This window comes from Canis lupus, chromosome 5 (genome assembly GCF_011100685.1).
Source record: "Canis lupus familiaris isolate Mischka breed German Shepherd chromosome 5, alternate assembly UU_Cfam_GSD_1.0, whole genome shotgun sequence".
NCBI lineage: Eukaryota > Metazoa > Chordata > Mammalia > Carnivora > Canidae > Canis > Canis lupus.
Genome location: NC_049226.1, coordinates 74,191,110 through 74,330,222, shown reverse-complemented (window position 1 = coordinate 74,330,222; position 139,113 = coordinate 74,191,110). Strand labels below are relative to the sequence as shown.

At 43.6% G+C, this 139,113-nt stretch overlaps 2 long non-coding RNA genes across 3 annotated transcripts; both read right to left on the bottom strand.

Annotated features, from left to right (window-relative positions):
- Positions 1 to 4,081: 4,081 nt before the first annotated feature.
- On the bottom strand, positions 4,082 to 6,281 carry LOC111096126. 2 transcript variants are annotated; one of them, XR_005358937.1, is made up of 3 exons: positions 6,002 to 6,281; positions 5,402 to 5,576; positions 4,082 to 5,005 (listed from the first exon to the last, which is right to left on the bottom strand). It is a non-coding gene; the product is annotated as an uncharacterized LOC111096126 (long non-coding RNA). The 2 variants fall into 2 exon arrangements; XR_005358938.1 differs by having other exon boundaries at positions 5,402 to 5,531.
- Positions 6,282 to 30,878: 24,597 nt separating this feature from the next.
- On the bottom strand, positions 30,879 to 77,820 carry LOC111096125. Its single transcript, XR_005358936.1, has 3 exons — positions 77,714 to 77,820; positions 76,672 to 76,785; positions 30,879 to 31,106 (listed from the first exon to the last, which is right to left on the bottom strand). It is a non-coding gene; the product is annotated as an uncharacterized LOC111096125 (long non-coding RNA).
- Positions 77,821 to 139,113: the final 61,293 nt, after the last annotated feature.

Below are 139,113 nucleotides of genomic sequence, written 5' to 3'. Positions count from 1 at the left end.
CAGAGTACGGCCTGGCCATCTCTGCCTTTTCTGTTTCTAGTACCAAGGGCAGGACTGAGATGTACACATTTGGAAAGACATTGAATGGAGCCTTCATTGCCCAGAAGGAAACTGGTCCAGACCACGGAGACAGGCACTTTCTTTCACCTTGGCAGCCAGCAACACCTGGGGAACCTCACTCCTATGGCCTCCTGCGAAGAACAGGTCCCACACCTGCCTGGGAACTAGTTCCAGCTGTGTTCCCTCCTCCCACATCACCTCCTCCCACCAGCATGGTCCATTTTTATTCCCTCCTTCACTAGTAACACACTGTGGTCTTTTCCTCCTTCCCTTCCTGTGTGTGTTGCTCTAATAAGTCTAAGTGCCTTGATGCTCGCCCTGGTGGTTGAAGCCATACAAGTCCCCACTTTGGCTGATGCTCTCAGCCTGGCTGCCCAGTGGTCAGGTCCCTCCAATGCCGAGATTCTGAGTCAATGGGTCTTGAGGAGTATCAGGACTATTGTCGGTGCTTCCGGCTCCAGGTGAGTGGGATGTGCGGCCAGTTGAGGCCCAACCATTGTCTTTAGCCTGCACACACAGAGGGCGATCCCCAGACCAGCAGCATCCACATCACTGGGGAGCTCATTAGATATGCAAAGTCTCAGGCCCCCCCAGCCCTGAATCAAAACCTGCATTAGATAGAGATCCCCAAGTGACTGGATGCTCATTAAGCTTCAGAAGGGCTGCAGTAGTGTCAAACAGGCAGGACGGAGACACTAACTGGATGAACTTGGTCTCCTCCCTACTAAAAGCCTCAGTTTACCATCTCCAAGATGGTAGTAGTAACAGTGCCTTCTCATAGGGATGGGGGGAAAGGGGAGATGGATCATCCTAAACATCAGGTTAAGTGCCAGATTAAACACTTGATAAGTAGTCACCTTGTTACAAACACACACACACACACACACACACACACTCTCTCTCTCTCCCTCTCTCTCTCTCTCTTTTCCTTCATCCCTCTACCCTCTGCAGTAGGGGCAGGCAGAGCAAGAATAATCTTTATTCCCAGGACACTGACTGTGTTAATCTGGGAAGCACAGCCAGTAAGAAGCCTGCAGATGCCACAGTCACATCCAAATTAAACATTTCCAATTTTAAGCATGCAAAGAGGTCACAGCTCCCTTGACTTATCTGCATCATCCAAAACACCACCATGATCTGGCCTTGTAGACACCCTGCCTTCCCTAGTTACACAATCACCATCCTGCTGGGAGTGCTGTATGGAGCCTGCACCCCATTACACAGGCAATTTGTTTCCAGAAGCTGCATAGTGACTTGGCCCCACCGCGCTTGAGGCTGGTGTTTCCACTAGACTGCAAGGCACAATTTCAAGAGGCAGATCATTTAAAACCAATTATTGGAACTCAACCGGCTTTTGCAACGAATTAATTTAAGGAATCCAAGGTGCCAGAGGGATTATAGGAGAAGGGATGAGAGGGGGTATTTCTTATTTTTAAAGCAGTCTGGGATCTATTTAGAGAGGTTCCAAACATCAGGGGTTGTGTTCAGACTGCAACCTAATACTTTATATTGCTCTCTTTCTGTAGAGTTCTCGCATCCCCCGTGATTGGATGGAGCCTCCTTGAAAACCTAACATTAAACTGGGACATAATAACAGCCTCGGGACATCAGAGCCCGCTTGCTCCTGCCCTGCAATACTGGACGTTTTTATGTGCATTACGTTAAGAGCTTCCATCTCTCCGGACAAAGGGGGGAAGCGCTTCCATGGTGGGTGGCCCCAATTAAACCCTGTGCCCGGTGAATTTCCGCCCAGGCTCACTGGAAGGCATCCAGGGCTGATTAGAAAGCAAGTACCTCAAATGGCCCAGCGCTGCCATAATGAAAAGCCCTGGAAAACTGCTAAATGACACGGAGGAAAATCATTACAATTGAAACTCCCCCCACCCCATGCTCCCTCATGCCTAAAAAAAAAAAAAAAAAAAAAAATCTTTTCAGAATTGCCTAAATATTGCTTTGTTCAATGAGTTCACTGTACAGTAAATGAAAGATCTCTCACACACACACAGCTTTGAACACACTGCTTTAATTATAAAACACTTCTTTAGTTTCAAAGCACATAAAGAGAATACAGACAAAAACAAAACAAAAACAGCCCCCCCCTCAACAAAGAAAGCAGATAAATTGCCACATTACATTTTGGAAATGGCAAAGTAGGCCTTCTGCAGAGGGACTGAAGAAATTACTTAATTAAAAAATAGTAATAAGTGCCAGTACAAGCTCTCTTTTGAAAGTCTTGAAAAATACAGAAAAATGAAATGAAAGAATCCGAATAATTCATTATCCGCCCCTCAAAGATGACCACAGATTACAGAGTATCTTCCGGCTATAAGTGCCATTTTATATAGTTGAGATTGTGTTGGATACACTTGTGCACGGCTTTGTTTGACTAGTAGTACATATATCGAATATGTTGCAGGTATTAAGATTCCCTGCACCACCAGTGTGAATGGTTGGGACATAATCCATCCAAGGAATATAACATAACACACTTAGTAAAAATTTAGAATCCCCTTTGTTATGAGAGAGCTGAGGTATAACAAATCATGGCATGAGGCACCTGGGTAGCTCAGTGGGTTAAGCTTCCAACTCTTGATTTCCTCTCAGGTCATGATATCAGGGTTGTGAAATCGAGCAATGGGTTGGGCTCCACGCTCAAAGCAAAGTCTGTTTGCGATTCTCTCTGCCCCTCTCTCCACTGCACATACTCATTCTCTCTCAAGTAAATAAATGAAATCTTAAAAACAGACAAACAAAAAATCCAAATCATGGCAGCAACGGGGACACTTGTATCATTGCCCCTATAATGGGGAAGGGAGGTGGGGAGCCCAGGTGTTGTCTCAGACCACGCAAAAGGTAAGTGCCCAATGAACACAGGTTGCATAAATACATTTATGGATACCATCACTCTCACACCCAGGGAATGCACCCACAAACATTAGATTCACAAGGTTCCATCTTTTCCTAAGAGCCACAATTTAGAGTTCAATCTTGCATATGAAGGATACTATGCTTAATTAATGATGTAGAAACTAGGAAAATAGAAGCACAAGGCATACATATATCTCAGAAAGTCCCACTGTAGCAGAGAGAGACTCCAGTTTGGTTAAGAAATGAATAATCATGACAACAGCGACGGTGAAAGGTACTCCCACTAATTGATTGCTTACTTGGTAGTGAGCCCAGCATCATGAACACTGAAAGAAAATAAGCATCAAAGTACTCTGCAAAATAGTTTCCTAAACTGGAAAATGAAAGTAAGACTATCCAATGAACAAAGAAGTTAGGAAATTACCAGCTGACAAAATTTGAATAAGTGGTGGTGGTGGAAACACAGTCTTTACTGGGGAGCGTAAGGCACTGGTCTCGGGGGTACAACCCAATCCCAATCATGCCAGCAGTAGCTTCAGTTTCAGGGAGTCTTCATGTGGGAAGTGAAAGCCTGGTACTCCTGGAGCCCACCAGATGTCTGGTAGCCAGCCCTGAAGGCTTGACTGGACCACAGCTCAGCTGGGAATGGGCTGCGTTTGGCATTCTTTGCTAACTTTCAGAATTACACCAAAAAGGACCTTCATAATTTACATGGGCTATCCCTGCATGTCAGATTGCTCACCCAGGAAAGTCACAGGTCAGACCCAACATGGCATTTATATACTTAAATGAGAAGGGAAAGGAATTGAGAGAGATAAAAATCAGGCATGTGGGAGGGAGGAGGAAGTTTAGAAGGATAAAAACTAAAAGAACAAAAACCAAAGTCAATAACTATCAAATGGATGTAATATGATGACCAGTAAACAATTAACAGATACAAAGGGAAGGAACAGTATGTGGAAAGGTAGCATCAGACATCAAAAACTGGTATGAATTAGGGGCACCTGGGTGGCTTAGTCAGGTAAGTGTCTGCCTTTGGCTCAGCTCAGGATCCCAGGGTCCTGGGATGGAGTCCCATGTCGGGCTCCTTGCTCTGCAGGGAGTCTGCTTTTCCCTCTCCCTTTGCACCTCCCCCTGCTTGTGCATTCTCTCTCTCTCTCTCAAATAAATAAATAAATAAATAAATAAATAAATAAATAAATAAAATCTTCTAAAAAATTGATATGCATTAAATTTGTAGAGCTATTTAACTCCTTTGACCCTTAAAACAGCACCCATGAGATCAGTACCATAAATAGCAATTGATAAGCTCTAAGCTAGAACATAGATTACAGTCTTTTTGAACCTTTTAAACTCCATCTTTATGGATGCCGGTTGATGACTGAATTCACCCCGTTCCTTAAAATGTGAACATAAAGAGTGGCCCTAGATCCCTTGTACTATTGGACATCTAGCAACCTTGCCAGAACTTGGGAGACTTCCTAGACATGTTCTTTCTCACATGACCCCTGGCTCCTGCCAAACTCTCCATGTCACCAACTCTCACATCTTCCCCTCTCCTCTCTGTCCTGCCTCGACCAGACAAAGAGCACCATGCCTTGTTTGTCCCAAACCACTCAAGACAGGGCATGGCCATTGTTACTAAAGTATGGAGACTCAGATACTCTTTATTTTTTTTGTTCTAGTGAAATACCATCTTAGTCCAGAGAAACAAGGCCAATAGGAACTTTGCATGTATATAGGAGCATAGCTCTGAGCAGGGATTGGTTCACCTGATTATGGAGGCTGAGGAGTCCATGGTGTGCTCTCTGCAAGCTGAAGGCCAGTGCTATGGCTGCAGTCCAAGCCCGAAGAAATGAGAATCAGGGGAGCCCCTTGGTGTAGTTCTGGTCTGAATTCAAAGGCCCGAGAATCCAAGTGCCGGAGAAGGTGGGTGTCGCAGCTCAAGTAGGGAGAATGAATTCGCCCTTCCTCTGATGTTTGGCTCTGGTCAGGCCCTCCAAGGATTGCATGATGCCCACAGGCATTGGTGAGGGTGATCTTTATTCAGACTTCCTATCCAGATGCTAATCTGTTCCTTCACAGACACACCCAGAAATAATATTTTACAAGTCATCTGGGCTTCCCCTCAGCCCGGTCAAGTTGACACATAAAATTAACCATCACCAGGACATACGACATAAAGTTTACCTTTTTAACCATTTGAAAGTGTACAATTCAGTGGCATTAAGTGCATCCCCAATATTGTGCAACCATCACCACCATCAAATGGGTTTACAGCAGAGTTTAAACTGATTTAGGGCAGTATCAGATATCCCTTTCTTACAAGTCATCAGGCCACCCACCATGTTGCTGGAGGTCTCCATAAACCCAGACTTTCCCCTCTTCTCCTTTGCCCTGCTTTTTATGCAAACTATCTAGCCTCCACTCCCTGTCCAGACCCAGGCCTATCTTAGCATATCAAATAACTCACCGATGTGCTCTGGAGAAATAACAGTTGTCCATCCCTCACTTCTCTCATCAGTGGAGCAGGGCACCTACCAGAAGCGCAGCTGTTTCAGACTCCTTTTGCTGACCGAGTCTTTTGACCCAGTCAAAAGACACTGAAAAGAGAGTGATTTCCTCAGGCTTTGGAGAGTGCCATGTCCCTTAGAAAGCAGAAATATTAATCTTCAATTTAGGCATAAGGCAAAAAAAGTGTTACTGTTGTTGCTAAACTTTGAAATAAAACTGCCAGGTGCTTGGTGGCTCAGTTGGTTAAGCGTCTGCCTTTGGCTCAGGTCATGATCTTGGGGTCCTGGGATCCAGCCCCTAGTGGGGCTCCCTGCTCCCTAGGGAGTCTGCTTCCCCTTCTGCCCCTCCCCAACCCCCACTCATGCTTTCTCCCTCAAATAAAATCTTAAGAAAGAAAGAAAGAAAGAAAGAAAGAAAGAAAGAAAGAGAGAGAGAGAGAGAGAGAGAAAGGAAGGAAGGAAGGAAGGAAGGAAGGAAGGAAGGAAGGAAGGAAGGAAGGAAGGAAGGAAGGAAGAAAGAAAGAAAGAAAGAAAAGAAAGAAAACAGCCAGTTATGTTACCTGCAAAAGTGGGTTTATTTGGGACTAGCAGCCAACGGCAATGAGCAAAAGCTAAGCTAGGCAAAACCAGAGGCAAATCCGGAGCACACAGAGGACCACTTTTACAAAGGAAAGGGGATGTTGGGAAGGCTGTTGTAAACAAAAAGGCCATTGGTGTAAACTGGGCCTTGGAAGTATGGTGGCTTTTCATTGCCTGAATTGTAACACGCTCTCATTGGCTGGGCTGTTGCTAGGGGAGAAGGAAAGTCTTTCTTCCTCCCGCTGGGATAGTAGTGAGGGTAAAGCAGTATCCATCCACCTGCAAGGTCTATCTCTTCTTGTTGGGTCTTCAATTGAGTGCTAGGTAGGAGAGCTCCCCCTGCCGGCCTCCCATCCTCATCCCAAATATGGTTTCCTTTTATTATTTTCACATTGTCCGTTTCTAAAATATTAAAGCTGGAATACACACTCTAACCACAGAGCTAGAAACCAAGCCAGATCTCATCATGAGTTCAGATTGACCTAATGAGTCCATATCATCTGTAAAGGTCAATGTAATAGGCCGTAATTGGCATGAGCCTGAGCTTATGGGAAGCAAACTACCCCGGAATCCTCCAAAATGGGCCAATACCTTTCTCTGTGCTCTTCAAACATTCAGTATTTTGTTCTGTCACAGGACATGGAAAATTAAACCTAAATCTGAAATAATCTGGGATAGCTTCCCTACTGGATTTTAAGCTGCTGAGGTTTAGGGGCTATGTTAATTCTACCTTAACTGTTGATTCTCAACTGGGGACATTCCCTATACCCAAGGGACATTGGCAATGTCTGGAGACATTTTGGTTGTCATAACTTGCATAGGGGTTTTTACTGGCATTTAGTGTGTAGAAACCAAGGATGTTACTAAATGTCCTACACTGCACAGAACAGAACCCCCAAAACAAAGAGTTATCCTGTCCAAAATGTCAATGAGGCTGAGGTTGAGAAGCCTTATCGTAAAGGATGTTCATTTAGCAAATATTTATTTATTTTTAAAGACTTTATTTATTTATTCATGAGAGACAGAGAGAGAGAGGCAGAGACACAGGCAGAGGGAGAAGCAGGCTCCATGCAGGGAGCTTGACGTGGGACTCGATCCTGGGTGTCCAGGATCAGGCCCTGGGCTGAAGGCGGCGCTAAACTGCTGAGCCACCCGGGCAGCCCTAGCAAATATTTATTAAGCCCTGTTTATGTATCACACCATGTGCTAAGGATTGGAATCACCATGTGCTATTTCTTTACCATAACTATTTTTGTAATAATAACACTAAGCACCCAATAGGCCATTAAAGGGTATAGGGCCCTATGCAAACTTTTCACATATATAATATTATCTTCTATAATTTTCACAATAGCTCTGTAATGTCATCATCTCAAATGACAGAATGGAAGCCCAGAGACGCTGATTAAGATTCCTAAGGCAACACAGCATCTGACTTACGTTTCTTGATTCATAACAATTGTACACAATTGCCTACCAGATAAAAAAGCAATTGGGAAAAATAGTATATATTCATCATAGGATTCATAGGTTATTTATTTCATTTTTTGTACTTAATGACTCCACAAGTAGAGTAGGCTTTCAGGCTAGAACCTGAAGGATGACCTTTCCTATGGTGGGTGGTTTTGAGAAATGCTAGATTGCCATTTGAGGTGGGAGAGAAGAATAAAAAGGGGTCATGAATGTAGGGGATCTTGAATGCCAAAGTATTCTCCTGGGATGATGACCTTTGTTGAAGACCCTCTAGAGAACAACTGCGTGCATGTGCGTGTGTTGGGAGAGGGGAACTTAACAGATGGTAGAAAGCAGAGAATCCTGGAAGATGATGTGGATAATGAGGCCCTGGACCAAGGGACAGAAGAAACATCTCCATTTTTTTTGAACCTCAATCCACCCCTTTCAGTGAAAGTCCTGTTTCTTCACCAGGGTGAAGAATAAATACCCTGTGCCCTATCGTTTTACTAGGATCCTCTGCAAAGAAGAAACTGTGAAAGAATATTAGGGGTAATGTCAGTGAGAAGAATGGGAGGAGCCAGTAAGTCTGGCAAACCCATCAGTCTGCGATGAGGGCCTGACCCCAAGTGAAGGAGAGAGGGAATGATGGTTGGGTAGAAGCATCTTAGACTTCCATACAATATTAAGGAGGTTCTAGAAGCCCACTGAAATGACCTGAAGCCAGAGGGAGCCAGCAGAGGAGTTGTGTGTTTCCTAGTGGGGGGAGGGAGTGGGGGAGGGAGGTGGAAGGGTATGCCTTAGCATGGCTTCTGCTGTCATACTCCCTGGCTGCTGTGACACAAATGCAGAATTTCCACAGAATTCAGGACAGCAGCTGGGCCCTTGGTCAATTACCTGCCTGAAGCGGAGTGCTTGTGAGGCACTCACATGACCACCACACTAGGTACTTTCAAATGTTTAATAAAACAAGCACAAATCCTCTGCCTCCAATTCAGCTAGACATGCATGTGCTCAAACACATGCCCTTTGGGCAAACAGTGTCCTCCCTCTGAATTGCACTTGATCATCATCCGTGTGTGGTGCCAGTGAGCTCATCTGCTTGCAGGACATGTTATAAATGCCCTTCTCTATGTACAGATGATCTTATGCCACTCCACCCCATCTCCTCCCAGAAAGTCCTATTATTTCGTTTTGTGTCTTATTAAAACCTGTATCTTAGCTTTGATGGTCTGGCCCTCCTGTTTCTTTCTGCAGCCATTAGGCCCAGGATAATAAGCTATAAACACTCTAATCATGTGTAAACAATACCTCTCTGAGGTGAGCTCCAAGCACAGAAGGTGGCCCAATTGTCATTTCTCTCCTGACGGTCCTTCCCATCCTCCCCATGGTGGCACAGATGATGTGATGGGCGAGCCCGAGCCGCTGGACCCCAGCCAGCCAGCTGGGAGTCCTTTGGTGGGACCTGAAACAGTAATCAAGCAGGGCAGATGGAGGTGAGGGGCTTTCAGGATCCTACCTGAGTGCTCCGTAGGTGGCCGCAGGGCACTTGACTCAGATCCAAGAGAGGCACCTGGCTGCAAGCTGGCGTACAGCCAGTTTCAGAGGGTAAGCTTGCTGTGAATGACGGTGTCTGGGCTCAGTTCAGCCTTTATTGTTGTGTGTCTCTTTATAACTAATTCCTCAGTGAAAGATGTTTGAAACCTAAGCCTCCCTGCCCTCCCTCCCCATTTTAGTTTCAGTTGCAGGCACTTGTCCCCATTGAGAATCAGGAGAGCCCTGCTAGTGAGTAAATCCCTGCTGGAAACCGAATCCCTGATGATGCCAGGCATGGCTGTTGCAACATGGGAGACTCTCCGAAGGGCTAGAAATGACAAGGAAGAGCAAACCTGTCCGTTTCCTGTAGCATCCAATAACCATTCCTGTAGGCTGTGCCTAGTGCAATAGATGAAGAAGGGATGTTATGTAAAAAAAAAAAAAAAAAAAAAAAAAAAAAAAAAAAAAGAAGGGATGATCTCCCAAAACTATAAGAAGTATATTCCAAAATTTATATGGGCTAGTACAACGGTTTCTCAAAGTCTGGTCCCCAGAACAGCAGCAACAGTTCTCACCAGGGAACTCATCAGAAATGCAAAGATTTGACACAGCCACACCTACTCAATCAGAAAGCTGGGGGTGGGAGCCAGCAGGTTCAGTAAGGTTTCCAGGTGATTCTGATCATTACTAACATTTGAGAATCCCTACTCTAGAGGCAGAGATGGTTTTTTTCACCAATGACCAGAACACCAGATAGTTTAATCATGTAATTATCCTATTGTACCTCATCACAGTGTATTTATTCAAATATGTATTCAACTATTACTATGCTCCAGGCTCTACGCTAGACATAGGAGGGCGTAATGGTAAATATAGAGACATGGTCTTTGTTCTCACCAGCTTATCTTCTAGTAGAGATAACTGATATTAACTGAATAAATGCACAGATAAGTTTGTAGGCACCAATTACTTAAAGTGTTTTGCCTAAAATGTACTGACCTGATCGGTATGGCAAATTAAGAAAAGCTTCAGTGAGGAAGTGGTATCTGAGCTGAGAAATAAAGGAAACAGAGACATGATGGCCATAAACTTTGGGATGGAGGTGGCTTTTCAGGCCATCGGCAGTTTGGCAAGGCTTTGCACGTGGATGAAGGTGGCTCATTTAAGGACCCGACAGAGAATCAGGGTGGCCCAAGTGCAGACATCAAAGGGCAAAGAATCATGAGACAGGATGCATACAAGAGGCTTGGAACCATGTTAGAATATTGGTCTGTTATCAGATCCATGGCATCCCACTGAAAAATTTGAAGATGGGCAGGACAATACCAGCAGACTGGCATTCGGAGAAATCTCACTCTGCCTGATGTGTGGAGAACGGGTTGGAAAGGGACCAGGCAGGAAGAACAATGAGGAGGGCAGTGCCATTTTCTGGGACAGAGATGAGGTAAAAGGATGGGGGTGGTGGACATGGAGATCTACAGGAATCTATTACAAGTCCCGAGGTGAGGAGGACAAAGGTGTCAAGAGCGAGTGTGGTTTCCAGTTTGCCTGGCCAGAGGGATGGGGATACCATTTAGCGAAGTAGCATCTCTGAAAAGCATCAGGTTTGGGCCAGGGTAGGTGGGGGTGAGACCCAACGAAGTAAGCTTTTAAAGTGTTGAGTCTTAGCTGGCCTTGAGACTTACAGGTGTCAGCCTGGAGCAAGGTCTGAGAGAAAAGACTTGGGCTAGAAATATCAGAATGTGAGGTGATGCCCACATCGGTGTCTCAGAGTTGAAGCACACCAGTGAAAGAGTCTAGAATGAGAAGATAGTAGGTCTCAGGATCCATCCTAGAGGGACTCTGTGTGGGACTCGATAGGTGGGGATCCATAATGGTTTGTATAATAACCTGAAGAAGAAAGAAGGGGAAAGGGAGAAAAAATGAGAATATCATAGATTGTACTAGAATAAAACTATGGTGCTGCCATCCAAATGAGTGAGTTACTCATTTCTTGCAAGCTTGTTTCAGTAGGAAAAGCAGTGTGTTCCTCCATCTGTAAAATGGGGGGTGGGGTGGGGAGTGGTCTGTATCTCACATAGGCATTTCCATTCCATGATGTAACATTGTACACACAGCAAACCTTAGCAATCATTGCCCTGTGCAAGGCACTCAAAAGATTCTTAATGTTATTTGTGGAATTATTACACAATGAATGAATGAATCCTTGACTGAATAATGTTCTCCATCTCCTTTCTCATAGAATTTTTTTTTGAAATCCAATGTGTGGTACTGGAATGGAGGGGGGGAGGCAGGGAATGGAGCGTGTTTGAGTTTTGCGTTCCATCCAGTAAACTTGGGCATCCACTTTGAGCCTCTACCCTTATTAGAGAAACTGGAAAAGACTAGGCATGATTTCATCGTAGCAAAAAAAAAAAAAAAAAAAAAAAAAAAAAAAGACAGATTAAACTATCTTTGTTATGTTGCTTTCCCTAAGGAAGTGTTACCTTGTATTACATATATCAGGATGGATTATGCCAATTGCTTCATCTGACCTTTCTCACTCCAGGTACATACTCACCACTTTTAAAAATGTGTATGTGGAACACCTGGGAGGCTCAGTTGGTTAAGCATCTGACTCTTGGTTTCAGCTCAGGTCATGAACTCAGGGTCATGAGATGGAGCCCAGAATTGGGCTCCACGATCATCGCAGGAGATTATCTCCATCTCTCTTTGCCTCTCCCCTCTGGCCCCCAGCTCCACACTCGCTCACTCTCTCTTTCTCAAAAGAGAGAGAAAAAAAAAAAAGGTATTATTTTTGGAAAATCTCATCTCTTTTAGAACTATCATCTGTAATGCACTTTTATAATAAAATTAAAAGGCAATTATCAAGAGTTATAAGGCTCCAAAGTGGCTGAACAAATGGGTATGTTTCTAGAAGGTGATGTGGGATCTGCTTTTTAAAAACAAAACCAAACAATAAGCCGGGATTGATACAGGAAGGCAAACTTTTAAAATGATTAAAGGCATTATATTATATCTTTGGTTAGAAATAAATATACTCCTAGGATCAACTGAAGGCATTTCACTTTCTCTTTGCTTAGCCCTGAGAACATGGGAACGGGGTGCCATGAGTGCCATGTCCCAACATACGACATGAGGATGATTCCAAAGATGTCCCCAGACAACACCACGATTGGGAGGAAGTCTTGGAAGCAAAGATAGCTCCGGAAATCTCACCAATTACAAGAGGATAATCCTAATGAATGATGCAAATTGGCAAGATATTTATAAGGACTCCAAAAGCTTCACTGGAGCGATTTCACACACCATCCTTCTGAAACACACTTCTCTTCACATTTGAACCATTGTGAAATAAGGTGTTGTGGAATTAGCAGCATCTTAGAAACCTGATAATGATAAGAATAAACAATAACTAGAGCATAGTGGGTACTGCCTGTGTGCTGAGAACCACGCTAAACCGTTGTCTGCGTCGGCCATCGGATCCTCTCAATAATCCTACAAGGAAGGTACAGTTGTTCCCCCTATATTACAGAGAAAGAAACGGAGGCACAGAGAAACCGAATAATTTCCCCAAGACCACTGGATTAGTGAACAATGAAGCTGGGCTTCAGATAAAGGTTTATCTGACTCCAGACTAAGCTCTCTGGACACAAACCAGCAGGCAGCCTTGTAGGTTTCTTTTTCCTTCCCTCCAGCCCATAAAGAATAGCTTCCTCCTTACTCAAAAAAAAAAAAAAAAAAGGACAGATAGCTGTACAGACAGATATAGAAGTCGTATGAATTTGAAGGAAAATAAAGCATTAGGTGTCAATATCACTGTTGTTGTTAAGAAAAATGATATAAACAGAAAAACTAGAAATGATAGAGAATTTGGAAACTGAGTCCAAGGGTTTCTTTGCTACCTTGTATTATTTTTTTCTCCACCTGAACTATTTACTCACATTTATGTAACTTGATTCACTTTACAACTTTTTTATCAAACATGAAAATATTAATTGTTTAAAACATCAAGCTGTAATATTTTTTTAAAGTTCTGTGTGTGCCGCTCCACTGCCCCCCCCCCCCCCCCCACCAAGCTTCTGGAGTGCCAGCAAAGGAATGCATTCCCCATGTAGGAGACTCAGGCTACAATCAAGGGGAAGGCAGGAGAGCAGACAAAAGAAAGCAAAACAATGGCCTGGAGACGTGGTGGCTCCAGACCTCTCATCTCCAACCTCTTTTTTCAACTTCCCGAGGAATCCCCATAGGGCACGACTCAGTTGCCTGGGAAACTCTGGTCTGCAGAACCTGACCACATGTCATCCTGTGACATATGGAAGGGCCCGCTAGCCACACCAAGGACCTGTCATAGACATATTATGCAAAGTCTGAGCATTTCATGTACCGTGAGTTCTGAATTTAAACTTCAAAAAGTTACCCAGCAGGAAGAGAAGGTATTGCAGAATAAAATGTGAAATGTTCTAAATTCAACACTGGATTTAAGAATATATCACTGTGGTCTCATGTATACAGGAAAAAAAAAATGCAGCAAAGTCCAAATATTTAGTTACAAAAAAAGGAAACATCTAGTCAGTTCTGCTCCAGTGTCTTCTCTGTGGTCCAATTAATCAAATCAGAATGGATCCAAAGCTGGTAGCCACTTGCCAAGCCTGCAAAAAAAAATGTCTGATTCTGATTATTAAATAAACAACTCCCAAAAAAGGAAGCGTTATGAAGAAAGACAAACATTTTCTTCCCCCGAATTGCAGCGTTTTGAATTCCTCCCACGAGTTGGTGGTAGGAAAAGACTAAACTAGTTAGAAATTGAGGTTGTATCAAATCATATTTTATTCCAAATAGAAGATATCAAAATGTCTAAATTGCCTCTTAAAAATTTAAGTGTAATGGCTTTGTCTTACACTTTAAAGGAAAGAATTATGACACATTCTTGGATGATACAGGTTTAGTTATATATTTCTTTGCAGAGCCCTATAAATTAGTTTTCTCTTAAATGTGCAAGCTTCAAAGCAAATACTAATGAATTCAATTTTGATTTCATGATCTTTTTCATGACTCTTTGTGCCACAAGCCAGAAGTCTGGTTCAAGCAACCTCAAGGAAGCCTTTGTTGAGATAGGAATCAACAGATGTAGAATACTTCCAACCCTAATGGCTACTTGCTACCTGTAGGAGAATGTTCCACTCTGCCTTTCTGATCTTTACAATCATCATACGTAAAGTGATGATACCTCCCGTGATTGTTGAGGACATAGACGAAATAGTGAAGTGGGAGTTCTTTGTGGTTAGGCAAAAACAGAAATTCTGGGAGTTCTCAACCAAGCTCTCCTTTAGGGAATATGTGTGCGTGCAGGTGTGTGTGTTGGGGCTGGGGGTTAATGCGTGGCGTTAGGGAGGACTCCCATTTTGTATTTTACACACTTCCATGCCATTTGAATGTATTATAGATGAATATGCCTCATATATAAATGTCAATGATTAAAAAGACAGAATTAAAATAGCAAGAAGACAAAAGTACCCATGGAAGGGGTTCTTGGTTCTTGATCTGTATCTTGAGTCAAGTGACACCAAGTATAATTCAATTTCTGAGTCTTTCCCCAGAACTGCTGGCGCTCTGCTGGGTGCTGACTTGATCCCAAAGGGAGTGTGCAGTGGAGTAACAGGAAAGACAGCACCTCAGATATTCTGGTCCATCCAAGCCTCAAGTTGCTACGTTGAGCAGCTTGATATCCTTGCTTGAAGAATTTAAGAATACAAAAGAAAAAAAAAACATGTAAGACACTCTGTTTATCATAACTACCATCCCAGTGCTGTTACTATCAATAATTAACATTTATGAAGATTTTGCTGTGATCTTTTGTTTTTAAGTGAACATCCCATTTCTTGTTTGCACAACCATTTGAAAAAGGCATTATTAGGACCTCCGTTTGCAAGGGGGAGAGATGATAGTGGAAAGGTTAGGTCTATGGTCATAGAGCTACCAAGTTCCAGGGCTGGAAACTAAATCCCAGCCATCTGGAATGCTGCATGGGATTAAAAAACAGGACTTCAGAAGTACTGAAACAGAGAAGTTGGCAAATTGATCCTTTCCGAATATAGTTGAAGTTCATGTGGGCTTGACCTACAGACTCAGAAATTTTAGCGTTGGAAGGGAGGTCTTTGAGCTCAACCACTTTGTGCAGGTCTTTGAGCTCCACCGCTTTCTCAGAAAGAGTTTAAGGAACCTGTTCCATATATCCAGGATGGATGACCTTCTATTCTTTGCTTAAACAGCTCCAGTAAAAGGAAATTCAAGATTCATGTGGGCTAGATGTTTGCACTGTTGGATAATTCTACGCATTAAAACTCCTTCCTTAAAGTAGCAGAGTTGGCTGCTCTAAGAAATTACACCAAATGTGTTTAATTCTTGTATGTGGAAACCCATATGTCTGCTTCCTCTTTTATATGCTAATGCTCGAAATATATGAAGACAATGCTTGTGTTCTCAATAAATTTGGATGGTTTTCCTGGAGGAGAAAGTAGTTTAGGTTTGCGCAACTTATAGTCCCGGACTCAAATTTCAGTTTGGTCCTTTGCTAGTTATTAATCTTTGGACAACTTCCTTAAATTCTGAGCCTTAATCTCATCTATAAATTGATGAACACAGTGTCTATGCCCTAGGGCTTTTGGGGAGTAAAATATAAAGTTCCCAGCATAGCATAGTGCCAGGCACAGAGTAAGAATCTGGTACCTGTCCGCTTTCTTTCCCGTTTCATTGTTCTGTTGACCTTTCTCTTGATTTCTCTAAATTTTTAAGATGACCCTCTTGAAACATGAGGTTCATAATAAAACTTATTAATTTTACTGTCAGTCCAGAAAGTAAGACTTCCTGTTTCTTCCTGTTATATCCCACCAGTGAACACTGTTCCCTCCGGTTGATTTCATTGTGTACTTGGTTCTGTTGTCTACACAATGAGCAATCCCTCCCCACATTGTGGCAGCTGAAGATGTGATAAGCGTACTTTCAACTCAAGTGGCTGATAAAAAATGACAAACAGGACAGACCCGGGGAGTGATCCCCATGTCACTCTGCTGCAGACCTCCCACCAAGTTGACAAGAAGTCATTAATCAACCTCCTCAGTCACGTATGATCATGCTCAGAGCCCTACAACCCGGTCCCCATGTCATAATCCTGCATACACAACTATCAGGGACACTTCATCAAATGCTTCTCAGAAACCAGGGTGCAAGTGTCCTCTGCTTCTCCATCCTCAAGGTACAGTTGTCAACATAGTGTCTGTGGAGTTATTTTGGCACAAAAATACAAACCACGTTAGTGTCAACACGCATTTGTAAATGCTCATCAATTTAACAATCGGCATCAGGCTTTTTGGACAAGATTGCTTCTCTTTAAAAAGATTCAGTCACTTCTTTGGTTTTCCCAAAGGGACTTAAATAATCTCCATTTTAGAATATTTGGGCCTGCCTAATCTAATGGCATCCTTCTTATTCTCTAATAAAATTCAAAATTTATAGAAAATGACGCTAATGAGTCGTCAGACCCTAGAATTGTTTTCACAAGCCCTGAAGGGAGATGTCTGCTTTTATACGCCTGATCACTATCTTCTTTCTCTCTAGGAAAGTTTCCGCTTTTCAAAAATTTATTTGATCTTTTCTTTGTTGTTAGAAGACAGAGTGATGGAGCTCCATTTCAGATCAGTAAGAGAGGAATGGACATAAATATAAAATAAATACCTTATAAAAATAAATACCTTAATTTTTTTATCAAACCAATCTTCCTTATGTCAATTCTAGTTTATTTATCTTTTGAATTCAGAAAATTGGTTTACAAAGCTTTAGAAAAAAAATCTTTACATTTCCACAAGCTTTGTGAATGAGTCAATTCAGCCCCATAACTACCAGAAATCAGCTTTTGTCTGTGTGCATGAATATTTTACCTATTTGTAATCACCGATGTGCTTTTCTATTCCCATTTTATGGTATCAAAACATATCCTAGTTTGTGCTATTACCTATTCCATTAACAACATTTAAGCAAAGTGTGTGATATATCAGCTGCCTAGACTGTAATGTGGATCTTACAACACTGAAAGTCTAACCACCACATAATTTTTAAATTTAATTTTTGGGGAAGTATGAAAAAGATCTTGTCTATACAGATGGTCCCTGACTTCCAATGATTCAGCTTAGGATTTTTTGACTTTACGATGCCATGAATGTGATGTGCATTAAGTAGAAACTGTACTTTGAATTTTGAATTTGGATCTGTTCCTGGGCAGGCGACATGTGGTCTGATGCTGCTTATGATGCTGAGAAGTGGCAGCCACAGCTCCCTGTTAGCCACACAACCAATGAGGGTGAACAATACACCGACAGCCATCTGTACCCAAATAGCCTTTCTGTTTTTCACTTTCACAACAACATTCAATACATTACATGAGTTATTCAACATTTTATTATAAAATAGGCTTTGTGTAAGATTATTTTGCCCAACTATAGGCTAATATAAGTGTCCTGAGCCCATTTAACATCTGCAAAGATGAGCTATGATGGTCAGTGGGTTAGGTGTACTAAATAAATTTTTGATTTATGATATTTTTAACCTACAATGGCTTTATCAGGATGTAACCCTATCATACGTTGAGGGAAGATCTGTACTAGTATAGAATTGCTTTTTGTCTATTGGACTTACTTCCTTAACATCAATTCCCATGAGACAGAGAATGGAGTCAAAGTCAATGAGTATTTTCATTACTCTTTTTTTTTTAAGATTTTATTTATTTGTTCATGAGAGACACACACACAGAGAGAGGCAGAGACACAGGCAGAGGGGGAAGCAGGCTCCACGCAGGGAGCCCGACGTGGGACTCTATCCTGGCGCCCTGGGACCACACTCTGACCTGAAGGCAGACGCCCAACCACTGAGCCACCCAGGCATCCCTGAGTATTCTCATTACTCTTAATGGATATTACTATTTATGCTTAAAATGATTTATAATGCTCCCACTCATGCACAATATATGTTGTTTAAAACTCCAACCACATTATATGTACTGTTAATTTTTCAAGTGTTCTGTTCTATTAGAGAGTATTCTCTTTTATATTGTTCCATCAAGCTTTACATTAGTGGCTGTAAGTACCTGGACAGTCTACAAATTGTAATACTTGTTATATCAACTTCCCCAGCCGTAAATTAAAAAGAGGCTTATTCTGTTTATTATTCCTCTCCCTTTGAAATAATGCAATTAGATTGTGTGATGTGGCAACTTTACATCATTTTTTCTATAATATCCATCTACTGCATTTATCAGAGTTGCCTCTAATGCTACCCTTATTACAGGTATGCATAAGCCAATAATAGCAGCTCCCAACTTTGTAAAAGTACATGCAAAACATAAAGGTTTTCACAAGATAAATTGGTCTTCCCTAAAAAAAAAATTATTGAGAATATATTTATTTCAAGCATCATAGGTGTTGTGGTACTACAGGCAAAGATGAGTAAAACATGATGCTTCTAATTAGAAACATGTAACTGAGGAAAGGTAATAAAAAAATAAAGAAAGCACAGAAGTTGGGGTCAGAATATGGAAAATCAGCGAGTGACAGAGATTGGAGAAATGAATTTGGGATTGAAAATCCCCTGCCTGGGCAGGAGGGGGAGGTGGAGCTCTTATTGATGAAGACTTATCAGAACCCCAAAGAGATGTCTTCTCTGCAGCTCAAATTTTTTTTAAAAAGGTACCAAATAAGACCAATGCCTAGGGAATCAGAAATAAACTCTTCTCCCTAGAGAAGGGTCTTCTCCTATGGTGTGTTTTTTAAAAGCTGAGATTGTGCTGAGCAACGCAACTCTCTGGGAGCTGTGCTGTGGGAGAATGCAGTGTGTTTGGGGCGTGTTTGCTTTTGGGTGGGGCTTTCCCAAGGAGAAGAATTTGGTCTGGGGTCCAGAAGAGCTCTGAGAACTGGGTTGGCTTTTTCACAAGCCTATAAGAGTGGAATGTGACTTGTACACTGAGCCACCACCATGTTTTGTCATCCCTTGTTAGGGACTGTGAAAGACAATTTGTCATTTCGATGTTCATCAGGCAAGTCCAGCAAAAACCAAGCATCTGCAACTTCTTGTTCTCCTTGGCCACCCAGAAATCCCCCTGTGGCCAGCCCTGGATCTGGAGAATGGAATGTCTGCTACCTTACCCAGCAAGAAATGTCGTTTATTGGTCTTACATAATTCTGGGGACCTACATTCCAGGCAGCTTGTCAAAATACTGGTCAAGTTAATATGTCATTTGATTACCCCCTCATGGCTGCCAAAGAATCAATAAATTCGATACATAAGTAAATAAATAATATCTTTTTTTTTCCTTTTCTTTCTTTTTTTTTTTTTTTGCCATTTACCTTTTCTCCCACTACTGACATGATATTGAATCACTCACTTTGGCTGATTCATCTTGAAATGCATAATACAAATTGTTTCAAAGGGAGGTTGACAGACCTGGATGCAAATCTTGGCCCTGCCACTGTAAGCAAGGGCACTGGCTTCAAGTGTGTGGTTTCCTATGTAGTGAGACTGAATTCTCTCCCAGATTTTTAAATACCTGGTCCTTTCTGATTAGTCAGGTGCCAGTGAACTATCAAGCCCTCAGGGAGGATTCCCCTGATCATTGGACTTAAGTACAGTCTCTCTCCCTCATTCACTCTCCATTCCATTCTGGCATTTCATTTTTGGAATTTTATGTTTATTTTTCATTATAGAACTCGTTGCTATCAAGTATTATCTCATTTATTTGGTTTTTTTTCTGTCTCCTTTAACAAGAAAGTAAGCTAATTCAGTACAACTGGTGTCCTTATAAGAAGAGGAAATCTGTGGCGCCTGGGTGGCTCAGTCGGTTGAGCATCTGCCTTCAGCTCAGGTCATGATCTCAGGGTCCTGGGATTGAGGCCCGAGTCAGGCTCCCTGCTTAGCACGGAGTCTGCTTGAGATCCTCCCTCTCCTTTTGCCCCTCTCCCCCACTCATGCTTGCTTGTGCTCGCTCTCTCTCTCTCTCTCAAATAAATAAAATTAAAAAGAAAATAGAAGAGGAAGTTAGGGCACATGAAGAGACACAACGGAGGAGCAAAGATCATGCATAGAGGCAGTAAGATGGAAGTCATCTGCAAGCCAAAGAGAGAGGCCTCAGAGGAAACCACAGGTATTTTTGATATGGTGAAAGAGAAAACCAGAGTGCTTTGTGATGGCAGCCCTCACAAACTAATACTCCAAAAGTACCTACAGGAACCCAACAAATAATCTGGACTTCAGCAAACTTCAAAACTTTCTGCCTCAAAGGACATTATCAACAAAATGAAAGAAAAAACACCAAACCCTACAAAATGGGGAGAAACATTTGCAAATGACACGATAAAGGTTTAATATCCAGAAAATATATTTTTTAAAAAATCCAAAACTCAACACCAAAAAAGACTAACAATCCAATTTAAAAAATGGCCAAAATACTTGGAGAGACATTTCTCTAAAGACAATATACAGATGGCCAAGAAGCACATAGGAAGATGCTCAGTGTAGTCATCAAGAAAACCAGAAGCACAATGAGAGGAGGTAGCTGGGTGGCTCAGTCAGCTGAGCATCTGCCTTTGGCTCAGGTCATGATCCTGGGGTCCTGGGATCCAGTCCTAAATCAGGCTCCCTGCTCAGCAGGGGTCTGCTTCTCCCTCTGCTCCTCCCCATGCTTGCATGTGGTCGCTCGCTCTCTCCCCCTCCCCCAAATAAATAAATAAATAAAATCTTTTTTAAAAGAAAGCACAATGAGATACCACCTCATACCCATTATGATGGCGATAATAAAACACAGAAATGACAAGTGTTGGTGAGGGTGTAAAGAAACCGGAACCTGCATACACTGGGAATAGGAATGGAAAATGATGCAGCTGCTGCAGGAAACAGTGCGGACATTCCTCAAAAAGCTAAATGTAGAATTGACTTCAGGCAACTCCACTACTAGATATATAAAGAATTGAAAATGGACTCAGGTATTCATATGCTAATGTTTACGGCAGCATTATTCACAAGAGCCAAAGGCGAAATCAACCCAAGATCCACAAACAGATTCAGGGGTAATGAAGGCAGTCTATCCACATAAGCAACCATAAAAAGGAATAGAATTCTGACACGTGTTACAATGTGGATAAATCTAGAAACATCATGCCAAGTGAAATAAGGCAGACACAAAAGGACAGTGTGTGATCCACTTATGAAATATCTAGAAGAGGCAAATTCAAAGAGTCAGAATACAAACCTAGAGATCACCAGTGGACAGAGGAAGAAGGGAGATTGGGGAGTTACTGCTTATGGGTTACAGAGTTCCTGCTTGGGGTGATTAAAAAAAACTTCAGAAACAGATCATGGCCATGGTAGCTTGGCACTATGAATGTTAATGTGTACTTAATGTCACTGTACTGTACACTTAAAAACGGTTCAAATGGCAAATGTTACATTTACCACGAAAAGGAAAAAAATGAATAAATGATTTATAACACCACTGTTTTTCTTTGTCCAGATTGGATGTGTCCTATCAATAGTTGGTATAACTGATGCTATATTTAAGTAACTTTTTTTTTTTTATATTTAAGTAACTTTTTGGGGGTAGGGGCACATGACTGGCTCAGCCCGTGGAGTATGTGACTCTTGATTTCAGCCCCATGTTTGGTGTAGGGATTACTTAAAAGAAGCATTTTTTCTCCTCGGATTTTATTTCTAACATGACTTTGGAGGTATGCCATTATGATTTTGTAAGTTGGGGATTTCACATATCCTGTACATATTCTTCCTTGGAAGCAAGCTTCAAAACTGGCTTTGGGAATCTTCTCTAAAGCCACAGACTAGGTTCAGCTCCCTGTGCAAGGCACCATCACAGCTTGCTTTTTCTTCATAATGCCCATTATCACTGGTATCCCTGTCACAGTGTGTGGCATATAGTAGGTGCTTAATAGGAACCTATTAATGGATAGAAGTAATAAATGTAGCCAGAGTATGCTAACTCTTCTAGTAAATGTAGCCAGAGTATCCTAACTCTTGCATGATGACAAATCAAAGCAATTTAACTTCATATAGAACATCAAACTTCCATGTTAATATCGTCGATATTAAGCTTTTCTTTTTTTTTTTCAATCTTCAGTAGGCACTCCATCGAAGATATATTTTAAGCTTGAAATCTCCAAAACAGTATGAATTTCTTTGAGTTACTATGTGTAGGAAAGTGCCCAGTATAATTTATTCAAAATTCCTTTAAGGAACCCTAAGTACACTCTTTCTCTCCAATCATGTCTAGTCTTAGGATTACGTGTGTGTTTAAGGAGGATACAAATGTCTTGGAAACATAACATTTCTGTGTTGAAAATGCTCCAGGGGGAGCTTCCACAGAGCCAAAGCATACGTGGCAGGGATGAAGGGCTTTTGGAGGGATGGGGAAGGCAAACTCATCCTGAGAGCAAATCAGTGAAGATTTCAGGAAACGTGATAGAACAAGCCTGATTTAGAAGATTGAGCTCCCTCCTCATAATTGACTCTACAGCTGTAGACATCTTGACCTCTTTGTGCTTCAGAGTCTTTATTGTAAAGTGTAATCATTAGATCTGTATCATTTGATCGTGGGAGGGGTTAAAGGAGATGATGAGTAAAACAGCTCCTGTTTCAGGTGCTTAATTAAACTATCCTCATCACCACCACCACCATTGTCTCCCTGATAAAGCAAATGTGACACGCAGAGGACTACTGACCCCATAACCAAGACCCTCATGCCTCATCTTGGAACCTAAACTCATCAATCTGTTGGACGGCCCCTGATCTGGGAGCAACCGCAGTCCTAAAGATCCAGGTCCTTGAATCATGGTTTATAAGTTCATTAACTATCAACAGTGTTCCCTGCAATATCAACACAGTGAACAGTGTCACTTTCTCAAGTGTCCACCAACATACTCAGATATTAAAATTTACTGTTTAATTTTAATTTCTTTAGAAAGAGAGAGAGAGAGAGCAGGGGCAGAGAGTGTGGGAGAGAGACAGAATTTTAAGTAGGCTCCACACCTAGTGTGGAGACACATGTAGGGCTCAATCCCATGACCCTGAGACCACGACCTGAACTGAAGTCAAGAGTCAGACACTTAACCAACTGAGCCACCCAGGCACCTCTAAAATTTGCTGTTTAAAGAAAGAAAAAAAAAAAAAAAACAGGGATTTTTCTATCAAACCTCTCCACTTTTACATTTTACTGTGTGCTAGTATTTTGACCCATGTGGACCTGCTTACGGATGTTTTATGTGGATAGGAATAGCCTGACTTCTGTAGCCATGTCTCAAGAGCTTTATCAGTTCTCAAGAAGCTTGAGTTCTCAAAGTGGGTACAGGAGCAGCTGGTACAATGCCCGGCCTAGTTGCTGAGGTTTCTGTTCTATCATTCTCCAGGAGGCACTGGACAGGGCCAGTGTTGTTCGAAAATAGTTTATTTTTATGGAACACCTGTATAAAGCTTGCACCAAAGCCATTGGTGGTAAAGGCACAGGGTCCTGCCCTTTGCAAGAAAATCTCTTTAATGGCCAGGGCCGATTTCAGCCTACCAGGGATTTGACTGTTTAATTGGACTTCTGGTTAGGCATGAGAGAGCCTACATTCCCCATTCCCAACTGCAGAAAATGTGAACCAGGCACCAGTGGTAGTTTTGGAGATGGTTTTCGGAAGCGCATGAACAAAACAACAATGAAATCTCGGGAGCTGAACATTACTGAAAAGGGACTCACTTTCTCACTTGCTGATTACATCAAGAGGAAGTGTTTTGGCTCAGAATGAGTAGGTCTTTAATACTTCTCTATTAAAAAGAGAGATTAGCAAGCATTAAGGAGAAAACAAGCCTGAGGCTAGAACCTTTGGCAGGCAACAGTATCTAATTAGAAGGTAATTGGAAAAAAATACAATGAAAATAATACACTGTTTTAAAATTCTTATTATGGCAAGTGATATAAAGATTCCTTTTTAAGTATTTCTATTGGGAAAAAAATGTGAGTTGGCTTAAAGACAAATATTAAGGAAATATTAGTACACAGGGTCCTCTGAATATGTGCTGAGGGATTCTGATGTTTCTCCTATAATCTCCTTTTTGCTCCTTTACTTGCAACCTGACAGTAGAGAATAAAAATGAGGAATTTTTAATCTCCTGAAAATTCTACATGCAATAGAACAATGGTCTCTTGGCTATTCCCTTCATTTTTAGAGTCAATAGCTTGTTTTAATTAGATAATCTCTAAGGCTTCTTCAGGCTATAACTGCTTACTTTTTAGATGAGACTATTGGGTCGCAGAGAGGTAATGGAATTTGCCCAAAGACACAGGGCTAGTAAGTGGCAGAGCCAATCCAAGGACTCATGGCTCCCTGTTTGCCATCTGCCGGGTAAAGTTGTCCAAGTAGGTTTGAGGCAATATTCCCCCTCTTCGTGGTTCCAAATGTACTTTCTTCCTGCAAACTCTAGCCTGTAGGTATTGGCCAACTGGGACAGGAGGAGCATCAGCTTGCCAACTCCAAGGCACAGACCATCTGGTGTGTGAGAAAGACATGTGTGATGATGACCTCAGGGATGGGATGACACCAGCCCCAAAGCCACTGGAGACTCCGCAGTTCCGTTCTTCCAGAGAGCTTAATGATGGTCTCTTCCTTCCTATGACATGGGAGTCTACCCTGTGTTTATTGTTCCCACAGCCCAGACCCAGGGTGGGCCTTCTGTGATTGCTTCCCAGCCCCACCCTGTCTAAACATGCAGCCCCTACCGAGTTCTCTTCTGACGCCCAGCAGAACTTCCCCAAACCCTACCACTGATAAAAAAAAATCCAAAGCCATCATAGAAAATGCCAGAGGTGCCTGTGTCATTTTGTTTATTAGATTTGGTCCCGCTGATGGTTGAAAACCCATTTACTTTTTAACAAAAAGAATTTCAAAGGGAAAACTGCCATAGGGAAAATCACTTCCTGGCCTCACTTGTCCAAACAGGCACCCATCCACTTAGTGTGACATGCATCCTACTGAATCATTCAGAAACTGAAAAATTGCAAAGTCTGTCCTGTGGCCCCAATTTTTCCCTTTGGGCATCTCTTTTCTCATTCATTTTGTAATTGGGGCAACTGGGAACTCTGTAAAATCAAGTGCTGTGGTGTCGTTGTAGGAAAAGCACACTGATCTACTGGTTTAGCAGGAACCGCATTGGAATTCTGCTAGAGTGACACCTGGGATGCGACAGGGAATCTTTCTGGGAACTTAGGTTACGAAGGTTTGCACCCAGGGTTCACTCTCAGCTATCTTGACCAGCACTTTCTGAACTGTAGCCACCATCAAATGAGGAGTCATTTGGATAATGGGTGAGAAGACAACTTTACAAAAAAAAACTAGAACAGTCTAGTTCCTTTCCTCCTCTGCTCAAAAATGTGGCTGCCATCAGCTCTTTCATCCTTCAGGGAGAAATCTGGATGAAACTGCCTGATACAGAATAAAGGTTCATGCTATGCTGTCAGAGACCAGTCAAAGATCACTTCCTGACGTCACCTGGTGCTCAAGCAGAAGGCCGATAAATGCTCCAGCACAGTGGCAAGACAGCCCAGTGGTCAAGAACATGGTGGGAAAGTCAGGCTGCCTGCATTTGAGAATCTTGCCTCCAACACAAACCAGCTCTGGACTCGAGGCATTTAACTTCTCTGCTCATTTTCCATAGGGAGACTCTAACAAGATCTTCCTCACTGGTTGTGGAAGGATCACCGAAAACCCTGAGAATGTGCCCAGCACTAAGTCTTTATGGCTTCAACATGCATGTGCCAATGACAATAATAATTGGCAGCCTTTGCTCACCCCAAGGTGAAGAAACTAGGGCCCGGAATTCCCTCTCCTGCCCAGTTATATGTGATATATAATGAAGTCTCATCCCTGCCTCCCTACAATTCAGGATCTTGTATTGGGTACGTTGCTTCCTCTCCATATTTACCGGGACTCTTTTAGTTGTAAGTAACAGAAGCTCAATTCAAATCAGTTTAGGCATACGGTAGGATTTACTAGATCATGCAACTGGGAAGTCCAGGCACTGGCTTCTGATCTGGTGAGATCTGCAGATTATGAACGACCAAACTGTGATGACCTCCTTTTTTTCTCTGATGTATCACCCTCCCCCACACTGCCTAGCCCCACTGTACTCCAATTCTTGCCTGTGTCTGCCTTATGTGTCGTCTTGTTCTCTCCTACTGCATACAAGTTCTTTGCATGGTTTGGTAGGTGGCTCCCAGAGAGCTCTGACTCATGCCTTCCTATCCTGTGTCCCAAAAGACAAAACTCCTTTTCTTTTGGCCCCAGATGAACAAAGTCTTGGGGAAGAACCTGGAGTGACCCAGCCTAGGGCCTGGAAGTAAAGGCTGGGCCAGTTGCCATGGCTGGAGTCACATGGCTCCAACGATTGGCTGGGCCTGCGTTAATGCCCAACCAAGTCTCTGCTCAGGAAAGAAACTAAGTATATTAATTTTTAATCTTTATTTTCTCCAATTTGTTGTTGTTAGTAACTCAAGACATTGTATATTTTCCCCAACCAAGAGTTCATTTGTTTGTTTGTTTTCAACGCTGAGACTTGCTGAGCTAGAGTATCGTTCACTATGAGATGGGAGGATGGTGACCGATCCTGGTGAGGTCCCTGTGTCTGCACCCTATGTTTTGACTTAATTCAGACCCTGAAGGAGCAGGAAAGTGGTCTGCAGTGCTCCAATGAGTATTCTGTGCTCCTGTTTTCAAGCCCTCTCCTCCCACCGAGATCCTTTCAAGAGAATGCATAGCACAGGAAAGAATATAAGTAACTATTTTCAAGACACAAACTTGGGATGAGATCTGGGCACTACCACTTAGGAGCTGTGTGAGCTTAGACAAGCTATGATACCTGCCTGCACCTCGCCCTCCTCCCCTGCAAATGAGGGTAGCTTAGTTATTTCAAAGCCTCATTGATAAGGTTAAATAAGATATTGGGAAGCATATCTTCTGCTTCCATGTAAGATAAATTAACAAGATCCACCCTCCCACCTGAAATAAACCAATAAATGAAGAGAGGCAAAATACAGGGAAAAATTATTTTCAAGACACTGTACACCACCAAGCAACAAAAGATTGTGATCCCTGGGAGATGGAGAAAAATGAAGCAAACACTATGATTGCTCCAGCTCACTTCCTTGAAAAGGCTTGCAGTCTGTGGGAGGAACTAGAAGAGACTCTGTGAGTTGAATCACTGAGCTGAGTGTCCAGGGAGACTGGGCAGCTATAATATGTAGACTTCTGTGAACCCGGTACACAGGGCAGAATTTTGGAGACGAGAGAGCTGCATGTGGAGAGAACCCCAAGGATCAGCAAGACGGTCCTCCCTGAATACTCAGCAGAGTAGTGATCAGCACAGGCCTGTGAGGAAACTACTCAAAATAAGGGAAAGATTCATCCAAAAGGACAGAAGAGAACATTGTCTGATACTCTCACAGGACCAGGGATAACGCCGCTCATCCCGGCTAGACCTCTTATTTCATGGGCACTGGGGAGAGTGCGCAGGAAGGCCTTGCTTCGGTAGTAGGGGTTAATTAGCTCTAGACTGAGCATTGCTTCCAACCTGCCCAGCAAATCATACCTAGGAAGATCCAAAATGATGGAGCTGTTGCCAAGAAACGTCACTGCATCTCCAAAAAAATCTCCAAAATGTTTATCAAGGTGAAATTCACGATGGCTAACATCCCAGCGTCAGCACGCATGCAGCGGAACCAGAAAATATGACCCAAATGGTGAATAATGAATAAGCTGAAACTGACCCAGAACTGCCACAGATGTTAAAATTAGCAGGAAAGGACATTAGAACAATTATAACTGTATTCCAGATGGTCAGAAGTTGAGCTTTAATTAAAGATGGCTTTGACTTAAAAAGACATAAAAGAGGTCTTTCTTTCTTTTTTCTTTCTTTCTTTCTTTCTTTCTTTGTCGGGAGGGAGGGCTTCTGGGAGCTAATTGGAGGGGTCGGGGTAGGGCTAGCTGTGAGGGGTCTTTTGATGTGTTTTGTGAGGGCTGGATTTGGTTATGATTCTGTTTTTTTCTTTTGTTTTATTTTTCTTCTTTCGTCTTTTTATGTATCTTTTATTTTTTTTCTCTTTCTTTCTTTCTTTCTTTCTTTCTTTCTTTCTTTCTTTCCTTCTTTCTTTCTTTCTTTCTTTCTTTTCTTTCTTTCGATTCACATTGAGCTTCTAGACCTGAAATGTATGGTGTGTAAAATGAATAATACACTGTATGAAAAGAGAGGATCAGCGAACCAAAGAGCAATTTCAAGTAGCCTAATATACATGTAATTGTGTTCCATGAAGAAGAGAGTACATGTGGGCAAAAAGAGTATTTGCAGAAATAGTCGATAATCCGCCTAAAAATTTAATAAAAGCTATACGCCTATAGGTCCAAGAAACTCAATGTCTTCCTAGCACAAGAGACATGAAGAAGTCTATCACAATCAAAACCTGCTCAAAATCGTCAAAATCATAATTGCAATATGCTTAAAATCAGTAATAAATAGCAAATCTTAAAAGCAGCCAGAGAAAAAGAGCCATGTATAGAAAAGCTCAGATAAAGATGAAAGCAGCTTTCTTAGTGCGAGCGAGGCAAGGAAGGGGGCAGAGGGGTAGTCTAAAGGAATGAGTAGGCCTTGCCTTCTGTCTTCTTCTGTACCATCTGCAAAGAAGGTGATGGTGGCTTCCCAGTCTGTGGGGAGAACAGAAAATAAGAGAGTTTGCTCTAAGGATGGAAGCTACCTGACTGGGAAAATGCACACGTTACCTCTGTTCACACCCCACACCGGTCAAGGACTTACTGCCAGGGCCACACCTGGCTGCGGGGATGCCTGTAAGCATAGGCTCTGACTTCAGACTGGAGGGAGACAGAGGAACACACACACAGAGTTCCAGGTGATCGCCAGCATTGGCCACATCGCGCTATTGCCACTTAGTCTTTATCTGGCGGCCTCTTTATTTGGCCAATTAGCAAATGTGTGGCTACCTCAGAAGACTTCAGGCTCCATGAGGAAAGAAACCAAGTCAGTCTAGTATATTCCTGTCCAAAACCTGGTTTTGTTGTTGCCGTTTTGTTTTCGTTGCTTTTTCTTTTTTATACTGTTTCTCTATGTTTTTTTAAAAGCAGGCTTATTGAGATATAATTCATGTACCACATAATTCACTCAATTAAAATGTACAGGTCAGCGTATTTGAGTATATTTGCAGGTATATATGCAACCATTCCGTGGCCTCATTTTAGAGCTTCGGGCCACCCGAAAGGAACCTCATACCGATTAGTAGTCACTGGCTTTTCTCTTCCGTTTCAATGCTAAGCAACATGTAATCTAGTTTCTATGTTCCAAACGCACGAAATAGCAACAAATCTGCATTCTTAGCACCTGCCATGTGGTGGGCACTCCATAAATATACACTGGACATAATTAAAATGTTTTGTTGTCAGCATACCTTCTCAAGTTAGATTCCCGCCCCCCCCCCTCAAGGATTTTTCAAAATACATATTGCTACTTGGGTGAATTCTATCATTTTCTCTTGGTGTCCAGAAGAAGCAAATAAAATCACACTATCCGGCAGCTGGTAATGATCTCCTTCTGCCTCCACCATGGACACCTATGAAGGGAACAATCGTAGCTCCCATTTTACAGATGAACACACCTGAGTCTGTCTCCTCTTCACCCTCTGGCCGATTCTGAGAATTGTTGACCCATTTACCCAACACACATTGGAGTCCTCTGCTTCAGCCAAGCCAGAAAACAAAACCCCCAAGCCTGAGAAAATGTTGTTTTAGCAGGACTTCTTTTGACCCAGGTGTGCAACCTATTCTATAAACAATATTTGTTTTTTTTTAAGATTTATTTATTTATTTATTCATGAGAGAGAGAAAGAGAGAGAGAGAGAGAGAGGCAGAGACACAGGCAGAGGGAGAAGCAGGCTCCATGCAGGGAGCCTGAAGTGGGACTCGATCCCGGGTCTCCAGGATCACACCCTGGGGTGAAGGCGGCGCTAAACCGCTGAGCCACCTGGGCTGCCCTATAAACAATATTTGTTTTTAAACTGAACCCTTACAACCTGCTGTCTGATGTGCCCGCCAACCACCCTCCTATCAGGCAATCTGCCTGTACCATCACTTTCCCCAGAGTAACATAAATATCCACACCAACACTCAGGAAAACTGGACATCTTCGCAGACAAGAATTTTTTTGTTCCTTAAACTGTTTCCCAGCTTGCTCTCAAGCTGCCAAGGTGCCTCTCTTCAATCACTTGATATTCTGACTTTTCTTACAGTAAACTCCACAAACAACCGGGAGCACAGGCGCCCTCTCTGACTGTGTGGGTTCTGGGTATGTGGAAGCAGGAGGGCTGCCGGGGGCCCTGGTTTTCTTCTAGAAGGTCCTCACAGTTTGGATCTCTTGGCTTTGTTTTAATACAGCCACTTAAGGTACCAAAATGAAAACAAAACTTGTTTGAAGTATCTATTTCAGAGCTCCTGGTCCTCGCCCCCAGCCACGGAGTTGCCAAATGCTGCTGTCTGCACCGTCTCTCCTTTCCAACTGGGCCCTTTTCAAGGAAACAGTGGTCTTTCTTTCCAGACACCTTGTGGAAAGGATGGAGGAAACAAAGCAAGGCTGGTGAGGGCGGGGGCTTGGGCTGAGCGGCAGGCTGGTGCCGGTGTCTGGGAGCAGGCCCCCCCGCCCCCGCCCCAGGCCAGCTCCTGCAGGCTTTGATGTTGTGAAGGCCTGTGGACCGCAGCCGGGGAAACTGAGATACACTGACCTGATAATTGATTATTCAGCTGCACCTTGCGAAGACCCAGCCTGGCAGGGGCTGACAGCTATTGCTTCCTTTTGCTGCCTTGGCGGGTGGGCGCCAAGGAAGTCTGGGGCAAAGCTGCAGCCTTTTGCGGGGATGGAGGTAGGAAGTCATCCCGCCCGTGAAGCCCATTTTCAGGTATTCCCAAGCCTCCTTTTTTTCTGATCCAGGGTGAGATGGGCAGGGGCGTGAGGCAGAACCTGATAAGAAGGGAAAGACAGAGCCATTGATGCTTGGGGGGAGAAGAAGGAAAATGAGTGCAGACACTATGGACACACGGAATTTTTGTGGGCTTAATGATTTTTCAATTCTGTGTGGGGTGGATAATATGAATGTACTGGAGTCCAGTGTGTGCACAAGTTGTTTTTTTTTTTTCCTTAAGATAGTAATACCGATCTACCATGTTTTCGTTTCACTACATGTTGACTTTCACTTATTTTAAAATATATTACTGAAAGAGCTTATGAAATTTTATACCACTGTTCCCCTCAATGCAATTTTCTTGTTACTTTTTGACAGATGAACAAATGTCTATGATAATTTTTGAGTAATAACTTCTAATGGTTGTTTTTCCTGAGCATAATGGGCAAACATTTCTGGGGTGGAAGAGAAAAGTTGGAGGCTGTCTAAGACAGGGATTTGAGCTCGTTGTCTAGGAGTCTTATGGGGAAGGGGAGAAAATGGGAAAGGACACATCAGATTTTCCCAGGAGAAAATTCATGCACACACTTAGAATTATTTTAAAATCATCTCACTGCTTAGATTTACTGTTGTTCAAATAATTTCACCCATTTTGAAATTTCAAGGGATTGAGCTGTTTACGCTTACTATAAAGGGAGAAATGTTGACTTAGTAACAACCTTTCGTTTCTAGACAGATAAACTGATCTTAGGGTGACTTGCCAAATGCAATCCTGCTAGTGCAAGTGGCAGAGCTAAGAATTGGGACCCATCACTGTGATTCCAAACACAACTCCCTTCTTCTGATACTCTTGGATTTTGTGGCTAGAAGTACCTATTTGAGTATCTGTCCCAATTATCTGCTAAAGAGAGGAAAATGAGGATCCTCTGCATGACAGCTGATATGCTACTAGATATAATGAGTGTTCAATAGGTAGCATTAGTCTGAGCTAATTACTGTGCTAAGCATTTTATATGTATCATCTCTTTCAAATCTCATAACAATACTATAAGTTGGGTACTACAATACCCCCATTTGTAGGTGAGAAAACTGAAGGAGAGAGAGAGAGAGATTTTGCACAAAGTCACACCATCAGCATATGGCTGACTCTGTATGAGTATTCATGACAGCTGAATACAGAATCATACTCCTAATTGCTGGAGCATACGGATATCTAAGATTTCAGCTATTTGGGTTCTCAAACAATGTGGCTCCAGCTTGACTAGAGTTTGAGTAGAATTTGACCATTATTCCTTCTCCATGTCTGATAATAGCATGGACTGCCTCATTATGTAGTGAGCTGCATGTCATGGAGGGGTATAAAGTAGGTATAGAATATCCACTGAGAGGGGCACCTGGGAGGTTTAGTTGGTCAGCAGCTGACCCTTGGTTTCAGCTCAGGTGATCTCAGGGTCCTGAGATTGAGCCCTGCATTGGGCTCCATGCTCAGTGGATTCTCTTTCCCTCTGCCCCACCCACACTCTCATTCTCTATCTCCCAAATAAATACATAAATCTTTAATTAAAAAAAAAACACAAAAATGCCCACTGAGAAAAGATATCTCTGATCCAGGATGAAGCCACTATCTTGAGGTCTTTCCCAATATTGGGAGTCTATGATGCTCATGACTTGCCTCTTAGCTTTGGACCCATGAGTCTTGGCTTTCCCACTCATCTTTCAGGTTGTGGTATGTGTCTGGCACCTTTGCCACAAGCTTTTTTGCTCATGTAACTAACTGGCCATAAGGCAATTTTGCCATAAAAGACAAAATCATTAAAGTAGAAGAGGGACATTCATTAAAAAGGAAATGAATGAAACATGAAAAATGAACAAAATTAAAGACTATTGTAAAATGCAAAATATTTAAATACATTCATAATGTATTGTATATATTCATGGCAGCACTGCAAGTAACTGATTTTATTTTGTGTACTGTATGTAAGCATTTGTCTTCAAAGTCTTCAAAGTCTTTCATTCATGGTATACTTTTTTTTTTTTTTGCTTACGGATTCATCTTCTTGTTCAGCATTCCACTTTTTCTTTTTTTGCTAAAATTTCTTTCTTCATTAAGAGAGGTATCAGTTTCCAAATACTACTGCACATTTGTAACTGAGCTTTGTGCTGTGCTGTGGAAGCATCTGTGCTGTTGTCTGTTCTTGGCATACTGTCACGTGTTTGTCAATAGATGTTCCAAAGTTCTATAAGAAATGGTCCACTGTGTGGACCATTACGAGGGCTGAGATTAATAGAATATAAAACTGAAAGTACTCTGTCAATCGAGAAATGAAACCAAACTGTCAACCAGGTTGTTTTTTTTTTAATTTTTATTTATTTATGATAGTCACACACACAGAGAGAGAGAGAGAGAGAGAGAGAGAGAGAGGCAGAGACATAGGCAGAGGGAGAAGCAGGCTCCATGCACTGGGAGCCCGACGTGGGATTCGATCCCGAGTCTCCAGGATCGCGCCCTGGGCCAAAGGCAGGTGCTAAACCGCTGCGCCACCCAGGGATCCCCCAGGTTGGTTTTTAAAAAATATCTTTTATAGCAATATTGCCTTACAGCCAAGTAGTTAAGGGGCAAAAGTTCTGTGTCAAAGATGGTTATGGCAAAACTCTCTAGAACATTCTGCTATCCATTGGTGTCACCAAGGTGTATATGGTCCTGACCATACTGCTAAGTTGCATTCACAGTATATGTGAATTCTGGGGAGAAGGATTTCTGAGAGTGCAGTGATGCCTTTTCTCAGCCCAGTAAATCAGGCAATAAACAACACTGAAAGAGTAAGACTTTTGCCTGAGTCCTAGCTAGCATGGCAACAAGCCCCAGGCTTGCTGTAGAATGCTGAAGCCATACCAACCTAACAAATCTTTGCTTGGAAGCTCCTTGCCACACAGACAGACACCTAGCAGCATGCTGGAAGCACAGATTATGTGAACAGGAAAGGACTCTTTTATTAAATAAAAGTCACTTTCATTTTGACATGAGAAAAAAACAGAGCAAGCAAATTGTTCCATGTCACACAGCAAGTTGGTGGTAAAGTCAGCACTGAAACTTTGACTGCAATACCTCCAAGATCTTCCTGAAGGCTCCTTTCATCCATCTATCCATCCATATAACAAACTTCTATTAAAAGTTTTCTTTCCTGTTGTCTATGTAAGATGATGGAGTTTAAAAGATAAAGGCTCCCCATTTCTTGTTTTGGGAGCTAATCGTGCAGCAGGGAGAGAAACACATATCCAACCCTTACAGTAATTTGGTAAGAACTGTAATCAAGACATATGGATTCTATAGAAAGAGAAGAAGGTGGTTGAATTTCCAGGGAAGGCATCCTAGAAGGAGTTATGTTTGAACTAAACTTTGCAGGATGAGTAAGAATGTGTTAGGTGAGAGAGTGGGTAACCAAAAAAAAAAAAAAAAAAGTACGGCAGATGTGTGAGTGGCTATGTGGACATGAGATAGAGACAGAGAACCTTCACCTCACATGAATGCTAAAAACAGAGGTGGGAAAAGCTTTACAAAGTAGAAGCAATGGTTACCTTAGAAAAATCTTTGGGATGTGGGAAACCTCCTACCAAAGGAATCCATAGAAATGTGGCCAGTCTGGAAGAACTGTCTTAAAACAATGTAAAATATCCGAGGACCTATCTAGCTAGCTTGCCTTAACTCATTTCACATCAGTGCAATCTTCTAAGATGGTTGTTGGCATCAAGAAGAAAGTGGGGGAAGACTAGGGAAGCATAGCATTCTTTCAACCATATTCTTCTGTGGAGCCAGCTTATGGTTATGGTCTAAGCCATATATAATTTAGTGACACCAAGAGACACCGTAATCTGAGAGAGACAGTGGGGAAGCCAAGACTAATGTCTCAAAAGCCAAGAGGCAAGCTACAGAAAGCACGTCTCATGAACCATAGTTGTTGGTTCCATAGGTGAGCAATATTAGTAACTCCACCTGATGGTTCAAGAGTCCTTTGGCTGGGTCCACCCTTCTATATGCAAAAGGCTCATTTCAAGGGGGTCCAAGGATTGCTATGAGTGAAAAATATGTTCCGTGTGGTTAGGGTGGTAACAGAATGGATATCTCACTGCCCACTCCGAGAAGGCCCATATCCCTCAAGGAACTGACAAAGCTAAAATGGTCTCTCCATCAAAGCTGTGGCACGGTGCCAATAAAGCCAAAATGAAGAGTTTACAGTTCCAGAAGGGGTCACATGTCTCTTTGAGGAGAGAGTGACTGGATTTTCTTTCTCTTTAGCATGTCTCTGCCTAGACATGCTTCATTTTTTTTTTTCCAAAAGATTTGCTTTAGGTCAGCCGGAGAGAGGAGTTTTGCTTAACTCAAGATTTGGCACAGGCAGCTGGAATGGAATAAATTTTGAAAGATCCAAAATGTGGGGTCTGGAATGACCAGCCAAAGTTATTCAGCTTTTTTTTTCCACATAAAGTCAGTGACTACTGAAAAGGTATTAGTAAGTCTACACTGCCTATAATTATTTGACACATACGAAGAGCTACACAGCTCCTATTTTAAATACATATACACTGTGATGGTTAACTTTCTGTGTCAACTTGACCAGGCCACGGTGCCTAGATATTTGATCCCCTATTATTCTGGATGTTTCTGTGAAGGAGTTTATTGGATGATATTGACAATTTATATTGGTAGACTTTGAGCAAAGCAGATGACTCCCATCATGTGGGTGGGCCTCATCCAATCAGTTGAAGGTCTTAATTGAACAAAGATGAACTTCCCCCATGCAAGAAGGAATTCTACCCACTGGCTGCCTCTGAAATGGAAGAGCAATTTTTTCTGGGTGTTCAGCCTACCAACCTACTCTAGATTTTGGATGTACCAAGCTGCCACAATTCCATGAGCCAGTACCTTAAAATAAATCTCCCTTTGATCAATTGATTAATTGATAGATAGATGAGAGAGAGAGAGAGAGAGAGAGAGAGACATCCTGTTGGCTCTGTCTCTCTGGAGAACTCTAACACATACACACACGCATATACGTACTAAGGACCTTCTACATCAGGTTGTATACCAGGTTATTTATATCCATTTAATCCTCATCAGCACTTTACAGCATAGCTATTATTACCTCCATTTTGCAGATGAGAGAACTGAGGCTCAGAAAAATCAGATAACTTGAGCAAAGTCTCACAGCTTTTAAGAGACAGAGCTGGCACTTGAACTCAGGTCCATCTGACCACGAGACTGTGCTCAGTTCTCAAAGTGATGACAAGTAACCAGGCAAAATGAAACAAATTAAGAGGCAGAACATGTGAAGGGAGAGGACCCACAAGGGTGGAATCACCTCCCAATAACCATCACCAGCAAAATCATCTGCAATTGGAAGAGACAGGCTGCTGGAAGAGACAGAGCTGCCCTGGCAAAGGTAAGTGCAATCCAGATCCCTCTCACTCTGTGTCTCTGCCCGTTCCCCACACCGCTGTTGTGTGATGGGTTTTTGCTGATTCTGGACGTGTCCTGGACATTCGTGGCAGCCCAAAAGGACGACAATTAGGTTTCACATTAGCTTCCCTCACGACTTCATCACTGACTACTTTTCTCTGTTGAAATATTTTAGAAAATTATCCCAGACATATTTCTGGAACATGTAGCACTTGGACATTTTTTAAATGAAGGACATTCCGGTGAGAGCAAGTCTGATTCTTGACTCATCCGAGGAAGTATATTCTTGGGGTGCTGGAAGCTGAATCCCAGTTGTGTGATTTTAATCTGGGTGGACACAGATATGGGGCAGTACCCCAAGTTTCTCCCCAGCTCCCCAATGTATGGCTTAGTTTAGGGTGGAAGAGGATGATTAGTCAGCCCTACTTCCTCTACTCTTCCTCTGGCTGGCCATACTCTCTAACCTTTCCTCAATACACAGTGCTACTAACATGAACTGGGAAGCCTCCACCCAGCTTTGATTGGGAGCAAATCTTAACTGCTCCTCTGCTTAGAAATAACCAACTCAGAGTGCCCGAGGATGAAGCCATGGGAGGGCACCTTTGTACCTAGAGACACAAATTCAATTATTTCAGCATTTGAATAACCGTCCCCATTCTCTATGAGCTTAGATAATCCAATGCTGACCAGACAATTGTCCGTCTTGCTCTCTATAGTGTGAACATGTATTTTCAGCATCCCCCAGATTTCCCACTGATGAATTTGCATCCCATACGTGTCTCAGTGCTCTCCAGCTTTGATTCTGTTTTGTTTTTATTTCTCCCTTTGTATAGTCTTTAAGTAGTCCCTGATGGTATATGTATGTGATTTCATATCACGAGAATGGTGTGGCCATAGCAATGAGGCATTAGGGTGTTTCATAAATCAACCACAGTTTGGGGAAACGATGACAAGTGTGATTTATAGGCTATTTCAGCTCTGATTTCCATATAGCTTTTCTCTGATTCACGATTATTCCTTGGAGGAGTAGAAAGTACGGTGTGGGTGGTAGTTTCCCTCCCCAGAAAATCACGATAGTCATCATCTCCATATAGAAGCACAGATATTTATGCTTTCCAATGGATGAGTGTTGTCCATGGCAACTGGGAAACTCTCAAGTCTGGAAGAAGTGAGTCAAATAAAGTGCACTTTCTCTTGAACTGGGTAAAGCAAGACTAATTTTACATATTGGTCGAGAGCATTAGAAAATTGCCAGTAATTTATGGCATAGCAAACCCCTAGAATGTAACTTAACTATCAATATATAAGTTGAATACATAAATATTGATGGTCAACTTTTGTTTACATTAAGTGGAAGCAGAAAATGTGATTTTACCAAAAGTTACTTTTTTTTTTTTACACATATATGACTCTTGGCCTATTGGCCTAAGCTAGAGCTTATTATATGATTTATCTTCCAAATTAGGGCCTTTCTAAAAGTGAAGAGGGTTGTTTCTAATTATTCTAGTCAACAGAGGCAGTCTGGCAAACTAGAGCCTTATCACAGGTCAGAGTGACCACTGTCCTCTGCCCTCTCACTAGATCCTTAAAGATTAGGGATCAAGATGTCTTAGTCATCTTTATTGAGAGATTTTATTCTCTGCTAGCATCTAAAAATATGTTTGCTTTGAATAGATGGCACACGGATGTTGGAAATAAATTCACCCAGGTGTCTGGCATAGGTAAATACTCAACAAATTATACTAGCTAAGTGTATCTTAAATATAAATATGAATATAATCTACCATGGTTTAGATGGCCAGCATCTTTTGCAGATGCTCAAAACCAGTGGTTTTGGGGGACACTTTAAGATTTTAAATTTTTTTCTCACTCTTTTTGAGTTTTCTATGATTTTATAGAGAACCCCAATATATAAAAGAAAGAAAAACAAGTATGTATGGTTTAGAGAAATGCTCCTCAGCATTTGCAGTGCTCCTAAAACAGAGCTGCAGATCCAGATACTTCACTTGATTAAAGTCAATCTCTGCAAGTCTAAATAAACCCTGATTAAAATGTTAAAATAGCAACTAAACACAATTTGGAGAAAGAATCCCAATATTTGAAGCAAGTTCAGAAGGGCATTAGAGAATCAAGAAGAAATATTTGGCATTCATTGGGTTTTTGGTTTTCTTTTAAAGTTCAACGCATATGACACAGCAAGTTGTCTTCTGAGCTATTCCTTCAGCCAAACTTTGGGGACCGAACAGAACAAAAAGCAAAAAAGACCACAGCTGTGAGCTGCATTTATCTTCAGATTCTTTCAGACCCAAGAAAACATTCAGTGGGAAGCAGATTTTCTGAATGAGCTCTATGATATTTTTCTTAAACTTGACCTTCTGTTTATCCTACCAAGTCCCTGTTTTGACCCTGTAGGCTATGTTGATAGCAGTTGCTCTTTGCAACAGTGGCTGAAATGTAAGTAGGTGCTTCCACTTCAGAGTGATCCCAGAAGATTCCACAGGATGCTCTGTCAGACATTGTGGAAGTTGGAACTCAGATATGGACTCACTGACTCATTCCAGGAGAAGCCTCTTGCCCAAATTTCATAAAGCCAGAGTTGTCTGCAGTGGGTCTATGCTAACATCACAACAGTACTGCACCCAGAAACCTGCCAGGCCCAAGGCTCCAGGAAGTGGTTGGCCAATGGCTAGGCCACACGTGGGCTTCTTACCCATCCCACATACTCCCTTCTGTCTCAGTGGATCTTGGAACATCACTATTGCTACATAACAAATCACCACCAACTTAGAGACTTAAACAACATGTATTTATTAACTCATAGTTTCTATGAATCAGGAATCCAGGCACAGCTTAGCTGGGGTCTCTACTTCAAGGTCTCTCACAAGGCTGTAATCAAGGTGCCAGCCAGGCCAGGATCTTCTCTTAAAGTTCAGTTGGAGAAGGATTGGCTTTTAAGCTCATGTGGTTGTTGGTAGAATTTAGTTTTGAAAGATCATTGGACTGGTGGCTCTTGCCAACAACCAGGTAAGAGTCATCCTCAGGATCTTGGCACATGGTCTCATCATTAGAACAACTCACAACATGGCAGCTTGCTTCACTGGAGTAAGAAAGCAAGTCAGAGAAAGAAAATGCAAGACAGAAATCACGATATTTTATAACAGAGCGTTAATGTGGAAGCAAATACCAACATCTTGCCATATTGTATTGGTTGGAAGCAAGTCACAGGTCCTGCCTACATTTAATAGGAAAGTATTACACAAGGATGTAAGTACCAGGTGGTCGGGATAATTGGGGGCCATCTATGAGTCCACCTGCCTAATCATAGTTTGCTGTTAGAGATGTACTGGAAGCAGAGGGAAAACTAGAGGTCAATGCATTCCCAACCAAAGCTTTCAATCCTGTGTCTCTGAACTACTCTCCAACCTCCTCATATGCAATTCTTCTTGCATAAGCCTTTTCTGTCTTCTGCATACACATCAAGTCTACTAACTCTTAGGCCCTACATTATCTGCCCTTCTCACTACCTAGAAAGTTCTTCTTTGAACTCTATCTAAGGCCCTGTTGAAATATCACATTCTCAAAGACTTAATTTTATTTATTTATTTTTTTTCTTTTTTAATTTATTTTTTATTGGTGTTCAATTTACTAACATACAGAATAACCCCCAGTGATACCTATTGAATACTTATTTATTGAGCTCCTACTATGTGTTAGGCATTGTGTGGAACTCCCTCCATAAAAGAAGAAGAGGAAGAGGAGGAGGGGGAGGAGGGGGTGGGGGAGGAGGAGGAAGGGGAGAAGAAGAAGAAGGAGGAGAAGAAGGAGAAGGAGAAAAGGAGGAGGGGGAGGAGGAGGAGGGAAAGGGGGGAGGGGGGAGGAGGGGGAAAGAAAATAAGAAAGAAAAGAAAACCAGAATCCATGACATCAAGGAATTCCCTATTTAGTGAAAGGGATAAATAATAATAACTAGCACTCAGCACACCCTATTCCAATTTGCTGTGGAGAAGCAGAGGCAGGGTGTGGACATAGCAAACTAGAACATGTGACACAGTTGGGAGAAACCCACTAATTTGCCCACTAGTTGAAATCAAACTTAGCTTGGTACATAAACCTTTCACAACCGATTCCTTTTTGCTCCCCTCTCTTCTCACTATATAATACAGTCAAAAAAAAAAAAAGGAAAAAAAGACAGATGTGGAATCCATGCCATGCTTGTCCCTTCCTGTCCATGTGTTGTTCCCTCTGCTGAAAACATTCCTTCTGCTGTTGAACTTGTATGTATCCTTAAAGGAGTCAAATCAAACACCACCCATGTCCTAGTCTTGGGTTACTAAAGCAAAGTATCAGAGACTGGGTGGCCTACACAATGAATATTTATTCCTCACAGTCCTGGAGCCTAGAAGTCTGAGGTCAAGGTGGCGGCAGAGTTGGTTCTTGGCGAAGGTCCTCTTTCTGGTTTACAGAGGGCCAGCTTCTCACTGTGTCCTCATCTGGTGGTAAGAGAAAGCTCTAGTGTCTCTTCCTCTTCTTAGAAGGGCCCTGATCCCTCATAAGGGCCACAGCCTCAGGACCTCATCTACATCTAATTACCTCCCAAGGCCCCGCCACCCAGTACCATCACACTGGGGTAGGGCTTCAATAGATGGAGTTGTAGGGAACACTGACATTCACTTTCTAACAACGTCTTTTAAGCAGCATTCCCCAGGGACACCTGGGTGGCTCAGCGGTTGAGCATCTGCCTTTGGCTCAGGTCATGATCCTCGGGTCCTGGGATCGAGTCCCACATCAGGCTTCCCCCGGGGAGCCTGCTTCTCCCTCTGCCTATGTCTCTGCCTCCCTCTTGGTGTCTCTTATGAATAAATAAATAAAAATCTTTATATATAAAAAAAGAAGCTTTCCCCGAATGCCTAGGAACTTAAGCCCATCCATGCGCTATGCTTCTATGACCTTCTGTACAGCACATCTTACTTATCACTGTGAACGTGACTGTCTTATGAAGCTGTGAGCACCTTGGTGGCAGATCTAACTCAGGCTGGTCCTCGCTCAGCTCCGCCTTTCCTTGCAGCTCATGTGAACACCAGCTCCATGTCGGGCAGCCTAGATCTCAGCAGGAATGTTTGCAGTACCCGGACATCCCGTAGTTGGTGAGAAGTTCCAACATGTCCACCCAGAAATTAGAAACCCGAACACCCCTGACTCTTCACAGTGTTTAGTATGTTATGGTTTTCGAACCACAGCCTCAATTGGATACATCTGTCTCCAAAAGAACTTACATTCCAACATGAAAGTCAGGGAGGAAAAGAGTGTCCTCACATTTGCAAGGCGGGTTCCCGAAGTGTGAATCTTTCTGTCTGGTTAGGATTGCTTCCTTACGGTTGGGACACCCAGGCTGATGCTTTCAAACTCCATCATCAGTGTTCTTAAAGCAACTGCTTCGTTGCCAAGGTTCTCTGTGAGCTTTAAAGTACAAGCTCGCATTACGATCATTTTTTATATGCAATCTCCAAGGTATTTCAGGGTGCAGAAGACATGCCTTTTCTAAATCTTTAAAATAAAATGTAATATGTTTTAGAAAGTCCTGATTATTTCTGGGTTTTTAACCTAGCCCCTGAATTGACAGTGATAATAAAGACTGGGGTAACAATAGTTCCCATTTGGAGCACCGACCATGTGCCAAGAACTACATGGTAGGTGCTTTCTCTACAGATGTTTGTGGGGTCTTTTTGCAGTTTTACTTTCTGAGACCATTGGAGGTTGATACAACTGACATACTTTACAAATGAGAAAATTTAGGCTCAAAGAAGTGTCTGGGAGCAGACAGAGAAGATATAAATTTTAGGGGAGCCAAGAGGAGGCCCCAGGTCCCAAATGACTGTTGGTTGGAAGCCACCCTCCGGTTTTCTACCCCATCCTGTCTCCTGACATATAATCCTTGGCGATAAAGTCTTTTGTCTCCGATGAGAAATGAAGTAAGTGCACATGAAGTGAGGAATTAGGGACTTACAATCACACTAAGATACATGTGACCAGTAAGTATGACTTTTTCGAGGATGACGATAAAAAGAGGTGGGAGGAAGAACACACGATGGGAAGGATGTTGAAACAAGCACCTTGGATGACTGAAAGGGAAGGTAGAAATCATCTCATCTCCCCGTGAGCAGATGGCCCAGATGGTAAAGGGTTGTTGCACTGAAGATAAGGGTGAATTGGTAATTGTGACATTGCTCTAAAGCTTGGTCCTGTTATTTATTCCTTCACTCCTTTGGCAGGTATTGTCATGCCTGTCCATCACCTACGATTAGATAAAATGCCTACCTTAAACAAATACCTCTCAACATCTCTTAGGGAAGTTTTTAAGAAAAGGAATGCTTCAGTAAGTCACCAACAACCAATTCTATTTCCATACACGCAGCTTAAAAATCTGTTCAGTAAAGAGTGAACTCGTAAAAACAGTCATTTCCCAACATTGCAGGGCCGCGGGGTAAACCCCTATAGGCATCTCAAAACCTCACACCCCTTCTTTTTATGTCGCTGAGGCCACATAAGCCCACCCCAGGTTCTCATTCCACTCTGAAGCATTGATGAAAGAACTGAAGGAGGCTTTAGTTCAATATATGATGATCTGACTCTACTTAGCGACCCCACTCTGAAAATAAGGTTTCTGTGCCGCCCCATGCTATGACCCAGCATCCACTGCCCAGCATGGTTCTGATAATGACATGAACCTCCACACCCAGGACTGCTGCCGTGACTTTTGTCCTTCCCATTCCCCCTTTCTGTTGCAGCTCCTCCTGTTCGTCATGCCTCTACAAAGCTTGCCAGCCTCAGTATTGCCTCTTGTGAGAATACATGGTGATGTGGGATCCATCATCACATCCACTACTTACATTGAAAAAAAAAAAAAAGAATGGAGAAGTACTCTGGGCTCAGAGCTGCTTTGCATTTTTTCCTTTGAGCAAAAATTAAACTTTCTTCTTGAAGGGGTGAAGAAAAGCTTCCAGTTAAATAAGAAGTTCTGAATGAGACCTCTAATAATACCAAAATCCTAATGGCCAATGAGTATTTGTTAGTGTTGATCTGAAACTCACAGAGCAAATACTCCATGTCCGTAAAACTTTGAATCATACAGATTCTCCTCATCAGGAAAGAAATTTAAAAACAAACAAACTGAGGATATACAGATACTCATCCTCAATGCCAGTTTCAATCAGTAAGATTTAGGTGATCTGAAATAGGATGTTCAATATAGAGATAGAAAGATGATAGATGATAGATAGATAGATAGATAGATAGATAGATAGATAGATAGATAGATAGACAGAAAGACAAATGGTGGAGGATGGATGGATAGATAGATGGATGGATGGATGGATGGATGGATGGGTGGATGGGTGGATAGATGGGTATGTGGGATGATGGGTGGACAGATGGATAATTAGTGGTTGGTTTTGTTTGATGAGCTGACATTTTCCTTCTCCATCACTACCAGTACTCTGAAGTCATCCTAAAAGGGGATCTGATGTGACACACCAGCTAAATATCAGAAAAGAGATTTCAGTATGAGAAGTTGTATCATTCTCTCCATGCACAGTCACCACCCAGGATGGTGATACAGAAATTGGTAGAAAGACGGTATTCTCATGAGACAAGTGCACTCCTCACTAGGATGTGAGTGAAATCAGAGCCCTGGTCATCAGCAGTCCCTTCACTCTTCTTGACTCTGGATCGTTCAAGGAGCTGAGGGCTTAGTTTGTGTTCTCTGCCTAAGAAATCCAAAGCAATAGAAACTTGAAGAGCAGAAGTGAGGCAGCTGGGAGGAATTCAGCTACCTGTATCCTGAGTGCTGAGCATGGAGGAGTATGTCTGACTCCCTTCTGCCCACCCCACCCACCCCTCCCGGGGCTGGCGAAAGCCCATTTGGAGAGGGACAGTGTTACCAGGAAGGGAGGAGGAGGAGGTGCCGACAGTGAGTTATGGCTTGCCTACACAGTCAAAGCGGCAGCTAAGGAAAAAATTCTGAGGCGAGACTTAGGGAGGTGAAGATGATGCAGAAAGTAGGTCAGAGAGGGCAGGGTGGGAGTGTGGAGGGTGTTCTGCCTTAGATTAATAGAGGCAAAAATGGAAAACATAAAAGGAATACATGTAGGTCACGGTTGAGAAAAGGTTGGACGGCTCATGAGCCTCCCACTAAGATGACATGTGAGCTGTCTTTGTAAGGAACCCAGAGGGAAGCTTGGGGCGAGTGAACTCCCATTTGTGCAATTTTGCTCAAAATATGTCACTTATCTGGGGTGCCTGGGTAGCTCAGTTGGATAATGGGCCAACTCTTGATTTCAGCTCGGGTCATGATCTCAGGGTCCTGGGATCAGGCCCTATGTCAGGCTCCACACTCAGTGAGGAGTCTGCTTCTCCCCACCCTCGTCCCTCTGCCTTTCTCCACCACCCAACCCACTCTTGCTCAAGCATGTGACCTTTCTCTCTCTCTCAGATAAATAAATCTCTCTCTGTCTCTCTCTATATATATATACATACATAAATATACATATATATAGAGAGAGTCACTCATGCTCAGGCCAGCTTCCACCCTGGTACCATTTTTGCAGAGACATGAGCCTTCAAAGTTCATCCTCCTCTTTCAAATGACCCATGGCAAGAATGCGATCACATGTCAATTCAAATGATAAACAAAGGCAGGATTATTTAAGTACCTATCATATGCCAAACTTTTTCACCTAGTGAGGTAGACACTCACTAGGTGGGTGAGTGTTGGGCTCCACACTTAGTGGGGCATCTACTTGAGGATTGTCTCCCTCTGCCTCTCCCACCCCCACTCACACTTGCTCTCTCTTAAATAAATAAATAAATATTTTAAAAAAGAAAAAAGAAGAAGATGATGATGACAATTTTGCCTGATTCTCACACATTCCTGCATGTCTTATGAACAGAAGCACTGCCTTTGCTATGTACCATCTTTTTTTTTAATTTATTTTTTATTGGTGTGCAATTTACTAACATACAGAATAACCCCCAGTGCCCGTCACCCATTCACTCCCACCCCCCGCCCCCCTCCCCTTCTACCACCCCTAGTTCGTTTCCCAGAGTTAGCAGTCTTTACGTTCTGTCTCCCTTTCTGATATTTCCCACACATTTCTTCTCCCTTCCCTTATATTCCCTTTCACTATTATTTATATTCCCCAAATGAATGAGAACATATAATGTTTGTCCTTCTCCGACTGACTTACTTCACTCAGCATAATACCCTCCAGTACCATCTTTTTAAGGATGTGTAGCAAACAGCCTTGGAAAACAGTGTCTTCCTCTGGAGCAGTGGGCAGGCATGCTTACTGGCCAACTTAAAGACTCAGGTTCCCTAAACTGATGGTTCCTCTTCTGTGACACACCCTATGACTCATGATGTGGCACCTGGCCCTCTTTGCATTGCCCTGTGGGAGCTCGGGCAAGGGAAGCTGACACAAACATGAGGCCTACACTGTTGCTGTGCCTGGAGTAACACAGTTCTTTGTTTATTTATTTATTCATGAGAACTACAGAGGGAGAAGCAGGCTCCTGATGGTGGGGATCCTGAAGTGAGACTCAATCCCAGGACCCTGGGATCACGACCTGAGCCAAAGGCAGACGCTCAACCACTGAGCCACCCAAGTGCCCCAATACAGTTCTTTACTGCTGACCCATGACTCTCCTATCTCCAGCCAATATCCATGGATCCTTGGCAGACTAACTTGATAGCTTGCAAGTAAGGTAAAATCTCAGATCCCATAACTCTGGATGCTTCCATAGGGAAGCAGGGAATGGACAGAGAAATCCAGACATTTATCCTCCTTCCGGTCTGCTGACACCACAACAAGGTCCAGATGCCCTTGTGTGGCACATCAGAAAGCATCCAGCTACCTTGTGCATCCTCAGGCAATGCAACCTAGAGAGCATCATGGATGTGAACAAGCCACTGCACCAGGCCCCAGGTCCTGAATGAACATCATTCTTCCCAAGGCTGCCATCCATTGACAACACAATGAGGGCACTGGAGGAAGTGCATAAGAAGGGCCCATACTTCTGAGAGCTTAATGTACATTATTTCATATTTCATTTCACAGTAACTCCACAAACAGGAATTACAACTCTCAAGAAGGTAACTAACTTGTGCTAGTCACAAGCTTATGCCCAAATCTATCCGAACCCATGACCACCATTAGCATGCTAGAAGACTCTTTCTCTGACACCAAGGAATTCATTATTCTTGAAACATATTCCCTTTAAATTCCTTTTAAAAAAAAATCTTTAAACAAAGAACTATGTGCTAGTAAGAAGAGGCAATTGCCATTCTGGGTGGAAAAAAAAAAAAAAACCTGTTCAGTTAATGAGGAACACTTGTTCAAGCAAAGAAGCTCTCTGGGGCAAATGAAACTATTTTTTTCCTTAATTATCTGAAGTCCATGTTAGGGTAATCCAAACCTCCCCACAGAGAGGATGCAGTCTGCATAACCCCATTCCATGTTTTTCCCTTTTTCCAACTGCAGGACACGTGAGGACCTGGGAGTGACCCTTTTAGAGCAAAAGAAGACATGACGCCAATAAGTGTAGATAGTGAGAGTGCTTTTTGCTGGGCCAAGAGATATTAGCAAGCCATCAGTTCACACTCCAGTCCAGAGTGAGGCCTAGGTGCAAATAGGGGTCTGCCCCCTGCTTATGTGACTTCCAACACAGGGTGCCTACCGTCCTCAAGGTATCCTGCCTTCTGACAAAGCCCACTTTGAGAAGCACTCAGCAGCCCTTCTGGAAGAGTGGAGAAAGCACCCGGGCACTGTGGTCAGTAAGATTGGGGTCCCTCGTGGGCCTGTCACCAGCTGGGGGTGCAGGAGGAGCCCCTCACCCCCTCACAGACGCTCCTGTCATGAGCAGGGGTCTCAGCTTGAATAGCTGGTGATCAGTTGGGAGAATCATTGCAAATAAGTCTCCCTGGGCTTCCCCGACAAACTACAACAAAATGACTGGCATCCACCAGCCAAAATTTGTTCCCTCCCAGCCCTGGAGGTTCCCACAAAGAAGGTCCTAGCAGAGCCATGCTCCTGCTCCCAGCTTCAGGTGATGGTGGGCAATCCTTGGCGTTCCTTGACCTGCTGCTCCACAACCCCCATCTCTGTCTCTATCATCACACAGTTGTCTTCTGTCTCTGTGTGTCTTCATGTGGCCTTCTGTTCCTTGTGTGTCTGTCCCTGTGCCCTTTGCCTCTCTTAAGGACATTGGTCCTATTGGATTAGCCCCCACCCCACTCCACTGTGACCTCACCTCAATTTACATCCTTTTTTAAAGTTTCTATTTATTCATGAGAGACACAGAGAGAGAGAGAGGCAGAGACACAGGCAGAGGGAGAAGCAGACTCTCTGATGGAGGACCAATGGGGGACTTGATCCCGGGACCCTGGGATCACGCCCTGAGCCAAAGACACACACTCAACTGCTGAGCCACCCAGGCATCCCTCAACTTACATCTGAATTGCACCTGCAAAGACCAGATTTCCAAATAAGGTTATAATCACAGGTACCAGGGGTTAGGGCTTTAATGTATGTTTTGCAGGGACACAGCTCAATGCACAGCACTTATTAACAATAAAGGGCCTGGCTGCAAGCCATATAGTTATCCGGCATCTATTACGGTCAAACAATAACAGCATAATGCCGTGGTCATGCATTTGTACTCCCTCATTTTCTACTACACCACAGGCATAGCAGCCTCCTTCGACTTCCTTAAATATGCCAGGTCCTTCTAGCCTTAGGGTCTTTATTCCTCCAGCCTGAAACATGCTTCCTAGGACCTGTGCATGTGTGACTTCTTCAGGATCTCTCTTTAAATACAACCTGCTCTGTTAGGCTTTTCCTCATGCCTCCCTTATCTTCCACCTGGCCAGTCCATTCATCTCCTTGGTAACACTCAGCATGTGTATATCATACGTATTTTTTGTTGTTGTTGTTCAAGGAACATCACCTCCCACTTGTGTGTCCAGTGTACGCAGGCTGGAGTTTTAGTCTGTTTTTCTTACACACCAGCTCAGTTCCTGGAATGTAGTAGAAATTCAATAAATACCTGTGGAGTCAGTGAATATAGGAAGGAGAGGACTCAGAGAGAGTGGAGTGTGCTCACAACCAGTGCCGGGAACCACATCTGCTGCCAGTGGGCCCTGGTTGGTGTGTGCCATCTCCTGCACATTATGCATCAATATTTGGTTCTGGTTAAGAGAGTGGGTTTTAGAGTCAGACGGTTGGGGTCCTAGAGCTGGTCCTCCCCCACAGAGCCTGTGTGAACTCTCAGTGTTCCTTAGCCTCTTTGAGACTCTCTATAATATGGATGTGTGATTTGACTTCATGAGATAATTGTATAAATCATTCCTTCAACAACTATTTATTGAAAATCTTGTTGGGTGCCATGGGGGGAAAGGGTAAAGGCATATAAAGTGCTTAGCAAGGTTTCTGGCATGTTGGAGGTGTTGGGTGAGTAGCATTTTGCTCAACTGAATACCTTACATGAAAAGACAGAGCAAAGGAGGAGATCCACCAGGTAGAGTATGAAGATGACCAGAGAGACCAAATGTCCTCAGCATCCTTTCTTATGAGACCAAAGGTACCCTGTTCTGCTGCAGTGTAACCAGAGAAGTCTCCACTCAGCAGCTGGAGGAGGGTGAGAGTGGGAAAAAGAATGTGAGGGAATATTACGCAAGGAAAGCATTATTTGTCATCATTCTGTGGGGGGCTCATGGGGGTAGGAGGGTTGGCACCGCCAACTCCAGACCAATCCTATCAGGCAAAGGTGAGTGCTGGGAAGGTGACAAGGACATGTAGAACAGCACAGACCAAATCAACACTGGGGACCAATCCAGTTTCTCCTATAAAGGCGAAGGATGGGGCCAATAACCATATTCATAGTGCAGGTTCATTGGGGTGTCACGGAACACCCTCTGTGTACTGTATCCTACACTGAACACTCGGTCACATTATTTCAGGTAATCCTCACATCAGCTCATTGAGTTCGGCATTAACATCCCCATTTTGCAGATGTAGGAAATGAATCCTGGGAGAGGAGTTAAATTTCCCAAGAACAACCAGCTGCTAAGTAAAGCATTCCTCTGCCTGCATTCCTTCCACTTTTGACAGTCCATACCCATCCGGTATCCAAGATTCCTGGGTGTGGAGTTTTTGAACCTTAAACAGGCCAAAGTTCTAATTGGGTTTTCAGTGTGTAAATATCTACTTGGCCATGTTTATTTCATCACTTTTGTAGGGCACAGAGTCATCTGAGTTTACTGGCACAAAGGACTTTTTGCAATGACACTGCCCTCTGATAGGACTCCATTCTGTCAAAACTACATTAATAAAATACCATTTTATCTTTGCAAATGAAGGAAGGGAAACCTCAAAGCAGTGAATCTAGACCAGGGTTTCTCAAGCTCAGCACTACTGACACCCGGGGCTGGATAATTCTTTCTGGTGAAGCTGTCCCGTGTGATGCAGGACATTTAATGCCTCTACCCACATACCAGCAGCACCTCCTCCCCCAGTTTGTGACAATGAAAAATGTCTGCAGATACTGCCACAGGTCCCCTGGGAGGGGGCTGGTAAAAATCACCCGATTGTGAAACGGCAAACTAGACAAATATGGGTTCAGATTCTTCATCTACAACTTTTCGGGCTTTGGGAAAGTTGCACATTCTCCTTGAGTCCCTGTTTTCTCATGTAAAGTATGGAGATATTAATTTCTACCTCACAGGGTCATTGTCAAAACTGACGAGACAATGCATGCAAAGTACACTGTATGTGGGCTCTCAGTGGGGGAGTACAAATCTCTAAAAGGACTTCTAAAAATAAGTACTTATTTGTGCAAGACTTCTGATTAGTTTTCATAATGCTCACATTTGAGAACCTTGTTTCCTTTATCCCAGACAAGATATACTCTTTCAAACTGTTGCCGCTCATCTCATGCAAGTTGCTTTAATATTTATGATTAACATCTACCAAGTATGTTGTGCTCATGATCTTTTCATGTTTTTTTTAAACCATGTTATTGAGGCATGATTGACATACAAAAAGTTTCACATATTTAACACAGACAATTTGATGAGTCTGGAGAGGAGTATATACTCGTGAAACCATCACCACAGTCTATGCCATAAACATGTCTGTCATCTCCTAACGTTTCCTTTTGATCTTTACGACAGTCGTACAAGGAGGGTGGCACCATCGCCATTTTAAAAACAATCAGATTTAGAGACATTAAGTAACTTAGCCAGGATCACACAGCTAGAAAGTAGGGTTCAGAGTCTCACTCTACACCCCAAGATATTTCCTAGTATCTTATCTTCCTTCTGCACACATCCAACAGGCATTTCCTGAGTTCTGTACTGAGGACAGGGTCTCTTTCATTAAGACTTTGCAAGGAAAAATAAGCAATTGCCTTAAGTGGGATGAATGGATTTTACACAGGGGGAAGAACAAAGGGTTATGAGAGCACAGAGCAGGCACATTTATCTCATCTAGAAGGTTCTAGAAAGCTTGCTAACAGAAAAGATACAAGGGGAATTATGAAGAACAAATTGGAGTTAGCCAAATTGAAGAAGGAAACAGTCCAGAGAAAGTGAACATGGGTGCAATCTCCTAGCATCAAAGAGAACATGAAGAAAGTTGTTCACAAAGGATGAAGTTTGGAGGGCAAGGAGAGAAGTAAAGGGTGAGACGGGAGGTAGACAGGGGCCAGACAGCTCAGGTGTGGGCCTGGCTGTGGTATTCAGAGCTCTTCCTTTGGGTCAGGGGGCTTCTTGGGGGGTTTCAATTCTCTCTTATGTCCTACTTCTCACATTGGTCCCCTAAAATCTCTCTCCAGCAAAAAGACCCAGGGAAGAAAGAATGAACAAGACTGTTGACCTTATATGAGACCTGTGACAAGCCATATGCCAGCAAGCTCTTCGTAGAAGCCCACCTGGAAACAGATGCCAGCTCAGCAAACCAAGCAGAGGCAGGGCCCCCGACAGGCTGACAGGGAGGAAGATGGGCATGCCCATTAGGGAGGCTGGACGACCCCAGTAGGGTGGCTCTTGGCACAGATTTCCGAGCTGAGTTCCCTGTTGATATTGGGGTCCATCACATCCTGAAGAGGATGTTTCTTCAACAGTACCTCCAGCACTTAAGAGTTTTTCATCATGACCAGCAGCCCTTGTCTCCACATTTTAAAACTTTCAAATAAGATATGCAACAACATTTCAGACTTAGGAAACCTAAACTATCTAATCTGGCTGTTGTACGGTGTGTGTGTGTGTGTATATATATATATATATATAGAGAGAGAGAGAGAGAGAAAGAGACAGAGAGAGAGAGAGAAAACATGACCACTGTGTGGAAGACAAGCCTTGTGGAGTTTTACCTCCTACCCCGCATGTCGAACAGAGTGGTGCTTGGCCAATGGCAGGGGACAGGAAAAGGAACCGTAATTCTATGGTAGGGTAAAAATGTCTAGTCTGCTCTTATTTTTCACAGCTCCCGTCACCACTGATAAAAATACTTGGCATCCAAAATACCTGGGGATCAGTTGTTCCCACAGTGTATTATGTTGCATTTGTTCTCACTTCGCAAAGAGCAGAGCAGGTTGAGAAAGGATTGCCTTAGGGAGGGAGAGAGTGACAGATCTGGAAGGGAGAGGGTGCCACGAGATAAACTCACTCAGAAGCATACACACACATGCACATGCACACTGAAGTCACACATTATTCAAGTTTAAAGTTTTAAAGTTGTGACCTCAATAACAAATCACACGTAATATAAAGTTACCCTTGAAAAACTCCCTAACTAAAGAGGGAAGAAAAGTGAAAGGTGTGAGAGAAGTAATGTTTTGTTATCAGGGAAGCTGAGGGCTTGGGGTTGATATGTTGCTGACTAGTAGAGACAAGGGTGCTTGGGGTGAAGGTGAGGGCAGGAAGGGAAGGTCAGAAGATTCTTCTAGATTATTCTATGCTGCCCAACCGAGCTTCAGGAGAGGAGATGGGAGTTTTCACTGTATGTCTCCCAGTCTCTGCTGATGGGCACACCTAATGGAGTGGATGTAAGGAAAAAAAACAAAAACAAAAACAAAAACCTAGAGCTTTCTCCACTTAAAAACCAAAGATAGTCAAGAAATTATTCCTTTGTTATCATGTAGAACAGGCTTTGAAGGGAGGTTGTGTTTGGGTGACTCTGGAGACTTTAAAGTCGACCTGACCCTCTCACCAGGAAACACATAAGAAGTTTTGCATTTAATTTTAGGGGTTCACACCTCCTCCGAGACCACCCATGGACCTTCCTCTAGAAAGAAAAGGTTTGCTCAGTAAATTAATTATGCATGGAAATTGCTCTTTGAAATAAGTAAAATTCCTGCCTCTACACTTCTAAATGATTTTTTTTTTCTTATGGGTAAGTTCCCATTCTGATAAAGTCACTAGGGAGGCTTACTGAATGATGCCAAAGAGTCACCTCTGGGATTTTCACTCTTCATCAAGGTGTCATAACGATTAAGTCTACAGGAGAAGTTTCAGGGAAGCTGAAAAGATACACTGGTCTGTCCCTGGGTGAATCTGAACAAGACATTTCCCCATCTCGAGTGGGAGTGTCTTCATCAGTAAAGTGAAAGGGTTGTGCCATATAATTTCTAAAGCTCCTTCCAGCACATGAAAGAGTGAACGCTTACATCCCAGACCCTCCAGAAGTTCTGATAAGCCTTCCCTGGAGAGAAATCAATAGTTCAATGTTGATGTGGATGTGAACAGGAGAGCAAGAGCTTTCTGCAGACAAAGCAAGAAGGAACAGGGGCTGTGTTTTGATCAAGAACTGAAAATAAATCAGTTGTCTCATTTTCCCTTCGGCCTCTGCTTTGCACATTAAAAACTGTTCTTAAGTTTAAAACATCCCCCAAAAGTATCCACAGTGGTAGAAAATTAACTGTAATGAACTGCAAAGATCTCTCGCAAAGCACCCGAAGAGAAGGCAGGAGAATGTCTCTGTTTCCCTCGTGGTTCCTCTGTTGACTTGACTACCACTCCTATTGACTATTAATTACTTTCTTATAAGATGAAACAGAGCCAAAACTGCATAAGAAAGAAAGAGGAAAAGGTGAATCATCCTTTGTTGGTAATTATTACAGGCCAGGAACTATGCATTTGTCATTTCATTTCTCCCAGGAATTTATTTGAATGATGAGGAAGCAGATCCAGTGGTGGTAAGAAATGTGCATAAAATGACCCAAACAGAGATCATGAGAAAAGAGATGTCAGCCCCGTCCTACCTACTCCCAAACCCTACGTACCTTTCAATAAACAAGGCTGGCTCCATGAGAATATGACCTCCGCAAAGACCTTTCTGAATCCAAAGGCAAGGATGACCTAACATTGAACCCGTGACCCAGATCTGTAAATGTCCAGCATGACCCAAAGGCCACAGATGATGACCACAAGGACCACAGCGAAGGACGACACTGCAGGCTGCATTTCAGGAGGCACAGATGGACACGGGCAGCGTCTCTCAATGGCAGAGCACCACAGGGAAGATGAGGACTCAGAGCCATCCTTTTCCATCAACCAGCTATGAATCTTGAACCACCACTTACCATATCCAGATTCCTATCCCTTTGCCTTTAAAACACAGATGGATGGCATCTTTAGATCCCTTCCTCCCTGGGCCTTTGTGATAATCAAACAGAAAAACATACATAAGGACAACTTTGAAAGCTTTATGAATGCAATGTTTGGGAAATTCTAACATATATTCTGCATCTTTAGTTTCAGCCATTAGTTCAGGTAACTGGGGCCCAGAGCAACCAACCAGGTAGGTACCTAACCTATCTACAATTCACTCCTGGTGATCTACACTACCGCACCCTCTGGAGAATATAAGAATAGAAGGAGATTTCAGGTACTGTTCCAACAGAACAGCCATATGTCCCCTGACTAGCTGAAGCCCAAAACATGAGTTTACAATTTCACCCAGGAGACTGAAACTTCTCTGTTTATGTCAGTGTGAACCTTAACTGGGCTCATTTCTCTCTTTAATGCCTGGTTTCCAAACACCAAATTGCAATCAGAATTTAAAGTTAGGAGTACCCTGTCACAGAGTTAACAAGTGGTGTTATTATTCAAACTGGGGTCTGCTTGACTTAAAAGGTGATGCTCTTTCCATAAATGCTACTCCGCCTCCTATAGCAACAAAAGACTACACATGAGAAATAAAGCTGGAAATTCCACTTGTCTGATTAATACAGAGTGCCTATCTGGAGATTTATGTTTGTTTTTCTACTAAATAAATGGTTACATTTCCCCAGCCAAGAATACATTGAGCTAATTAATAACAGCTTTCTTTCAAAGTCTACTACACAGAAAAAATTCTATCCCCAGGGACCAATCCCTCACAAAGGCCATGGACAGACTATCTCAAGAGTTCCTCATTAACAGACCTCTGAGAGCGACCACGCATTGTCACACCATTGGCCATTCACACCTTAGCAAAGACTAGCCCTGGTGAATTGTCAACAAGAAAATAATGCGGAATGAACAGAGGAAGAAAGGAGGGAGGAGGGAAAAATGAGGGAGGGAGGAAGGCAGACAGGAATAAGAAGGAAAGAAATGTGAGCCCACTGTTTTCCAGGGTCCTGCTGCACTGTTGCATTTAACAAAATACAGTATTAATACTTTTGTGCATTATTTACTATGTCTTCAAATACCTGAGGTCAACTTTGTGAGCTCTAATTTACATACAATAAAATGCAGAGTTTGAGGAGTTCATTCGAATAGGTAGGCATCACTATAATCATGATAGAACATTCCTATTGCCCTAAGATCTTCCCTCTTCTCTCTTTACAGTCAACTCACAATCCCAGATTCTGGCGATCGATAATTTGATTTCTCTCCATAAATTTGCCTTTTCTGGCTACATCACCTAAATGAAACCACACAACATGGAGCCATCACACTAAGCTTCTCTCAGTTGGCACAGTGGTTTTGAGCTTCCCTCCTGCTGGAGCGTGTCTCAGTATTTCACTCCTTCCTTTTGTTTTTCTGAACAGAATTTCATCATATTCATATTCTACCGGTGGTTCATCCATTCATCTCTTGCTGAACTGTTTCCAGTTTTGAGCTATTATTCATAAAGCTGCTATGAACATTTGTGTACAAGTCTTTGTGTGAACCTAGGCTTGCATTTCTCTTTGGTACATAGCTAGGAGTAAAATTGCTGGGCTATAGTAAGTGCGTGTTTAACTTTTCTAGAAACTGCCAATGGTGTTCTCACTTTACACTCCCATCAGCAATGGTACGGGAATTCCACTAACTTCATATCTTTGCCAACACTTGTGGTTGTTCGTCTTTTTGATCTCTGACATTCAGTGGGTGGATAGTTGTGTTTGTTTGGGTTTTAATTTGCATTTTCCTGATGACTAGTGATGTTGAGCATCTTCTCATATGCTTATTAGCTGTTCACATGTCTTCTTTTGTGAAGCGTCAGTTCAAATATTTTACTCATTTTTTTATTTATTCACCTTTTTATTATTAAGAGTTTCTAAATATTCTGGTCACTGGTTCTTTGTCAGTTGTATGTGTTATACTTTCTTCAAGCCTGTGGCTTAATTTTTTTTTCTTATTTGAATGATGCCTTTTAAAGGACACATATTTTTAATTTTATTAAAGGTCACTTGAATTTTTAAAAAAATTTATGGCTTACAATTTTATTTCTTATTTAATAATACTTTATTTAGCCATAGTCACAAAGATTTTCTTCTATGCATCATCTCCTAAACTTTAGGTTTTATACTTCAGTGCATGATTTTAATTAATTTTTGTATATTGTAGGAGGTAAGGTGTTTTTCTCCCCATTTGGATATCCAACAAATGGTGCCCCCTCACCATTTTTTTTAAGTTATCTTTTTCCCCCCTCATTGAATTACCCTCATACCTTTAATTGTGTGGATCTATTTCTGGATTTAGTAATAAATTTGATTGACCTATGTTTCTATTTAGACTAATATCACATTATCTTGATGACTGTAGCTTTTTAGTGGTTTCCAAAACAATGTAAGTCATCCAACTTTGTTCTTTGTTCTTTCAGCTATTATGGTACTTTATATTTCCATGCCATAAAATTATAAAGGTTGGTTGTTAATTTCTCAGGAAAAAAAAAAAAAGCCTGATGGGATTTTAATTTGGATTGCATTGAATCTATAGACCATTTGGGAGATGGAAATTGGAGACATCCTAAACTATGGAATTTTCCAGTTCTGAACATATTTTATCTTTCTTTTTAAAAATACAGATTACATTTGACTTAGAGATAGTTCTAAAAGGTATCTAAGTGCTCATTGATCCCAAAGACTTCATTTTGTATGTAATAAACCATGATTTTTTTTTTCTATGAGTGCCCAAGTCTTCTTTGTTCACTCAAGTAGTCAAAGAAAACATCCTGATTATCAGCCCAATATCCTTTTCCCTTCTTTCTTGCTCATCAGAGCTTAATTTTAGTTAAATGATAAAGGAAAGAGATAGAAGAAAATTGCTTAGTATATTGGGGTAGGAGAGAATTCTTTCTATACAGTGCCTGCATTCAAGCATGTACACACAGACCGTGACCAGGGGAGTTGAGAGAAAGATGCTAAAGTGTACAAGGAAAACGACTAGAGAGGATTAGTAAGTATAATTGTGTGTGAATTTGGGTCTCCTTCAGTGTCCTTCAACTGATACCAGTAATGCCTGTTCGGGGTAAAGTGTGGTTTGTGACGGTGGTGCTGCCACAAGACTGGACCACATGGGCTCCTGGATTTGCAAGAGTCCCAAGCACATGGAGGAACTCGAGCCCATCAGAGGTCTGACTTCACTTAACAGGAAAGAGAAACACAGCAGAATCAGATTTGAGTTCCAGGCTGTCCTCGTTAGGAGCAGAAGTTGGTCCCAGATGAATGGAACCGGGTCCCTGCCCATCCCAAGCCATGACCCCATCCCTTGTGTGGAGCCAAGTTTATACAGCCATAACTCACTACAGGTCACAAGATCCTAGGAGCACCTGGGTAGCAGTACTCACCACGACTGATTTCTCTACGGACGTGGCTGATAGCCAGCAGGCATTGGTATGTCTGTCTTGGATATTTATGTATTGAAATATTTCTATATGTGATAGAAACCAAGTGGCTCAATAAACAGCCATTTACTCCAAGGCTTCTCCCCACCCTGTAGAACCTCCTGCTGCCCAGTAGCCCCCAAACAATATCTCCACATAGTCCAGCAACCAGAGGGTTAAAGCCTAGCACAGACAGCCCCCAGGGATGTGACCTTCATCCATTCTGATTGGTGTCTAGATCTCACCAGCTGTTCAATATTGTAAATGTCACCATTTTCTACAGAAATGTTTTAGAAGACATTTAGTTTCACAATACCCATTTCTTTAATATTTCTGGCCTATGTATTCCTTTACATTCTTACAGACACTAAAATACAAGTGAGCTCCTCCAGCGGTTATAAAAAACGTAACAGCCACTATCGTTGATTAAGTACCTACTATATTCTGACTCTTTATGGGAACGATCTAATTTAATCTCCAAATAAACTACAGAGTAGGCATTTTTGGCCTCATCTTATAAGAGCCTGAGGCTCAGGGTGGTTAAGTAACTTCCTCAAAGCCAACATCTGGGCCTCTTTTGGTTTGAGTCTTTCCTGAGTTGGGTAATGAAAGCTATTTAAAAATAAATTCTCAATTAAAAATATGAGGATCATTCTCAACTGCTCCAACTCACTTAAAAATGCTAACCACATCGCGTCGTAAGATGTCATCTTTAATGTGTTTACCAACTCATGATAAACACAGGAAAGTGTTCTGACTCCGTTCTGGCCGTGGCCTGACTGCTTCTCACTACAGTGGGGACTGGCACGCACGTGCTGGGAATGTGAAGTCACCTCCTTCGGGCACTGTTCTCATAACACCATCCACTTTTGCACTCCAGCTCCTACGTTTGTGTTTTTTATTTATATTCTCAGCCATCATTTTTCCATGCTTTTACACTCTCTTGTTATAAAATAATACATAGACTTCATAGAGACGGCCTTTGTCGCAGTGAGAGGGCCGGATTTAGCGGTTTCTAGGGGGGAATTATTTGGGATAACTGATTGAAACCAAAGTGCATTACCATTCCTTGCCTGCAACAATAAACACTAGGTCTTCAAAGGCTGACCAAGTTTCCAGTGATCCCCAACAATAGCAGTTGTCATTTTCAAATGATGGTCCTTTTGAAACGCCAAGTGGAGTGAAGAAAAAGTGTGTGCTATTGCTGATTAGACAGGAATATGACTTGCAGAGCCTATGTTACTCTCTTGTCTGCAAATTTTCTGCCCTGATTAATTACAAAGAGTGCCAGAGTGTGTTGACGTTAGTTAAAAGCATTTGCTCTTTCCAGCCTGTCCTTATACCCGAATTAAGGATTTCTGTGTCGAGGTGAGGTCAGGAGGGTTCAGATCTGTTTTCCACTGATAAATCTTTCTGTCCCATAAGGATTAAAGGAACTAATACATGATCGCCTGTGTGTATATGTCCTCATGATCAAAGAGCTCTTGGCCAAGTGGGAATGCCTCAAAGAGATAATAAGTAATTTGTTCACTACAAACATTACAATTATCTATCCCTCTACAAAGTACTGAGAATAAATTCTCTAATCAGAGTTAATTAGCATCCTTGTTGCTTTGGGTTTAACTGGCTAGTTCTCTTAAAGGCACATGAACGTGAAAAATTACATGCCTTTCCTGAGCCAACTTTTTAAACTCTTTCAAAGTTAGTTGGAGTAGCTGCCCACCAATTAGCTTCAAACCATTTACTTCAATTCGCTGAAATCAACTGAACAAAATTACCTGAGATCCTCCTCTATGTTCATTTACTCTTCCGTGCTTTTATTTGTAGACTCCCTACTCCGTGCCAAGTGCCTTTTTAAAGGCTTAGTGCCCTCAAATTCACAAAACAACATGGGATGCCTTAAAGAGGAATGAGCGTAGGTGCACTGGAAGCCAAAAGAGAAGAGAGAGGATGGAAATGGCCTCTCTCAGAAGGTGACCTCCAAGGTTGGTTTAGAAGAGTGAGCAGGACTTTGGTAAGTTTATATGAGGAAGGGCATTTCAAGAAACACGAACAACAAAGTCATGTGAAATAAAAATCATAGTCATAATAACAGCAACACATATTGTGCTTTGCATATTCTAATTCACTTAATCTTCACCCAAAATGCTATCAAGCACATTCTGTCATCATTTCTTTGCACAGATGTGGAAATAGAGGGTAGAGAACATGAAGTAACTAAACAAGACACAGAGCTCATATGACGTCAAGTCAAGATTTGAACCCAGGCCATCTGACTTCAGGGTCTGAATGTTATACCAAACATGCCCATGTGCAGGCATACACATGAAAAATACTGAAGTCTTTTTTTCAAAGGAGTCATGGTCTGTAGGGATAGATGAAGCATAGACCCATCCTGCACTTAATACATTTTCTGCAGCAAAGAGTTCATTTTTATTTTATTTTTTTTAAAGATTTTATTTATTTATTCATAGAGACACAGCTAGAGAGAGAGAGAGGCAGAGACACAGGCAGAGGGAGAAGCAGGCACCATGCAGGGAGCCTGATGTGGGACTCGATCCCAGGTCTCCAGGATCACACCCCGAGGTGCAGGCGGCGCTAAACCGCTGCACCACCGGTGCTGCCCCAAGAGTTCATTTTTAAAAGATTTTATTTATTTGTTTAAGAGAGAGAGAGAGAGCATGAGCAGAAGGGAGGAGCAGAGGGAGAGGGAGAAGCAGACTCCCCACCAAGCAGAGAGCCTAACCCAGGGCTCGATCCCAGGACCTTGAGTTCATAACCTGAGCCAAAGGCAGACACTCCACCAACTGAGCCACCCAGGTGCCCCCGCATCAAAGAGTTCTACAAAGAAAATGCAACAAAGCACCAAGAAGATGAAGAGATCTATTCCAGAGGAAAGGTAGGGAAGCCTCTTTATGGGGCAAAAGCTCAATTCTGAAGAATGTCAGCTGACCATGCAATGCTTCACTTTGTTTTGCAAACAAGAAATTACATAAGGATGAAGTGCTCCACATGGCACCTGAGCCATGAAAGGTGTCTGACTCAGGTGCCGTGTCTCCCTTCACCCCTCCATTCCAGCCTTCTCCACTAGATCTTCCAAAGCCCTCCCATTCGAGATGGTCCATCTTGTGTGCTACCATGGGACATGGAAGAAAAACGGGGGGTCTAAGGTCATAATTATTTTTCCATATAATTGCATCGCAATAACAATGAACTATCAGAGAAGAATATGTGGTCATGCTGTTCTGCTCTCTTACTCATAGGAAGAAACTCTAGGATTAAAAAAGTTTACTCAGATTTGCCTTCACAATAGTGTCTAGTTTGGAATCATGTTCTAACAGCAATGGTCCAGTACCTGAACAGTAGATATTATTGCATTAGTTGTCTGTTTTTCATGTTATTTTCTCCCTTCATCCTTCCAATGACCCTCCCCAAATATGCATTATCATCTCCATTTAGTGGATGAGGTAACTGATGCCTATACAGTTTATGTGACTTGTTCATACTCAGATACTCCTAGCACTAAAAGAAAGAGATGAGATTTGAACTCAGACTTTTTATTGGAACTGTGGATTCAATGTTAACTATTCCCTTTCAGTAAGTTCTCCACCAATTTTAAATGAATTGAGGAATGGCAAAACCCAGGCCATTTCCCCTTTATTTTAGGATAACAAGAGGAGAGACTAAGTCTGAAGTAAGAAGCCCTGGTATTGAGCCCTACTTGAGCACTCCAAACTCAAGTTGCAGGACATTTGGCTTCTCTAAGCATCAGTCTCCCCACCTAGAAGATGGAAATAATATCTTGTGCACAAATAGAGATGAAAATTAAAGGTGGTGGTATATGTAAATGTGCTTTTAAAATCACCCAAGTGGTTTTATTACCCTTGTAGAAAAAGAAAAAAAGAAGACAGACAACAAGGATTCTGGGGCCTGATTGGGAGGAAGTATCCATACTTATTCCTTGGTTTCCTCACATGCAAAGTTAGTGGTTTGGGCTGAGTGATTTTCAAACTTCTTATCCCATAGAAGAAATCCTTTTGCAAGTAAAAGTCCCAACATGTGGTATAGATCAATCCATGAATCTATGCTTGGCCCTGAAGCCTCTCTGATACCCATGTCTCTGAGGGTCAGGGTTGGAAAACCTTTGAACTCAACAATCAGGGACGTTCTCGTCTCCAGTGTTCCTGTGTTTGAGGCCATCCAGGTAGACCAATAGCAGTTGATCCAGAAGGGATACCATGCTCTTGATACCTGGGCTTTATAAGAGCTGGTCATTGTGATGAAAATAATCTAGGTCAGGTCATTGAAGACTATGTGTTCTAAAGTAATTCACAAGTCACACTCTTTCTGACCCTGAAAGCCCAATGACGTTTTCATATTGTTGATCCACCAACCTTCCTATATGGTCATCCTTAACTCTTGTATTTCTCTTGCCCTCTAGTTTAATCAATCCATCATAAATTTTATGGCTTTTCATCTCCAAAATATATCTAGAATCCTTCTATGTCGTTCCATTTCCACTGCCATGTTCCAAAGCCAAGACAGCTTTGTTCAGGCAATAGAGAATAATAGCTGGCTTTCTTCTATCTACTCTCCATATAGTATTAAACAAATAAGCTCTTGGCCCCCAAATGGCTCTTAGATAAAATTCAAATTCCTAACTATAGCCTCCAAGGCCCACCTGAATGGACTTCATGCCCTCTTCATCACTGGGTCCAACCACACTGGCTGTCCCTAACTCAGAGACCAAGCTCCTTTCTCTCTCCAGTCTTTGCATTTATCCTTCCTTCTATTTGGAGTATTTGGAGTATTTCCCCTTCACCTTTTTTTTTTTTTTTTCTGGTTCACTCATCTTCTTCAGCCCCAGGTCAAATAAACGTTTTTCCCCACAGGAATCTTCCCAGCACAGCTCAGATTCTTTCCATCTATTGGGTGACCTGCATATTCTCCCTATAAGCTTAATCGCACTCTGTATTGATTGATTTGCTTGTCTGGTCTTAACCCACTTGAATATAAGCCCCAGGAAGGTAGAAGGACCTTTTGTTTTTCATTCACCATCCAGTCCTTATGACAGTACCCAGGACACAGGAGATGCTTGCTAAATCTGTGCTGAAAGAATAAACAAGGAAGTGTTCATTAGCATTTGAACTGAGGAAATTCTAAGTATACCCACCCCTAAAGAATCTCTGTCTTCATATAGCTCCTTCATCTTGTTTTATTCTCCTGGCTTTTGGCAGTAATCTCAGCATCTTTCTTGATCTAACAGGGGTGCACAAAGCCCTCACCCAGGACTCCTGTGTCACATTGCAGGTGTTCTTTACAATTCTGAGAGCTCATTCTGGTGTAGACCCTCCCAGTGTTGCTGGGAATGGTCAAATTCACTTTACCAATTGTTTTCCAATTTTCTAAATAGTCATCCAAGTTTTATATTCATCGGATTATATGCACCTACATGCACATGTTTGTTTCTGAGCTACAGCAAATAGTATATAATTGGGGCATGAGAATAATTTCTGCATAGCTTTGCCAGAATAGATGAGACAGTATTCAGCCTAATGAATATACCATCACTTTCTCTTTGCTTTAGCAACCTAACATTATAAAAAAATTTTTTTAAGATTTTATTTATTTATTCATGAGAGACACACACAGAGAGAGAGGCAGAGACACAGGCAGAGGGAGAAGCAGGCTCCACGCAGGGAGCCCCACGTAGGACTTGATCCCGGGTCTATGGGATCACGCCCTAGACTGAAGGCGGTGCTAAACCACTGGGCCACCCGGGGTGCCCAGCAACCTAATATATTGCTGAACCCATTCATTGGTGCAACCTTTAGAATTTGCAAAGATCTTTCACATGCATTCTTTTATTTCACATTCACAGTGCACTATGAGCCGGGCATATCAATATAGTGATTATTATCTTTAGATTATACAAAAGGAAGCAGTATCAGTAAAGTCAGGAAAACCATTAGAGACTTTGCAATTAAAAGGTGGTGGTGCCCACTCTAAAGACAGTATTGTTTGCAGTGTACCACCTTGCCTTCTCCAATCAACCATTGCCTGAAAGAAATAATTGACACGCAGACCCTAACCATGGAAATCCAGCTTACCAAGCAACCCAAAAAAAGCTTTTAATGCTGCCCCTATTAGCCATTGTAAAGGATACAAGAGCTCAGACCACTGGTTCTTAACCAAGGGTGATTTTGCACCCCTGGACATTTGGTAATGTCTGGGGACATTTTTGTTGTTACAACTGGAGAGGGCAGTACTACTTGCACCTAGTGAGTAGAGGCCAGGGATGGTGCTAAGTATCCTATAGTACACAGGACAGCCTCCCACAAGAACAGTCAGGTCCAAATTGTCAACAGTGCTGAGTCTGAAAAACTCTGGCTTAGAATAACTGCTATTAGGATGATAAGAAAAAGGAAGGAATACAGCTTATTTTTCCCATTGGCACAAGCTATTTTAGCATTATGTGGGGTGAGCTCTTGCCAACTTCATGACATGTTCTGCCTACAAAAATTGGGCAATAGGTTGTAGAGAAAGGTCTCCTAATATTTTGCTAAAACATAATCCTCTTTCATGCGTGGAATAAAACAAAAAAATAAACTTCAACATACAGAAATTCACCTTGCAGCTCACTTGTCTTTTTCAGTCTGTATTTATTATTTTTTGAATGTCATATAATAAAAGTATCCACTAAATGTAGGCACCATGATATACTATGAACATATGAACTGTTCTCCTGATCTCATGAAGAATCCTGGAAAATAAATATAAATCAACTAATGACAAGAAACACCAAAGGCAAAAAAATCATCTAAAATGTTGTCCACACCAGATTTTTAAGCTTTAAGATCAAAGTACATTCTCTGGATTTTTTCTTATTACCATGTCCTATGCAAAGGGAATCTCCAGTAGACCCTCCATGTGTGAACAGTCTCTCAACACAGTTAAAGAATTATCAAAATATTGAAAATATTAACAGTTTGTTAATACGATATTATAATTATAATATAAACAATTTATGATTCCTGAAACTCAAAGTTGGGCTACATATAAGCTTAAAATAATTTTAAATACATGTCTTTTTCCCAAAGTATGGCTGCCAAGCAAGTGGTAGCTGGGATGAGGGTTCCGTTTCACCACAAAAGTGTAAATCCATCATCTGTGAGAGGACTGTAAATTATTCATTCAGGGGAAATTCCTCTCGCCTAGCCTACTGGGGGAATCCAAGAAAAGCAGTATGAAAATGACTTACTGCCTCTGAACGCTGACCTAAAACCTGTACAGATACTTCATTGCTAAGAGGAAAGCTGGCAGAGTGTGGGTGATTCAACAGCAAAGTCCAGAGTGAAGTTCTAGGGTGATCAGCAAGAGGTAGATGGATTCCACTGTTTCATTTCTTCCCCTAACGGAGAACACTTCTAGAAACCTAATTTGTCCTCTCCAAAATACAACCATCTGACACATCAAAACTTAACAAGCCAGAGATAGAAAGGAATCAACTCTCGCCTATGCCTTCCACACACAGTTCTTGGCAAAGGCATATGCATGTATATGAAGTGCTAAAAGAATAATATACGAGGTGCATGAAAAAATTAATCAACCCTGAGATGATTAGCCAACACTTTATCATATGTCGTCCAGACAATAAATAAGATGCTTAACAGAGGAGGGTATGGGAATGCATGCTTTATAATGGGCCAAAGATATTCTTTCCCTTAGATTGACTAAAGCTTGAGTCAAAAGGGCCATTGGTCATCTCTGAACAGAGCTGAGATCGCAGAAAGTATTGGAACTTATTCTTTTACAACATGAAAGTATTAACATGTACTTCATAGGATCAGCATATTGGTCAAAATAGACACTGTGTGCAAAGGGGCTGAGCAAAGATGGGTTCTATACATGTTTTCAGAATGAAAAGAGAAAATGAGGTAGACATTCTTCTTCCATGTAGCCTCAGAGCAGAGACACAGACCTGATGCCACAGTATGACAAGGAAGGGAGGGTTAGCTTGGCTTGGCTTGGCTTGGCTTGGAAGAACAAGTAGGAATTTGTGTAACACGTGCAACAGTTTAGAGACTAGGCTCAGAAACCTAACCTTGGGTGACCTTGGGTAAATAACTTGACATCTGTGAGATTGTCTGTAAACTGGAAATAACATCAGTGCCTTACTCCGTGTATAAATAACTTGATAAAAGAAAAATACTTAGGATAGGCATGACACATAAAAAGGCACACAATAAATGTTAGTTATTGTGTTATGATCATTATAATTACTATTAGCAAGGACTAGCCAACACTATACTCATTCAGGATGCTTGGGGAGACAGTGAGTTCTCACCAGTGTTCATAATTAACCAGAACCTAGAAAATCACCATTTAAGAAAGCCATGCCTTGGCTAAAAGACTGCTAAGACCCCAACCACTTCTTGATTCTAGTTATAACTGGAAACTAGGGGCACCTGGGTAGCTCAGTAGGTTAACCGGCTGCCTTTGGCTCAGGTCATGATCCCAGGGTCCTGGGATAGAGCCTGGGATCAAGCCCAGCATCAGGGGGAAGCCTGTTCCTCCCTCTCTCTCTGCTTGCCACTTTGCCTACTTGTGCTCTCTCTTTATCTCTGTCAAATGAATGAATGAATGAATGAATGAATGACTCAGATGTCATCTACACTGTTATTTCCTCATCAAGCAAATAATTTTCTAATACCATGCACTCATCACTAAACTTCCTCAAGCATCAAAATGCATCTTCCATTAGATGAAGTCTAGGCTCCAGTAGTGGAGGAGAAGAGAATGCAAATAAATAAGACAGAAGCAACTGATTCTTTTAGCCCAAAAAGGAAAAGGAGGCATGTTCAGTGAAGGTCAGTTTGCACAATTTGACTGGATCCTGCATGTGATGAAGAAGAGCCACAGGCCTCGTTTTCCACTCCAACCCAGCCCTATCCAAACTGGAACAGAATGATGGACAATCCACCTAGAAGTAGGACTCTGGGAAGAGGGAAAAAGGAACTAGATGATCGAAGTGGACATCGAGGGGAAGAGGAGAGAGAAGTTGGAACTTTCCAGAAAAAGAGCTCCTCTACTGACCATGGGAAAAGAGTACTCAGATAAGGAGAGTCCATGTCATAAAACCCACACCCATTAAAGTGTGCAGTTGGCTTAGAACAAGTTGAAGACAATATAGGGGCCATTCTTCTCATAGATTCTGTATAGAATGAAAGATGGGCTCTGAACTTGAAATAAATGATTATATTATGTATTCTTCAGATACCACATGTGGATTTAATCAGCTAATATAAGGTTGCTTAATAATGGAAGGTAGATATAATTAAATCCCTTCTTAAAGGAAATATCCAAGAGCTCTTCACTCATTCATTCATTCAACAAATAAGGATTGATTTGTGAGAAATGCCAGAAACACTAGGAGCTCTGACTCTTACTCCTCCCTCATCTTTCTGAAGCTTTAAAATTCTTCAACACTGGAGGTCTAGGAAAGGAAAAGAGTCAGAAGCCCTGCCCTGGAGCCTCTGTCCCTCCCATAGGGCAGGAAGAAGCCAGCAGGATGGTGTTGGACAACCCCATCCCTAGACAACCCCATCCCTCAGGCATTGCTGTGGGTGGGATAAGGGATGGGAAAGGCCAGGAATTAGAAAGGTAGGCACTTTTTCTACCCCCACTTAGCCATCCCCACACTGCCGGTGACCACCAGCAACATCAAATGACAGTTTCCCCACATATTTTTCATGTGATGATTGCCCTTTGTACAATAAGCAAAGTAGAAAAATAATTTGTTTTATACTACTGTTTAATTGCCTTTATTTATGAGCTTTGCTTAACGTTTTTTTGTCTAATCATCACACAGCCTCAAGATTTATTAGAGTAATTGCTCATGGTTGAATATGTTTATAATTTATAAAAGGCTTTCACAAAGAGATCATCCTTTTGGTCCTCAGAGCTACTGTGGGAGTTAGGTGTTATGGAATATTCACCATAATAGATCTAGAAACCTGAGGTTCAGAGAGGCTAAAGGATTTGTTCAAGAGAATGCAGAATGTTGCACATTCCCATTCTTTGAAGTCGTGTGGCTTTCCCATCCCTGTTAACAGGTTCCTTCATTAATGGGTGTTGAATTGCATAGAATCACCCCACCGACACCTGCTTTGGCATAACCAGCCCTCCTGCCTTGCACTCATGCAGACTGATCTTCTGCAAAGAGTGGGAAATAGGAGAGGGCATGTTCAAAGACCTAGAGCAAAGCATGAGTGTTGAGTAGATCTAAAATCAAATTCTGATGATTCTGGAAAGTGCCCTTCTTGCTGGTGGACAAGTTAGTTACTTTCTCTCAGTCTTCAGATATTCATCTGGAAAATGGGGCAAAAACAGTGCCTGCTTCGTGATGTCGTGCAGATAAACATTTTAAGCATGCAAACGATGTGTACATATTATCTAGTATCTATCTCTGCTGCCAGGCACTGGGCTGGCAACCCTGAAGGACAACAGCAATTAAAGGTGGTCCAGATGCAGCAGCACCATTAGTACTAGTGGTAGCAGCATTAGTAGTACTTCTTGTAGTGACAGTGACAGCAGCAGCAGTAGTAATATTAGTAGCATTAAAATAGCAATAGTGTGATGGCAACAGTAGTAGCAGTAGCAGTAAGAGTCACTGTCATCACAATCACAGTCACACTAGCAGTGGTGGTGGCAGTAATAGTACTAGTGGTAGTAGTAGTGGTAGTGTAGAGTAGCAGTAGTTATAGAGGGTGTCTGTGGCTAACTAAGCCTTGATCTCTCAACCAAGTCACAGGGAAAGAAAAACCGGGTGACCATCCATCAGTAAACACATGCAGAGACCTCTTGAGAGGTCAAAGTTTTTCTAGGTTCAGTGTGTTTGAAATGGCTGAGGCCACATGATCAGAACAGATTTCAGTGAATGAAAAAAGACCTCTTATTTCAAGAATCAGAAGCCATGAATGAACATGGAAAGTCCTACACAATGACTGGACTCTACACATAGAAGTTGGCAGCAGTGGCCCCAAGAAACAACTCCCGTGACCCTGATGTCTTCTCTGTGTCATCTAGGGGAGCAGCAAGCTACTGAACAATCAGAACCAATGAAGGTGAAACTTTTGTTTCAAACTCCTTTTCCTCTTTTAATTTTCTCTTGATCCATTTCTGAAAGCAAGCGGGGTCGAATGAACTTCTTTTACTAAGAAGAAAACGAAAAATAAATTACGGTTCCTTGAATGCCTACCAAGTATCTCACTCCATGCGGGATGTAGTAGGTACCTGTATGGGAACCAGAGTCCAAAGGAGTCAAGCAATGCAGCCTCCATGAGAAAGCTGCAAATCAGCTGGTCTGACTTCAGATCCTATGTCTTGCTCACTAACCTCATTAACCTTTCTCACTGCTTTAAAAAGCTATTTGCAAAAAAAAAAAAAAAAAAAAGCTATTTGCCTTTAAAAATAAGACATTGGGGCGCCTGGGTGGCCCAGTTGGTTGAGCATCTGCCTTCAGCGCAGGTTGTGATCCTGGGTTCTTGGGATCAAGCCCCACGTTGGGTTCCCTGCTGAGCAGGGAGTCTGCTTCTCTCTCTCTCCCTCTGCCTGCCACTCCCCCTGGTTGTGCTCTCTCTCCTTCAAATAAACAAACTCTTTTGAAAAAAATAAAAATAAAAATAAGACATTTCTGTTAAGTTGTATCTAATTCAAATTTCAGTTTGTGTTCAGCATTGTAGCAATTAGTAACCGACCCTATGTGCTCACTCTTACCACCTTAGTACTCGCTGGCTTTTGCCCGAGTGCCTTCTCTGGCTGCTGAAGCGCATTGCACCTGCCTACCTGCACATGCCCACTGGTAAGTGCTGGGAAATTAGTTCCCTTGGGAACATCCCTCAACCAATGGCCAGAGGGAGTCAGTGAATGAATGCCCCAGTCGCCTGTGTCTCAGGAAAATGACACAAAGGGATGTGTTCTCTATTGGCACCCAGCAAGATTAAGAGTCAGTGGTCAGCAGATTTACTGGCTTGATAACACGGGCTTTACTGGTGGTCTTAGCTTTCTGATCTTCAAGTGTCCACTCCCCTACTGGTGTTTCTTTCCTTCTCCCCACAAACTACTGACACTCAAATCCTTGCCCAGGGTCCACTTCAAGGGCAGCCGAAAAGCATCAGAGCAAATTTGGTGTATGTGTGAACTCAGTTCATAAATTCCATCACACAAATGTAGGATCACACCCATTTTTCCAAACTCTTCTGTATTTCTTTAATTACTTACAATTATGCCCAAGAAGCTGATGTTTAAAGTTAAATATAACACATTACGGTCACGAGTACATTATTTTGAGAGAACATTTCAGATTATGTTTGGGTTTTTGCAGCTTCTAAAATGTCTACCAATTTTTCCATTGTTGCAAGTACAGCAGGATTAATTATTACCAGCTTTCTAAAGAAAAGGCGGGGAGAAAGATCCAAAACATTTCATATGTAATACAAATCTCAGTTAGGAGAAAAAAAAAAAAAACAAGATCTTGGCTTTCCAACTATGTGTCAGAGTGAAAAGTAGCCACATGAGTAAGACTGAGAAGAAGATGAGGAAAAGTGGTGGAAGAGGTGGGCACGAGGGCATGTTTATTTGAGTGGTTTCAAGACGGATGTATTCATAGCCCTTCAGGTGCAAGGATAAACTAGTCTTCCAGGTACTTATTCTATGGTATCAATTACTTCCTTGTGCCAGATTTCTCTGAGGATCATTATCACCATGCACATGTGATAGAACAGACTAAGAGAGCTTAATATAGTCAAGAAAACACATTAGCACTGTGTTAATATCAATAATATACAATGGCCCCAGCAAACTTGCATGGAAATTATATCATGTTATACTTTACAGAGAACTTTCATGAAGGTTGAGAAAGAGAGAGGTAGCTCTTGACAGGTGGGAATGGGGTTGGTACTATCAGGCACACCTTGGTGTCTGTAAGAACCTCCTGGTACTTGAAGGCAGATTGTCATGTATCCCTGTTGAGCACAGATAATTTCACAGAACACCAGTACTGGGGAAAATACCATGATGGAGCAAGATAAAGAAAGTTTACTCAATAATCACGGCTGAGCAAATGCAAAAAAAAAAAAAAAAAAGTGCGGGACACCTGAATGGCTCAGTGGTTGAGCATCTGCCTTCATCTCAGGGCGTAATCTTGGGGTTCTGGGATCAAGTCCCACACTGGGCTCCTTGCAGGGAACCTGCTTCTCTCTCTGCCTGTGTGTCTCTGTGTGTCTCTCATGAATGAATAAAATTTTTTTTAAAAAGTGCATTGTTCAAAGAAAAAATGATAATAATATTCATTCATTCATTCATTCATTCATCTATTCATTCATTCAAAAGACCTAGGTTACACTTCTCTGTCTACTGTAAGTGACTGCTATTTCTTTGCCAATTACAGCATGAGCTTTGTTTGCTTTGTTCCACCTGCCCTCTAGATAGAAATGATATCTAGTCACAGAATGACCTTTATTGTCCTAACAGCATCCAATCTAGAGCAAAACCCCATTTCCTAGAGCCCTCCCCACAGTCACCTAACACAAGCCTATAGTAAGTCCTTCCAAATACCCTCTTCTTGAGAAAACCCACAATTTCTAATCATATGCATTGTTTTCCTGTTAACAAGTTAATAAATCATATTTTGTCCAGCTGCAGATGAATCTCTGGCAGTTTTTGGCTGAAGGGCATTGTGAGTGTATGTTCATTTATTCAACAAACTTTTCTGAATCAGGCATAGCAAATGATATATCTTTGTTTTCTTTATAGAAACTGACATAAATTCTACCCTCAAAAGGTGTATAGCAATGCATGCTCCAAACTCAAGCAATTTTTAAAATGCAGGGAGAAATGTCAATAGATTCAATAGCACATTAAAACTCCTGAGTTATAAAAAAAAAAAAAAAAAAAAAAGGGATCCCTGGGTGGCGCAGCGGTTTGGCGCCTGCCTTTGGCCCAGGGCGCGATCCTGGAGACCCGGGATCGAATCCCACATTGGGCACCCGGTGCATGGAGCCTGCTTCTCCCTCTGCCTATGTCTCTGCCTCTCTCTCTTTCTCTCTCTGTGACTATCATAAATAAATTAAAATTAAAAAAAATAAAAAAATAAAACTCCTGAGTTCACACCAGAATGATAGTGAACGTTGCCTGTAAATATTATCCCATAACTCCAAAGAGAATGGGAGATGGGTCCTCAGAAAAGATAGAAAGACAAAGAAGATAGAAGGGTAATTATTGAGGAGTCTTGGCTTTTCCTGAAAGTCAAGCGGAAACAAGGACTTGAAGTAGATTGAAATCCAGGAGGCAGTAGTGAGGGTCCAAAAGAGGGGGAGAGAAAGGAAAAGCCAATATGAGGGAGTGTTATTGACATGGCCAAGGCCACTACTATGGGCAGCTGAAGCTCAATCTCACCAAGATCTTCTGAGCGTGGTACAAAATAAGCTGTCCACCCAAGGACTAACCAAGTGTAGTACCGATCCATTCACTTCCTTTGCTCTATTGGTTGATGCTGTCCATGGAGACATTAACTACCGTAAACTCATAGGCTTCTCACACTTGCTTCATGGGGGGCAACTTTTGACATCTGCCAGGAATGAGAAGCTCTGGGGCAAAATGTGAAATTCATGTTGCATATGCTTGAGGCAAGTCACTGTCAGTGTGAAGTGAGTCCAAACCCACATGAACTATCCGGTACAGGCATAGGAGACACTAGTGGTGAGGCTGAAAGGCTGTGAGTCCAGGCTCCAGGAATAGCTGCTACACAGTGAGAAAAGTTACAGCGCAGGTGTGTGAATGAGGCTTCTGTGGAGGAGGAAGTTTGTTATCCAAATGGGGCCCTATGGAGTCTGGGAAACTTGTAAATATAGGTACTACTGAGAACTAGAGAAAGATATGGGATGGAAATGGAGGAGCAAATAGTGGGAAGAAATGTTTATTTAAATTCTATATGCCTGTTTGCAGATGTCATCCACCTCACCTTATCTTTGTTCACTTCACAGCATATTGTACTCCCCAGTGTGATGGTCGCTCACCGTCATCTGGCTCCCCAAATGCAAAGCCCACCTTTCCACAAACCCTATACTTATATATGGAACCTTGGTTCAATATTAAATATCAATCATTATACCGTTGAGGAAAATGTCCAACATAAAAACTAGAGAAGACGTGATAAGAAGAAAAAGAAATGACTCTCAAGGAAATAGAGATAATGCAGGGTACAGAAGATCATTTTATAGACAAATTTTTATTAATGTTTTAAAGAGATTTGAAAACCTAAAATATCCATAAGATAGAACAAAAAAAAAAAAAAAAAAAAAAAAAAGCACCACCCTAGGGAAGTCTGCAGAAAGGTTAAGGAAATCTCCAAGAAAACCAACTGAAAAGACACAGAGACAATATGAGATGTATTTATTTCCTAAGACATGTGGAAGTATCAGCACAGAAGGTACAGTATCCAACTTACAGCATTTTCAAAAAGACAACAAAAAAATTGTGTTTCTAGATTTCACCAAGATGTGCCTAGGCATAAATATTTTTGAATTCACTAAGGGAGACCATTGGCAGAATTTCCTATCAAGAAACATGTGTGTTAAAAATTTAAGTAAAGTTTAAAAATAAGTAAGTCAAATATACTCATAAAATTGATAAGAAAAGCCTCAAAATCCCAATAGAAAAAAATCCCAATGGAAATTTTTGATTAAAAATGTGTATCTTTCACATAAGACATACTAGTGTCCAATAACCAAAACTTAAAAAAAAACCTTTAAATAACACCAAAGATAAAAATAAGAAGTGACTAATGACTAATGACATGAATAAATGTCTAGCCTCACCAGGAATTTTTAGAAAATGAAAATTGAAATGAGATTTTAAAATTTCCCTTATCAAATAAACTAAGCTTTTAAAAGTCAAACATTTTTGGCAAAGGAGAACTAGAAGAGATACTCTAATTCTCTTCTCATGGGAATGCAAATTGGTACAAATTATCTGGAAAATAATTTTATAATATGCATAAAATCCTTTTTTAAAAAGCCCACAAAAACACATGTCCTTTGCTTTCCCCAGTGATTTTTCCCAAGTCTATCCTAGAAAATTAAACTTACATCTCTCTCTGTACTTTCTAACAAAAATATTCACACAGACAAAGAAAGGGGAAAAAACTCAGACAGAGACATATATAGAAAAATGTTTATTATTTTGGCATAAACATTGGAAATAAGCTAGACATGGAACAAGTAGCTTCAAAATTGTGGCTCATCCATTCAGGTAGTCATCTAAGAGGGTGCTTTAAGAGACGACTTAATGAAATGGGGAAGTATTATTGATTAAAAGTTGGATTTTACAAAAGCAGGATTCAAACTAAATTATACAAGGGGATAATACAAGATACACACGTATGGAGAGAGATTGAAGGGGATCAATCCTGGGGAGAAAAAGACTCCCAAATGTTAACAGTGAATATTTCCAATTGGTTATAATGAACTTTTATTCTCCTCTTTGGACCCTTTGGTATTTTTCCCCAACCACTTAAAATAAGCATGTATCTTTTAAAATAAAAATTAACATTTTACAATTTCATTTTAAAATATAACTGTTTAATTATTATAGAACTTATTTGGGATTTATTTTGAGATTTTGTTAAATGACAACAAATGAAATCAACAGACAAAACTCATAGACCTGTTTTTCTGGGACTATGCAGATAGAATAGAGGAGGAAGAGTAGGGGAATAGAGGTGGTGAGTAGGGGACCCTCTCTTAATGTGTATGTTTTGGGGAGCTGTGGGGCTGGGACCAAGAGGCCTCTGCTTCCATTCCAAGCCTCATGAAAAGGGAACAACTCAACGAGTCCATCAGTAAGAGCTGCCTTAGTTTCCTCCCCCAGACATGTGGAGCTAAAGGACCTTCAAGGGTGGTCTTGCAAATTCTAATTGTTCCCCTGGTAGAAGTTCCCAGAGCTGGCTCAAACTCATCAAGACATACACTTTTTAAAGAAATAGAACAATTCAGTAAGTTCTCAATTTCATGCACTTTTATCCTTTCTAATAAGAGATGAAATCACATTTTATGTCTGGTAATAAATTAATGAATTTTATACCAACGTAAGAGTTCCATAGAGCTATCTTCACAAGGATCCAATATGCACAGTGGTTAAGATCACAGGCTTAGGTGTCAAACAAATTATTTCACCCCTCACACCTGTTTCCTCATCTACCTAATGGAGATCCTAAGAGAACCTACCTCCTTGCCTTTCTTATGAGAATTATATGAATTAAAATATGTCAGGTGCTTAGAATAGTGCTTAAAAACAGAACATGCCCTGTGGAAGTGTTTTCTGTATTAAATCAAAGTAAGTTGGAAGCATTTCTTGGTCGGATCACACCTACAACATGTTTGCTTTGGGAGACATTTCTTCTCTGTTGTCTGTACTTACCACCATAAAGCAGGACAACAACAAAAAGAAGATCTGTTCGTTCAAATATGTATAAATTTTTTAAAAAGAAAAAGAAAAAAACAAGCAGTGGTGAGAATTTCTTTTGTCTACTCCAAGTCCCAAGAAGGAAAAAATACAACATGGTGGCTGTTGGAGCCCACCAAGCAGAGTAGATGAGGCTGTTCCAGAGAGGAAGCAAAGGGAAGGAGAGAGCTCAGAGAGGCAAGGCTGAGTGGCTGACCTGAGGAGAGCAAGGGTCCCCCAGACTTGAGACAAAGTTTGGGAAGTCCAATGAGTCATGGGAAAAGAGCTGTGCTTTATGAAAGTATCCCCAGGAACTGGCAGGATCTGAGATGGTGTTAATGCAGGGAGGAAGGGATGCATCATCCCTGCCTCCAGGACTGAGGTCCAAGCACAGGTATATAGAAGTAGGTGAAGAAACTTAAGTATCAATGACTGATAACAAAAACAAGGTAGAGCAGAAGGAGACAGGAACCAGTTATGGACCATTAAATTTCATTTATTCCAGTTACTCTCCCAGCCTGTGAATTGGGATCATCACTCTCATTTCAAAGATGAGAAAACCAAGAAATAACTTGTCCAAAATCACACAGACTTGGATGTGAATCCCAGTCCCTTAATTTCCTATTTTCTCCTGTACTTTCCCTAATTGCTCATTTATCAGTACTCAACACCAATTTATTATCAGTAAGTCCTGGAGCTGAAGTATATGCAGTCAGTCAAGATGAGGCAAGCCTTGACCTTGCCTGCTTGGTCATTTGCAGATGTCTTGTGATTTAGCCAAATTCCCTGCCTGGCCCTCCTGGCCAGCATCTACAGAGGAAGTCTATTCATGGCATTAAGGCCTATACGTGGTATTACCATCCAAGGAAAGGGAGGAGAGGAGCAGGCTGGATAAAAATCCCTAAATACCAGTCCCCATCCCTGTGGAGCCCTTGTTCATTGCTGCCAAGGAGACAGAGTTATGGCAGCAGAGAGCCCGGGCTTGAATCTCAGGTGGGATGATAGACCGTGAGATATAGGATCAGTGAGTCTTTATCTGAGCCTGACTCACTTTCTCTACAGTGCAATTGCTATCATTCCCATTGCATAAAAGGCCTTTGTGTGGGTCCAGAAAGATAATGGAGGGAGATGCTCAGCCAGGTGCTTAATTAATACCAAAGGCCTCTAGCTCCTCCCCAAGCGTAGATCCGCATTTTCTTCTTCCCACCAAGAGAACATCTGGGAACCTGGTCCCTGAAGGACACACCCCACTCCCCCAGGGACAAGACCATATGCAATAGCCACATAGACATGGCTCAAACTAGGTGACCTCTTTAAGATCTCCCTAACCCCTCACTGAAATTCCCGTGATTATTTTCAATGACAGAAAGAGAAGAGCAGCAGGACGTGAGGACAAAGAATGTTAGTTTTTCTAACAGCTGGAAAAGAAAACAAAATGAAGAAAAATATTCCCCATGAAATTCTTACAGTAAAAAATATAAACCATGCTGTCTTTAACCGGGGTCACAGAGTAAGTTCAGACTGTACTCGGGACATGTATACCTTTGCGATTGTCCGACGGCTGCAGCACAGACAGACAGTGTTAATCATTTTCTGATGGTTGCTCTGAGCTGTGGCTTTGGCGAGTGAGAAAAGACAAATTCCCAGAGCTGAAAACTGAAAAAGAAACACGGTACAATCATGGGAATCCAGGGGGGAAGACAGTCTTGGGCCGAGTTATTATATATTCCTGGTGAAGTCGTGCGAGGACTTCTCGGCCGTGAGCTGCCACCAGCATCTGTGCCAAGAGCTTCATAGGGGAGGCTCCTGTGCCGCTGCGGTGGAGGCAGCATGGGTGGTGGCTGGGCCAGGGTGAGCTCTGCTCCCCAAAGCACGTTCAGCAATGTCTGGAGGCTTTTCTGATTGTCTTTAGTGGGGGGGGTGCGGGGATGGAGGCACTGCGGGCACCAAATGGCTAAATATCCGACAACGCACCGGAGAGCCCCCCCACCACATCCACCTTGCGTAAAGGAATTTATTCAGCCCCAAATATCACCAGGACTGAGGTTGAGAGACTGAGCAAAACCTATGGAGAAGTGCAAGTTCATCACTGTGGCAACAGGCAAGACTGGACACCCAGACCCAGCACATGATCCTGACTCCACTATCTTTTACAATGACACTTCCCTCCTCAGGGCCACATGAACCCTCAGCCCCTGTGTGTGTATGTGTGTCTTTCCTCTCTCTCCCCTGACACTGAAAGTGCATCACTTGCAAAGTCCTAAACACATCGTAGACTTTCACAGCCCTGTCTGTTGACTCTGGTTTAAATCTCATGATAACTCTGTATGATAACTCCGGTTATGATCCCTACTTTACACACCAGGAAACTGAGGCTCTGCACAGCTATATAAATGCCCAGCTGCAGGATGGCAGAACCAGGATCAACCCCAGGCCTGTCTGATTTTGAAGCACTGGCTCCCAACTGCTAACATCTACTTGCAAAGACTAACCATACCACCTGGGCACACCCAGCAGGTCACTGAATATCCCCTGAGCTTGGTCTTCCCAGGGGATAGAGACAATAACAGCTTTATAAGGTCACCTGATTGAGGATAATAGAAGGCAAGAAAGACTTCTTTGGGAGCTCACGCAGGTAATTCCTGGGGCATGATGGCTAGGAATGTCCTATAGTTGAGTAGAAGAAAGTAGAATTCTCAAACTTTCTTCTAGTTTAGATTCTAGATTCTGGCCAAACCTTAGTAATTCTTCAGGGCTTGATTCCAACACTCTCTACTCTCTTGGTTCCCTTATACTTTCCTCGGCCTCTAAACTACAGGTGACCTCTCCCTGTGACACTTGACAGTGTTCTTTTGTAGACCAAGTCACAGTAATCTTTCTTTCTTGTCTGACTGTAGAATTACTCCTGTGAACATGTCACCATAAGTTTCCTGAAACAGGAGTTCTAGCATCAGATGTTAGGGTCCCTCAGAACACAGTACACAATAGTTGTAAATGCTCAATAAACACACACTGGATGAACTTACTCAAGAGATGAGTGACAGAAGTCGTAAAGCTTGTTATGTGCTAAGTGATTCCATACAGTGATCTCATTTGATCCACCTGAAAACCCATGAGTGGTCAGGACATTATCTGACCCTCCTGTGTCTCTCCTCCTACGCCTTTGTATTATTTGGAGGCTGCTTCAGTGGCTTTGCATCCCTTCATTCTTCTGTATGAATGAAGATTAATCTTTCTAGGACTCATTTTCTGCCTCTGATAAATGTGGTGGTTGAACTCAACCAATAGTTGAACTCAGTCATAATGGAAGGGTAGTAGGGTCCTAAGAGGCTGAATTTGGGGCCTGATTTTCATCCACCGTGGGTGCTTACATTACTGCCATTGCTGCTTTGGCTAGGTCATCCACACCACCATTGGGTACTGGCCATCTGTAAGTAGCCCAGCATGGCAGTACTCGACATTCTTCTCAGCAGACCCCTCCATTGACTGCATGTTTGAGCATGGGGAACCCTCATTCCACACTTACTGTTCAACCTTGGTCATCACCTGGAGGTTTATCCTCTTCTAGAAAGTAACCTTGAAGGGACACCCAAGTCAATCTTGCTTATTTATCTTATCTTCCCGCTGCTTCATCCCATCACTCTCTTTTCCCATTGCCATTCCTATCACCTTCTCAAGGAATCCTCACATTCTTTCTTATATATAGCCATTCCCCAGCTCCTCAGCCCTTGGATAACCTCCCTCTCTTGGAAAATCCAACATAAGCACAGACTTTCAAAAGGAAAGTCCTGTTAAGTCTCCCTATCAACTTTTCCAGATATGATGGTAAGGTTCATGAGCACGAACAGAAACATTATTCCCTTCTCACCTTCCCTGAGCGTAGGAAGAAAAAAAATACCCACTCATCTCATCATTCCATCATTGCTTCAGTGATTAACCAGAAAAAGTCTACTTTTCTTGAAACACTCATTTTTTTTAAATCTTACTGTTTTTTTTCCATCAGTCTCCCTGACTGTATTTCCCAGTATCCACCAGAAAACAAGGAAAAAACACATATATACACCAAGGCAACTGCAGCCCATCCATTCTCCCCAAAGTGCACGATCAGGTCACGTGTAGGGAGATTAATGTGATTCTGAGCTTGGAAATGTGCTCCTTTATGATTATTAACGAGGGTGCCTTGGAAGGAAAGGACTTTGCAAACACAGCAGTTTAAAAAATGTATTTTCTTCCTTGTTTATGAGACACAAACATATATAATTCAGTTCAAGGGTTGAGATTTTCTGTTATGATGTGCCAGGGATTATTTATCACAATTGCAAATAATTTCCCAGTACAAATTATCCCCATCTTATCATCCAAATGTACTTCCCTTCCACATCATTCATGTCATGTTGAAATCTAAGGCCATAAAGTTGAGACCATGAAATAAGTCTTCCTTCGGATGGCAGCATATGGTGTGTGTAGGTTGGGGTTTTTTAAAGTACAATCAAATTTACCACTGTCAAAGATTGCCCTCCCAACTTTTTCTCAGCTGGTGTACTCTGGTGTCTGAAGCTGATAGGAAATTATGCACTCGATAAAATATGAGATTGCAAGAGAGACAAAGCCAAAATAAGCAGCAGTCTACCAGAGGAGAACCCACTTTCAACAGCCAGTGCTTCATGTCTATCACGCTGATTGAAGCCATCCAGAGGTAAAAACATAACCTTTGAGATATGTGGGACTTAAGGATGACAGCTAAGGCATCCTACTCAAAATATAAGATGGATGTCCACAAATGTGTGCTGGACCATTCTAACTATGTTGAAAACCTGGCAGGTTGGAATATTTGTGTGAAAGGAATATGAACTCTGATTAGTGAACTTCTGCGAGAGGTATAAGCACATTTTTCTTTATTATATAGGGAACTTTTTGTTAATATCCATGAAGAAGCAAGAGATATATAAGAAGAGAAAATCAAAATATGGAGTTTTGTGCTTTTATTGGGAAAATAAAACCAGATTTCAGGAAACCTCAATTTTCAAAAAAAATATTGCTCTTCAACAAAGCCAACACAAAAATGTGTCCAAGTTGAGTCCCATGACACGATGCAACTTTAGAAAATAGTAAAAAAAATCAAACAATGCAAAAGCAAATAAAAATCATCTCGATTCCTAAAAAAAGGAGTCAAAAGAATGCTCTGCATTTATCTTTAATAAAGATTCTATTTAGATGTGATCTGTCAAATATTTGGAGGTATGTGTCCGTTGTTTTTGCAAAAGAAAGTGTGGAATGTTCATTTTTCCTTCAATGGAACATATTTTTATGATCCCTCAAACTTGTTTTTTGTTCCTTATCCACAAACAGGCTCTGGTTGCTAGGACGCATTGTCAAACTCCACCGGGGGCATAACCACAAGCTCTAATATCAAGGACCGTATTCTTGCTCAGAGAGGTGGAATGATTTGCTTCAGGTCACACAGAAGATGATTAAAACAGAAGGCACTGGTCTAGAAGTTAAGAGCCTTGTGTTCAGGCCCTGGAGCTGACAGGTTCAAGCTCTGCCCCTTAAAACAAAATCTCCTGAGAGTCATACATTTTCTATCTTTAGAAGCAAACTTCTCAAATCTCTCCTTGTCCCTTTATGTGTCCTCTGCACCCATGGAATCCTGTAGCCAGTTTTCCCATAACTTGGACCACTCCTGTAGTGCACTTACATCTGGAACCTTTTTCCTCCCATCAACCACCAAGCCCCTTGTGGCTTTAAAGACCCCTGCAAAATCTCTGCTCCTCCATTAAGCCCTCCGTGATGAGGTGCAAGCCAGAAATCCGCCTTCCCGTTACAAGGATTAGCACACACGGTGCTGAACAGAAGAACACAGAGAATCAGTTCATCCGGGACCTGATGGGATGTGCCAGAGAGAGTTCCAGCTGCTTAACATCTGCTCAGCACTATCATATTCTGCATTTGTCCTCAAAGTCATTGCCCTAGGCTTTGGAACTCATTTGGATCTCCCTATGTAGCCATCAGCAGCTCGTGTGGGAGGTGGTGCAAGGAGGAGAGCTCTCCATTATGAATATCTCTCTACTGTCTTTCAGCTAGAAATAGGGGACAGCCAAGCAGGCGGCCACCAACATGGTGGGCTTTGGAGTGTATCAGAAAGCTTCCGTAATCCAAGACAAGACCTTCAGCAATTGCCTAAGGCTGCCACCACTCATGCCACTCCTTATGGGCTGCTGGCTGGTGAGCACATCTACTGAGCTGATGATAATATGGTGGAATGAGAGAGTTCTAGACTAAGAACACCTGCATTCCAATCTCCATTATAACACATGGGACAGGTGTGGACATCATGAAAGTGTCTACTCTCCAGGTGTGATTGTCCTCTTCTCCAAAATGGAATTAAAAATACTTGCCCTGGGGCAGCCCGGGTGGCTCAGCAGTTTAGCGCCACCTTCAGCCCAGGGTGTGGTCCTGGAGACCCAGGATCGAGTCCCACGTCAGGCTCCCTGCATGGAGCCTGCTTCTCCCTCTGCTTGTGTCTCTGCCTCTCTCTCTCTCTCTCTGTGTCTCTCATGAATGAATAAATAAAAAATCTTAAAAAAAATACTTGCCCTGTAAAGCTCACAGAGTTGAGGCAGAAGTAGGATTAAATCATGTATAGAAAAACAATTCAAAAAGTTTTTATTGAGGTAAAATGCACACATAGAAGACTGTGGCTTTCAGAAGCGTACATTTATGCATTTCCCCACACTGGTACACCTGGGTAACCAGCACCCGGCTCAAGAAACAGAGCACAACCCAGAAGCTCCCTTTGCCCCCTTCCAATACCCTCTCCCATCAAGGGTAACCACTACCTTGATTCCAACAGTAGAAATTAACTGTGCCTCTCCTACTTTATAGGAAGTGGGATCATGCGATATGGATCCTTCTGTGTTCTCTCCTTCCCTCAACATTGTGTTTGGAAGATTCAACCATGTTTGTGAGTAGCTTTAATCACTTATTCTCCTTGTTATAGGATACTCTGTTTTCGTATAACAGAATTCTATGATATTCTGTTATATAAATACACTGTTTTTTTAAATCCATCACTATTAAATGGGATGTATGAAAAGTGTTGCTAAGCAATTCACAAACCTACAGGAAATATCCTTACACCTATGTAAGATATTATCATCGAGGCTGTTCTTCAAAGACATGGAGGCCTTGGGAGAAAATATCAAGTGGTGAAGTTATAGTGGGAAAAAGGAAGGGAAGGTACAGGATGAGATATGTTTGGGGTAAAGAGAAAATATACAGAATGTAAGGTATATCACATGCATGAGATGTTGCCAAATGTTTTCAAATGCAGCCATTTACTTCAGCAAATATTTGAGTCCCTATACAGTATTGTTGAAGGCTTTGCAGTATTTCATATGATTCCAATAAAATCCCTATAAGAAAGGAAGTATAGGTACTCTTATCCACATGGTTGTGGGACAAAACTGAAGTCCAGAGAGGTGTGCATCAACCAACTGAGGGCGGTGAGTAGAGGAAATTTATTCATTTGTACATTGATTCATTCAATGAAGGCTTACTGGGCTCTCAGAATATGTTAAACACTATACAACATGTTAGAGAGAAGATGTGCAAAAAGACGGAAGCCCTCATGTCAATTATGGCATAGTCAAAGAGACGGTCATTGATCAGTAATCACCCAGGTGAATGAAAAACTGGAACTCTGTGCTTAAAAGGGAGAGGCCTATGGTGTTACTAGAGCATGTGCGTGGATGTGGTGGGGAGAAGAGAGGACTGGTGGCTACGCTGAGGCCTGAAGAATGTGTTGGAGTTGGCCCGATGAGGAGGAAAGAGCATCCCAGGTGTAAGGAGCAGCACCAGCAGAAAGGAGCAGGGCAGGTGTGACGGGGTTAAAAGATCCTCTAAGGAGATCCAGATGCTGTCGTCAGGAGGTTTGTTTCTATCCTGGGAGTAGTGGAAAGTCGTTCTCTAGATAGCCCAGGACTGTTCTCCAAATGCCGTGAAATTCAGCAAGGAAATGTGACACGGCACATAGTTGCTGCATACCAGCCGTACGAAGGACACTGAAATCCGTACGACTGGATCTTTACAACAAAATACCCTTCAAACATGCTGAATGGATCCCACTTGGGATAAACCAGAGGAGCCACGCTCACTTGGCAAAACCATTCATCACTTTGCAAAAGGAATGGGCAGGTGGCTTCACTGTCTGCAGGGTCTCCAAAGAAGGTCTTCTGATGAGGGGGCACTTGGCCCTCTCCATACTGAGCACTGTGCATTGGCGGGGGCTGCAGACGAGGAGGCAGGGGGCACTGGACAACGAAGGAGAAGAAGAGGTTCCCTGCCCAAAGGCTGACCCTGGTCCTCGTGATGGCTCTTCTGAGGCCACCTGTATGACCACAGCGTCACCTTGGGGACTGCGATGTGAGGTTTTGGTTTTTCAGCAGGATTTGAGGTTTCTCTGGCTGCCAAAAGCTACTAAACTTGAGAGGCACAGCCTTGCACGGAGCTCCCCAGGGAAAAGGGTAATGCCTGGATTATACCTAGCCCGTTGCCACGATGTGAAGGGTCTTCTCGTTTGATAACAATGATATTTTTAAAGTCATTGCTAAGTATTACGAGGGCCTTTCTCCAAGAGTATGAAACAACCTTATGTTTCCTATCAAAAAGAGAACAAAAATAAAGCTCTACAATTTCTCACATTAGAGCCGGTGTCATATACTTCTCTTTTGCAGTGTTTGGCAACCTTGATGTATTTGCCTTTTTATTAGTTACATTCTCAAGCCCAGCAAACGTTTGGCTTCTCAATGTGTTTTGAATTAGATTCATGAAAGCTATAAAAAAAAAATAACTGGCCGGAATTAAGCTAATAAAGTCCTAAAAAGACTAAAGAACTGTGCTGTTGTGAGAGTCAAGCTTTTTTTTTTTTTCTAAGAATTTTGGTACCTGGATTAAATATATATTTTTATAGGGCCATAGACCCTTAGGAACGGAGGGAAGATTAGAAGCCCACCTGGTCCAATATCCCATCTGAGGTTCCCTTCCCTTCTACAACACTCCAGCTAAGCGCTTTTTCCCTCTGTTGACCAAACACCTCCAGTTACCTGTGGCCCATCAACCTCATTTTGGCTATCAACACTGGCACTCAACTTATAATAATCTTGCCAGGTTTTTCTGATTTTCTCAATGACTATCATACGCCTTCCTGAAAACCAGGGATCTTAGAGCCTCCGCATTTCTAACATCCCTATTCTGAAACAAGGAAGGCAAAATTAATGTAACACAGCTGATTCTGTTGACTCTCAGTTATCATCACTTCCTTTTCTGAATTTCTTTTAAATAATTTATTTACAAAGCTATACACATTAAGACAATCAGCTGAATTTAAACTGCTCCATAAATTATAGTTCAAAATCTTCAGGTTTGTGTTGTTGTTGTTTTAAGATTGTATTTAATTACTTGAGAGAGAAAAAGAGCACATAGAGAGAGAGAGAAGCAGACTCCTGGCTGAGCGAGGAGCCTGACACGGGGCTTGATCCCAGAACCGCAAGATCATGACTTGAGCCAAAGGTAGATGCTTAACAGACAGAGCCATCCAGACAGCCCAGGTTCACAAATTTTAACCTCCATCATTCAGTCTACAAATACTTGCTGAGCCCTGCCACATATGGAGAACCATGCTGGACCCTAGGGATGCAGAAATATAGGAACTTTTATCCTGTCCAGAATTCACAGCAGAGGGGAGCCTGGGTGGCTCCATCAGTTAAGCATCTGCCTTTGGCTCAGGTCAGATCCCAGGGTCTGGAGATAAAGCCCCACATGGGGTGTGTGTGTGGGGGGGTCCCTGCTCAATGGGGTGTCTGCTTCTCCCTCTCCCTCTGCCCCTCCCCTCCCCTTGCTTGTGCACTTACATATGCTCTCTCAAATAAAAATCTAAAAAAAAAAAAAAAAAAAAAGAACTCACAGGGAAATAGGTCATGAATAAGTGCTGATGACAGTGGTGCAGGGATTAGTGCCAGCATGGAGATTAGCTCAGGGGGTACTGGGAAGTTTGTACCCCTGGGGATACAAACTGACAAAAGTGAGGGCATGGAACTCAGACTGGGACAGGTGGTTTATGTGGGGAAGGTCAGGAAAGTCCTCAGAAGAATCTTGAGTAAGAAGGAGTTGTTCAGAGAAGGTGAGAGGATGAGAGATAGGAATTCCTTCTCAGGGAAACAGTTGTTACAGGAAGCATGGTCTGTTGAGGAAATTACAGATAGACCTATGGTCTTTAGAGGTCTTTTTTTCTTAAGCTTTTAAAAAAATAGACTTTTAAAACTTTTTTTAAAAGATTTTATTTATTCATTCATAAGAGACACAGAGAGAGAGGCAGAGACACAGGCAGAGGGAGAAGCAGGCTTCATGCAGGGAGCCCAATGTGGAACTTGATCCCAGGACCCCAAGATCATGCCCTGGGCCGAAGGCAGGCACTAAACTACTGAGCCTCCCAGGGATCCCAGACTTTTAAAACTTTTTAAAAGATTTATTTATTTGAGAGAGAGAGAGAGAGAGAGAGTGTGTGTGTGTGTGTGTGTGTGTGTGTGTGTGTGTGCGTGGGGAGGGGCAGAGGGAGAGGGAGAAGCAGACTCGCTTCTGAGCAGGGAGCCTGAGATGTGGGGCTGGATCCCAGGACCCTAAGATCCTGACCTGAGCCAAAGGCAGATGCTTAATCGACTGAGCCATCCAACTGCCCCTAGACTTACTATTTTTTAGAGCAATTTTGGATTCACAGAAATACTGAGTGGGAAGTACAGAGGGGTCCCACAGAACCCCCTTCCACCCTTATCTCGACATGATATGCACAGCCCCCTGCATATCAACATCCTCCACCGGAATGGCACAGAGTGGTGATCGATGAATATACACCAACACTTCATGAGCACCCAAAGTCTGTAGTTGACACTAGGGTTCAGTCTTGCTGTTGTACTTTCCTTGGGTTTGGACAAATGCACAACAACCTGTATCCACCATTTGAGTATCACACAGAGTAAATGTCACCACTGATATGTACATCACAATTAGTTTCTGTAAAATGTATCAAATTTTCAATCTTTAATAAAACTTTTATTCCTGATGAATAAATACCAAAAAATAAAATAAAATAAAATAAAATAAAATAAAATAAAATAAAATAAAATAAAATAATGCAGCAGCTAGTTAAGGTGTAAGGCTGCGGATTTCACTGTTCTAAAAATCCTCTGTGCTCTACATGTTCATCCCCTCCTCCCCTCAATCCCTAGAAACCACTGATCTTTCACTGTCTCCCCAATTTTGCCTTTTCCAGAATGTCATATAGTTGGTAACATACAGCATGTAGTCTTTTCAGATTGGCTTCTCTCACTTTGTAATATGCATTTATGTCTTCTAACGGCCTGATAGTTCATTTCTCTTTAGCAGTGAATAATAGTCCATTATCTGGATGGACCACAGTCTACTTACCCATTCACCTTCTGAGGACATCTTAGTTGATTCTAAGTTTTTCAATTATGACTAGAGTTGCTATTAACATTCCTGTTCCACCTCTTACACTGTTGGTGGGAATGTGAACTGGTGCAGCCACTCTGGAAAACTGTGTGGAGGTTCCTCAAACAGTTAAAAATATACCTGCCCTACGACCCAGCAATTGCACTGTTGGGGATTTACCCCAAAGATACAAATGCAATGAAACGCCGGGACACCTGCACCCCGATGTTTCTAGCAGCAATGGCCACGATAGCCAAACTGTGGAAGGAGCCTCGGTGTCCAACGAAAGATGAATGGATAAAGAAGATGTGGTTTATGTATACAATGGAATATTACTCAGCTATTAGAAATGACAAATACCCACCATTTGCTTCAACGTGGATGGAACTGGAGGGTATTATGCTGAGTGAAGTAAGTCAGTCGGAGAAGGACAAACATTATATGTTCTCATTCATTTGGGGAATATAAATAATAGTGAAAGGGAAAATAAGGGAAGGTAGAAGAAATGTGTGGGAAATATCAGAAAGGGAGACAGAACGTAAAGACTGCTAACTCTGGGAAACGAACTAGGGGTGGTAGAAGGGGAGGAGGGCGGGGGGTGGGAGTGAATGGGTGACGGGCACTGGGTGTTATTCTGTATGTTAGTAAATTGAACACCAATAAAAAAAAATAAAAAAAAAAAAAAAAAAAACATTCCTGTTCCAGTTGAATGTGAACAGAATATTTCAATATATTTGGGTGAATACCAAGGAGCGTGATTGCTGGATCCAATAGAAAGGCTAAATTTACCTTGGTAACAAACCCCCAAACCATCCTTTGAAGTGCCTGTACCATTTTCATTCGCACCAGGGCCGATCTTTTATTCAATCATTTTTTCATTTATTCCAAAAATAGTCTCTAAGCATCTACAGCAGAACCAGCACACAGAATAGCAGGGTGAACAAAAAAGAAGCACCCCCCGACCCTCCTGTGGTCTGTACCCAGGCAGAGAACATGCTAGATTCATCTGCAAGGTTATCCCAAAAGATGAGCTGCTTCTTGGCACTGTCTGGGGAATGGCTGAAGAGGAGAGGAAGCTGCTCTGTCCATTATCCTCTCAGGGCGCACATCCTGGTGGAGCAAAAGGTTCTCCCCACACCCTGAAGGGTTGGCTGACCCCAAGGCACAGCTAGCTTGCCCATGGAGAAGGATATGACAAATGGGTTTGACTGTTGAAGAATGATGTGTTACTTCCCATGTAGACTTCAAGAGTTCATGTTCTTTATCCCTAGAATTGTCCTCTGACAACTTAGGACATAATGGTTTCAAGCTGAAATGAATGCCAAGGTTCAGCTGTCTCATGACTTTCAAACATTTTAACCATGGAGATCCTCCTTGGATAAAATCCTAGGTGAAACCCCAATGTGTAAATCAAGTAAACTGAGTGCATTTGTTTCTGACTGCTTCTACAAACAAATTATGCAAATGTAGTGGGTGAAAACAACACAGATTTGTTATTTAGCGGTAAGAAGTCCTAAAGCCAAGGAGTCAGCAGGATGCATTCCTCTCTAAAGGCTCGAGGACAGGATCTATTCCTCTGTTTTTTCCCAGCTGCTGGTGGCCATCCAATTCCTTCTCAGGGCCCCTTCCTTTGTCTTCAAAGCCAGCAGCATAACATACCCTCACCCCACCCCACTCCACCTCTCTCACCACACCTCCATGCCTCACACTGACTCCCCAGCCTCCTCCTTACAAGGGGCCTTGTGATTACACTGAATGTACCAGAATAATCCAGAGTAATCCCCCATCTCCAAACCTTAATCACACCTGCAAAGTCCCTTTTTCCATGTAAGAAGACACATTCATAGGTCCCAGGGGTTGGGGGTGGACATCCTTGGGGGCTGTTACTCATGCTACTACAGTGAGGTTGCTCTGGTCAGAGTACAGGTGGAAGTCTAGTACCTAGACAACTCCCCATATTGCACAGACCACAATTCTAAAGCAACTGACCTAAAGCCTTCCTTAGATAATGGATGAGGAAACAAGAATCTCAAGGCAGGAATTGATTTCTTTTAGGACCCATAAAGGTTTAATGGAAGATCAAAGCTTAGGATCAAGTCCTGGTCCCATACCCTTTCCCTTAACCTCATTACTTTAAAACGTCTTCCTGTGAACAATATCAAAAACAATGAAAAGGAGCAGAGTTTTAGTATCGTACAAGCCGCGGTCAAAATTGCCATGTAGCTCTGCAAAATGAAGACACAGATGATGTTTCCTCGGGCCATGGAAAGCTGACATCGTGTTAGGACTTGGAAGGCCTTCCACTCTGGAAACATCTTAGTAAAGCAAATCCCTGTTGCTCAGCAGCTAACTGCTCATCATAAAGCAGAAGTCCGGGCCATCCTAATTGGAGTGTAAGCACCCTGGCAAGGTCCACTGAGACCAGAAGGCCTGTACATGGTCTGGCTGCATGGTGAGATCGCCCCCCAAACCACTTGTCCTCACATTCCTGGCCTAGTGAGTAACCCATCTGCTCCCACAGCCCCATGTCATTTACTTTTTTCCTGAGTCTCAAATATGAGCCACAAGTTTGCAAAAGACTAGACTTTCTGACATTTGGGGGATCTGGTGTTTATTAAATTGGAAGATTTAAACTGACTGTGATTTGTTCTCAATTTAGGGCAGTGACAGACGAATGCCTGAAGAGTGGTGCGTGTGTGTGTGTGTGTGTGTGTGTATGTGTGTGTGTACACGTGCCTATGCGTGCATGTGTGTTGTGCTTGTCAGCATCCGGGATCCAGGCACATTTGGGGGAATAAACAGTTTAAAAGTCCAGGCAGCTACAAGTTAGAGAGAAAGGAAAATAAATGCACACTTGAAATCAACTATACCATAAATGAAGTGGGACGATTGGCCAGAGCACAGGGGGCACCTTGTGGGTGACCGGTGTGGATGTGACCACATCTGGCAATGATGCCTGCTATACTAAAATGGCTTTTAAGAATGAGTGAACAGGTCATCTCAGTCTGTTCATCTCTGAGAGGTGGATATGTCACACCCTTAGCGCCTTGGGTGCTGGGTCTCTCCTGACCATCCTGGTAATAATCATCTGGCCTTCTCCACCCAATTTAAATCATATTTACCAAACACCTACTGTATGCCAGGGGCTGCTAAGCACTTTAGAAAAATCTCTTTCAATCTTCACAACAATATGTGAGCTAGGTACTATCCTAGAATGAAACTTATTTCACTAACTGAGACAACTGTAGCAATTATAGCTCAAAAATGTTCATTGCCTAAGATCCTTGCAAGTAAGAAAGGTGGGATTTTTTTTTAAAAATTATTTACTTATTCATGAGAGAGAGAGAGAGAGGCAGAGACATAGGCAGAGGGAGACGCAGGCTCCATGCAGGGAGCCCAATGTGGGACTGGATCCCAGGACTCCAGGATCATGACCTGAGCCAAAGGCAAACGCTCAACCACCGAACCACCCAGGCGTCCTAGAAAGGTGGGATTTTTAACATAGGTTTATCAGACTCTGAAATCTGTATTCTTCCCACCACACCAGGTTTTGGCCCCCAGGCTAATGGTAGGGGTGATATATGATTATAGACATAAACTGTCCCCCAGGAGATCTGTTTGGCTCAAGAAGGAAACCCTTTAATTCACTGATTCATCTTTCAATCCAGCTCATTTTCAAGAACATGAACGGATCCAAATATTCACTAGATCAAAAATTCTCTATCCTCGTGGAGCCTCCATCTACTGGGGGCAGGGACCCAGATGGTCAATGAGCGAACAGATGAATGTATTGCTAGTTGTAGATGTTGACAAGCATTAGGAAGGACATAACCAGACAGCTATTTTGGAGAATAGCAGCTGACAATGTCCCACCAGGGAGCACATCATTTTGTAAGGTAATGAGCTCCATGTCTCTGGAAGTATTTAATCAAAAGGTGGGCGGCCCACAGATATTCCTGCCACTATGAGAAGCCAGTGTCATTGGGGGAAGTAGATACCCATCAACTTGATTCCTTGTGACGTCCTTTCTACCTACAGCAGGATGTGACATTCCCTGAAGATACAGGAGGGGTTCCAGAGGAAAGGACTTGGGTTATTGGTTAGTATTCATGAAAACTGGGCCCATGCCAGGCACATATCAAGCTGTATATTATGGTTATTGTTGAGGGAGAAACAACAGAAGAGAAGGTGTTCAAATGACTGGAGGCAGGGCAGCGTGGGGGTGGGGGGCACACCAAAGACATCCTCAGGGATGGCCCAAAGGCGGCGAGCTCCGGGTTCAGGCTGAGTTCAGGCTCCACCAAGGTTGTTTGGGGGCCTCATCACTCAACTCTGCAGAGTCTGGCCCACAGGAGAACCGAGCCTGATTATCTGCTCACACATTGGGTTCCAGTGCCCCTTCGGAGCAGACAGGGGAGGAGAAGTGTCCGGTCTGGGCTGGAAACTGTATAGGCACTTAAGGAGCACTTCATCTTAAAAGGGGAACTGTTTTGCTTTTGTCAAACTGGTTAATTTGTCCCAAATGTTAGAAACCCCTCGTCCTCTTGAAAGATCAGCCGTCTACTCAGTGTTCAAACAGCCAGACCAGGGGAGAGCTAAACCAAATACCTCCTCGATCTCAGCTCTGCCTGTGTGTCCAACCAGCAAGTTCACATCGAGAAGAGATGAATGATTTTCACTTGCAGCCTGAAGAAAAAATTTTGGCGGGAGTTAGGTCCAAAATGGCAATATTCTGCGCAACATGGGATGTCAAGTGCCGACAGCAACCCGATTCTGGGGGTCAAAGAACATCTCTGATTCAGCTCAGACAATGTCGGTGCTCCCGCCCCAATGACGATGTCCTGGGTTCACGACTTTCAAACTGAAGTTAAGAATTTGCAGTTTTGAAAACCCCTTTCTGCACAAAGGAAGGAAAGGAAGAGTGTGTATTTCAAACTTTTAAGGTCTGGCAAAATTCCAAGATTTATTAAAACACACACACAGAGCACAGAGCCAAGGATTTTTGCAACACTCCTTTTTTTTATGTTTTTCTAAAAGATTTTATTTTAATTCCAGTTAGTTAACACACAGTGCTACGCTCTTGATATACACTTTCTCGTGCAATTCTTAAAACAATCCAGTAGAGCAGAGACTTGGAGTATTATTCTCTCCCCCACATTTTAGAGCTAAGAGAGCTGGGGCTCCGGCAGATTAAATGCACTGCCTGAGATCACACAGATGGCAAATTGGTAGAGCCAGGATTTGAACCAGTTCCATCTCCCTCCAGGGAAGCGGTGCTCAAGCAGGGCCAGTTCTGCCCCCCAGGGGACACTTGGCAAAGTCTGCAGACATTTTTGATTGTCACGACCAGGGGGTGGATGCTGCTGGCATCTAGTGGGTGGAAGCCAGGGGTGCTGCTAAACCTCCCAACATGCTCACAGCAGCTTCCTGACCACAAAGACTATCCGGCCCCGAGGCTCAGAAACCCTAGTCCAGAGGCTGTGCTGTAAACTGTCACCCTTCCACCCGGCTTTTCGGTTTTCATATTAATGCTCTCCTGCAGCGCAAGTGTCTCCAGGGTTATTTTAATCCCGTTGTGCTATATGTGGGTGTGTAAAGCACCTCACAACCTTCCTGCCATCACATCAATGAGAAACACATCACAGCATCGCAGTGTTTCCTGGTGGACTTCTCTCTCTTGTACTTGAAACTGTGAGATGCGTTCTTTCTCGGGGGCAGCAGGCTCACATCCACGTTTTCGCTGATAATCCTAACAGCAACCATGCAAAGTGAGAAACCACCCATATTGCAGTGGAGGCTCTGATTTGTCCAGGGTTAGCTGGATAAAAAGTCACAGAACCGAAGCTGCACATGCAAGGCCCGATTCCCAGCCCTGCACACTTCCCCACTGCGGAGCTTCTCAAACTTCAGCAAGAATTTGCGTCAACTGCAAGGCTTGTTTTGAGCATGCCAGCCCCACCCCAGAGCTCTGGTTCCAGACGCCTGCACTGGGGTCCAGGAATGGGCCTTTCTGAGATCCCCCCCATGGGGTTTTAACACGGTTGTCTCACGGCACTAAATCTTGAGGAAGGCTGTATCATATAATGCTGGGCATGAAATGTATTTCATTGTCAAAGGAGTAGCAAAGATAATTGATTTTGCTGATTTCATAGCAAAATAACAGGAGATGGGTGAATGCACGTGTGCACATATACCTGGAAAAGAACGCAGGTGCTTCCATGGTCTGTGAAATGCAACCGCAGAGGGGTGGCTTGGGTGCCATCGAGATCTGGGTTCCAGCACCAGCTGTGCCCGGTCTCAAACATTCATTCTCCGTAGCCTCTCAAGGCTTCATTCTGTGATCATTTGCTACTCATTGGTAGAAGAGAATTAAAATTATCTGCTTTGGAGAATACGCTCAGCGTTAGGCATTTATGTCTGGGACGTACTTACTGGAGTATGAAGATCCACTCAGCTATACTCGGTAGGTGCTTTTGCTGTTGTTTGCAGAGTTTGCACCGAGCCTGGTCAGCTGGACGCGGCGACACGGCAGCCCGAGCGTGGTGGTGGGGGCCCCCCCTTGGCAGCGTGGAGCGCACCCGTAATCCAGCAGCAGCTCGGTGAGATGGAGCACCGTCCCCCTCACGCATTCCCCCTGCCCACTGAACCAGAATAAGCAGCGGCGCAGAAGCATCTGAAATATTTTGAAATTTATAAACATGCCCAGAGCAAGAGCCTGTCTTCCCAGCTCTGATGAGAGAGCGCCAGAGTCCCCTTTTACCTCCTTACTGATTATCCATTTGGGCTGCAAGCCACTCATTCATGAATAAACTCAGAGATGTCAAAGCGTGGTCAGGTGATCACAATTAGAGGTCTTCTCTGTAATTATGTGATTATTTCTGTCTGAAAACCCTACCCAAGTCAAATGCATTCAGCCCTGTTGGATGGTGGGTGCTGCTCCGAGTCCTTGCACAAAATGGACAGTGCTCGGATCGCAGGGACAGGCGAGGCCTGGGGTCTGGTGCAGGCAGTGTGGGGCAGCTACACAGGCTGCAGCGTTTGTGACCTCATCAGTGGCCACTGAGCTCTTGCCCCGTGTCAGGCACGCACCGGACCTGCGGTCCCTAGCAGGGACAGTGCAGACAAGCGCCCTGTCTATGAGATGCCCAGAGTCCGATGCAGTGTCAAAGTCCCTGGGAGAGACGGGGGACATTCCACAAGGTACCCAGCTGGTGCCACTCAACACCGCCAAGGTCATGAACAACAAGGAAGGGCTGGGGAAGTGCCACATACCAAAGGACACTAGGGAGCCCTGGCAGCTAAACGCAATATGGTACCCTGCACTGCGTTCTGGAACAGAAAGAGATGCTAATGGAAAAAAACGGGGAGTCTCGAATTGGGTTAACAGTAAGGGACCCACATCAGTTTCTTGATCAATGAACCACAGCAGGTGTTTTAAGTTGCAGGAACTAATGGAGAAATAGGAAGTTAACGATGCAGGAGATGGTGTGGGGTATAAGGAATCCTCTAGTACCTTCACAACTCTTACATCTAAATGACTCCGAAACATTATTCATTAAAAAAAAAATTTTTTTTCAAGGTTCTGAAAAAAAAAAAAACAACCCATGAATCTTTTCATTCCTATGCTGAATATGCTGGTTCAGTGGTTCTACCTTTTACTTTTTAAGTTGGAAGCAACAAAAGTGGACTCTCAGTAGTCCTTTCTGAGGTTCAGCTTTTCCTCCATCAGATGAGAGACTATAGGTCTTATGCCATCAGGCATCACAGAGTCCTCCAAAACACTCCCTTAGTCAGAAGAGCAGTGGCTGCTTTAGATTGGGGAAGCTCATGAATAAATCTGCAAAGGACTATTTTCTGCTCTTTTGTTGCTTTAGATTCAGAATGCCAGGAAGAGTAGAGAATGAGTCACCTGCTTGTCCCTTGATGAGAGAGGGAGAAGCACCTTCGATAATTATCCCAACAAGACAGGATATGAATCGGGAGGGTGGGAGAAATCTCCCCTGGGGAAGTTAGGATGCTGTTTCTGGAAAGAACGGGAATGAACTAATTGCTGGGCAGCACAAGGAACAGACGTTCACACCTGGAGTGGGGCTGAGGAATATGCATTTTAGCAAGAGCCCTCCCTCCCGGAGGATTCTTTTTCATGGGATGGAAGGATCCCACTTGAGAATCGCTGGTCTAGCATGGCAGACAGATGCCAGTCATGATACAGCGCAGATGCTATTTGTCTTCTAAGGAAAGCAGAAAATGTAATAGGAGCCCAAAGAGAGAGAGAGACCGACTCTGACCACAGAGATGAGGGAAGGCACTATGGAAAAAGTGGCAGTGAGCTGGGTCCTGAAATATGGGTAAGATTTCAGATGGTGGGGAGGGGAATGTCAGTATGAGAAGTTCCTTGTTCATATTTTCCCTTTGAAATAATAAAAAAAAATCAGACCAAAGGAGAAGAGCAACTACTGTGGTCCAGTTGGCTAGCCTGTGGGGTGGCAGAGAGATAGGAGTGAAGAGCAGCCAGTTCCAGCAGGAGAAGGGTCTCTGAATGTCCTGCCAGGTGCTGCTAAAGGGCCTTCTACCCCCAGAGCAATTAGGGTGAGGCCCCCTGCTCAAAAAGCTCCAGCTTCCCCTGTGCTGGGGCAGACTACAAACTCCCTGAGAACCCGAGAGGGTGAGCCTGGGCGCAGAGAGCTGAGGAAGGAGGACGGTGGAGTGGGTCTGGTGACACGTAATGGAGACCTGAAACATCATTGCCCTGGGAATGGAAAGATGGTGAGGTTTGGTAGAATAAAGATAGGAGAACTTGGGGCTTGAGTGGGCATGAGCAGGACATTTCCGACTTCTGCTCAGATGACCAGGTGAATGGGGTGTATTTATGATATAGAGCCAGGCATGGCTTTGGGGTCCTGGAGGCCTGTTGACTGAGGAAGGCGCCCTCGCCTTCACACTCTGGATAATGTCACCAACACAGGAGGCCAGAATGGTCGTTCAGATGAACTGGAAGAGCCAAGGTCCCTGCTGGGATGATGGTGCCGAGTTTTAAAGTCTGAAGAGTGAAGCAAATACAAAATTCAAAGACTGACCAGTGAGGTCTATGGCCAGGACCATCACACTCTGCCATAGGAGAAAGGTTAAGGGAAGAGGTCAAGAAATGAGACTGTGAGTAATACGTCCTTTTAGCTTCATTTTATGCAACTGACCCCCTTGGGTGGTCACAGGTATGGACATTTGGCTTAAAGACCAGACAGAAATTCACAGAAACACCTGGAAGGTTGAAGTTTGATTGGCGGGGGGGATAGAAGAGAAATGACCTGAAACAGGGAAGTAGAAGGAAGAGCTGGACTGGGGAAGAGCCTTCGAATTAGTTACCACAGAAGGGGAGGAGCTAAATTCACTACCTGGTCTGCATCTGCCAGCTGCATTCATTCCTTCAAGAAATATCTATCAAATGCCTCTATTAGAAACTGTGGATGCAAGGGGCCCTGGGGTTGCATTGCACAGTTGGTGATCTCGGGGTCGTGAGATTGAGCCCATGTTGGGCTCTATGTTCAAGGCAGACTCTGCTTGAGATTCTCTCTCTCCCTCTGCCTCTGCCCCTCCTTCCCACTCTCTCAAATAAATACGTCCAGAAAGAAGAAAGAAGAAAAAGAAAGAAAGAAAGAAAGAAAGAAAGAAAGAAAGAAAGAAAGAAAGAAAGAAAGAAAAGAAAAGAAAGAAAGAGTGGATGTAAAACCCCAGCTCTTGTAGGACATAGATTCAAAGAGGGAATCAGACACAATCCAAATAAATATATGATGCCAGGCTGCTTCTAGAAAGAAAGGTAATAAAGGCTGAGCACAACAAAGGAAGAAGATTGGTAGGCAGGCAGAGAGATTCACAGTTACATTTTTTCCTTCTGATTCAGGACATCAAACTTTGCCAAATATAAAGGAATTATAATCAGATTATTTAGAATACAAATTGTGAATTAAGCAAATAGAGTCTGGACCAGGAGGGGATCGTTTTCTGATGAGTGAGAACCATGGAGAACAGCCTAAGATTATCAACTGGAACCAGAAGGACCCGGGTTTCAGTCTCAGCAACTCTACTGTGTGACCCTGTGCAAATTACTTCACCTCTCTGAACCTTGGGGTCTTTGTAGAAAATATACGTGACTACATCTTTGAAAGTGTGTGTTAAGGATTAGGAATAATTTACATAAAGTGTTAGTATAGATCCTCCTGTAGACGGTCACACAAGTTGCCAAAAGAGGTAGAAATTTGTGTTTCCTCTCCTGGGCAATCACTCTGAAAACCGAGCCAGCACAGTCTACTGTCCCTCTTGACAACTGAAATTGAATTGAATGCATGGAGATCATTCACATCAATGAGGTTACCCCAAAGAAGCTGTTGATTACTTCCTGCTGTCTTATCCCATAAAAAGTCCTAGTTCCCTGTGTTTCCAGGATTGATTGTCCTATTCTTCCTTCAATCCTGTGAGCTGGCCCATATATTTTTGCTGATTACCTAGAGAAGTTTCAGTGACTTGCTTCCAAAACACCTTACAGAGTCAGTTAATATTAGTAGTATTTGTATTCCTAAGATGCCATATTATATGTATTACATGGGATTAGTGTTAACGTCTTCCTTACAAGTAAAAATCTTAACTGGGCCCTAGGTTTGAGGATGATGGAAAGACAAGTGAGGCTCTACATGGTAACAGATACTAGATTCCTTCCCACCACCCACCACCCCCAGATCTTGATAGTTGGGGAAACACCACATGCCTTGTCTAAAAGATATAGGATGTTTCACCAAGGTCTTGGTCTAGAGAAAAAAAGATAGCTACGTAAACTGTCTTTCTGCTTGCCACAATGGCTGCTAAAAATATATATATATATCTTGGATCTGGATGTCTGTCTCAGAAGTGCAGAGCTCTGAGGAGTCTAAGTGAGAAATCAAACCCCAGGGGAGCAGGGATGCTAAGGCTGAAAGAGCCCTTGGAAATCAGTGTCCTAGCCCTTGTTTCTCAAACAGGAGTAGATGCTTGCCAAAATTTGATTATATTGCATCCTACTGCTGTGCAAATTTTACTTGGTGGTTGTTATGTTAGATTAGAATAAACATAAACATACATGGATTTTTGTGGTCTTGTGTTCATCCTCAAGAAATTTTGCTCTTAATATCAGCTGGCTTGAGCTCCATCTCCGGCTGTTTGGAGTTGACTCCAACACATTTTATAGATGGGAAACTGAGAAGACCCTTGACCAGGGTCACACCGTGAGCAAATAGCAGGGCCAGTCCTGGAACTAGGTCTTATCCTTTTCCAATCTCATTAAGGAGGAAAGAGGTAAGTAGCAGGAGAAAATGTGACTTTGGCTTCCTTTTGCTTTAAATCAAGTGTGATTTTTTTTTTCCAGAGATATTCTTGGGTTGTTAAGCTGTAGTTCTGGGGAGGTAAACTCATCCTGTGAGTTGTGTTTTTCTACACCGGCTGGCTTTTTCCATTCAAATCCCCATCCATGGCCAAGGAAGGGCAGCACAGGGCAAGTCTTGTGTAACGCACCTAAAACAACCATTTATTTATCAGTTTGCTGGGCTCAGTTGAAGCTTCTGTCACTTTTGCTACAAAAAAAAAAAATCATGACACGGGCTTTGGTGGTAGGAATCTGAGTCAACAAAAATAATTCTAAATAAGATCTGTATCTACTGGGAGGCCCGAGATGAGAGCTACCTGAATTCCCTTTCACGTGGCTCCATCCTTGCCCCCGAATCACCATCCCATTAAAATCCCCACCACTCTGTGTCAATATTAAATATTGAGGGTAACCCTTGGAGGCATGTTGCTGTATTTCCTTCATGCTTTATGTGCATCTTTGTACAACAGTTTTGATTATACGTATGTATAAACATTTTCTCCTAAATTGTCCTAAACTATCCACGTAGTATTTCCCAAGAACTTTGCTATGTTATTATGAACTCTTTACAGGTGTCATTTAGGAGAGCTACACAGTCACTAATTCATCCCCTGGTTGTAGGTAATTGAGACCATTTTCTTTCTTGCTTTCTTTGCTAATTAATAATTTAGTTAATAAATAGCATCTGACCTTTTCTTCCCTAATCCTTCAGACACATTACTGAAAACGGAATAGCTGTCATATCAGATGCCCTGTAATGTCTGAATGTGGTCATTTTATTTTATTCTAGCCAGCCTTGAGGAATTTCATTGAAAAGACTTCCCTAATTGATATATAAAATGTAACAGTTTGCATATATTATCTTCCCTTTGTTCCTGAAGTTAAACTGTGTCCACCTTCTCCAACTAGTTACATCTCTTCTTTGGTGAAATACATTTCTTGTGTCATTCTGTTTTCAACCTAAAGCCTACTTCTCCCATCAGAGGCCTTCTCTCTTCAGCATGAAATAATCACTCTCTGTTTCTGCAGGGCTGGCTTCCAAGAGAACCACAATCAAAGGCCAATAATTATGCGTGGCTGTAAGAGAAGCTCTGGGGTATAAGTATCATCTCTCCACCTAGAGAACGGCACTAAGATTTACTGCCCAGATGCACTCCATATTCAATCAATGTCAAAGGGAGAGGGAGGAGGAGGAGAAACAGGAGGTAAGGAGGCCAGGACCAGCTTCTTAGGTCATGTCACCATCAGGTAGATGGGGATCACAGCAGAAGACAGTGATCAGGAGACCCTGGTCTGTAATCTGAGTTAAGTACCTCCATTAATCCAACCTCCCAGGCCACCATGACATCGACACTGCCTGTCTATAAGCTATAGAAAGGACATAGCCAGCTTCTGCATAAAGGATCTGCAGAGGCAGGGCTGAGACATTGATAAAAATCTAGAAGGTATGCTAGAAGGTACCTGTTAGGTTGGTTAGTGTTTAAATAATGCCAGATTTCCAACATAAAGACTAATTCCATGGAAATCTATAGTTAAGAAATGTCATACTTGAAGCAAAACTGGAAGCTGGTAAACAGATTAATCTAACCAACTATTTCCAAAGACCCTTGTTCTCCAAACATAAGAAATCCATTCCACCTCCTTTGCAGTACCTCATCTATAAGGAGAGGGTGATCATGCTTCCAAGCTATGTGAACAAGCACAAACCAAAGATTGATGTGCAAAGCTGCTCCTAGAACTAGATGTGGGAAGAGAAATTACTCCAGCCTGTTGTTTTTAATTAATCTCTTGTGCTCTGGCCTTATCTAGTCCCAGAAAATGAAAACCATATATTCTGCAATACATGTGCCAAATTGTATGTGTAATTTAGTGGAAAACCCCTAACAATAAAGGAAGAAGTGCTAAAATTATCAGCAGTTCCCTGGGTCCCAGGAAAGCTTGGATAACATTTTGCAAACATCAGAATGCCTTACCCTTCTTGTATCTCAAACCTCAGAGTGTATTTTGATGCTGTCTGAAATCATCCTACAGATCCAAGGTTGTTGGTTATCAAGGGACCAGGGATGAAGACTGTGATGAGCCTCTGTTTGCTCTCAGAACAGTTATGCACCTTAAGGAAACTGAAACATATATATATATATACTAGGAAATTTGAACCGTTCCTCCAAATACTAATGGATCAAGAAGTCTGATGGGGGGGTGGGGCATGTGTGTGTGCATTCGTTGCAGGTGAGGGAAATTGAGTTGAGGTCAGGGTTCTGACTTCATTAGTCTAATGCCAAACACAATAGGAGAGACAATCATTATTCCACCACCTAATATTAATATTAAAGACATAATTTACCACTATTTGCCCAGTTCTGTGCTAGCTATTCTTTGTTTTTTTGAGTTGCAGAGATGTGTTTTGTCCTTACATGAGGAAAGTAATTTGGTGCATAGATGTGTGTGCAAGTGTGCACGTAGAGGTTACCACTCATTAAACACTGCTGAATGTCCTAACATCACATGCTATACACATTTCATAGAACCTCCTGCATTAGGTGTTACCCTCATCTGTGAAATGGAAGTAGTGATACCAGCATCTGAAAGTTAAACAGCTTTCCCAAGTAGTGGGAATGCTAGGATGTGGACTCAGCTTTTTTCAGTAAAGTAAAATACATGAGGCCCACACCCTCCATCTAAAATTAATAATTATCCCCTCAAGTGTAGACAGTTTTAAGGGCCCACCATATGCTTTCCCACATGTTATTTCTTAGAGTTTTCTCAAGAAAATGGGAACTTACTCCTTTATCTTAGGGAGGTTAAGACTCAGAGATGAGATGTTTTATTTCGGGAGATAACTATGGGTAACATAGAAGCAAAGGTAGCAAAAGAGCATGGAAATCGAATCAAGTCATTCCGCTCAATGCTGATGGTCTGCAGGAGAACATCTCGGCTTCTGAAGACCCAGCCTCAGCCTATTCTCCTTCATCTCCACCTCGGGACTCTCTTAGCCACAATGAGCTCTTTTCAGTACCTCTATACTGTCATGATTGCTCTCAGCACCAGTCCTCCCTTCATGCACATTTATTTCTCTAGAACAATCCAATTCCTACCACACCTCTTCCATTTCCATCTGGATAATGTCCACACTCTCCAGTTCTCTCCATTTATTTGTTACATCCTCTGAAAGCCTTCCCTGAAATCCACAGGTATGGATGAGATGCCCCTTCTTTGTGTCTCCCCAAACCTTGTTTTGCCCCTTTGGAGCACTTTTTGTGCTGTACTGTGTACTATGACAGACTCTTCACTTAGCCATATTCCAACCATGAATCCATAATCTTCAGGAAGGCAGAAGAGTGATCAGGAGACCCTGGTCTGTAATCTGAGTAAGTACCTCCATTTAACCCAACCTCCTAGGCCACCATGACATCGACACTGCCTGTCTATAGGCTATAGAAAGGACATAGGCAGCCTCTGCATAAAGGATCTGCAGAGGCAGGGCTGAGACATTGATAAAAATCTAGAAGTGACCCTCTGCCCATATAGGGCGGGCCCACAGTGAACACAGCCTGATGATTTCATTACCCTCAGAGCTTCTGTTCTTTTTGCAGGTGGAGGGATGTCAGAAGGCCTGAGAAAGTCAGGGGGCATTCTCTGGGTGGGATAGCCCTAGACTCTGGTCTTAAATGGTGGGGTGAATTTGCACAGGGAATTGGGGAGGAAAGGACTTCCACAATCTGGAAAATGGCATCAGGTCCTGTTGAGTGTGACATCTGCATGCAAAAGGTAAGAATTTATGCAGGTTCAAGAGGAGGATGCACATGGGTGAGGAAGGATTACAATAATCTGACATTTGCTGTGCGCTTGTTGCATACAGTCACTGTTCTTGGACCTATACATTCATCAATGTTATAATCCCACAGCAGCCCTATGAGAAGCAAGTTTCCCAAGGTCACCTAGCTGGAAGGTGGTAGAACTTGAATTTAGACAAAATTATTGTGTTAGAGCCCATGCACTTTCCATAGAGTCTCACATGATATGGGCACTGGGTCCGTCCAGTGGAAGGAGTGGAGCAGGAGATTTAAAATCTCACTTCTGGGGCATTTGAGTAGAGTCTGCCTCTTGATTTTGGCTCAAGTCATGATCTCAGGGTCATGAGACTGAGCCCCACATTGGACTCTGCACTGGGCATGGAGCCTGCTTGAGATTCTCTCTCTCCCTCTCCCTCTGCCCTCTCTCTCTCTCTCTCTCTCTCCCTCTGCCCTTCCTCTTGACTATCTCTCAAAAAATATATTAATAAAATAATAAAATAAAATCCCACTTCTAGGGCACTTGGGTGGCTAAGTTGGTTAAGTGTCTGACTCTTGATTTCAGCTCAGATCATGATCTCAAGATCCTGAGATGGGGCCCTGCAACAGTCCACACTGGGCATGGAGCCTGCTTGAGATTCTCTCTATCTCCCCCTCTGCATCTCTCCCCAACTTGCTGTCTCTATCTCTCAAAATAATAATAATAATAATAATAATAATAATAATAATAATAATAATAAAATAAACAAAATCCCACTTCTAGAGAAAACAAGCATACACTGTCAGCGCAGATGCTATCGGACAACTGTGAGCAGGAATCTCTCGGCATGATGAAATCAGGGCTTTTGGAATACTCTTCTGACACCCTGGTTAAGGAAAGGAAATGGAGGGGAAGAGAGTGGCAATCCGGAAAAGATAAGCTCTTGTAGTGGCTAAGAAGCGAGAATAAAAGAGAAGAGATGGTTAAAGAGACATTTAGAAAGTGTTAGGGGGGGCAGCCCCGGTGGCGCAGCGGTTTAGCGCCGCCTGCAGCCCAGGGCGTGATCCTGGAGACCCTGGATAGAGTCCCACATCAGGCTCTCTCTCTGTATGATGCCTGCTTCTCCCTCTGCCTGTGTCTCTGCCTCTTTCTCTCTGTCTCTATGAATAAATAAATAAAATATTAAAAAAAAAAGAAAGTGTTAGGGGGCAGGTAGCAAAGCAGATCAATAATTCAGATTATTACATGAAGACACAGCCCTGGAAAGAGATGTGCCGGCCAATCCTTATAAGTAGCTCCGAAGGGAGGAGCTCTGCCTCGTAAGGCATCGGTGTATACAGTTGCAAGCAGGGCTGATTTCAAGCTATCAGCGCCACATCTGACCTCAGAGTTGGGGGAAGGCAGGTACAATCTGCCCTTGTGAGCCAGCCAGTGCCAGCACACCACTGGCGCTGAGGCACAGAGGGCCCAGTTGAGAGTAAAGTAAAAATGCTTCAAGGGAGATGCCTGAGTAGTTCCGCGGTTGAACCACTGGTTCACTGGCTCAGTGGTTGAGCATCTGCCTGTGGCTCAGGGCATGATCCCCTGGTCCTGGGATCCAGTCCCGCACCCGGCTCCCTGCAGGAAGCCTGCTTCTCCCTCTACCTGTGTCTCTCCCTCTTTCTCTGTGTCTCTTGTGAATAAATAACATATATTTTTTTAAATGTTCCAATGGTATGAGGGAGCCCTGCTCTGCCCTGATGCACAGCAGTTGTTAATCTGGGCCACAGGAAGTGGCCAAGGAAGCTGGTCTGCAGGACGGAGACTAAATCCAGCAGCTTCTCCTCACGAAGCGCAGCCCATAACCGGGCACCGGGCTGAGCAGTGCTAACACGAGCAGAACCCCATTCAGTCCTCTAAACCACTCCGGGAAGTGGGTATTAATGTTTCCCAGATGACACAACAGGAGCTTAGAGAGGCTCATTCTGTTGCTCAAGATCACACAGCACGTGCATGGAAGGATATAAGCGTAGGTGTGCCTCCCACCAAAGCCCTGGGTTCCGCTTCTCAACGACTCTCCCTGTTAGATCAGAAAGGGCATTGGAAGAGACTGACCCTGGGGGGAGACAGGCGTCTTAATTTCCATTAAGGATGGATGCCCACAGTTATCAACTGACCCCACAGAGACTGTGTGTGCTGAAAATTCATAACTCACACCAAGCTGCGCTGCTAGAGACCCCATCCCCACCCCCAGATTTCTTTCTTTTTTTTTTTCCCACCCCCAGATTTCTAATAGGATTTTCTTACAACCTTTTCCCTAGATTCCTGTAAGAGAAGGAAATGATAAGGCGATAGGAAAATGAGTTATATCTGTTTCACAATAAATTAACAGCATTCCTCTGTATCTGTGTGTTGGACGCGTATCTCAGACAGAAACACAGCTCCTGGCCCAAGCTTCCCGCCCCTCAGTCCTGTAGGACTTCTCCCTCTCGGCCACTTAGTGTTGCCTCCACCGAATGTTCCCGAACGTAGCAGCCTGAGGGGAGAATGAGGTTTCACAGTTAACGTGGGCTGCACTGACATTTTCAACCACCATACAAGCCACAATAAAACGTCGCTGAGAGTGACGATGTATATGCAGAGCCACCGAAACACGGTGACCCGGTCACGCTGTTGCTTCTTCTAGTCAAGATGGAGACATCAGTTAAGCTGGCTGGTGAAGACCAACAGCTCCAGAGTCCCCCAGACTGGGATTTAAGATGGCCATTTTGGAGAGGGAAAGGAATAAAAGCTCACTGTTGGAAAACGCATAGGAAGCCAGAAGGAGGGACACACAGTTCACAATCATGGGGATTCATTCGCAAATCAGAGCCAGATTCCAAGATGGCCTCTGAAGAGCCTCACTTCCTGCCTGGTGTTTGTGGCTTTGGGTAGCCCCCTCTGATCATGAATAGGGCTGACTTGCATCATCAGTGGGATACTGCAAAATGACTGTGTATGCCTCCTAAGGTGAGGGCACAACGACCATGGCTGCTTCTCCCTTAGATCACTCCCTTTGGAGGAAGCCAATTGCCACCTCATGGGGAAGACACTAGCGGCCCATGGAGAAGTCCACACAGGGCAAGGAGTGAAACCCCTAGTCAACAGCCAGCACGGACTGGCCAGTCACGAGCTAACAATCTTGGAAATGGCCCCCCAGCCCCCATCCTGCTTTCACATCCCCATCACCCCGGCCAGTGTCTTGAATGCAGCCTCCCAAGAGATTCTAAGTTGCTCCCAAATTTCTGACTCACAAAAACTGTGTGAGATAGCAAACGTCTATTGTTGTTTTATCCTGCTAAGTTTGGGGGTAATGTATTACACAGAGAGACAGCTAATACAGATGATGACTTAGGTTGGGGTCCCCTACAAGTGGATCCTGAGACAGATTCAAATGCATGTCCTTTATTGAGGGAAAACTCTTCAGGAGAAACCTAGGACAGAGTGAGGCAGGGAAGGAAAGAACCGAACAAGCCCATGATGTCAGGTAAGTTCCAGCCACAGCCTTGGGCATTAATTACACCACTGGGCTGTCTTCCTTGAAGCAAGGGGATTGGACTGTGGTGCTCCTGTATGCATCAGCCATCAGCTGTGGGCTGTTCCCCTTTGGGGGTAACTTCCTAGTGGAAGGAAATTCTCCAGAGAAGGGGCAGATGAGAGAGCCACGAGATGGTGGGAGAGTCCACAGATCTGATAAAGGGGTTCTGGACGGAGCTCACAGCACTAGTGTGAATGGGAAATCTCACGTGACAGCCCTGTTCCATGGGGCTCCCCCTTCTACTTCCCCACAGGCTGGCACTGCACGATGCCACCCCCCGGGCAGCGGCCTCTCTTGAATGCTTGGTCCTGCTCCAGCAGGTCCTTTTACCCCCTTGGAACTGGAGACAAGTTAGGATTTCTGTGGACTCAGGAGGGGTGAGTGTGTATTTATGCCTCAGGAAGAAAACAGAAGAGTAGGGGGAAACGTGGTGTTAATCTGTAGAGAGACTTTCCGTAGCTTAACACTTGTAAATCCAGGCAACCCTGCTGTCCTACAAGTTGAGAAACTTCCCAAATGTACACACACACACACACACACTTTCAAATTCATGCCTTTAGTTAATTAGCTTTTGCTGTTTATATTTATCGGTATTTTGCAACTTCCTTGCTGGACATACCCTTGCCACTGTTAGTGGGAGGAGATGATACAGTTCATTAAGAGGAAAAAGGAAAACAGACAAAGTCACAGTGTTGGCTGATCCATCTCAGACAGTGAGCCCAGAAGAAGCTGCAGAAAGTTCAGTGGCTAGGGGCTGGTCATAACCCCCTTCCATGGAGGCTGCATTTGGGGTCTTGATCCCCAGGAATTCGGCCAACAGCCCAACGCAGCATGGGATTCCTGCTTAGAAGGTGGGTGCCCGATGCACAGATGCAGCCCTAACTCGCCTCAGGGAAAAATGTCTATAAAGCCATCAGATGTTTCTCAAAGAGGGGATCTTAGCATAACGCTAAGCCCAACTAAGCTCAAAACATCCACCTCTGAGCTCTCCTTTGGGTGGTGCTGCAATAGTTCCTCTTTGGCTCCTCACCTGTGTCTTCGCCAGTAGTCCAGGAAGAGGTCTGGAGGCAAAAGGAAGCATGGAACACCCTGCACATTTTTTTAAAGATTTTATTTCTTTATTTGAGAGACACAGACAGTGAGTGAAGGAGAGAGCACAAGCAGGGTGAGGGATAGAGTGAGAAGCAGACTCCGCAGAGTGGGGAGCCTGTTGTGGGGCTTGATCCCAGGACTCTGGGATCATGACCTGAGCCGAAGGCAGATGCTTAACCAACTGAGCCATCCACAATCCCCCCACCCCCCACCCCACCCCCACCGAACACATACTTTATTTACAGGTTACTGGCTCATGCTCCTGGGTTTATATATGTGCATGTCCCAGCGGCCCTAATTCTGCACAGCTTCTTTAAAAAAGGGATGCTGGGGTCTTGCTGCTTCTCCCTCTTTGCCCCTAGAAGTCTGTGCCAGGTGTATCAAGTTTCATTACTGATTTGTATCACTGATAACTGTATTTCCTGATACAGGATCCACTGGGGCAGATTCCCAGTATCTACTAGTTAAATAATTCAGAATCCCTCCAGTCTGGTATTTTTTTCCCTAATTGAATTGTGACATATAAGATTCTTAACATTCTCCATCCACAACATCAGGCTGATCATAGAGGGTTAAAATCTTTTGCTGAGTGACTGGACATGCACATGCCAACAGTTCTGAGAGGTGGCCTTTTAGGAAGGAGGTGTGACCTGGGCACCCCGGCCTCCCCAGCCCAGGCATGCTCCCTCTCAGGACTGTGCACTCGGGCTCCCTCGGCCAGACCTGCCTCCCGCCAGAGAGCCACCCTCTGCTCACCTATCCCAAGGCTTTATGCCTTGTCTCCAAGAGGCCACCATGTCTAAAATCCCAACTCCAATCCGCTCTAGTGGGTTTTTTTTTTTTTTTCTTAAGACTTAAAAACACCGGGCAGCCCCGGTGGCTCAGTGGTTTAGCGCCTGCCTTCAGCCCAAGGCATGATCCTGGAGACCCAGGGGGCTCCCTGCATGGAGCCTGCTTCTCCCTCTGCCTGTGTCTCTGCCCGTCTCTCTCTCTGTCATGAATAAATAAATAAAATCTAAAATAAATAAATAAATAAATCCTCTATTTAAAAAAAAAAAGACTTAAAAACACCAAACATTTCAAATACTAAAGTATTCATATTGTGTCTTGTCTCTGCACTGAGCACCGTGAAGTGGGATTTTTTTAATTTTTATTTTTTTGGTGGTGGTGGTGGTGTTTGTTCACTGTTGTGTCCTTTATCCATCATCAGCACACAGGACACGCTCACTGAGTATGTATCGAATTAACCAATGAGTCAATGATTGGTTCACACGCGTATCCAAGTACAGTCTCTGCCACTTGCTGGTAGTCTGAGCCCCAAACCCGAGGCGCTTTGTGCCGCAGGATGGGGCTGCCATCTGGCCTTCGCGAGCCTCCCTGAATTCCAACGTCCACGGGGCTACCTTTCCCTTCACTTTCTGACCTTGTCGCTTTGCAGAAACATCTCAGCTTTGCCTGAGAAAGGAAAAGCACCTCTGTCCAAAAGCGGACTTTCAGCCAGGGAGCCTTGAACAAACAGCCTGGCTGGGCCTGTCCGTGGGAACCGAGCTGAGGCTGCAATGCCCCCCGGTCGCCTGAGCCGTCCCGAGCACGTCTGTGCAAAGCGCTAATGAATCATTTCCATCTTTACCATCAACCGGGGTCACGAGCGAGAGTATTGTTCTTGGACAAGAACACGCGTCCTCAAGAAACTCACACTTGGGGTGACCTCCCCAGTAGGTCAGACTGTCTGTGTCTCTCCGGGGCAGACAGCGTGAGCGTTTGAGTTACAGCAGCAGGAAGTTCCCTCCTCTGCGAGCCGGGATTTAGACTTCCCCTAAGCCCCAGAAGGAGAAGTGGGCAACTCAAGGTGTCAGTGAAATAACTCAGGTACAGAAAATATAGGGGATTCAACATCCACCAGGGCTTAAATTGAAGAGGGTGCGTGTGTGTGTGTGTCTGTGTGTGTGTGTGTGTGTGTGTGTGTGTTTTGGGAGGGAAGGTGGGAGAAAACACGCAGAAAGAAGCAACAAAATTCCTTAAATATGATTGGATCTCTAAAAAGTCTTCTGAAGGATGCCTGGGAGGCTCAGGTTGTGACCCTGGGGTCCTGGGATCAAGCCCCACCTCGGGCTCCCTGCTCTGCAGGAGAGCCTGCTTCTCCCTCTGCCTTTCCCCCTGCTCATGCTCTCTCTCTCAAATAAATAAAATCTTTTTAAAAAAATGAATAAATAAAAGGTCTTCTGGGCCTGACTGTAGAGGAAGAGAATGGTGCTCATCATTACTGCTGTCCGCGGTGACACGGCACGCTCACTGCAAGCACCGTGGTCAAGTCCCAATGTTACAGATTTTTCCAAAAGGCAATAGAAATAATTTCTACTTGCTGTGGGCCCATTTGGTGTCAGGGACTGAGCTTTTCACTTCACACCTCTCTCGTTGTGACAACAATGCTGCAATGCAGGACATGCTCTTACTCCTTTATTCGAGACGAAGCCACCAAGTCTCGGAGAGCTCAGGTGCCAACTACAGGAATGGCAAGGCCAGGAGTCAGGTTGGCTGCGGAGTTTGCTTCTATTCAGCTGAGGGATGACGGAAGCTTCGCTGTTCTCGCCTACTTGTGATTTGCCTCCTCTCTTCTATCCATTCCCCATGGTCTCCTGCTTGCCTCTGGAGACCTTTGGAAACCACATCCCATGGCCTCTGGCTCCATGGGTTTGACCAACCGCAGGCAAGGGCAGAAGAGTCCATCACAGCAGTGAGGACAGAAGCATGGGTGTGTCTCTGCCCCACTTTGGTTCCTAGAGAATCTCCGTGGCAGCTCCAGCTCCTGGTGGACAGCCCTGGCTTCTGGACTCTGGGGATGGCACCTGTCGCTGTCATCCCTCCAGGCAGAGTGGTAGCAGAGCTGCTGCTCATCGGCCATGGAGCCCCTTTCAAAAATCTGAATTTGGAATGACACTGAGCACCGGCATGGGGTAACCCACCAGGCCTTGTCGACAGACTTCCAGCAGCCTGCCACTCGCACTTACCGGCTGTGTGACATCAGGTGACTTATTTTTACCTGACTCTGTCATCAGGACAAAAGATCTGTGCTACGGTGTGTGGTTGCTTGCTCGGATCAGAAATTGTGCATGTAAAGTATCAAAGCACAATCCCTGACGTGCAGAAGGCAACTAATAAAGATTACTTATTTTTCTTGCATTTTAATTAGCCTCAGGAAGCTGAAAGATTTTAAAAAGACTGAAAATAAACACTTTTTCAGGAGTGGTGAGAGACATGCATTGCTTTCAGTTCAGGAGAAAGGGGGAAAGTGACGTTTAAGATGATGAGCTGTGTAGTCAACAGGACCCGCAAGAATGCTAAGACTTGCAGGAGTCGGAATGGGGGTGGGGCCAAAGAAGACAAATATGACAAAAATGTTTTTGTGTAAGGCTTCTTTTTTTTTTTTGTATCACTCAGCCAGGAAATGTTTATTTAGCTTCTCTTCGATCTGCGGCTGGGGAAGAGACCTAGGAACCTGAGAGCCTCGCGCTGAATATTGAGACCTGAAGAGGCAATCAGAAAACCTGAGTGCAGGTCTCAGCTCATGTCCCCTCTCTGGGTCTCAGTTTCCCCGTCTGCTAGCAGATTATCAGGTCGGCAGCAGGCGTCCTTGAAAACATGCACTCACCCCTCGATAGAGTCTGACTCAGTACATTCCTAGGAGATCCCCGCGATAATTCATCCCCCAAAGCTCTGGATTCTGACAGGCGCTCCTGCAGCATCCCCTGGCCTCAGATTTCAAAAGTGCCCTCTGGATGTCTTTTTTTTTTTAAAGATTTTATTTATTTATTCATGAGAGACACACAGAGAGAGGCAGAGACACAGGCAGAGGGAGAAGCAGGCTCCACACAGGGAGCCCGATGTGGGACTCGATCCCAGGACCCCAGGATCACACCCTGGGCCAAAGGCGGATGCTCAACCTCTGAGCCACCCGGGTGCCCCAGCCCTCTGGATTTCAAACTCTCTTAGATGGTGCATAGAGACCTACAGGAGAGAACAGGGGACATGAGGGGCCGATGAAGATCACAGGAGGTGGGGAAGGCTCCTGCAGGAGAGAACCAGCTTCAACCCAGAAGGGTGGGTAAGACCAGGACAGAAACATGCGAGAAGTCGTCTCTCCGGGTTGGAAATTTTAATCTGTGGGCAGAGCACCGAAAAGGCAGGGGAGGGTAGACCACAAACACACGCGGCCGAACATGGATCCGAATCCAGTTCCAAAAGGCGGTGACCTAGAGCAAGACTTGATTTTGCCTGCGTTCTACTTTGCCCACCTGTGAGAAGGACATCCTGACAGTACCTCTGTCAGAGGCGACTCGAGGGTTAGTAGGACCACATACGTACCCTCCTTAACGCTCCCAATAAAAGCGAGCAAATCCCAGGTCTGCTTTCAGGGACTCTGCTCTTTTCTACGGCCCCTTGGATGGCTCGCTGTCCCTGCTCTGAGCCACCGTGCTGAAGTCTGTAACTTCAGCAGGGGCAGCATGTGATCTGGGGGCTGGAAGAGAAGCTAGAGCTTTGGTATTTGGAGCCACAGGATTCTTTGCAGGGGGATGGGAACCATCCTGCACATTGTAGGACATTTTGCAGCATTGCTGGCCCCCACCCACTCGATGCCAATAGCACCTCCCAGTTGGGACAACCCAAGATGAACCTGGACGTTGATCAAATGTCCCTGGGAAGGGCAAATTTGCCCCAGTAGTTAAAGAACTAGGGATTCAGAGTAATGAAAATGGATTTCTCTAGAGAAAGAGGTAGAACCAGTGAACTGAAAGGGGCCGGGAGGGACTGAAGGGGCAGGGGAGGGAGCAGATTTTACTGAGATAGCAGATATTTGTTTTTTTGGTTTTGTTTGCATCTATTTCAAAATCTCAGACCACAAGGTGCTCTGTAAATGATTTGAAGAGCCAGCAGCTTCTCTACAGTAATCTGTCCCCCCCCGCCCCCCCCGCCGCCCCGATGGAAAGAGTGTCTAAGTCCCAATTACTAACCACAGGCGCAGGTCCTGGCTGAGCACCAGAGGGCTTTTTTTCTTCCTTCAGTTATATGGTCGCCTTGGAGATCCCAGAGTTTCCCACCCAGCCCACGCCTGACCTCTCCTCTCCCCACGATGCTCAGATGGCCCAGGGAAATCCTGCAGAGGACCTGCCAAGAGTTGTGGCCAAGGTAACAGATCTGCCTCCTTATCTATAAGCCGGTCAACTTCCCCCAATTCTTTCCAAGAGGAAAACTAACCAGGCGGCCGGGCTCCTCAGAGCTGCCTGACAAAGGCCAGCTTGGCCGCCACGGCCACCTCCTCCCTAACTCAGCTGCGGGGCCCCCAGGCCGGGCTGGGAGAGAGGCAGGGAAAGCCTGTTGCTCGTTTTCCTCGAAGGCCGTCTGCCTTTCCAGCGCCACACGGGCTGTCACCCCTCCTCCCTCCCCACTCAGACTCCGGAGGGCCCCCTGTCATCTTCCCACTTCAGCTTTGCTCTGGCCTTCAAAGTCAGGTGGGCAGGATTGAGAGGGTTTCCTTGAGCCTCACACTAATCCAAATACTCCAGGTGAGCACATCAAACAGCTGCTATAGTGAAGTACCGTTCTTAACGTCCAGAATGTTCTTTGTCACCCCTACTTCATCATCGGCCACTTTGTTCTTCACCCCAGGCTTTTGCCATGTCATTTCCTGCGTGGAAGATGTTACCTATGTACACTTGAAACGACCACTTGAAGACATGAAACAGACTGCATGCTTAACTTTTTTTTTCTTAATCTCCAACACGTAACTCTGTTTGGTGCGGGCTTGGCATGGATTGTTAAATTAGTCAAGAGTTAATATGGATTCTTAGCTTGGGCTTGACTCAGAACTTCACTCACTTAGGCTCAGTCATGAATCTTACCACACTGTGGTTGTTTCTGGAACGTCTAGCATGTGCCAGGCACTGTACCTGGCCCTAGAGCTAAAATGCTGGAAGAAACAGACATAGTCCACAAATTCATGCCTTGCTTTGGTATTCCCAAACCCAGACTCCTCACTGGTTCAAGCTGCCCCTCCACGTTGAGATTCACAGTGTATAAAAAGTTCTGTGACTCAAAGCATTGAACCCCCAAGATAGAAATGTAAAGGCCTACGATCAATCCCATTGCTCACTTGAGCCCACTCTCCTCCTTAGTCCATGCAGAGCCTCTGTCCTTTTAGCTTTCTTCCTTTCATCTCTGATTTCCACTCCCAATCTCTCCCCCCGTGAACCATACTGTATTTAATATATCTCCTTTAATATGCTCGTGACCTTGTAAATTATGTTTTATGTACACATATGTGCATATGTGCTTAATTCCCATTGAGGGTTTTTGTGTTCAAGATCATATCCTGTTTCTTACTTTGCTTGACTAGAATCTTTATAAAAATCTGTACATTATACATCTGATGAGCTCATTTAGAATGCCACGCTCTGTTTGTGTTAGTTTCCTAGGGCTGCTGCAGCAGGCTGGCACACATTTGGAGTCTTAACAATACAAATTTATAATCTTACGGTTCTGGAGGTCAGAGGTCAGGAATGGGTCCGACCAGGCTAAAGTCAAGATATCAGCAGAGATGCATTCCTTGCCAGGCATGAGTCTGTTCTCTAGCCTCCATGGCTCAAGGGGAGAATCAGTCTCCTCATCTTTTCCAGCTCTAGAGGACACCTCGTTGCTTAGTGGCCCATCTTCGAGGCAATGACAGGTCAAGTCATTCTCAAATCATATCACTCTGACACAGATTTGTCCATTTCCCTCTTCCACACATAAGGACTTTTGTGATTACACGGGGCCCACTTGGATAATCCCAAACAATCCACTTTAAGATCAGATGATTAGCAAATTCACCATATGCCACCTAAACCCCCCTTTGCCATGTAACATGTTCACAGCTTCCAGGGATTAGAACATGGACTTTTCGGGGGGGGGCAAAAGTGAGAGTGCATTTCCCGTCTACCACCGTACTCTATAATGTATGTCCAGCATATGTTAATTAATACAGGTTTCTATCGCCAGGAAAATGAAAGACCCCTCCAATTCCTTACTGAATCAAAGAGTGCCTAGCTGTTCATCCTAGCAGATCTAGAAGAGAATTTCTTGGGGATATATATATGTAGGAATGGTATTACTGAGCTTTAAGTGATATTTATAGTTATACTATAGGATTTCAGAAAAAAAAATCACTTTTTGACTCTCACATAGGCCAGCAGTATTTCTACAGAAAATATCTTAAGAAGATGTTAGAGGTCTTCCCAAATTTCTAATTTCTAGTCTCTCTCCATGCTCCAGGCACATGGTGGGATTGCCCTCCTCTGACTCCTTTGAAATAAGACACAGTCACGTGACTTGTTTTGTCCAATGAAGGAAATATGAGTAGAAGTGAGATTGTGTTCCAAGGACCAAAGCTTTAAGAGTCGTTGCACAGTCCCATCTCCTGCCATGGAGAACAGACTCCCATGGTGACAAAGAGCCTTCATCCAGCTGGGTCTCTGAAGGACTCCAAAGGACAGAGACCAGTCCCGCCTTTGCCAACGAATTGGATGGCAGTGTCAGGAAAAAATAAAACTTTTATTATGTAAAAAAAACACTGAATTGTATGGTTTTTATTATCACATCATAAAGTAGCCTATCCTGACCAATAGGTCTTTAAACCAGGAAATGTCCAAGTTTCAGCTCTAGTTAGAGATTGAGTATCTTTATAAAACGCTTTTTATCACTTTATTCCTCCTTTCGCCCTCAGGCTAACAACCTGCCTTTCCCTTTCTCCCCATGCAGATGGTGGGGATACACTGAAATCATCTCTTTACTTGAGATTCTCGCTCACTGATTAGGGCCACACAGCAGTTCTGTACTTGACACTGTATTCCTTGACCACAAGGACCAGATCTTGTCATCATGGCCAGGTACAAAAGGCAGTATCTGGCACATAATGCCAACTCAAGAGACTATCCTTCTCATCTTACACCTACTAACCAAGGCTCAGAGAGAACGGGAGACCAGCCAAGGTCACACAGCCAGGAAAAAAAAGAAAAGGTGTCAGGATGAGAATCCAGCTCCCAGGGCAGTGTACTCCCCCTCGGCCAGTCAGAGGGAAGCATCCCATGATACTACCCAGGGCCTAACCCCATTCTACCCTGCCCACCCCCACACAGATGCAGATGAGAAGAGGGACTGCATGGATTCCCTTCCCTGTTTTCAAAGACTGTGGAAAGGATGGTCTGCTATTTCCAGCAAAATTAGCATTCAGGGTAATTGCTTCTTAGCATCTCTGTTACATATTTGCTAATACTTCCTCTTCAGTCAATTGCAAAAGAGGCCTCACAAGCCTTCTCCATCAGATGGTCTATCATACACCATGATGTAAGTCCTGTATCCCAGGAGACATAAACAACTCAAATCAGCAAGTGTTCCTGGAAGTAAATATAAACTGGAAGGTCCAGGGACATACAAGGAGACTCCAGGCATGAAAAGAGGGCCCATGTTTGGTTTAAAATATAAATTAGAGCTTGAATGGGGAAGGAAGCAAAATGATCCATTTCCTCTCATATTATCATAAATGTGGTTAACAGTGATCCTAAAAGTACTCAGAGGCTTGGCTGTCGGCAGATGGTGTGGCTCCCCTTATCAGCCCATCAGCTGGGCTAACATGACCCTATGGAAATGTTTTTCTCCACTGCATCTGTGCAAATAAACACTGGTAATTTCTAATATCAAGCTGCTTGTCTGTAAAGTGATCTAAGTGATGTAAACTTAATTCACAAATTATGGCTCACCTCCAGTTGGACCTAAAACATCAATTTACTAATTCCTCTGATTTTCCCCTTTTCTTCTTGCTCTTGACCCTAACAGATTATCACCCTGAAAGTGAATAAATGGTCCTAAGCCAGAGGGTCCCATTTGTTTCTAGGACTCAAACTTCTACTTCTTTGAAAAGGAATAAGGGTTGTGACCCCAGATGGCTAGAGGTGATTATTAATATGCTCTCCCCATGGTGCTCAGAACCCAGAGATCTGGAACAAGAAGGCTAAAGGATATGACTGGTGTGGAGCTAGTAATGACCCTGGGGAATGCTAAATGTTTGAGTATGATGTAAGAAAGCTTGAGCCTCGGCATCAATCTCTAGGTGAGATGATACAACAGAGTGGCCAAGAGCTTAGGACCTAAACCTGGGTTTGAATTCTGCTCCGCCATCAAGTGGCCCCTTGCCCTGGAATGGATCTACTTAAATTTTCCCAGCCTGAGTTCACTTGGAAAAGGACAATAATAGATGGGGTCAGGATGAGAATTAAGTGAAATAATTTATGTAAATGCTTAACTGTCCTTGTATGAACTACTACATGAGTAAGAAGACTAGGAGTCACAGACTTTCCACTGAAGAATGGTTCCATATTCCTTCCTGAAGGACACCCAGCCTGGGACAAGACTTCAAGAACTAAAAAAAATAGCCTAGGACACACAGGTTTTCAGAGTCTGGGGGAGCAGGCAACCCTAAAGGAAAGAGTCATCCAGTTGGACCAGAGGCGCCATCTTGGGATGTGGTGACAATGGTGAGACTCCAATTATCATGGATAATGGAACTGCTCAATCAAGGAGGGGATGCTACAAGGAAAGCCCCCTCCTTTGGGGCAGGTGAGAGTCAAAAGCCAGTCAGGTATCGCCACTGAGAAGGCACTAATCTCAAAACAGACTCCAAAGATGTGGCCAGAGAGGAGCCTCTGCCATCTGAGTATAATACCACCCAAGATGAGGGAAGGGATGTTATCCTCTCGCTTCAAACTCTTCAATGGCTTCCTGTGACCATAGGGAGAAAATAAATTCCTTTCTGTGAGCAACAGGGCTACCACTTCCTGGCTCCCCAGCAATACCACCCACCTTGGCCCCCGAGTATCACGCTCCAGCTACACTGACCTCCTCTCCACTCACCAAACATCTCAGGCTGTGTCCCGGCTCACTACCTTTGTTACATCCGTCTCCCATGAGACTTAACCACCTCCTCTCAACCAGTTAGCTCCTGGTTCTCAACGCATCTTGGCTCCAGCATCACTTCTTCAAAGGGACCATTCCAGGATGCCCTTAGCAAGTGTCCTCGGTGCTCTGGTTCCAGCCCTCAACTGTCCTGCCTGTCTAGGAGCTTGTCCCTGTGATTGGTCCCCGAGAGCCTCAAATCCTTTGTTAATGTGTTTCATCAGCTAGTACCTTCTCCTTTAGAGACTTCAAAATCCCAAACTGTGCTGGAATCTTGACAGCCCCTTCCCAAATCAGGAAACAGCAAAGTCAGGGACCCCTAGTTTACACACCACACTTGATTCTCTAGTCACCCTATGAAGCCTACCACTACCTCCTGTTACTGTAGCATCAACTAGTAAATTGGAGGCAACCAGCACTCGTTTTTCAAGACAGCCGAGAGGAACTGCTGTCAGCTAGTCAAGGAAAACAGGCTGGGAAACGCAGCCCACCATCTTCCAGCCCACGATGCTCCCCAGACCGTCCACACCTGGACGGGGCTGTCAGCATGCAGCAGGAGGCTGCTACAGCTTTAAGCAATTCGTGTTGGATGTAAGCCTTCAGCTGATGGAAATGCCAAAACGGGAATAGGGAGGCGTAATTACCTTCCCTGTGATTGTCCTGAGGACATCAGCACCTTTCTGGTGTCCTAGGGCCTGTGAGTCTTTCCCATAGGGCTGGCCTTGAGAATGGAGAGCTGACCAGGAAATTAGAAGAACAGCTCCTGCTTGGTGTGTAAAAGTAAGAAAGTCTGCCCTTCCTGGATGCTTTGGAACCCCAACATGATGGGCAGCAATCGCCTTTGGAAGTGTTGCTCGCTTCCTCAAAGAGAATTTACAGCCTTCCCCCGACGCAGCCCAGCATGGCGTTACCTAGGATTTTCTGAACAGTGGTGGCTCATGGTTCTCAACATGATTCTGGTCTGGGCCCCAGATGCGTGCTGCCCAACCTCGATGATGGCCAAATCCAAAAGCACCCAAAGGAATTACTGAGAGGTGGAGATCCAAAGCCTCAAATCCTAGAGGCCACAAGTGATCTGGAAAGTTGACATCCTACTGCAGCATCTCAGACCCAAGTCCCCCACTCACGCACGACCCCGTAACAGGGTCGCCTTGGCTCGCAGTGGGCTCAGAGATTCTCTTTGCCTTCATACCTATGAACTTCAGTGACTGTTTGTCATTATTGGCTATTCAACAATCGCAACAGTCTGGCGGCAAATCAGATGACCCTAATCACAGCAGGGTAGCTAAGGGATGCTCCTCTTGCCGTCCAGAGACAGCCAGAAAGGGAGAAAGTGTGTTAATGGCGGCAGATTACATAGGATGTCCCAAGATTTTGAGTCTTGAGCAAATCGACTGCAGGTCAGAAAAGAAATGGGTTAGAATTCATGAATTTCAGGTGTGAGCCAGTGCCTCGCCGAGTTATCACACTAACACCTAGAGTCTAGCTGTAAAACACTACAACAAAAATCACAGGCCTGCATGACAAGTTGAAACCTTTAACATAAAAACCTCCCTGCTAGGTGCCTGCTAGTGCGATCCCCTACCCGATGGTGTCTTTGGGCTACGTGTGTGCACCCTGGCTTCTGCGTGCTCACCAACAGTCAGCCACGAGGGGCTTCCGGGGGCTGATCTTGGCTTCCAGCGGAGCTGGCTTCGCTCACAGGCATGGGGACCCCCAGGTTCCCTGGAATCTATGCCCACCTCCCAACCTCCTCCTGGGGGGTGGCTCTTAACCTGTTCATAGCTGACAGGTGCAGCAGTGGGAAATCCACCGGCTCCCTCGCCCCGGATCCTAAGGCATGGCTTGCCTTCCAGGTTCCCTGATGAGGTCAGGCTGACGCTCCCGTCTGGGGGATTCTGCAGGAAATTGTGGTCTTCTTCAGCACCCTCCTCTGCCCTGTCCTGCTCTCTCATGATCTCCCTGAGAACCTGCCTTGACCTGGAGTCTTCCTCCCAGGGTATGCTCTGGGGCCATCTCAGCCTCACGGCTCTGGTCCTCTACTCCACTGCAGCAGCAGCAGCATTAGCAGCTGTGAAGGTGAGAAATGGTAGACTTATTTTGGAGATTACCTTTGATCAGATAGACACTTTGTGAGTATTTTGTCCCATTCCATAGATCGCCTCTTCACTCTGTTCACTATTTCCTTTGCTGTGCAGAAGTTTTTCCATTTCATGGAGCCCCACTTGTCTATTTTCATTCTTTGTTGCCTGTGTTTTTGGCGTCCTACCCATGAACTCATCACCAAGGTCAACGTCATGGGTCTCTTCCCCATGTTTTCCCATAAGAGCTTTACCTAGAGTCAACAATAATGTATCCTACACTTAAGATTTGTTAAGAGGATCTATCTCATCTTGTATTCTTACCACTGTAAGACTTTTTTAAAGGAGGAAAAAAAGAAAATATATATATTTGCATATGAAACAGGTCAAAGAATTACCATTGGCATAAAAAGGCACCAATGGACTGTGTGGTGATATCAAACCACGCCCTTAGCTTACAGTCTTACAGGGAGGGATGAGCTCTAGATCTATATTCGTACACATCGCATTAGCTTTAGGCTACGTTATACGTACATGCACACATAAAATAGTGTAAAGAGATATAATAGGAGCACCTGGGTGGCTCAGTCATTAAGTGTTTGCCTTCAGCTCAGGTTGTGATCCTGGAGTCAAGTCCCACATCAGGATCCCTGCTCAGCAAGGAGTCTGCTTCTCCATCACCCTCTGCCCCTCCCCTACTCATTCATGCTTGCTCCTGCTAATCTCGCTCTCAAATAAAATTAAAATCTCTTTTAAAAAAAAAATAAAAAAAAAATCTCTTTTAAAATGTTAGATAAAATTAACCAGGATGAAGGATGAAATACCTAAATACCAAACTTGGAGCCAACCTACTGCTGAAGCATAAAAGAATTATCTTAGGGTTCCTTCTCTCAAAGGCAAGTTTGTGGGAATGCAGTCTGGCTCCCTTGGCATCACCCTTAAAGGGTTGAGGCACGCCTCTCAAAACTCAGTCTTCCTTCATAACCACCTCCCAAGGATGTGACACCCATGAAAGTTGTCTAAAGGTTTTTGTGGCCATTTTGGGGGGACCACTTCTCAAGGGTGATGCATTCAATGAGTTTCCCCTCAGTGCGACAGGGTGAGAGCAGGAAGACTATAGCAATAGAGGAATATGGGTCTGGAGGCTGCCTCTACTGCTAACTAGCTCCATGACATCGGAGTTCCAAATACTAAAATTTTCATCCAGCTTCCCTTTTTGTCCAGTGGGGCAGCTATCTCGTCCCCGCAGGTTTGCAGTGAGGATTACACGTGTAAAGCACCTAGCCCGGTACCCGGCACGCAGCAGGGCTCAAGGAAGTTTATTTTCTGTCTGTCCTGTGCTATACTTTAAAAAAAAAAAAAAAAGATTTTATTTATTTATTCATGAGAGACACAGAGAGAGAGGCAGAGACATAGGCAGAGGGAGAAGCAGGCTCCATGCAGGGAGCCCGATGCACGTCTTGATCCCAGGACCCCAGGATCATGACCTGAGCCAAAGGCAGGTGCTCAACCACTGAGCCACCCAGGTGCCCCAATACTTTTTCTTTCAAGGACTCAGACCTAAGGAATATAAAGACTGACTTGAAAGGCTGAGAAATGGTCTGATTCAAGGGACCTCTGCAGACAGATATTTGGTAAGCTCCTTGAAGGTAGAGGCTAAATCTTTTAAGCATTCAGTACAGTGCCAAGTCTGTGGGAGCTGCCCAATAAACATTTAGAGAATAATAGTTGCTTACAACCTGGATTTTGGTCTCGGTTTCCTTGGAGAGGTCGCCACCTGGTGGACAGAGATCAAAACAGCACACCTCTGGAACCTGCGCGCTATCCTAGGGCCATGACAACCCTGACAGTCCTACCTGCTACCGTTCACAGCTCCTGGAAGTCTGCACGGGTAACAAGGAGCATCCAAAGAAGCATAAAGGGCAATTTAGAAGGAAATAGCAATTTCTTGGGGTTCTAAAAGATCAATGCATCTTCTTGCCTCTAATCCTTTGCTTGGAAACTCCATCTTGTCCCATTTCCTGGCCTTAAGAGTTATGAGTGAAAATTAGCACCTGAAATCCTCAAACTTCAAAGCATGTTAACCATCAAGAAAACTAACCCTAAACCAAGCCAAATGACCATGGAAAAACAGAGGCCGTATTGAGCTGTTCGCAGTCTATTTGTGGTTGGCAAGGGCGGCAGGAAACCATACAGAAATATCTGGTCTCTGCTGCTCTGAAACATTAACACTCTTTGACCATTCCAAGATTTAAGATCCAAAATCACCTTTCAGGGAAATACATGTGCACCATACAGCTGATTCTCTGAAAGGTGGGTATGCATACTGATGAAAGAGAACAGAAAGGAAATTCTAAATGAGAGGTGATGGGAGAAATCCTAAGCTCCTGTTCAGTGAATCTATGATACAACAGAAAGAACATGGCTTTAAAAAGGGCAGATAACTCTGCTACAAATGCTGGCAAAGTATTCAGCCTTTCTAAAAAAAAAAAAGGTGGGGGGCAAAATGAGTTGGTGAATTTTCCTCCATGTAACCACCACATGGCTGCTTCTAGGTATGATCCCCAAGTCCACACCACCATGATGACCTGGGATAGAGTCTTCAGCAGTCCTGAGGTTCAGAGGAAACCACCCCAAGCAGCCTGTGCCTCTGTGCAAGTATTTGGGCTTTATTTATGATCACATGCCATCTCACCCTGTATTACTCAGATAATCACCCCATTTCACCAATCGGGTGTTTTCACAATGAGTGCATGGAAGTCTAGGGTCAAAGAAACATTTATAAAATAATGCCCACAAATTTCCTGAACAGACTTTTCAAGCAAAGCCAGTGACATAAGGAAAGCGCTGCCCACTTCCATCAATTCATTTCTGCCTCTGCTTCCTGCAACATCTCAATTAGCGACTGGGATCAGCTCCACTTGGGGAAACCTGCAGACCCTTCCAGCTAATTGGCCCAGGAAGAAAAGAGGTACTGGAGTGGCATTCAGGTGACACGAGCTGACCTCCGCTTTTGCCTTCCCTAGTGGTTATTTCCTGCATGGAAGGGGGACTCGGAAAGGATATTCATGTTGGTGACAAAAACCCCGCTATTGAAAAGCAAATTAGGTTGGGGGTAAGGATATCAAGACAGTTATTGTACAGTGGAGCTCTACCCCCATCCCCAGAACCCAACTAAGACCCCGTCTTCACTTACTAATCATTCTGAGCATCCTTCCTTGTTCCTAGAGGTGGTGAAGGAGTCCAGCAGACGCATTTCCTGCCTGCCGTGTTGGAAAGTTGGCAATGATTTCACAGCTGAGATCTTCTTGTTGAAATCTGATTAGGTTCTTTTTTGTTTTTCAATCTGATTAGGTTCTTTTCAGTGTTATCCTTAGAGTCCTGGACATTATCCCTGAGTAAGACCTGGCAGTGGCAACCAGGCACAGCAGCTCATTGAGGAAGACCAGCAGTGAAAATCCCCCGTGCACAGCCAGACACCTGACAGGAGCCCAACAGCTACCAGCTAGGTGTCTGTGTCACCCTTGAGGAAGGGACTCCTAAGCCTCGGTTTCTAAATCTCTAAGATGGGCATAAAACTCCTCACAGCAGAACCCTGTGGTGAAAAGTGCAAGTATTTCCTCCTTTGGAAGTTAATAAGAGTGTACATTGAAATCACCAATGAGAAGTGCTTACAATGTTTGCCTGACACTGAGTAGATGCTCCAAAATAATTGTATTTTGTCCTTATGATTATCCAGGGAAGCCAACGTTGTTGACCCTATTTTATGGAGACAGCTCAGCACAACTTTTTCTACGTCACACATCTAGCAAGCTTTGGGGCTGGGGTTGGATAGGGCCAAAACTCAGTTGTGAACCCAAAGCGTATGCCCTCTCCAGTGGGGCAGGGATCCTAAAGCTTTGAGGAGTGGGGGCATCAGAATCTCTTGGGAGGCTGGTGAAAAGTGAATATTCCTTGGCTTCATCCCAGTTTCTTTTTTTTGTTTGTTTGTTTTTGTTTTAAAGATTTATTTACTTATTCATTCAGAGAGAGCGAAAGAGAGGCAGAGACACAGGCAGAGGGAGAAGCAGGCTCCATGCAGGAAGCCCGATGCGGGACTCGATCCTGGGTCTCCAGGATCACACCCCGGGCTGCAGGCAGCACTAAACCGCTGCGCCACCGGGGCTGCCCTTCATCCCAGTTTCTGATGAAGAGGGGGGCAGATTTTAGTAGAAGTGGTCTTTAGCCACTACCCTAGAATTCATCCCAGGGTAAAGCACTATTCTATTATTTACTACTACTACTACTACTACTACAAGGAGTGGTACTATCCGTATTACTATTAGCTTTTACTTTTATAACTATAGTGAAAGCTCACAGCTTGTTCAGAGATAAAGAGAAAAAAGACACAATCACATACATGCACACACATACATATATATGTAAAAAGAACAGAACTGATTCTACTCTAAATGGTGGTAGAGAGTTACCTTATTAGAGCTCCTTGGACCAAGTAAAAGTGTGTTTTAATACATCTGGTAAGATGAAGCAGGTCTGGCGATCCTAAAATTTTGACCATAAAAATGTGCAAAATCTCTGAAAGTCTCTGAGTTGCAGGGTCTTTTGATAACACTAGGAGATTAAGGAAGTGAAACTCATTCATTGACCCAGCAAGCAGGTGTCACTTAGCTATTTTGCGTTGGGTACTGGGATAAGTGTGAGGGATTCAGAAATCAACAAGACTGGAAGCTCCATGAAGCCCCAGAACTTGTCTTCCCTGTTGAAGAAATAGAAACTTAAGTAAATCAAGTAATTCCAGCAGATAAGTGCAAGCTGAGAACATTAAAGGTAGAAAGGGCTCATGCATGTAAAAAGCCAGATGGTGGGAACAGCAAGTGCAAAGGCCCTGAGGCAGAAAGGATCTTAGTGGATCATGGGAGAGCAAAAAGCCCTAATTGCTGGCTGTGGAAATGCAGGGCAGAGAATGAGGGAGGCAAGGCTGGAGAAACCACACAAGCTCTCATGGGCCCCAGGAGACAGTTTGAATTTTATTCCTGATGGGGTAGCCATTGGAAGCTTTTGAAGGAGAAGCATAATCAGGCCTGTCTCCTAAAATCCCTTTGGTCACTGTGTGGAGAATGGACTGGTGGGGACAAAATTATAGGACATCAGTGAGGTGTACCACGGAGGGAGGCTAGAGCGAGGCAGTAATGCCAGCTTCTGCCCTGGACTCCTGGTTAGGTAGGTAACTGCCCTCATGGAAACCAGAAACCAAGCACCTGTGGGCTGTGTAGACCTCGAGTCTGAAGATCTTGTTTCTCTCTGCCCTCTGTCCCCTTCAGCACTTGGACCCCATATAGTACACTTCCCTCGAAGAAGCAGCAGGGAGGTCCCCTTCCAGAAGCCACTCTCGTGACACACTCCTCCATCCCCCACACCAGGCCAGAGACCTTTGGCTCACTAGCCCAGTAGTTCTCAAGGGGGGCAGCCGTCCCCTGAGGTACCCCCTTGATCCAGTGTCTGCACAGGATTTTGTTGTCACCGGTGGTGGAGTGGATGCTGCAGCCAACTACTAGGTCAGGCCAGGGATGCTGCTAGATATCCTACAATATGCAGGCCCGCCCCAACAGCAGAGAATTACCTGAAACCCATGTCAGCAGGGCCAAGGTTGAGAACCCCTGGATGAGAGGTTCATTTCTTCTCCTATAAAGCCAGTGTCTCCCAAAACAGGTCTCCAAGGGGCAAAACAAGGAAGAACTCAAACCCTACCGAACGAGGCAAAGAAAAGGAACATGGCACAGATTTACTTGTCCGCTAGTGGATGCTGGCCACTGCATTTTCCATGTGTTAAACTCACTTCCTATTTATGTGGGCTTTTTGGCCAGTTGGTTTTTTACGGCAGACCTATATAAGACGGGTATTTGTAGTCCTCCCATACCGCAGAAGGGGAGACTGAGACCCCTGCCATTGAAGCAATCTTAGAAAACCACAAAGCTGGGATTCAAACCCAAGGCTCACGGACTCCAAGCATGGTGCCCATTTCTGAATTCCCTAAAAGCTCTCAGGGCAGCCAGGAGGGAGAGAGAGAGCAGTCAAGTCTGATCGTGGGAGTGTGGTGTCCTGCTTGGGAAATGTAAATAATTTAGAGTGCAGAGGCGGGAGGGGTAATCATCCCGTCTGGCTTCATGGGCCACCCAGATGGAACCCTGGACCTCTCCCCACCATCCACACCCTCCACGCACCCCCTTCCCCACCCCAGCTTTTCCATCAGCATCAAGGTGAAAGGTAAAGATACCCCTTGGCAATCCAGTTCCTTAAGTGGAGAAACGCTACTACAGACTGAGTCAACTCTAAGGAGGTAGAACTCAACTAGCGTGTGTGAACTGGATGCAAGGCCCCGAGACAAAAACAGCGAGGGCTGGGAAGTCAACTAAGAAGCAATATTTAAATGTCTTCCATTGGTTATAAAAGACAGTATCAAGGAGACGTTCTACGCCAAGCCAAATGCAGGGCTCTGGGATGCCAGGGCAGACCCTGACCTCAAAGGGCCTTTGGTCTTTAAGCGCTAATTAAGAAATGTGCCAAAAGAACCTTGACTTGGGTGGAAAATGGACCATCAACATCCTGTGTCTGATGACCAAACGAATCAGCAGGATAAAGGAACAAGGACCATTCAGAAGCTTGCGTCACGTGCTAGGAAAAGGAAGCTACAGATGTGAGTGATTAACAACCTGCAGGGGAGAAGTCAGGGAAGAGCTTAGGGACAAAATGGCCCTTTAATCTTAGTAAGACTTGGGGCTCCTGGGTGGCTCAGTTGGTTGGGCATCTGCCTTCAGCTCAGGCCATAGTTCCAGGGTCCTGGGATTGAGGGCTCAGGTCATGATCTCAGGGTCCTGGGATCAAGCCCCATGTCTGGGGCCTGCTTCTCCCTCTCCTCTGCCCCTCCCCCTGCTCATGCTCTCTTCTCTCTCTCTCTCTCTCTCTCTCTCAAATAAATAAAATCTTTCTTAAACATCTTAATAAGACTCACAGGAGTAAGAAAACTTGCATCATGGAAGAGGAGAATTAGAGCTCTAGAAATTGGAAGAGGTAACACACCGGGAGGCCAGAGCCATCTGGAAAGATGGAGACGGGATGTAGCAAGGCCTGTTCAGGTACCAGTCACAGGGGACACTGTGCCGCTGAGACTCGTAAGAGCCACATGTGAGTGCTTTTATCGACTCCACTGGACAGGTGAGAAAGCTGGAACTCCCCTGCCACCCCAGCAGGAAGCCCAGGGAGGGGATCCCAGGTGCTTTGGCTCAGAGCAGGTGACAGCCAAATGGCACAGAGGCTCCACCTAGCACATTGCCCACTTTTTTCTTTTCTTTTCTTTTCTTTTCTTTTCTTTTCTTTTCTTTTCTTTTCTTTTCTTTTTTCTTTTCTTTTCTTTTTCTTTTCTTTCTTTTTTTTTTAATAAATGAAGTCTTCCTGGAACACAAACCTGCCCATTCGGCTGCATCCGTGGCCGCCAGGACAGCGAGCTCAGTAGCAGGACAGCAACCGTAGGGCCGCAAGCCTCAAGTATTTACTATCTGGCTCCTCGCAGAACGAGTCGCGGGCTGCTGCCCGGAGCTGGCGGTGCAGGCCTGGGCCCCCGGGGAGCTGCGGCCGGCAGCCCTGGACGGAGCCCTCCCGGGGGGTGCTCCCAGGCCCCCCAGCCCCTCCCGGCCCCGGGGCAGTGCTGCTGCCCAGGCACAGCGCGAGGGTCTTCTCAGGACAGCTACAGCCCTGAAAGAGCACATCCCTTGAGTGCCTGAATTCCTGTGGCATCTCCACTATTTATATTGAAAACACCACAAGAACTCATTTTTCATGCTATTTCAGCTGAAAACAGCCATGGCAGGACCACAATCTGGAGATCAGGCCGGCGGGGGAGAGTGTTTGCGCAGCCGGGCGCAGCCTCGGGTGCCCCAGGTTGCATGTCCAGGTGCGCTGGGCCCAGGCCAGCCTTTCTTCTGGGATAGTGGGCTTGAGGAATGAGGGGAAGCCGGGAGGGCAAAGGGGCCTCGCTGGAAACGCTCGCCTCCTGTAATCTCGAAAAGCATGAAGACGCGAGCTGGCGCTCGCACATCCACCTTGTTCGACGACCTAACATGGTTCATTAATTGAAATAAAATGAAACAAAATGGAATCCAGATGTTAAGTATACGTTCGCTCGCACAGAACTCAGAGACAAATCACCAAATGGAAATGCACCAAAATACTAGCGAGGGGCGTGGGGATGTCGTGGTCTAGCCCAGTCGCTTGTTTCTGTTCTGCTTTTCTTTTCGTGCCACTTAGGCCAAGAGAAGGGGACAGGAAGATAAAAAATGTTTTACTTAGGATGATTTCATGTTCTTCCCCCTAAGAATACCCCACACAGAGGTATGCCCCACCCAGGGGCTGTGTTTATTGTTCAGTGTGAGATCCCCGGTGCCCGGCACACAGCCTGGAACATAGTAAGTGTTCAATTAATAGGCGTTGGTTGAATACATGATTATGTGTTTATATATGCCAGATGATCCACAAGGAGCATACATTGTTGTTACAACTCTTATCAAGCACATCATTTAAAAATATCGATCAAGTCAAAGAACAGAAACTAAAGACTTATTTAAGGGGGGGGGATGAGGTGACTGGGTGACGGGCCCTAAGGTGGGTGCTTGTTGGGATGAGCACTGGGTGTTATACTATATGTTGGCAAATTGAGTTTAAAAATAAAGAAATAGGGATCCCTGGGTGGCGCAGCGGTTTGGCGCCTGCCTTTGGCCCAGGGCGCGATCCTGGAGACCCAGGATCGAATCCCATCGGGCTCCCGGTGCATGGAGCCTGCTTCTCCTTCTGCCTATGTCTCTGCCTCTCTCTCTCTGTGTGTGTGTGTGTGTGTGTGTGTGTGTGTGTGTGTGTGTGACTATCATAAATAAATATAAAAAATAAAAAAATAAAAAATAAAAAAAATAAAAAAAATAAAGAAATAAAAATAAAGAAATAGACAGTTTAAAAAAATAAAGAAATAAAGACCTGTTTAACCAATGTTTATTGACTACCTACTATATGTCCACATCACCATTTTCCCCTACCTCCAGGAAGCCTTGCGTGGTACAAAATGCACAGTAAATATTTGATTAATGCCTCACAAATATCCCTGACCACACAAACTGCACAAACCACCACCACCACAATTACCACCTACTTCGAGAATGTTACATAAAACAGAAGAACAGCTACTCATATTTAAGAGATTTAATGTTCCAGTGAGCCCATCATCACAATCCCTGAGAGTCTGGAATACATTTTCCTGGGAGATGATAAAACCAAATTACAACCATAGCACAGAGGAGAACCCAGAGTTGTTGTGTTTAAGTTACCAGGAGCCATCGTAAGCCAGGAACTAAACTAACAAGTTAGCATTTATGAACACTCCGTTGGCACCCAACGCAAAGCCTGGCACCCAACATGCCTCATCCCACTGGCCTCCTGTGGGCCTCAAACTCTGAAGGCCTTCAAAAAGTGAAATGAACGTTCTTGAGAAGATGCCACCCTCCATCAACCACCTTCCAGAACCATAAGAAAGAAAATAAAAACGACCTATACTACATGGCACATCAGCAAGATCCTATCATTCCAAGGGAGGGAAAAAAAAGGAGCCAAACCAAAATGGCAGCCTGATGTAGTTGCTGTCACGCTCTTTAAGATTGCTGAATGACAGGTCACGAGGCATTATCTATTCATCCCACAGATGAATGTTAACCGCCAGCTGTGAGGCAGGCCTCGGTACTGGGAATAAGATGACCAGTAAACTTTGCCTTTAATGGCAAGTATGATTAATTCCTTAGGAACAGGTTACAATTTGCTAATGGCCCTCTGTGAGCCAAGTTCTGTGCTAGGGGCTTTGGAAATGGCACTCATCCATTCAGTAAGCATTTGTTAAGCCCCAGGCAGGTACACTCAACACTCTGCTGTAGCACTAAGGCTACACGAGACAGACCCAGATCTGTCCTCGCGCACCACACTGCAGGGCAGACCAGCACCCCTCTATAGACATTATTCCAGTTTCACGGAGAGGAAGAGTGGGAGTAGACACGACCCACTCAAGGTCACACCCCAGTAACCTGGCCAGGCCAGGAGCTGGGCCTGGCCCATCCCCTCCCCCATAAAAGCCTGCCAGGGCCAGCTGGCAGAGTGGAGTGAGACAGCTTTATTCCCTAACAGCAACTTGGGTTTGTTTTGTTTCTGTTTCTACATAAACACCCCTTGTCTGTCTATGAAACCCACAGTTCTATTTTCCACTCTGCCAAAATAATAATGACGGTAATAAGAATATCGCCCCCTCTCATTTTTCTTCAAACGCATAGCCCTTGCAGGCTATTTCTTTTTCCTCTTTGAACAGAGTCCGAGTTAACCAGAAATCCTTCACCTTCGTTTCAATGTTGTAAGAAGTCATCAGGATGACCAGGTGGTGAATGGCAAACTCACCCTCCTGAACCTCTACATCCAGGAGGCGGTGGACAGGCCACAGTGGGAATGGGGAATAGGAGACTTATGCCTAAGGGGCACTTGCCTCTCAACGTCAGCTGATGGCCACGATGTGAAAATTAAGCCAAGCATTGTCAGAACTTCTGATTTTTCAAGTGAAGCCAGAGGTCCAGCTTGCCATGTCAAGTCTCCCAATATTTAGATACTGGCAATAGATGTTTTAAATTTTTTCAATGCGTATAGCAACATTTTGCTGGCTAAACAATACATATTTTGGTGTTAAATCTGACACAGGTCTCTGCATTATTCCAAGTGTTCTTTCCAGCAAATACTATACACGTTGAATAATATTTTAATGTATTTATTTACGGTGCCTATTGATGGTCTTTTCCTTCCACACGAAACCAACTACATAGAGGGGAAATGTGTTGGTATCAAATAGCCTTACCCCTTACCGTCCAAGTGCCAAATAGAAGATGGCAGCAATGCCAATAAAGTGTAGAGGAGGAAGAGGTCATCCAGTTCTCAAGGAACTGCCGTGCAGGAGAGGAGACTGTATCTTGGATCTGAAGATAATAGAAAAGTAGTAGAAGAGTAGATTGAGGGGTGCCCGGGTGGCTCAGTGGTTGAGCATCTGCCTTCGGCTCGGAGTGTGATCCCGGGCCCCGGGATCAAAACCCACATCCTACATGGAGCCTGCTTCTCCCTCTGCCTGTGTCCCTGCCTCTCTTCTGTAGGTCTCTCATGAATAAATAAATACAATCTTAAAAAAAAAAAAAAAAAAAAAGTACATCGCGAAGAGATGCAGCATCAACCAAAGCTTGGAGATAAAATTGAGCAAGTCACATTCAAGGATCTGTAAACATGAGAGCCTTGGTAGAGGAGAAAAAAAAAAAAAAAAAAGAGGACAGGGGGTTTGTGGGGGGTGGGGACAGAATGTTTCACTGAGGGCAAATAATCATGTATAAAATGGCGACAGTATAAGTTAGGGGAGACAACTCTTGATATTCTTGACACTTAACAGGATGCTGCTTCATGTATAGACAGCTTCCCATAAAAATTTCAGGATGAAATTAGCTCATATGCATGAAGGCCTTCAGACCAACACCAATGTGCAGGGCAACAAGGGATTATTAATATTGATGAGGAGACACTTTTCAAAGGAAACTTACATAGGACTCCTGAGAGAGGAATAATAAATTGAGGGTCTCTGGCAACTGTTAATGCTGTTGTCAAAGTTCAGCAGGCATTTCCTTCTCAAAAACAATGAAGGGAAACTCATTCCATTGATTTCTGATCCAACTGGGGATACTAAGCCAAAAGTGGAAGGGAAATAGAGGTTAATATGTGGCCCTTTTTGGATTTCAGAGTCATGAGACACACCCTGTCCTACACCCACAGCCTCCCCTTAAAAAAAAAAAAAAAGCAATTCTCTTAGATGAGAAAGAAGTTTTATAATAATCTAAAATCATGCACTTTCAACTGCATGACAACACAAGCTTTGGAACCAGACAGACCTGGGTTCAAGCCTCAGCTCAGCCACTTGCCAGCTCTGCCACCTTGGCCTAATTACTGAGCTCCTCTGAGCCTCTTAGGAAAGGGATGAGGCGGCAAAAGTGCCCATCTCAAATGACTTACGAAGAGGACAGGAATGATGTACAGTGAAACCTAATTACCCTCATGTAAGTATGGAATCAGACACAAAATGATCTCACTTCACGCAGACATCAAAGCCAAGGAGCTGATTCCGTCAACTTGAAAATCCCACAAAGACTTCATCCAGGATGTAAACTGGTTCTTGATATTTATCTCTCTTCTAACTCACCCTCAGTAGGCTGTGCTGCCTGCACATGTAGAAGTTTCTCTCCGCAGGGTAATCTATATGCACAGATTGCCCACAGCTGTCCCAACCACATGAAAGACCCGGGCACTCCCCGGTGACCTCCTGGCACGAGGTAGTCATTCATCAAATGCTGGGAGCTCAGCACCAGACACGCCATGAAAGGTTAGCCCTTGGTTTTTGTTGCGTGGGTTTTAGCTTTCCCTGTCTGTGGCCATTTGTGCAGGACAAAGCTTTCTACTGTTTACAAATGTTTGAGAGCCATGGCCTTTTCTTCTTATTGACTTTTAGACACTTGCATCATTAATCTTTAATTTTCACTAAAAACCTCAGTCAGCAATGAAAATGAATTGCTGCCTTCTGCCATGAGTTTCAAGTCCTGCTGGACTGTGCACTTCTAGAAGTCTGTCTAGGTGTGATGGGGTGTGTTGGGGGAAGAACTGCCATTACCCATTCTGTGCAAAGATTGGGACGGTCATTTCCGTGACGCTGTGTCTGCACTTGATACCAGTGCCATACCTGCCAAAGGGCATTTAGCGCAGTGTTTAGTACACCATGAGCATTCAACAAAGAGCAGCAGTTGTCTAATGACTGTTATAATTATTATTATGGGCTGCATTCAGTTATGGCTATTTCCATAGCCTGTATGCTTGAGAAAAAAGAAAAATGTGTCAAAGATAGGAAGTTCTGAAGTGAATACCACTTTTATCCATAATAACGGTTACACAAATAGCAGAGCAGTCAAAGAAATAGCCAACATCACAATCTAGCCCAAGCTTCAGAAGGGGCATGGTGCAAATTTGTTATTTTCCTTACTGAGGTCATATGTGAATAGAGGAAAAATAAGTGGCACGCTTTTTGTGCAAAGAGATTTATTTTCTTCCAGATTTCTTTTAAACAATTTTCGAGGTCAGCACCACCACACACAACACTCTGTGGTGATGGAAAGAAAAGTTATATAACCTAGCGAAAGAGGTAACAGATACATCCATGTTCTTAAAAATTCAACATGAGTTAACAGTTTTAATTAAGATTTCATAATATCACATTCTATGAGGTGTATATATTCTTTACATAGTTACTCCCTGACGCATTTTTTCCTGACCTATTTTTATTACAGCTAATTTCCCTTTAGTATTAATAACTCAAAGGATACTTTGGAAGATATTCCCAATAATATACACTGAAATTGGAAAAGCTAGGAGTTTTCTTAATAATTCTAAGCTCTTTAGAGTTCTGTAGATCATCTAAGACTACCAGACTATTGTAGAGAGTCAACGTTGTGCTGATCCATTCACAAGTATGCCACTTGGATAGAATTATTACATCCTCATTATATTATATCCTTCCCCCATCTGATTTTTGGTCTATTAGCTTTTGATCACCAAAAATGCTGTTTATGATGCCCAGAAATCTGAGCGAGAGCACAAGTTCAAGACCTGGGAAAGCTGTTAAAGAGAGTGCACAAATGGAGGAGAGTGTCCTAGGGAGGCAGGTCACTAGCACACACCAGCTGCTGGACCCTTCCATCCCTACAGAGGTGCCAGCTGCTATCCTGGCCCAAGAACACTGCCCGCATCACTGTCCATGGGTCACAGAAGACTCCATTCTCTTTGCATACTACTTTGTACTTTCGAGTATTATCACATCCATTATCTTAACTGACCATCACAATGACCCTGGGTGGGGGACAAGTTGGGCAAGAGAATATTATATTGTTCATAGTTTTTACATAGTGATCCAGAGATATTAACCTGTTTAGGATTATATGACCCTCCCACAGCAGCTCTAGGATTAGAATTTAGGTCTCATAGCTTCCAAGGACACAGGTCTTTTGGTATACTCCATTTCCTCCTGCTCCCCAAGAACAAAATAGGGCAGCTGTTTGGACTGATGAATAGCAAGAATACCAGAAGGTTATGTATGCTGCCTAAATTAATAATTAAGGATTTCTGGTTCCAGGTAACCGGGAAGAAATACACCCCACCCTGCCTCTCCCACTGTATATAGCTATAAAAACACAGACATAATTCAAGAAGCAGCAATTTGAGGACTCTAAAAGTAAATAGTGGCACTTAGATTGGGGAAGATCAGAATTTGAAATACCACTGAACCAGTGGTAGGTTTTCCAGGTTTGTTCCCTCCAGTATACTTTGACTTGAACTCAAAACTCTAGACCTGACAGGAGACACCAGGGCAGAGCAGAGAAAGCTGCAAGAGAGGCCACCTCCTTCTAACCTGAGGGCCTGAAAAGGAAACTTCTAACTCCAAATGAGAGTATGGAAAGGTCCCATTTTGTTTTCTCCTGCATTTCTCTGTTTTCTCATCATACCCCTAATCAATTTTGTAAGGGTGGTGAAGTGACCAGTAACAAGACCCCGTAAGAGTACAGACTGAGGAGTTTCTGCCAATTTGGTGGAGAAGCAATCCCAAGGGGGAACTGGGGGACCCTCATTTTCTCTCTGTACTCCCACCATTTTCGTAGCACAGTGGACCCAAGTGACTAATCAAGTTTACTAGTCAGAGGACCAAAAGGAGGTGCCCCAGGGAACCAAAAAACACTGTAGAGATCATAAGGAGGGAGGAACTCAAGAAAACAGCCCCATAAATGTGTTAACGAATACTTGGACCCTCCGCCCCCCTTACAGTGCATGCGTGGATCTGATACCATGCAGCAGAGCAAACATCCGTCAATGAACCACCTTCCAGGACCACCTTCCAGGACCCAGACCAGCCACTAGGTGGAGCACATGCAGGAAAGATCCTCGTGAACACTGAAAAGCTTTTGAACACTGAAGAACATTAGAATCAGCCCACAGAACTTGGAGTTTGACCGCAAATAAGTCAACGGCTAAAAACATAATAAAACATCAACATTCTCCAAGGATTATAGAAATACCCAGAGTCTCTTAATATAACATTAGAAAGGTTCAGGATACAATCCAAAATTACTCAACATATGGAAATGAGGGGAAAAAATGAACTCAAATGAGTAAAGACAATTGCCAGACCCCAACACAGTGGTGATACCACTGTGGAAATGGTATCCATTTGTGGATATCCATTAGTGGAAATATTGAGATTATCTGACAAAGACTTTCTAAAAGCTAGTGTAAAATGCTTGAGCAAGTGCCTATAAACACTTTGAAGCCAAGGAAATATATAAATTCTCAGGAAAGAAAGAGAAGATATAAAGAAGAATCAAATAACTTTAGAACTGAAAAACATAACTAAAATAAAAACTTACTGTGTGAACTTAATGGCAGAATGAAGACAACAGAGAGTCCATGGACTTGAAGATAGATCAATGGAAATTATCCAATTTGGACATGGAGTAAAAGATGGAACAGAGCCTCAGGGACCTGTGTGATAAAGACAAAAATGTTAACATTCATGTGACCAGAATCGCAGAAAGAAGGGAAAGTATAGTACTGAAAAACTGTGAAAGAACAGTGGCTGAAAACTTTCAAATTTAGTGAAAGCCATACCTGAGTAAACTACAAAAAATTAAGAAGTAGAGGCAAAGAACAAGCTCATTACCCATAAAAGGACAACAATTGAAATGACCAGATTCCCCATCAGAGACCATGGGACCATAAGGAAGTGGTGCAATATGCTTAAGGTTTTGAAATAAATTAACTGTCAATGCAAATTCTTTACCCAGTGAAAATATCTTTCAGAAATAAAAGTGATACGAAGACATTCTCTGGTGAAGTTAAAAAAAAATCATTTAGAACAGATCTGCTCTCACCAAATTTCAGGAAGAGAAATAATCCCATATAGAAATCTGGAATAACAACAACGCAGAACATAAGCAAATGAAAGAAAAGAAAAATTGCAATAGGCCATTCTTCTCTTGAATCCCTGCAAATACATTTGAAGACCCAAAGAAAATGAAAACATTGTCTGATAGTGTTTTCAACATCTAGAGGTGTACTATAGGAGGCAATCATGACACAAAATGGGTGTATATGAGGGGAGAGTATAGAGCTGCATATGGTATCATGTAAAGACGTATAGGATGCATATGGTGGAAAGGGGTTACATTCCACTGGCAATGGTAAGCTGCTGATTTCCAGTAGACAGTGGAAAGCTATAGCCAGCTAGCCAGATATCCCTTAAAGCAAGTACTTAAAAACTTTATAAAGATTGAATAGATAAAAGATTCTAAAAGTTAAAAAAAAATAGATAATTTTTTAAATGTTCAAATAACCCAAAAGTAAGTGGGAAAAGGAGAAGAGGATGCGACCAAGACAGACACGGTCCTTACTCTTGTGACAACAACTAAAGAAGCAGATGAATATTTGCATTTTCTGATAAAACTGAAGGAAAACATAAAGCAGAGCACTCTTCCATGAATTTACAGTGATGTCAAGGAATGCTTCTGTGAGGAGATGATCAGTTAAAGAGTGTGTGCCTGTCTGGGGGAAGGGCAAGAAGGGCAAGAAGATGGGACAGCATGAACAAAGACCCCACATGGGAGACCAATAGGATGTTAGTGGAACCAAGACCATCATGGCTAGAGCAGTGACCAAGGAAAATGAGAGATAAAAGAAGGACAAGGCGGTAGGATGGTACCAGCCAGAGCTTCTAAGTGCAGTTCGGATCGCATTCCAAGTGCAGTGAGAAGCTGCTCAGGTGTTATATTTGGTAAGCAAAGGCCTCTTTTTAAGATTTTTTTTTTAAACCTCCGTACCATTTTCCATGGCAGCTGTACCACTTTGCATTCCCACCAACAGCGCCCGAGGGCTCCAATGTCTCTACATCCTCGCCAACACATCTTATTTTTTATAAGATTTTTGAGTCTATTTACATGAGGTATCTAGAAGAGTCCAACTCACAGAAGCTAAGAGCACAAAAGCATTTAAAGCTTCAGTAATGCAAGATGAACAAGTTCTAGAGACCTACTGCCCAACTGCATCTACAGTTAGTAACACCATATTGTTTGGTCATTAATGTTGTGCTGTACACTTAAAATCTGCCCAGATCTCATGTGTGAGGTGTTCTTACCACAACACAATTATTGTCTTTTCATTAAAGAACATTAAAATGATGGGGCACCCGGGTGGCTTAGGCAGTTAAGCATCTGCCTGCGACTTGGGTTATGATCCTCGGGGTCCTGAGATCAAGGCCTTGGTCAGGCTCCCTGCTCAGTGGGGAGTGTGCTTCTCCTTCCCCCTCTGCCTCTGCCCCTCCCTCCACTCATGCTCACTTGCTCTCTAATAAATAAAATCTTTAAAAAAAAAACCACACATTATAATGAGGATCAACACTCGTCTAAAGACAGAAAGGGAAAGAAAGGGTTACTCAGGAGAACCCTACCTACCCCCACCCAAGGTGGGAGATTCCTGAGCAGAACCTACTGAGGATAACGCTGCAAAATAAACAAGGAGGTCCCAGGCAAGAGCCAGCTTTCTCATTCCTTTGACAGCTGAATGGTTAGCTTCTCTGGGCAGAAATGTGTACAAATCTGGATTACATCGAACAGTCAGATGCCTTATCTAAAAGACGACAGCCAAAGCTTGATCTTTGGCCTAAGGGGAGAATTAAAAGGTGTTTATGTTTCAGAAATAATCAGAGTCAGACATCTCAAAATTAAAATTCTTTGTCAGCCTATCAATATTTATGAATGTGTAAAATTTCCGACAGCCCCATTCCACAATTTCCATGCGTTGTGGGTTGAGAGATGTTTGACCCTGGAGAGAGATAGCATCTCCGTGCCACACATTTCTCACTTCACTCTGCAGAGCAAAGTCTGTTTAAAACTATGACCCACCTTCTAGTTAAGTTACCCATACTCACTTTCCTCATTGAAATCAACCAGGATGAGGTTACTTAGCACAGACGTTGCAGGATTGACAAAAGGAAATTACAGGTTCCTCCATGTATAATCAACTCCCAAAACCCCATGAATTAATGAAGGACTATTATATGCTACAGCCAATCTAGTTTGGAACAAAGGCAAGATTTGCATTCGGAATAAATGGTTTCTGGTTGTAGTTTTGACATTAATGTATCTCATATGAACTTGCCCAAGGCTCTTTCTTTCTTTCTTTCCTTTTTTTTTTTAAACTTCAGCAACTTCAATTTTGTTATATGCAAAATAAAGTCATTGTGTGTGCATATGCATGTATGTATATGTCTATGTGTGTGTGAATGTACGTGTGTATATAGAGGTCAGGTTCTCTGGAAGCAGAGCCTGAGACAGGGATTCAGATGCATGTGACTGAGGGAGTGCTCCCTAAGATAAACCAAGGCAGGTGAAACAAGATAGATGTATCCATTGGTCCCATAAAAGAAAGCTGGACAAGGCACTGATAGATACGTTGTATATGTGAAGAAGAGCATATGGCATATATGTGAATAAAGGTAACGAAGGCACACGTGTGTGAGCATGTGCACACTCACACACATGCAGTGGGGGTGTAGAGGGGAGAAGAAGGAGATTAACTTCTATTTCCTCTATTGGCTTGCAAGGTTAATATGGGAACATGCTAAGGAAATACTTGAACTTGCCCTCATGCTTTGTCAAAGCCATCAAATGCTTTCTGGACTCCATTTTGGTATTCCCTCTGCCTCTGACTGCCCTCCACTTAAACTAAGCTTATTTGTGACTTCAAAGTGGCTATTAAGTGCCTCTTCTTTGGAAGGTTCCCACATCTACCTCCTCCGCTGACCACCCTACCACTGCACTCGTTATAATGTAAGACACCATTAATAAGGACCCAAGACCAATACCCTATGTGCAGTACCCTTCTTAGGGATCAATAATTAGTGGACTCAAACCCCAACTTTCCATTAGGATTAATTATGTGGCCTTTGGCAAGGTCAAAACCTCTCTACGCCTCTTCTGTGATTACACTAAGCTCAAAACTTTTATTAAACATGTGATAGCTTCTTCAAGCTATGGTTATGTGTTATTTGATTGTTACTTTCTCTACATGAAGGAGCACATTTCTAGCATCTCCCAGTTACACAGATGCCATAACACCCTGGAAACCTCAGGAGTCCTTCAAGAAAGGAATGATTCTACATAGATTTCAAGGAAACAAAAAGAATGCATAGTTCTCACACTGAAGGAATTTAACATTGAAGAGAGGAAAAGCACGAAAATGAAGGCGGGGTGGGGATGGGGGTGGCGAGTCCAAGGCTAGGAGCCAAATGCCCTGGTAGCAGCTGGGCTCAGCAAAGAATGCACAACTATTTTTAGCCTCTATTTGGGTATACTGATTTCCGGAACAATATCCTCTAATTATGATGTCTGGGATTGTATCCTGCCCTCCCACCCTTACCCCACCAGAAGCAGTAATTTTGGACTGCCTGGCAACTCTTTCCAGGTGCTCCTCAAACCAGACAGACTCTCAACCTTCTGGATATGCCATCCAGGAACTGGTTTAATTTCAACATCCACCAAAGCACTTTGCTTGCAGCAAAGGGCAGTCTTGATCCCCCACCCCTCCTCCATCACCAGGCTGTTCCATGGTCTCCTGGAGCCAGTTGGCATCCAGCACAAAGCATTGGCACTGTTTTTGTGGTTGTTTTCAAAACAATACTGCAAAACACAATTCATCTTTGCAGCTCATGCAGTGGAAAAATGATGTTTATAGACTATTCTGGTTATCTATTGCTGCACGTATGACAAGTCATTCTGAAACTTAGCAGCTTAAAACAGCCATTGCATTCTTTCTCAAGGTTCCGTGGGTTAGCTTGGCAGCTGGAGAATTCTGCTGCTCTTTCTTGGTGTCTTTCATGCCCCTGCAGATAGCATTTGGGGCAGGTGTCCTCTAGAGGCTCCACTAGGATATTGGCTTAAGTCTTAGAGCATCGCCTGGGTAACAACATGCACATGAGGAGGAAGACACCACAGGATAAAGAGAGAAGAGGAAGAAGCAAGAGATGAACACCCACATCTCATTAAAAAAAAACAACAACATGAAAACAAAACAACAAAATCCCAGGAGAGCCTCAGATACCTGCACAACTAACTGCCCACTGCCTCCTTTTCTACAGCTTCTCTAGGACCTCACCAGCCAAGGTTGTAGGGTGAAAAATGAAATGACAGGAGTCAGGGAGTAAACATTCAGGCACAACCTCATATACGTACTTAACATCTGCATGCACATGCACACACACACACTCACACACACACACACCACATAACAACGGCAACTGAAGGAATAGCTTATAGAGACGCCTTCATGAGAATCATCATTTAGATCTGAAAACCTGAGCTCTCTGAGGTTTACAACATTTCTGATAAGGATCTCTGTTGCTCTGTGGTATGTCTCTTGCC